Source organism: Cavia porcellus, unplaced genomic scaffold (assembly GCF_034190915.1).
Source record: "Cavia porcellus strain 051 isolate PalLab524CR breed Dunkin Hartley unplaced genomic scaffold, mCavPor4.1 scaffold_24, whole genome shotgun sequence".
Lineage (NCBI taxonomy): Eukaryota > Metazoa > Chordata > Mammalia > Rodentia > Caviidae > Cavia > Cavia porcellus.
In genome coordinates this window covers 41,801,292-41,904,024 of record NW_026947507.1, presented here as the reverse complement: position 1 = coordinate 41,904,024, position 102,733 = coordinate 41,801,292, and the positions used below count along the sequence as shown (strand labels likewise).

The 102,733-nt window shown below is 45.7% G+C and overlaps 2 protein-coding genes, 1 non-coding gene and 1 pseudogene across 3 annotated transcripts; 3 read left to right on the top strand and 1 right to left on the bottom strand.

The window, feature by feature from the left end:
• Positions 1–39,719: 39,719 nt before the first annotated feature.
• Mtmr9 (myotubularin related protein 9) lies at positions 39,720–83,095 on the top strand. Its single transcript, XM_003479386.5, has 10 exons — positions 39,720–40,252; positions 59,944–60,052; positions 66,540–66,665; positions 67,387–67,560; positions 69,132–69,349; positions 70,452–70,613; positions 73,163–73,304; positions 75,330–75,550; positions 77,005–77,156; positions 78,488–83,095. Exons 1-10 carry the CDS (start codon positions 40,071–40,073, stop codon positions 78,649–78,651), a joined length of 1,650 nt encoding a protein of 549 aa, XP_003479434.1. The 5' UTR covers positions 39,720–40,070; the 3' UTR covers positions 78,652–83,095.
• On the top strand, positions 40,265–54,377 carry LOC134472739 (U6 snRNA-associated Sm-like protein LSm3; annotated as a pseudogene).
• Positions 51,167–51,303, bottom strand: LOC111754559 (small nucleolar RNA SNORA2/SNORA34 family). Its single transcript, XR_002789234.1, has one exon. It is a non-coding gene; the product is annotated as a small nucleolar RNA SNORA2/SNORA34 family (small nucleolar RNA).
• Positions 83,096–84,716: 1,621 nt separating the features above from the next.
• On the top strand, positions 84,717–98,807 carry LOC100717060 (L-threonine 3-dehydrogenase, mitochondrial-like). The gene is made up of 10 exons (XM_023561526.2): positions 84,717–85,253; positions 90,404–90,467; positions 92,454–92,496; positions 93,029–93,099; positions 94,254–94,403; positions 94,505–94,677; positions 95,642–95,732; positions 96,678–96,947; positions 97,501–97,690; positions 98,587–98,807. The coding sequence occupies exons 1-9, from the start codon at positions 84,717–84,719 to the stop codon at positions 97,638–97,640; spliced, it is 1,539 nt and encodes a 512-aa protein (XP_023417294.2). The 3' UTR covers positions 97,641–97,690; positions 98,587–98,807.
• Positions 98,808–102,733: the final 3,926 nt, after the last annotated feature.

Genomic DNA, 102,733 nt, shown 5'->3' with positions numbered 1-102,733 from the left:
CTAAACTATGTACGACTCGGCTGATAGTTTTAATGGTTTTGCAAGAATAATCTCCTAAATCCTTTCTTGATCTATGTGCTACAGGATTATTTTCTGCCGAGACACATCACTTGACTGTCCTCTTTGCTCCCCAATTAGTTATTAGTTTGTCTACGTTAAATTACATTCACCATCTGTTGACAAAATCACAAAAGTCTGAAAGCTTCTTCCGTTGCTTTTGCTGTTTATTTTTGGTTTGTTTTGCTTTCTATAAGCTGGATCGGCTGGAAACTAGGAGATCTGGTTCCCAATTCCTTTTCCAAGTCTCTTCTGTATAGTGGAACTTCTTGGTGAAGATTCCTACAGAATGGTGTGTGTGTGTGTGTGTGTGTGTGTGTGTGTGTGTGTGTGTGTGTGTGCTTTTGGCCCTTAAGACAGAAATCAGTGTAGCCAACTCCCTGGAAAGAAGAAATAAAAGTAGTGAGAAGTTACACTGAACCACCTCACAATGAGTCAAAAAATATTGAATTTTAACAGAGCTTCATAAAAAAAGAAAAAATGACAACAGTGGAAATGAAAACATGTCAACACATAAGACAGCAAGATCAATATGAAACAAAATAGCATAACTAATAATCTGAATCACACAGCTCAAATTTAGGTATGGAAGATGCAAGGCATGGTTTTAGTTTCAGTTGCACAACTGGATTTCTATTTCAAGCCTAACATGACAAGACCAGCCACAGCTTCCATCCTTCACCGATGACATCCTGGGTCTCACTTGGGCCAGGGTTCCTGTGTTAGTATGCAACACTGCAGTGATAAAATAGGACAGACTGGGTGCCTTCCACAACAGCTGTTTATTTCCTCACTTCCAGAGGCTGGAAGCCCAAGCTCAGGAAAGAGCAGGGCCGGTTTGTTCTGAGGCCACTGTGGCTTGTAGATGGTCACCTTCTCCTTGTGTCCATACCTGGTCCCCCCCTGTGTGCTTCTGTGCCCTCATTTCTCCTGCTAAGAGCAGCAGTCATGTGGGACTAGGGCCTACTCTGATGAGATCACTTAACTGTAACAACGTGTTGAAAGTCCCTGGCTCCAAACACAGTGGCATTCAGAGATGCCAGAGGTTAGAACTTTGGAAGGAGAAGGGGCAGGCACAGCTGAACCTCAAGCAGCCTGGAGCAGCACAGCTCCTTCTGTGAGCCAGGCATCTGCACAGGGACAAGGGTCTTAGCCACTGGGGTGTCATGCCCCTCTGGGCCCGTTGCCGCCTGCTGCATCCAATGGTGTCAGGGTCTCCTGACACATATACAAGGTGAGGACTCTCCAGTGCTTGTGTCCCATCCTCTGAGCACACCCTGCACCATGCCAGACACTCCCCAGTGGCCACCTTGCACTCCAGGTGGTGGCCTCTCCTCTCCCAATACCCCCAGTCTCTGCATCTGTCATCCAAATGGGAAATTTGTCTTTAGGGTTTCAGAAGGAACCTGGCGGCCTTACATGCTATTGTCCTTTGGCGAAAAAGCCCTTTCAGCATGAAAGCCCAGAGACCCAGTAGAGGCCTCCTGCTACCCACCTAAAACAAGTTCCCCTGAAGTAGAGAAGCGCCTGCTTGGATTGAAAGAAAGAAAATGTAAGAAAAATAGATTTAATTATTATGATTAATACTGACACAATGAATGTTTGTTTTTCTAATTCCTATGTTCTAAGAGTTCCATTTAGTATTTCATAGTTGTATAGGTCTCTTTTTCAATCAAAAATGATGAGGTCTTATATAAGTAGAATACATATTAGCAAATCTGACAGCACTTTACACTAAGGAGACACAAAGTAAAATATTTCTTTATCCTTGGATATAAGTACAGAAGTACAACAAAAACCAAGATTATTATTGCCTCTGTTATTTTTTAAAAGTGTTTTTATGACTTTAAAAATGGGGTAGGTGTATATATTCTTGGTTAAAAGTTTGAAATGCAAAAAGTAAAAGTTATCAGTATCCCCACAAACTACAAATGGCCCATAATTTTAGATCCCTACTAAATATTTAGGTGTCTTCATAACTTGTTGCTTGTTTGTTTATTCATCAACTATGTGCTGATGTTTATCATCTGTAAAAAATTTCATGTAGAATTCTGCGGCATTCTTTAGAACAGTGATGGTTAACAGGTCTCAGGCCTCTAGGGGACCCAGGCTGTCCCCTCAGCTCCAGACTGGACAAGTACTTGTCTCCAAAGCTGCTGTGGGCAGGCAAAGGCTGCAGGTCTCAAAGACTTTTCTCCAAGTGCCCTCTCTTAGGTGAGTCAGTTCCAGGTGAGTATAGAGGAGGTGAACTGGGTCAGAATATTTTGGGGTGGCCCCAGGAAAAGTGAGTTCTCATGAGAAGAGGAAGCTGGGCAAAAGATCTCATCAGAGCCCAAATCTATCACTGATAACCATGGTGGCTGGCCATTGATCAGAGCATCTTAACATTTACTATTATAAAAATATATAATAAAACAGAACTTTTGTGCAACTAAAGGTGCTTAAAGTTGCAAGCAAACTTTTAAAATGTTTATCTCCAACTCCCAAGCTACGGTTAGCATTTCCCAAAGGAAAGGAGAGTTACTATAGTGCTGCTTTCTCTAGAGAGTGGTTAAGAACCAGCTCTTGAGGGCCGGGGATTTAGCTCAGTGGCACAAGTGCCTGCCTGGCAAATGAGAGGCTGTGAGTTCAATCCCTGGTACCAAGAAAGAAAGAAAGAACCAGTTCTTGGTGTGCTTTTGAAAGAGTCCGGCTTGGTTTAAGGAGTCTGTTGTAGTCAGGGTTTACAAAAGAAAGGATTTAATATAGCTCACATAATTTATAGAATTATTTTATAATATTCACCCTGAGAGTCAAATGCAAAAGAGTGCAGATCTGTCCACACATGAGACATCCAAAGAATCCAGCTGTGGGCCTGAATCCCATGGCAATGTCCTGCACAAGTCCAGCTGAAGACCTGGAGCCCATGGCAATGTCTCCTATGAGTCCAGCTGAAGGCCTAAAGTCTGTTTCATGCATCTGCTCTGGGAAGGCCCCAAGGTCAGGGGTGGAAGCTACAAAGTGTGCGCCAGTGGGGTGAGAGGTCAGTGCCATCAGGCTGAGGGATCTGCACTGGACCCAGGAAGTGATACTCAAAGTGAAAACTAGTGCTCCCCCAAAGAGAACTGCAGCCATCCTCAGCTACAGCAAGGACCCAAGTTCCTCCAATGATAACAGCTGAGTTCATGTCAGGAAAAGCAGTGCGACAGCTTCTCCAGGAGAATCGACAGCTTCTCCAGGAGAATCGACAGCACACCACCTTCCCCTCCAGGTCTCCTTTTATGCTGCTGGGTCCTCAGGTGGGCCTCCACACCCAGCACCATGCTCACTTGGGTCAGCTGGGTGCTCCAAGCTGTCCGTTAGTTCATCCACCGCAGAGTCCGTGAATGTGACACAGAGCACAGAAGCTGAGACGACAGTGCCACAGAAGGTTTTTGTTTCTGTTTATTTGCTTCCTTTCTACAGAGTGAGGAAAGCTCGCCGCATAAAGAACTCAGTCTGGCTCTGGGCTCGTCCAACATTCACTGTGATTTAATTTCACTACCGTCCTAAAGATAAGTGTGTGCTCAGCCTGCCCATGAGAAAACCAAGATGCAGGGAAGTTAAGTAAGTGGCCCAAGGCACACAGCCCAAAAAGGATAACCCCAGGATTTTAATTCAGGTCACTCTGAAGGTAAAGTGTATTTTTAAAAAAATAGCAAACAGCTAAGGTAAAATAATAAAAACATTGATCAAGGTGGAGTAGGAAATAGGATGGAATCCTTTATTACCACTGTAACATCTCAAGTTTGAAAATCATTAAACAGGAAACGAATGATTTACACTTTGGCTGCTTTAGATGAAGAAAGTTGTAGGAATCACTTCTGTTTATTGGAAAGTGGAAAACTGATGGCAAAAATGAGGAACAGAGAAGGGAGTAAAAAAAAAGTATCTGTGTCTATTCAACAGTTCAGAAACTTTGCCAATGCTTGTTTATTCTTCAGTGAATTTTAAGAGTGATCAAGATCTAAAGAAATACAGGATCTCTTAAGGATATGGTGAGAATTTTTAAGGTACAAAACATGATTTGTTTCATAAGAAAGATTCCTTATGGTTTAAAATTTTAGCATTGTACTATTATATATATGTATATATATATGTATATATATATACATATATATAATTTTTTATTGGCACCAGAGAACGAACTCACGATCACAAGAAAGACACTTATTTTTTTTATTTAAAGAGAAAAAAGAAAAAGCAGTAAAAGGGTACAAGTAATACAGAATTTCAAGAAAAAATATACAGTAAGAAATCACTAGTTAATAGATTACATATTGTCATTTTAAAAACAGTTGTTCAAATTGCAAAATTAAAGCATACAAAGTGGACATTCATACAGTGAGATTGCAGACAGTTCTGGTCAGTAATCCAACAAAAACTCAGTAATACGGTTTTTATCCTACACACTTAGTAAAATCAGTCAGAACAAGATGGGGAGAAGACAAGCACTTAGGCCACTGAGCTAAATCTCTAGCCCCACTATTTGGTATTTTTTAATGCATTTCAAAGTTTTAAAACAATTGTATGAAAATATAGCCAGTGATACAGTTCAGCGGCAGAAGCACCTGCCTAGCAAGCGGGAGGTCTTGAGTTGAATTCCCATTACATAGAAATAAAATAAAATCATCACCCCCTGTTAGCAATGTTCACATTTAAAACAAATTTTGTTTGTTGTTTTCCTGTTTGTTTATTTGTTTGAGACAGGCTCTCTCTCTCTCTCTCTCTCTCTCTCTGGTTGCTAAGATGCCTAGGCTGGCCTTGAACTCACAATACCCCTGCCTCAGCCTCCCAGATTTCACAATCACTGCCTCAGTTAATACCCTTTAAGCATCTGTAACTGTGAGGGTTTTTAAGAAAATGTTTTATTAAAACATTGATTCAACTGTTTTCTTTTCTAATAGGAAACAGTTAAGGATGTAACGTTGCTTCCCTGCATTAAACACCTCGCTAGGTTTTATTCTTTTTTTTCAGTCCATGCTTTAAAGGATCAACACACAACAGAAAGGTCAGTCTGTCTGTCACAGACGTGGACATTACCAGTTGCCATCACCCCCTCAGTCATTCGGGTGACTGACACGTGGCACATCCGGGTCTGATTTGAGCAGGCTCCAAGGACAGTCTGATCCGTTTAGACCCACTTCTATTTCCTCTTGGTCCCACAACCCTTCCAGGGCCCAGAAAGAAGGATCTGCTCCCCACGTGCGCCCTACAGTCCCAGGGAAGAGTTGCTTTGTTCAAGAGTAACTTCGCCTCTGTGTCTCTGGGCTGGGGCTTCAGCGGGCACTCAGGGAATGCTCCAAAAAAACCTGTCCTTGGAGTCCAACAGTAAACCAAGCACCTGTGGGCCTCAGGCCCTCGCCGCACTGCCACCTCCCCCGTTAGACTCTTCCCATGTCACTTGGAGTTAGACTCTTCCCGTCACCTGGAGTGAGGTTTGCACCTCTGTGCTTCACATTCACAGTCACGCAGGAGACTGTCCCTCTTAGACCCTGAGCCTCTGGCCACACCAGGGCTCTTCTAAACTTGCTACTTGTGTCAGCGTCCTGCTCCTTGGTCAGCTCCATATCTCTTTTGCTGAGTGTAGGGAGTGGCTCAGAATGTCTGCTGCTGCCCTGCCCCTCCCACCTGAGGGCATTTTGTGTGTCAGCCTACATTTCCCATGATCCTCCCCTTGCCTACAGTGCGCATGACGTGAGCAACTTCCCGCTTCAGCCTACATCTCCCATAATCCTCTCCTGCTTAAGTCATATATCCGAATGTGATGATGACCTATCAGATAACACTCTGTGTCCTCTTCCTGCCCCATTGGCCTGCCTCCACCCTATATAAGTTGTAGCCATTTTAAGAATAAATGAGACTTGAATGGAATCCCGCCTTGTCTCCATCTCTCTTTTCTCTTGCCCAGCCCTCCATCTCTGTCCCCTCTCCAGGCGAGGCCCACGGACCAATCCGAGGGATGGATCAGCTGAGACAATACCCATTCCTTCCTCAAAGGCTGCTATGGTCCCTGTCCCTTTTAATTTCTAACAGACGTTCTCACCCTGGCTACTAGGATCACCTTAGGAGCCTTCAGGAAAGCATTGCCACCAGGCCCAGCCCCAAGGGCCCAAGCTCCTGAGTTTGGGAGGTGCGGGTTGGAGAGCTGTCTGTGCCCTAGTGGCCCTCCTGGGTCTCCCTGGATGAACTGTCCCTTCCTAGCGGGTTCCAGAGCTCTGTCTACACCTGCCACCTCACCACAGTGAGCTGGTGTGGGACTCTCACCCATCCTAGTTCCTCTGCATCCTTGATGCTCACTCTCTGTGTCCTGAGTGGGAACCCCGCCCCCCCCCCTCTAAAGGAACTGGGACTACCTGCGCCTCCCCGCTGGGGGCTGCCTGGTCACTTCTTTCTCCACAATATTCCCCAGCTGCCTGCTTGTGTACCCCTTTCCATAGCTGGGGCACAGAAAGAATCACCCAAAAGTGGATTGTTGCTGGCATAGCCTTCCTGGAAACACAGGGGCTTCCAATCTCCTCTTGAATTAAATTAAATCTCATCTTGGACTTTGAGGTTCTCCCTTCCATGGGTCTCAGTGCCCTTCTTCCCTGGCCCTGGCCCACTGTCTCTGTAGTCCTGCGTACTCACTCCCTTCACACTTGGGGAGAAGCCTGCTACTTGCCCCCCAGTCACACTATGGTTTCTTTATAACGGGGGAGGATTGCTTCAGAAGCCTCCACATGAGAAATGTAAAGCATTTTCTCAACAACACTCACATCTTTTTTGATGGTTGACTGATTTTAGATTTGGTTTTTTGAGATAAGGGTTTGCTGTGTTGTTCAGGCTAGTCTTAAACTTACTATGTAGCCCAGGCAAGCCTTGAAATGGCAGTGATCTTTCTGCCTCAGCTTCCCAGAATGCTTAAACCACAGACATGTTCCACCATACCTGATTCATTGAGTATATGTATTTGTTATTCATCTTCTTGTACTTTGATTTGGGCTTTAGCAAGCTTCCTATTGTTTTGTTTGGTGGTATGTGATGGTATGTGCCTATAATCTCAGGGCTCTGGGAAGCTGAGGCAGGAAGACTGCAAATTTGAACAACTCATCCTGCACAATTTAGTGACTTGTAAGCCTTGCTTCAAATTTAAAAAATAAAAACAGTGCAAAGGCCCTGGGTTTAAACCCCAGTATCACAAGGAGGAAAAAAAAAAGGTTTGAAACCAGAGGACCTTAAAAGCTATTGCACTGGGTGCCTTCTTACGGGGCCCTCACAGCCTCCAACTGTGAGTCCTCAGCCTATCTTCACACCCCCACTCCCACCCATCCACCCCCGCCCTGCACTTCTGCAGAGCCTTCAGAGATGGGCCTGGGGTCTGAGCGCTGGGAATGTGAGCCCTGTGGTGAATTCGACTGCTGTCATTGCTGGGATTCTTTTCTGCACAGCTCTTTCCCAAGCGCTGGTAAACTTTGTTGCAATGACGCTGATAAAGTTTTATGCCCTCCTTCCTGACCCTGTGGTTCCAGTGCTTCTGACAGACTCTATACCTGCGAGTTCTTCAGGTCCCTTCCTCAAGCTTCCAGGTCAGTCACTGGGACTCTGGAGCCTTCCTAAGCAGAAGACCCAGGCTGGCAGGATAAGCACCTGGAATGTGGCTCGAAAGCCCTGTGACCAGCACCTGAAGGTCGCTGGGGCTAGCACAGCAGCTTCTCTCCAAGGACCTGCAGCAACGGGCTCTGGGAAGGAGTGGGTGGCGGCGATTTCAAGTCTTTTGTTCCCCTACTACAAAGAGCCTCAGCTCTCAATAGCTCCCATGGAGGAGCGAACCATTTTGGTTATAAGATTATGATTTGCCCAGCACCCCCAGGAACAATATTAAAATGGCTTTTGTCCTTCTGAAAATATGTGTGCAGCCTAAAGGCTGCCCCATGGCATGTGGAGACCGGGGGTTACATGGGATTTCCTTTGTCCGGCTTTGGGAGACTCTCACAGGACAAATAGGATTAAACATGACCCCCCCACACACACACGCTGCCCTAAGCTTCACCCCCTCTTAGGGACCTTTATCCTGCCAGCACCCCCATGATGTGGATTCTGGGCCACACTCAGGATGGTGCCACGCATTGGGAGCGGCTTTGGAATCCTCCATCAGGACTTTGTCCCGGGCTTCCCTGGGCCTCCTTACCGGATTTCCTAAGGGGCAATTCCAAGTTCACATGGGGAGAGCAGGCAGGGACAGGAAGTAGCTTTATGGGGCACCTAGGAAATTCCTAGCACCCAGCTGGGCTCTGTCATACGGACTGCACTGTAATTTAGGGGTCAGAGTAGCCTGTAAAGGGGTGCCAGAATCTCTCTTCTGAGTTTCACCCAACAAAACCCCAGCAGCTTAACCCAGGGAGGCCCTGTGCTTTTCCAGGTTTGCAAGCGGTGTCAGGCCTCAGAGACTCTGCCTTCACTGGCAGCCCTGCCTGGCCCCCATGAGTTGTCACTGTCACAGCAAAAGAAGTCATGTGAGCTGACACCCAGACTTGTCAGTGCCTTGGCGGAATCGCTAATGCTCCCAGCTCACTGTGCCCCCCAACATCACTCTCTGCAGGGGGACAGCAGTGCTGGGAGAGAGACTCACTGTTCAGCCTGTGGCTGTGGCCCTGCCAGGTTGTGGAAACACACCAGCACCACCGAGCAGCTGCCCCACCTCAGATGAGTGAATCTCTTGTCCATGATGGCCGGGCCACCAGAGTCACCTCTTCAGATACTTCCTAGGATCTTGACCGTGATCCTTCTCAAAACACCTCTTAAGTGTGCAGGATGTGAAGTCGAGAGGCCAAGAGGACATTTACAGCTTCAGAGGGGAAGTCCGGCCGCTCACAAGTAAGTGTCATTTTAATAAAATGCAGATTGGGGTGAATGAAGAAGACTACCAAGCCTCTGGGACAAGAGAGGAAACAAACATTTCCTGCCAAGGAGGCGGCAGGGGCTGTGAGGGGATTTATAGCTTTCAGGGGGGCTTTTAGGATTGATTTGTGTTTTCCTACAGATTGAGTGGTGGGCAGCAAGGCTGGGGTGAGTGCAGGAAGTCAGGCTGATGCAGGAGTGGGAGAGGAGAGCGGATCCTGATGTCTTCGGGGCACGTGGGCTGTGGGCACCATGTGCAGGCCATCGGGGACGTCTGCAGCCCCTCCTGAGGGTCTTCACCCTGGACACCACTGTGGGACACACTTTAGACTCTGCAACGACAGCAGCCCTCAGAGAATTAACCGGTGACTTTTTCTTCTCTTCCCTGTGGGATTCCCTCATCTGCGTGGACATATTTATTTTGCTTTTACCTTGGGGTTTGTAAACAAACATGGATTTAATCTGCCTAAACACACATCGCAGAAGCAGTTTCATTTTATCTCAGGAAGCATGTATTCAAGCATTCACGCTCCCCTTGTGCTGGGTATTCATTTTTTCCTCTTTAAGGACAAGTGTTCTACCAAATTAAGGAAACTTCAGGACAAAGGTCAGGGACAAGAGCCCCATCCCTTGGGTGGTTTGGCCCAGTCAGGAGGCCTAACGTGGAGAATCCCCACCCCTGCCATTTCTAAAGGGCAGCTTCTTGATTACCTGTTAAGTGCCTCAGCTTCTCTGTGCTTGAGTTTTCTGATCAAGCAGCAAAGAATATTTCTGGATTATTTTACCCTTTCTTGGGCAAATATTGATCAAGTACCTCCTGCAAGCCAGGAAATGTACCAGTCACAAATAACCTCAGTGGAAGCCCTCTCTTCACCACAGAAAGGGATACATAGACCTGCACACCTACTGGGTGCAGACATCTGCTGAAGCCGCCCACCAGCCGGTGGATGCCTTGCAACTCCCTCAAGGGAGGGATTTTCCACACGCTGCAGAGGAGAAGCCAAAGGACACCTACGGCACCCTGCAGGATGGCATTTAGCAGCTGAGCGGCAGAGCCAAGCTTTGAGCTTTGCAAACTGTCAGATGCAAGACCCACGCCGATTCTACACCACCATGGCATGAGGCGCTGCTAGCAGAAGCCCCGCTGCAGCATAGCACCTTCCTTCTGGGATCCTCGGAACCGCCACAGGAACGCCCATTAGCTTTTGCTGATAAGAAAGAGCAATTTCCGGGCTTTCATGATGCACGCTGCTGGGTCCCTCCCGGCTAGGATGGGAGGACGCTTGCCATTTTGCCCCTCACCCCAGCTTTCAGTGTCTCCTCAGCCCCCTGCACACTTGCTGTGTCTGCTAGTGTCTCTGGAGGCACCCTTGAGTCACTGTTTGGTCACTCCCTCTTAATTATTCACAATTGCCTAAGTCCCCAGCCCTACAATAAGCAAGGAGCAGGGTAGCATTTTCTAAGACATATGTTCTTAGCATTGCTGGCAGATTTGTAAACTTATTAGTGCCTCTGCACACCATATCATTAAGATCAAATTACCCATGAGTTTAAAATAGGTCCTATTGCTATTGTACCGTTGGAATGCTGAGGGGGGAAGTGTTCGCCTTTTTAACATATACAGCTCACACACATATATGAACAAACACACACATGCATATGCATGTGCACACACATGTGCATACACACACAACACACTACTGTGTTTGCTGAGCCTTCTATTCTCAAAAGGCCAGCAGCCTATGTGATGCGGATAGACAGATGAAGGGGCCTACTCTGCAGAAACTCTCACTTTCAGGGATGTTGTTCCTTGTGTTTAAGTCATCACAAGCAGAAAGACGTGTTCTAGGATAGGTGCAGGGGTCAGAGGGCAGCAGACTGGCCGAAGATTGAGCACCAAGGCCGGCGCTCAGAGAGGGCTTTGTCTGAGTGACACTGGAAGAGCAGGGGCTGAGGCTGGGTTCTGGAGGGTGACACAGCCACAGAGTATCAGCACCCCGAACTGTGAATAGCAAGCGGTCGTATCGTTCATAGACTGCCCACTGTGAGGCTCTCTGGGGCTCTGATTCTAACGAGCTCGTCCTGTGGTGGAGGTGACAAGATGCATCGAAGTGCAGTGATGAGGGCCTGTAAACTGCCCATGTGGGGAGGTGCCAGGACAGTGGAAGGAAGGCAGGCAGGCTTCCAGGAATGGGGAGTCCAAGGTGGCCTTGAGGAGAGGAGTCAGTGGACAGAGGAGGGGAGGCACCCCAAGAGGACAGCAGCAGCTACTGCGATGGCTGGACAAAGCCAGCCTGCTGGGTTCTCCGAACATAGGACCAAAGATCTTGGCAGGAGTGCTGTGGAGGAGCTGCTGTGGCCCTGCAGCAAGTGGGAGGTGTTAGCTGATTTCAGGCAGGAGAGAAACATGGCCAGATAAAGAACGACAGAGCCTCCTGCCTTGGTGCCTGTCTGTGGAGCCATCTCCACGATGTTTCAGGAAGATGTGATGTCACCGAGCATGGACGCGGAGCTCTGAGTTCATATCCTAGCTCTGCCACCCACTGGCACCTAGAATAGTGCCTGGCATATGGAGGTGCACAAAGGAAGGGGTGAGTCAATGAAGGCTGAGCGCTGGCTGTGAAGCCTGGAGCAAGTTGAGTGCTCCCAGCCACCATATCCTCCTGTGGAGCAGAGGTAATAACAGTATGCTTCACTCTGTGACCAGGAGAGTGCACCGCAATGTCCAGTGCCCATCCCAGGGCTGGTGACACAGGGGCTGAAGACAACTGGCTACACTGGCGGCATAGGGTTAGGACAGCGTCTCCACTGCCCACTCCAAGCCCTGCCTCTCTGCCGGGTGTGAGAACCACTTCTCAGAGCCATCTGGAACAGGGGCTGAGCATCTGAAGGTGTCAAAGGGAGGTAGCTTGGCCTCATGCCATACCTACTAAAAAGGACCTTCAGGGGGGACGTGTGGGTCCCTGCATGTCTATGAGCCCTATGCGTGATTGTCCACCCATGCTAAGGAGTAAGAGTTAGTTTATAAATTAAAATAATGAGTCAACACATGAGTGCAGCAGTCTACAGCTAAAGACAGCAGTGGAGATTTTGGGGTGGCGGGGTGACCCTCTGCAGTGGAGTATGTAGAGAAAGACATTTAACTCCGTGATAAAACGCCGATGTCCCAGCTTCACCCTAGACTCTGGAATTCCTCTTGCACCTAACAATCTTGGCTGAGTCTTGGTGCTGAAGAGTGATGTCTGGAGGGCGTGGACTAGGCTCGCTGAGGCCAAAACACAAGAGAAAATAGATTTGATGTAACTGTTCTGCATTTGTGTGAAAAGGGAGAAACAAAATGAGGGAAAAATGGAACGCTGGGAAGCAGACAGAGAGGTCTGGGTCATGGTTTGGAAATAGCCTGGGGAAGATCTCCATTTCCAGGAGGAGGTGGGCTGTACACTTAACTTTGAGCCCTTTGCAGTATGGGTCATCAAACCCCAGCAAGGGCTTCCTTCCAAGACACTCAGTTCCCCAGCTAAGGACTGGTATGGAAAGTGACAACCTTCATTCAGGGTTCTCTGTTGGCCCCTCTGTTCTCTCCTCACTTCACTGAGTCCCAGTAGAGATGACCCCAAATCTGTCATCTTAGTTCAATGACTTTGGTCAAATCCATCTCTTCCTTTCTCTTTCTGTGATCACCATTCTGTTTTAGATATTTGCCACTGAGTGCTTCTTGATTAGTCCCATCATAACCTCAGGGCAACCTTCATAACATCTCCAGTTACTTTTCCAATGCAGACTCCAAGTGCTTAGATTCAGCATACTGTGGGGAAAAGTATACATACACTAGGGCCAGACTGCTAGGGTCAGATTCCAAATTTCCCCTGGGTTATGTTTGAGATCTAGAATGTCCCCTCAAATCTCACATGTTCAGAGGTGACTGGATTACAGGGGTGCTATGCTCATCTGTGGATTGGTCCATTGATGAGTTTATACACAATGTGCTCTGAGGAGGTGGGGCCTAGCTGAATGAGTCTGACTGCTGGGTTCATGACCTAGAAAGGTGCATTGTTGTCCCTGGTTCCCCTCCATGTCCCTGCTTCCTGGCTGGGATGAGGTGAGCAGCTGTCCTCCGCCATGCCCTCCTCCCATGCTGCTTCTGCCTTGGAGCCAGCTGACTGTAGACTGAAGTTGATGAAACGGTGAGCCCAATTAAACCTCCCCCCTTAGGTGGAGGGGCTCGATAGTTTGTCCAGTGAGAGTAAAGTAGCTAAAATATGCCCCGCCTACAAGCTGTCTTTGGATTGGACAAGCTACTTTGCCTCTCTTTGCTGCCGATTCCATGTCTGTGAAATGGGCTTGGCAATGATAATGGTTCCTCTTAGTCAGCAGGATCGTGGGTTAGCATGAGCAGAGCGTGTTGTTTCCCTGCTTAAAAAAGACTGTGTGGGCAAGCTATGGACGCCGAGGTAAAGCCCATGCTTCAGTTTGAATTATTCATGACACTCAAAATCTTTGACACTCTGGCTGTTCATCTGCATTTCCTTCTCATCTCTCACTGTCCCATCATCACTCAGTTATTTCAGGTCCTGGAACACACTCTGTAGCTTCCAACTGCCGTGACGTTATGCCAGCGCCTTCCTTAAACGGGACGCTTCCCCCAGCTCCATCTCATTTTGCTTTTTCTGGTTTTTGGTGGGGAGCGATGTGCTCTCAATTTCTATTCATCATTGGGAGAGCTTCTGTATGCATTGTGACACACACATGAACACACACAGCTTGTTGGGATTTAGCTTGAGATTACATTGACTCTCTTTCCATTTATGTAGTTGACTTTCCATTTATCTAGGTGAGTTTTACAGTTTCTCAATAAATTTTTGTAATGATCAGTGTAGAGAAGTGTTAATTGATAATTTTTATGCAAATTGTGTGTTCAGAACTTTTTTATTTTCTGTGTGTCACTGATATGTACAAATGCAGTTTTGGGGGCTGGGAATTTAGCTCAGCAGCATAAGCACCTGCCTTGAAAGCAGGCAGTCATGAGTTTGATCCTCAGTACCAATAAAAAAGAAAAAGACAAAAAAAAAGAAAAAAGAAAAAAAGAAATGCAGTTGTTGTGTGTCTGGCAGCCCTGTGTCTGGCAGCCTTGCTGAGATCGTCTGCAGGTGCTAATGGTTTTTTCTTTCCTGTCTTTCCGTGCTTTACCATGTGGCCCAGGACTGCCAGGAGGGTGTTGAGTGTGAGCAATGTTGCTGGGATAACATCACCTTGTTTCTGATTTGGGGAGGAAGTTTCAAAGTGAAATGCAGGAGGGCTCCTGGTGCCAGCATCACAGCCTGCTTAAATCTGTGACAGTGAAGGCTGGGTGGTTCAGGTGCAAAGAGAGCCAAGTAGACCAGCAGGACAAATGGAGTCCAAGATAGGTGCACACGTCTGTGGTCACCTGAAATGCTGCAGAGATGACAGTGAAGCACTGTGGGGAAGGACTTTCAGTAGATGGCACTGGATCTGTTGTTGTATCTCCACATGGGGAAAAATGAGCCATGGATGTTTGCCTCACACCAAATGAAACCACCATCCCAGGATTTTTGAAAATGTGGTACTTATACACAGTGGAGTACTACTCTGCCATAAAAAGGGTAAATTTGAGTCATTTGTAGAAAAATGGATGTACTTGAGACCATAAAGTTAAGGGAAGTAACTCAGACACACAAGCTAAATATTTCATGGTTTCTCTTATCTGAAAATTTATTTAGAGAAAAAGAAACTTTACGTATGTGATGAAATTAAAGACAGACACAAGAAAAAGAGAAAGAAAAAAGCTATCGTAATCCAATACAGACAATATATTTAAAAGTGTAGCTTGACTTAGTACAATTGTCTTAAATGTTTTGCATGTTCTTTGGCCAGTAAGTCTGGTTTTCATTCTATATATATGATAATTAACTTTATAAGTTTTTATAAGATAAATAAATGAATCTGATACTGGAAGAGGAAAAGGAAAAAGGGAGGGGGGAAGAGAAGGGAATTGAAATGTGTTATGCACCTGCACCAACTGCCGACAGTGAACATAATCACTACAAACATACTAATGAGAGTAAAACAAAACAACAACAGCAACAAAGACCCCTCCAATCAGATGGACCACACGACTAGACGTGGAAATAAAGGTTTTAGAGGGAAAAAATAACAGGTGTTTTCCTTATCTTGAATTGACAAAATTTTTTTAACTATGCAAAAAACAGTAGCCTTTATGGAAAAACCTGATAAACGTTGGATGTGTTATATTACACTTGGAACTGGTCATGACATTAAAATGCAGAACTTCTGCTCTTCGGGCATCACCACTGAAAGAGTCAAAGAGACCCCCAGGGGACAGGAGAAGCTGTGTGTGTCTGCACTGTGTGTGTCTAATGAGTGCTTCATCCAGGTCACATGAATGACTCTCATGAATCTACGAACACGGCACACTTTCCAGTAGAGTTATGGACAACAGGAACATACAGCTGCTTCCAAAGAAGGTCATCTGAACGGGTAACAAGCCTATGGAAAGATTTATCAGTTATTATTAAGGAGATGAAATGAACAGCAAATCCAGACATAGCCCCGCATCAATCAGAATGGATAAAATGGAAAGCACAGAAAATGCCAGGCACTGGAGAAGATCTAGGGCACCCAGTCCCACCGGCAGGAGTGCGAATGGGTGTGATCACCACTGTTCTCAGGCTCTGCACAGCAGAACCCGCACACACTCTAGGAGCCAGCACTTCCATGCCTGGGCGCGGTGCCCTTTTAGAGATGCCTGCACAGGCACGGCTGACAGCAGCCAAGCACTGGCCCACCGTAGAACAGGGCCTGTGTTTTGGGAACTATTTTGCAGCCACAAGAATGACGGGATAGGGCCAGGTAGTAACATGGCTGACTCTCACGCACGTACTGTTGAGTGAAAAGAAGCCAGGTGTAAATAAAAGCTTGCAATATGATCACAATCATGTAGAGCAGGAAAGACAGCAGACCTCAAGTCACAGAGGGGCCCCTCCAGGGGACGCTATCAGCTGTGGCCTGGGAGGGTCTGAGTGTTTCCCAGGGGAAGCCAGGCTTGAGCTGTGGCCCAAGGAGGGCTAGGAGTTTTCCAGGTGGACAAGCAGGGAAAGAACATTTCAGGAAGACGAAAGAACCACATGCATCCATAGAATGGCCTGGAATTACCCGGAGTGCTGGAGAACAGGGGTGACAGGAATGCCAAGGTACACAAGCAGGATGTGTCAGTAAGCAATAGGGAGGCACGGAAGGATGAAACAGGAGACTGGCGTGTTCTGGGGGCCAGTCTTGAGTGATGCCTCTGGTTGTGGTGAAGGGGGTGGGTTTTAAGGCAACTTGGGCAAAGGCGGGGGGCTTCTGGAGAAGGCGTGGTGTTGTGATGGCCTGGGTGGGAGATGGTGAGGGCTGACCAAGCACAGCCTGTGGGGCAGAGGAGGGGGACACAGACACAGATGGGGCGCCTACGGGTGGAGAATAAAGCAGGACTGCGGCCTGGGTCTTTCCACCTTCCCGGTAAGCTCCAGGTAGAACGGTGTGCCATGCCAGTCGTGTTTTCTTTTTATGTTTTTCTCCTTGGGACCAGAAGAAGATGGGAAAGTAGAGAGGCATGGGCGGGGGTGTGGGATTCAGGAGGAAACGTGGCGCATATGCTGGTGTCACTTGGGAACTGTACCCAGCCCACACTTCTAACTATTATCTTAGGTGAAAATATGTTTCCAGCCGCAGAGAATGATTTAAAAACCTGGCTGTGAAATAAACGAGTGCATGAAACCATGCAGTCCAAGAGGCCCCAGCAGAATGTTTTGCTTAGAGAGCAGCCTTCTGACTAACACAGCCCACAGTGCAGCCCCAGCAAGGGTCTGTGCTTCTGTCACTCCCTGGTTTGCAAGGAGAAAAAACTCCCACTTATCTCAGAAGAGCATCTGAGGCTCCCTGGCTGGCAGGTGCTTATGAGCGTGAAACAGATGTCCATTTGATGCACCAAAAGTCCTGCATGGATAGTGGAAAGCACAGGCACACCAGCTCCCTGCTACTGGAGCTGGGAAAATAGGCAGCAGGGACGTTCTGGTTTTATCCAGAATTCCCCTAGGCTCAGGCTCTCCTAGGCAAGGCTGGAGGAAGGTGATTGGATCTTGCCTGCTCAATGCTAACTTGCTGTTAGGAGGTGGGGTCTGATTGGACGAGACAGTCACTGAGGGCGTGGCCTGAAAGGTTTATCTTCCTCTCCAGCTCCTGCTTCCCGCTCTGCTTCCCGCTCCCTGTGTTGACAGCTCTTCTCTGCCAGGCCCCCCTGCCAGACCTCTCTGCCTTGCCATCCCACCTTGGAGCCTGAAACTACAGACTAAAATGTGAGCCAAAATAAATCTTGCCACCCTTCAGTTGTGCGTGTCAGGTATTGTATCTCAGTGACAAGAGAGTGACTAAGACAGAGGGTTTTGGGCACTGCCTTGCTCAAATTTCTTCTCAGAGTATGGAGTGCCTATTGGTGGCTGCTCAGAGACTTCTGCTCACCAGTGCTGGGAAGGGGTCCTACTGACCACCTCTACTTTGTCACCTCTGAGCAAAACTGGACCCAGTTTACCAAGGATTTCTGGGCAGCTTCACATGTGCTCTCACAGTCTCGCCAGTCTCCTGGTTCCTGGTGGTAACTGTGCATCTTGGGTCCCCTTCTGACACTTCCTGTGGCCTCTCAGGCTCCATGTCTAGGAGCCCCAGCTCCTACTGGTAAGATCTCAGTGGGCCTTTGTGAAGTGAAATGCAGATCACCATGGTTGGGGAAAACACCAGAAGGAGTGTGACTTGATTAGGTCCCTGTTGGTGCCACTCACTTGGTGGGTCTTTGACAGGTTCTTCAAGCTCTCTAAGTCTCTTGTCTGAGGAATGGAGGGACTGATCTTAGAGACATTATGGAGCTAGATGAGGATTTTAATGTCCTGATTTCTTAGCACATCTTGGCACATAGCAAACACTAAATAAACACTACCTTTTGGGCAAATACAGCCAAGGAGAAACAGGAGCTACTGCAGAGAGCAAGGTTGGGAATCCTGGGATTTATTTCTTCCCCGGAGGACTAAGCAGCATGGAAGGATCAGGGCTGGCTTCTCAAGAAACAGAGTCGCACTGGAAAAAGAGTGACGCTGAGCAAGCCAGGGACAGATGCTCTATTGCAATTGACCAAGGAATCAAACTTAGAAAAGATGGTGCCTCACTGCCTTCAGAGGGACCAAGGACAGCCAGTTCCTAGAGAGGACACAGGAACTGCCCACAAGCCACGAGTACTTTTAAATGTAAGCTAACCATGCCCCATCGCATCCCCAAGCGGGCTGGTGTGGGCACCTTGTACCTGGCCTCATCGTCCAGGGCCAGGCTCCAAAAGCAGAGCCAGCCCCTCTCCCTGAAATCACTCCCCAGCCTGCGTGGCCTACAGAAGCCACAGCAGGGGCTCCTGCTGGCACTTCCCCTCTCTCCTTGGCTTCACAACCAAGCCCAATGCATGTGGTCCCCAAGATGTGACACCTCCCTCCTCCTGGTGACAGGGACAAAAAAACACCTTTTCAATGGCAAGCACCTGCCTATGTGATGGCCTCTCTCTAAGTTCAAATTTTCTAGTAATAAACTGCATTTGAAAAGAGGTCAAGCTCTACTTCAGAAAGTAAGGAAATGGGTTCTTGGAACTGTTTATAGTGAGCATAGGACAATTCAGGTGAGCAGGAGTTATTTTCTAGAAGGACCAAAATTGACAAAGCAGCTAAACAGCTGGATGGGGGACAAAAGCCAGCATTTATTAACAGAGGTGACTGAATTGTGAAAGACAGGAGATGGGGGGAAACCCTGATTTTGAAAGGGTTGCGACACCTGCATAAACCGTAGACTGCAGGGAAACACGGGAGTAGGAGATCCTTGCAAATCCCTCAGGCCTGGCTTAGCATCAAGAACAACAGTTCCTTTGTGATGCTAGATGTGGGGTGGCGTGCAGGACATCATTGTCATCTTGTTAAGTATCACTTGTGTCCGCTGATCATAATGCCGATGGAATCTCCCTTGAAAGTTTCAAGACGCCCATGTTGCCCAACCACTAGGTAGACAACCAGGGGTTCATTTCCTGAGTTTCTGGCACTGGAGAGTGACCCCATGGTCTTTGTACTGAGATACATCCTTAACCCTTTTAATGTTTTTATTTTGAGAAGGGCTTTCGCTAATCTTTAAACTGCTGAGTTGAGGTGGGACTCAAAGTGCAAGTGTGCTGGGATCACAGGCAGGCATGACTAGCACCCATGGTTTTTAAAGTCTGGAAGTTACTATTGCCAGTCTCTGAAGTCCATTGCCGGAACATGCTGCCATAAAAAAAGAAAAAAATATATGACCAGGTAAGCCACAGTGGTTTGCTTTGGAGGTGAGTTACAGTATTTAAGTGTATCCTTTTAAGAAACTGTTTTTAGATCGTGCTATCACAATTAAGCAAGGTGTTACAGAGCTGGAAGTGCCATTTGGAATGGGCATTCCTCACACCCGCCCTAGTTATGGAGGAGGTCGAGGGGCCAGGAGAATTACCCCTTCTTAGCTTGTGGCTGTGGTCACCTTACTCTCTGAGCTCAACCTTTAATCAATAAATTTGGAGTCCATTGCACTTGTAAAGATGAGATAATGCTCCCAATTAAATGTCAATGCTTGATACTTAGTAAACAATGTTAACTATTACTAATGTATACAGTAGCTTGTAATTCCAACTTTCCACCAGAGGGCGCCAAACATTATCCTTGCACTTGGAAAAGATCTGACTGTGTTTGTGGGGTTTTTTTGTTTTTTTCTTTTTTATGGGTACCCGGCATCGAACTCACGACCACACACTTGCAAGACTTATGCCGCTGATCTAAATTCCCAGCCCCGTGTTTTGTGTTTTGTTCTGTTTTCTTTGTTTTCTGCTTTCTGCCTTCCAGCACCTGGACTGGGACACCAACAGCTAGTTTTCCCCAAATATGCAACTTGTAAATCATGCACTCAAAATCCTAACCATTGACGTCCAAATGAAAGGATCTATAGACTTTCCATTTTTTTATCACTTCATTCCCACAAACTAAAACTAAAATAAAAGCACTTCACCTCAAGACCGTGTATTTACAGTAAGGCAGCTTGGACAGAGGTACACACTGACTTTTCAGAGTTGGCCATAACTTTAAACCACGTCTCACAGAGGCAGAAGTCCAGCACCCCACCCCCCCGCCCCGGAGCAGCTGGCCCTTGTCTTATTTTGCATTATTTGTAGAAGATTCAAACACAGTTATACAACTGACTAAAAGTCCATTTTTTCATACCTTGGGGTGTGAGCAATTCTAAGTAGTGTTAATGATAAAATATTGCTTCGTAAAAATTCTGTTCTTTGAAGTGATGAGTCATTCCTGTAATTCACTCCTGCATTTTACCCCTGCGTCAGCTCCAGTTCAGCAGTTTCTCACCTACTCATTCATTAATCAATGTCTTCTGTCCAGAAATGAACACAGTGAAGTCCCTGATGTACGGGGGCCTTGCACGCGCATTTAGCCCTGTGCTTTCTTGTCCCAGTGCTGTTTCAGAAGCATTTTGAGCTTGGACTTTACTCCAACTGCCTCCAACTTCTCTGTTTAAACAGTGGTTTAAAATAAACCTTGAGCAGGGTGTGGTGGCTCACGCCTGTAATCCCAGCACTCAGGAGGCTGAGGCAGGAGGATCTTTGGGAGTTAGCTACCAGCCTGGGCTACAAAGTGAGCTCAAGGCCAGCCTGAACTGCATAAAGAGATCCTGCCTCAAAATGACAAAAAAAAAAATGCCATGAAACCTCAGTGATGCTAAAGACAAAGAAGCAGAGCTTAGTTTTCTTTTGTCGTTCTCTGTGTTTGTGCTTGAAATTTAAAATGGTAACATGGGACTGTGAGATTAGTTTTTTACTGGAAAACTGTAAAGTTAGTTCACGTGTGATATGTTGCTGTTCATAACATTAAAATGGAAATAATTTCTTTTAAATTATGTATTTTGGAACTATACACTGAACCAAAGATAATAAATGCTGTTGATTTTTTCCACGATTTTAATTATAGAAATACTTTCATTGTAGATTGGGTTCGTGTTAAAAATTATCCTCACTAGGTGTTAAATGTTTTAGGTGCACCCTGCCTGACTTTCACTCTCCTTCCTGGTAGGCGTCTGACCGCCATCCAGGAAGGAAGCAGGGCTTCCCTAGTGGGGGATGGGATCCTGTTCTAGGCAAGAAGAAAGAGAAGTCAGTGTTCGGCTTCCAGAAGAATCTTAGAGTTGGCCTCCTTAGCTTTCTCATGGCCGCTTTACCCTAGCCAGTGCCCACAATGTAAAGGAAGAGAGGTTTCATCTGCTCATGGTTTGGGGTAATTCAGTCCATGGTTGGCTGGATCTGAGTTAGGAATTGCAGAAAGGAATTGTGGAGGAGAGCTGCTCACCTCATGGCACCAGAAAGCTGAGAGGAGAGGGAGCAGGGGACAAAAATACATCCTTCCAGGTCACACCCCCAGTGGCCCACCTCCAGCTGGCCCCGCCTCTAACAGCACATTCTGTTACCACTGGACTCATAAATTAACAGGTGAACAAATCCTCTGATGAGTATGGAGCGTCCATGAGCTCTAACGCACTGGAGAATCTGGAGTAGCATTTTAGATTTAAACTACCACGTGATTGAAAGGGTTTTGGCCTAGACTGGACACTGTAGCCAGAAAAAGCCACAGCCGTAACCAGGGAGCTCCTACCTCCCCCGCCCCTAGAGATTTACCTGTAACTCTATCCCCCACACACACACACGCTTAGGGACCTACCCCTGGCACCAAATGTGTGCCAATGAAATACCTGTGCATCCCTAATGGCTCTAGGGCACTATCCTAAGCTTAGGCTACTTATATAGCCGCCATGCCACATGTCCGCTGGAGAGACTGCTGGACTCCAGCGGGACCCTGGAATAAAACCCAAGGAAGCAAGAAATTAAAATTTGGGGAACAAAGGCTTTATTTTAGGCCAGGCCTGTGACACAGCCTCCAGTAGCCAATTTGGAGACTGCGAACCTTACGGCTAGAAAGGTTGGGTTTTAAAGCCAAAAACCACAGGAATGTTGTAATCGCTGACACAGTTAGGTAGCATCTGGGCTTTATAGAACTTCCTGTAATTTCCTTGAAATTAAGCATTTCTTAAAGAACAGCACATTTTATTACAGATAGCCGGATGAGGGGTAGTGGAGGGGGTTACAGAAAACTGATACCTAAGGCTTTTATAGCTTTCTCAGGAAATTGAAACTTAACCTAGAAAGATAGGAAGGGAAGGGCAGGGGCTGAGCGGCACATATAAAACAGAAATGAGGTGCAATGGTTAAAACTAGGTTACAACATTTGGAAATAATCCTATCAGTGATCCAGCAGGATTGGCTGCTGTAGCCTATGGCCTGATCCAGTGCAAAGCCAAGCACTTCCCACCCGTACTCTCTGGTCCAGTATGAGGGAGGGCTGTGTGGGAAGGTCTCTGAGCCTTCCTGACCTGAGGTCCAGGGTGCAGGGCGGCCCGGGAGGAAACAGCCCTTAGCAAGCTTTGTGGAGAATGTGCTTTGGCAACACATCAGCTAGTGATCTGGGCATATTGTTAAATCAAACTAACCCTTTGAGACTGGCGCTTGGGTGGTTATTACCCATGAAGAGAAAGTGACTGCCTCTGTCCCTTCTCACCTACACTGCTGTGGTGTCCTTGTCCTGGCCACCTCTTCCTGTCCACCGCGTGGACCTCTAGGAGCACCACTCCCACTCACGGGATAGGCTTGCATTGTATCTGCTTTGTTTCTGTCCTTGCAGTGATTGCTATTTATGGCCAAGGACACTAAGCCCAGAAGAGGCAAGCAAGTCAAACATGTCACCCAGCTAATGACAGGAAGTGAGTCCTCACAGGGCACCTGGAGCCGAACACATCCTTCTAGGCATGAATATCAATGAGCTCTGTATTCCTTCCTGAGAGCTTCCTAAAAAAATTGTTTTTGGTTAATTGTGATGGAATGAATACACACAAAATAAAGGCTTACCCTCTCGACCTTTTTAAGTGCACAGCTCTGTGTAAATGCATTCATGCTGTGTGGGTCCTGTCCTTTGACCTTTCAAAAGGGGAGCTCTCTAGCCATTATTAGCAGTTGTCTTCTCCTGCCCTAGATCTGATCATCGGCATCACTGCCGCCCCATTCAGTACATGAGGAAACTGAGGCCTGGAGAGATCCAGTGACTTTCCCTGATCATGCAGGGCTCATAGGTGGTTGAGTTGCAGTTCAGAGTCAGGCAGTCAGGCTTACCAAGGCAGAGGCTTGCTCTGTAAAACCCTTTCCATGTTGAGTCTGTTAGAGCTATAGGCTAGGGTCTCGCAGGGAAGATGGAGCTCCCAATCAAAGCCCGCCCCCCAAGCCAATGAGCCTCTGGTTTCCTGCACGGTCACTGGGACTAAGGCAGGGACTCTCTCCCTTTCAGGTCCTGTCTTCTGCTCGTGTCCAGATCCAAAGCAGCTGTGGTCCCTGCCTCCAGCCCTGGATGCAGCCCCCGGGTTCCAGCTCACCTTGACCAGAGAATTGGGTCTTATACTTTGGCCAAGGAGCAACAGACTGGCTGACCTGGGCACCTGTGGCTGGGAGACACTGTTGGTGGAGACGCTGTTGGTGGGAATAACTTGTGCCCTGTTGCCACTTGCAGGGTGTGGCTGCCAACACAGAAGCCCACCTTCCTTCTACTGCTGTGAGCTGAATGGAAGGAAGACTGGGATGCTCACTTGACCCTGTGCTCAAGAAGGGGCCTCGGTCTACAATCCCAGCACTCTGGGAGGCTGAGGCAGGAGAATCACAGAGTCCAGCCCAGCTTGGGCAACCGCCAATACCATATGCACACACACCCACACATGTGCATGTACACACACACACACACACACACACACACACACACACACACACAGAGTCAGATCCTCCTGACTCAGGAACACGGGAAAGATGTTCTGGCCACTCCCATTCAACCCTGCATTGTAAGTCTCAGGCAGGGCACCAGGGTTAGGAAAAGGAATACATGGTATAACATTAAAAAGGAAGAAGTAAAAGCGTTTCTGTTCACCAGTGGTTGATCATATATGTGGGAAATTCTGAAGCGTCAACAACAACAGCAAAACCTGTTAAAATTAATAAACAAATTCAGCCAAGTTGCAGAAGACAAAATCTGCACCCACCGTCAGCTGCATCTCTGCACTGTGGAAAGAAAAGAAACGGTCCTGCTTGTAAAAGCATTATAATAACATCGGAATCTACTTAACCAGGAGACCAAAAGCATGCACACTGAAAACACCAAACATTGTGGAAAGAAGTTTACCAAGATTGCAAGCAAACAGAAAATTAAAAAAAAAAAAAAAAAAAACCCACCTGTTTTTATGGATTCAAAGACTTCGTATTTTGAAGCTGTCTCATCCTCCCTACCCCCTATCACCTTTGGCGCATTGAAGCACAAAAGCAAGAGAGTTTATAAAAAAGCAGCTCACAGGGCTGGAGATTTAGCTCAGCGGCATAAGCGCCTGACTTGCAGTGTGTGGTCGTGAGTTCGATCCCCGGTACCGATAAAAAAGAAAAAGACATAAAAAAAAAAAAAAAAAAAAAAGCAGCTCACAGAAGGCAGGATGGCTGCACACTGTGTATCTGAGAAGGAGTTAACACCCAGTGTGTGTGAGGAGCCATAACCCAGGAGCAGGTGAACCTGTCATCTCTTTAACAAAATCCATAACTCCTTAGGAAGGTAATATGAATTCAAAAGTGAACTTTTATATAATTTTCTTGTACTGGTTCTTGCCTAGTAACATTAAAACAGGAAGTCTTGCTTAAGGTTTCCACCCAAATACGTCTGGGAAACACTGTCATGGGACTGTTTTTACTGATCCAGTGATGACGCAGTCTTTGTCCTTTGTAAGTAACCAACAAAAACCACTATGTTATTAAAGTGACAGTTTTCTTTTTTCTGATCCAAAAACTTTTTAGAGAGAGGAATAATTTCAGATTAGAAAAAGAAATACTTTTTACACTTCCATTAATGACTTAGTTGTTTACACATAGTTTAACTTTTAAAAAAATACTCTCCCTAAAATGTTATGTACCCTTTTGTACTGTCTTAACCAATTTTTAGGATAGTTACAGGTGTTAAGCATATTAACATTGTTTTAAAAAATATTGTCCATCTTTTGATGAATGTTTTAATAACTACAAAAGTTTTTTTCTCATCTAAAAATTTCCTTTTCCAAGACAAAAATTATTCAGTTTCTTTCTTTCTTTTTTCTGTTAGTGTTTTTTTTTCTTTAAGAGAATAAGATTTTTTAAAATACTTGTTTGTAGTTCATAATGTTCTAGAAAAGATGAATTTCCTTAAACTACTTCTGGGGCAAGGAGAGTAGCTCAGTGTTAGGGCGCAGGCTTAGCATGCATGAGAGGCTTGGTTCTAACCCCGTACCACATAATAAAGTGAAACACCCGCAGAGGTGGTTGTAGAATGTAATTTACAGCTTGACTTATTCAGACAAATTTCATATTTTATTTCTCCTCACTGGAAAATCCTCCCTAAAGGACCACACACTTAAAGCATTGTGCATTTTGGCATCGTTTCTTAAAAAATGTTTGCAATTGGGGTGTCCTTGAGATTCTTTATCTTATTCGTGAATGTGTACTGTAACTTCTAGAAATAGTCAAAATAATTCATATTGAGTGCGAAAGGCTTTCCACCTGTGTTTCTCAATCCCCGGAGATAACCTGATCTCCTAGTTTGCATCTCAGCATCTCGGTCTTCAAGTCTTCAGCCCACGGTGGATGTGATTAATCTGAACATCTGGTGTTGTGTGGCTTGGATAGTGCTAGAGGCTTCACAAATAAATCCTCTCTTTTAATGTTGAAGGGTCCTTTATTAGTTTAAAAATAGCTCTCATCTCTGCTCCTGACCAGTGGTTAACACGGCACCATGGTTCTTCCTCTAAGGGTGGGCTTCGGATGGGGGCATGAGGGTGGTGAGAGACCCAGCTATGGAGACCTCATTGAGAAGGATGCCACCCTAGTCAGAGCCTGACTTCCTGCTGTGATTCCAGGGTGGGGGTGAGGGAGGTCTCTAAGGCTACCCAGACAGGGGCCTGGGAGTAGGGGTGGGGAAAGTTTCCAGTGTCACGTTTGACAGCCGCCATACACAGACGATTCCATATCCTCAGATTCAAGAGCTTCCTAGTATATTGGTCTTCAAATCAAGTTATCCCTGCAAAAGCTACATACGGCAAGTTTAGGTTAACTAGTATTCTAATGGCATTTTGCTAGTTAGTTTTAAGAAACTTTCCTATAATGCATGAATCTGGAAGATTCAGAAATTATGTCTTCAAAACCAGAACTATGCCTAATGGAAAAGCACACAAATGAACTGTTCCTCGGTCTCTCTGGACATCTCCAGGTTTGCCTAATCTGGCCTCCCCTGTGCAGGGATTACAGGCACATGGCACCATACCCAGCTACATCCTACTTTCTTATCTGAACTTTCTTTTATTTTTTCACCTATTGCCTTATCAGAACTCCAGGGATGAAAATGTACAAGTAACTGTTGTGTCTCTGCTAATCTCAGGGGAAGAATGCACCAGTAAGCATAATGCCACCTGTGGGTTTTTCCTAGATGCCCTTATCAGGTTGACAAAGGTCCCTTCTATGTGGTTTGTATTTTTACCAAGAAAGGATGTTGGATTTCACCAAATGCCCTTTCAGTATAATGTACGGTTCATAAACTTCATTCTTTCCATGATTCTGGTTACAAACCATGTTGGGTGAGAACCTAACCAAATTCAGTGTTAGGGTCAGTGTTGACCATTTGGAGAAACTTGATTTGGTTCTCATCCAGTTCAGTTTGCAATCAGAATTGTGGAGAGAATTGAGTTTGTGAACTGAAGCACCATTGTAATTGATTTTCAGGTGTTACACCAACCTTGCCTTCCTGGGATAAACTGTCCTTCTTTACATGTGTTCCTAGACTCAAATTACTAGTATTTTATCAAGGATTTTTGTGCCTGCAGTCACAAGGGATATGGATCTGTACTTTTCTTTCTTGTGATGTCTCTGTCTGATGTTAATATTGGAGTAATACTGGCATCATAGAATGATGGAAATGTTCCATTCTCTCCTTTTTTAATTTTTTTCCAAGAATTTGTGAAGAAATGGCTTTGCTTATTTTAAAAACATTTGGTAGAATTGAGTTAGAATCTACCTGAACCTGAACTTTTCTTCGTGGACATATATTTTTTACTAATAATTTAATCTTTTGTGCTTGTGGTATATTTTGTCTTTTACTACCAATTTAATCTTTTTTCTTGTGATCTATTTATGTCATTATCAGTAATATGCCTTTCTAGGAATTTAGCCTTTTCTTCAAAGTTACCTAATTTATTGATATACAATTGTTGGGAGAATTCCTTTAGAGTTTTTTTAAGAAATATATTTTAGGCCAGTAGTAATGTTTCCACATTTATTTCTAATATTTTGATTTATTCTTTTCTGTTGACTAAATTTTATTTTTGTTCATCTCTTCAATGAACTAACTTCTGATTTCACTGCAGAGAATAAATGTGTGTCATTTTTAAACCACCAAGTTTTTAGGAAGTTGTTATGACAACCAGAGGACACAAATACAGTATGTTAAGAGCTGGTTCATAGTAAACATTGAGTAACTACGGGTTCCTCACGTGGCTGTTCTTTGCATTTGCCAAGCCCTCACTGTACGGCAGTGCCATGGTGCCTGCAGCTTCGGGATCTCTGAGGGGCTTGTGGAACAAGCTTACCGCCCCTGAAGTTCTGATTCAGAAAGTTGAGGCAGGGCCCGGTAGTCTGCAGTCCTTTCATTTCTCCCCAGGAAATTCTGGTGTGTTTCACACCCATGCCTTAAGACACCTGTCCAGCCAACAAGGAGCCGATGCTACTACCCAAGTGACCCCACTGGAACATCGCCAGTTACAGGGCCCTGAGGCAGAAGCAGCTTCTGGGCAGGCTGTTGGAAGTCACCATCTGCATGTGTTGCAGGGCTGGACGCTTGGTTCAGACATTCACATCAAAAGATCTGAACCAACACTAGGGTAGCTTCTCATTGCTCAAGACCTCTTTTCTAGGATAACCGCAGCCTCCTTTAAAGTACTTGCCTGAAACAAAATGAAATGGAAGACAAATAGCTGGGCATGGAGCACATGCCTGTAATTCCGGAACTCTGGGAAGAGGAGGAAGGAGGGTCACAAGTTTGCATCCGGTTTGAACAACTTAGCTATTTTGCATAATCCATTCTCCAAATAAAAAAAATAGAAAAGGGGGCAGGGAATGTAACACAAGAGTAGAGCACTCATAGGTTTGAGCCCCAGTACAAAAAGCAAAAGGAAGGATGAAACCCCAAACAGTACAAAATAATTTAAGGCTACCAAGTATATTTACTGTGGGTTCCAGCCAACACCTGACACAGTGCCCTGGCCTCCTTCTCCTAGCATATGAATGAAAAGGGATCTACATTGCAAATCTTTCCTCTGTCTCTTTGAGATGCATGTACACATCCATCCTGCAACTCCAAAATGCCTTTCTCAAGCACTCTTTGAGATGTGATCATCCGGAAGGATCTTATAATTCAGGATATTTAATAATATAATTATATAATTCAGGCGGAAAGCACCTCTCCAGTGATTCAGAGAGACACAAAGTGGCAACAAAGATTTTATTGTTTACAAGCTCTGAGGGTGCACGGCATGCCGAGAATCATCCCCCAAAATACACACGCACATGCACACACACACGCACACACGTCAGGGAGTTTGTGGAGAGGGACAGAGGGACCCATGCCCTAGTGCTTTCACTGGGGCCAGAAAGGTATCCAAACTGTAAGGTTTCCTGTGGGGAATTTTAATTGGTAAGTTTACGGCAAGCAGGCACAAGTTCTAGGGGTCACTCTGTGATCACGAGGTGCTCACTGCAGCAAAGCTGTGCAGTCCTGCAGCGTGGACAGTCAGTGGGGCTCAGTCACACTGATTGCATGTCACAGTGCTTTAAGCAGGTGGTCACCAGAAGCAAGTTGCATGTGGACGCCTGGAGCCGCCACACTGAAGAACTTGAAAGAAGAGGTGGGTATCAAGGTAACTGAGCCCTGCTTCTGTCTGAGAAGGCCCAGCTTATGCTCAGAGTGGGCGAATGGGCAGGGCAGCAACACTGAAATTAGAAGGATTCCCCTGGAGTCTCAGGCCCTGTGGGAGGGCAGGTCCTAAGGTTGATACTTACTAGCTAATGAAACAGATAGCTGAATTGCAGGGACACCAACCACACCTTTGTCCCTTCTCACTTCCCTCTGGGGGTCCCTGGAGGCCCCCTGGCTACTGGCTCATTCTCCCCTTAACATGTCCAGTCCTCTATGTGCAAATTCGAATCCAGTCCTGCTCACATTCAACTCTTGGTGCTTTCAGAATAGTTACTATTGATTAAAATCTGCCCTTAAGAATGGTTTTATTGTGTATATCTAAAATGTATCAATAAAATTAATTTTAAAAAATGAAATAAATCTATCCTCAAGACCATGACCAGTGTCCAGCTTTATGTTGACACTGACAAAGACAGAATACCTGGCCAAGCCTTAACAAAGGAGATATTCCAAGTGGGAAGTTATAAAAAGTGGGTTTTTATTGTTTACTAAAATTAAAAAAACCTGGGGGATGTATGTTTTCAAACCCATATTCAAACATACACATGTGTGTACATGCAGTCACTTTTTTTAAAAATCTTTTTTCTTTTTATCGGTACCAGGGATTGAACTCACGACCGCCTGCTTGCAAAGCAGGCACTTTTGCCTCTGAGCTAAATCCCTAGCCCCACATAGTCACTTCTACAACCAAGCAGAAAATACAAGCAAGATTCAAGTGAGCGTGCTGTCTCCCGTGGAGGATGCAGCGGAAATTCAGCTGGGCAAGGACCTGTGCATTCCCTGATGTCTCCCCTCCCGTGGGAAGGAGAAGTTGTAGGAAGCAGAGAGAGTGGAGGCCAGCCAAGAAGGTATGGATGTCAGCAAACAGCTAGTGTTTGTAAAGAAGCTGATTCTTGGGGCCAGGGTTTTAGCTCAGTGGCACAAGCACCTGCCTGGCAAGCACAAGGTTGTGAGTTTGATCCCTGGTACCAAAACGAAAAGAAGAAGCTGAAGCTGATTCTTCACCCTGTCTCTGTTCTGTGCCCACTATCACAGGAGAAGATGGTTCAGTGATCCTTGTTAAAGCACTGCAAAGAAGTCATTATTCAGGAGCTGGAAAGGGACTGGTTGCAGTGGGGAGAGAGGTTGGGCTTGGCTCCAAATACAGTTTAGCAAAGTGGGAATTTACAGACCAAGAGTGCAAGATGTGTGTGTGTGTGTGTGTGTGTGTGTGTGTGTGTGTACCCACACACAATCCTAGGAGGAAACATCAGATGTAACGAGGAGGATTCTTGATAAGCCAACCTAATAGAGTTTTGGCTGACACTAATGGACATGTCCTGGAGGACAGCAGAGAATGTGAGGAACCAGAGACTCTCTTTGAAAGAGGAGCAACTATCTCCATTTGTTTTTTCTTTTTTCTTTTTAATTTTATTTTGAAAGTATACAACAGAACAAGACAGAATAAAGCCAACTAAGCTCGTACAGTGAAATTCGTACAGAACTTCACAGCAGGTTACCAGGATAACGGTAATAGGTATCACAGTATATTTTGTTATCTTTATAATAGTTGTTCTTTCAATCACGTGTATCAAATTGAGACGAAATATAGAACACTATAGCACTTATCAAAACAGAATATTGAATAGAGCAGTACCATTAATCAGAAAAGAACAAAACAGTAATAAAAATATTTGCCTTCAAAGAGATGGTAGAAGGAAGTCCCCCTTATTTGCTATGGTCAACCTCCCAGGAGACGCTCAGATTTCTGGTTTCCATTTGCTAATGGGTGGCGGGGGGTGGGGGGTGGGGGGGTAGGGGGGTGGGATATTTGACTCTAGGCCGTGCATTAGTAGGTTCACTATTGCTTAGCAGGGAGGCAGGCTGGTTGTTTGGTTTCACAGTGTCCTAAGTTCCAACATGGTGTGGATCTCAGGAGCTGCTGCTGTTCTCCCCCTGGAAGGGTGGCAGTCTGCCACACTGCCACAGCCTACCAGGAACTATCTCCATTTGAATAACCTCAGCTGTGTCTTCCTGTATTGATATGTACAGAGCTGGCTAGGTCATTTCTTTGTCCCTTCAGTTGGCTTTAAGCAGTGTACATTGGGCTGGGAGAGGAGCTGACTGGTAATCTTTGAAAACAAGGTGACAGGTCAGAATCATCCCACCCAGTAACTCCCCAAATAGGTGATTGAGCCTGCTGGATGGAGAGCTGGCTCCAAGCTGTCAGCTGGGACTGAGCCTCGAGAAAGAGGCTTTGACTTCCAAGGCAAAAAAAGGCAGGGCTGAAGCACTGACCTCAAAATGTTAGACACTGTTAGGTGTTAGGGTGTTTTGTGGTTTTTTTTTTTTTTTTTTTTTTTTTTTTTTTTTTTTTTTGGCACAATAGAGAATCAAAAAGAAAGAAAAAAGACAGCCTTTACTCATGGGGGTAGTTGGGCTTTTTTCCTCTGACGAAACAGGGTGGGTTCAGGAGAATGTGACCTCTGGCGGGAAGGGGCTCTTGGGCAGGCATTGATGACAGGTGAGGAACTGATTAAAATTCTCTTCGTGGGGCCGGGGATTTAGCTCAGTGGCATAAGCGCCTGCCTGGCAAGCGTGAGGTCGTGAGTTTGATCCTGGGTACCACCAAAAAAAACAAAAAACAAAAAACAAAAAACAAAAAAATCCTCTTCGTGTGCATGGGAAAAAATAGGAAGTTATTATCAGGGCTAAAGAGGGCAGAAGAGGTCACTTGGTCTTCTGCCATGTTTGACCACCACCATGATGCGCAGTAATTTACCTTCAGGCAATAACCTTTCAGATGCTACCTCCACTTGTGATATGAAAATTACTCTGTGTATCCTGCCCTCTGCTTACTGCAGCGGTGATCCCAGGCATCCTACCTAGCCCTGTAATTTCCCCCTCTCTCATTGTTCCTGGTCCCCAAGCCACTCCCATGGAGAATTAATAAAAACCTGGGTTAGACCTTGGGTCAGGGCCTTTGTTCCAGTAAACCACCACCTTGGCTGGACTTAGGGCCCCTTGGCTCCCCACAACTGTATATATGTCTTAGTGTTTTTATTCTTGCCTTGGGTTGCACTGGAGGTGGTGCACTGGAATTAACTCACTAGAATTCCAATTCACTTCTCCATGGGATTGCAAATATAAACCTGCCGGACCACAGCAAGGATCTCTACAAGAAGTCAGGGTTGCCAAGTCTTGCAGTGATTTCTAAGATGCAACCGTCCTCAGAAGGGTAGATGATCAGGCCTCCCTGTGTCTGAGTCCCTTTAATACAAAGATGTTACCTCCAGCCCAGGCCTCCTGAGATCCGAGTGACACCCAGATACCACCCTGCTCAGAGCTGAGTTCTGACTGTCACACGGCACAAGTTGTATTGAGCCCATTACATTTCAGCAAGTCAAAAATTATGATGTCTTTTTTTTTTTTTTGGTGGTATTGGGGATTGAACCCACGACCTCAGGCTTGCCAGGTAGGCACTTAGGCCACTGAGCTAAATTCCCAGCCCCTAAAATTATGTCTTTTTTGTTTTAATTTTAAAAATCTTAATTCAGAAAATATTACATACTACATAAAAGTTGAAAGAAAAATACAATGAAGAAGAGTACAATAAATACCCTTAACCGTTTCACCTAGATTAACGAATTGCCTGAAATTTGCCATTTTTGTTGTCTTTTACCATGTGCATGTGTGTACACGTACAGATACACCTAAGACATGCACACACACCTACATATGCGACACACGTGCATGCACATTATTCAGAAACAAGTGGGTGTAGGTTACAGACAGTCTTTAAATATTTCAGGGACATCCCTAGCAAGAAAGGACATTTTCATGCATACCTAGTGTGTCAATATCTCATCCCTTTCCCATCTAAGCAAATCAACAAAGGCTTAAAATATCCCATAGGAGACAATCTATGTTCATGTATCATACTTCCCCACATGCCTTCTGTAGCATTTTTCCTTGATCAAAATTTAATCAAGTTTCATGACCTTTAAACTTTTTAAAATTTTTGTTTGTTTGTCTTGAGACCATGTCTCACTGTGTTGCTCAGGCTGAACTTGAATTGCTGGGCTCCAGCGATCCTCCTGCCTCAGCTTCTCAAATGCTGGAACAACAGGGCCATGCCCCCGTGCCTGGCTCCTCCTGTCTTTTTCATTTCTTTGGTTTTCTTTTCCATGGCATTGCAGACTTAGGAGAGCCCTAGAGGCTGCACCGCGCAGTTGTGTCTGATGGTTTCCTCAGGCTTAGATTCTCGGTCCCTAGGCTGGGGAGGGAAGAGAGTGCCTGGGTCCATATGTGCCTCCCACGTGATGTCCTGCACTCTCTCTGATTGTCCTGGCTTCCTGTGTGGTCACCGAGCTGCGCTAAAGAGCACCAGACACCCACACTGTGACGCTCTGCCCCTCTTTTTGATACCTTGGCCTCCAGGGGTGGTGCTTGTAGATCTGTCCTCCCCTCCCCCTCTTCCTCTTGCTCTTCTTCCTTCTCCTCTTCCTCCTGCTCCTCCTCCTCTCCCCTTTTTCCTTCTCCTCTTTCACCTCCTCCTTCTCCTCCTTCTCCGGCCATCAACTCAGGAAGAGAAAGGGAGGAGATGAGGAAAGTACTCAGAGGAAAGCCAGGGGGCGAGTGACAAGCTTGTCGCAGTCCATTAAACAAATTGAAGGGTTGAAACTAAATCTATCAACCACCTTTAGAATCACACAGAGGCGTCACTGAAGCCTGTAGAAAAGCCCCGCGTGAAGCTGAGGAGATGGACAGCAGGCAGAAGGCCACCTGGGCACCGTCCCTGGACACTGACTCCAATTTACGTTCAGTGACAGCTCAGCCGGAATCCCCAAGTTAGTATCCTCTACAACTCCACCTCGTTAATTCTCCTACTCTTCAATTATTAGGCCTTTATTTTAGACTTGTTTCTTATTTTAATTATGTCCAATTACCTGTAATTGCATATTCTTAGCTCATTTCTATCACGGGCATGAGCAGAAAAGCACTTTGGCAAAGCAGTGTACAGAGTCTCCCAATGCCCTCATGACTCCTTGGCTGCCGGTGTGTTCAGGGGAGCCGCCTGCTTGCACCCCCAGATCCCTGCTCAGCAGGGGAACAGGACACAGCTTGCGCTTTGCTCAGGGATGCTTGCTCTTGACACCTTCATCTTTATTGGCCTCAGATGCTGCCAGCTGGCCTGAGGCTGCAGGGTAGCAGAGGTATCGGGGAGCTCCACGGAGACCACAGGGAGAGGGCCCAGGACCAAGAGGCGCTGAGAAGAGAGAGGCGGAGGCGAGAACTGACTCCCGGCTGGTTCAGTCTCGCCCACACCCCATTCCATCTCCATCCACCAATAAATGTGTTAAGCCGTTATTTGGAGCAGCTGTGTCTGGCTGAGATTTTTGCAGCGGTGCCAGCAGCTGTTCTTCCTTGCATGCTGCCACTTCCTCCTCAGGTGCCAGGATCTTGTTCTGCTTGATCCTCAAGGTGAAGCAGCTCAGCAGCTGAGACTGGAAACCAGGCCTAGGCACATGGCTGTGAGGGCACAGGATCCGAACATAGACCCCTCCATGCTCTCCGCATCCCTGTAACTTTATTCTTTGGTGAGGTCAGTGAGACCTCACCCTCAGTCTCTTCCAACCAGCAACAGTCCCGGATCCTAACAGACAAAAACTGTGTAAAATGAGTCTGATTAAATTGGTGGGACCGCAGGAGCCTGGGCCCTGCACTCAGGTGTGCTTCTGTGGGTGTCACCCCGCTGCTGGGCATCAGCCTCCAAAGGACAGCTCTGAGCCTCAAGGGGCTGGAGAAGCACCTCCGCTCTCTGCTTCTCCAGGTTCCAGATGGGTCCTGTGTGAAGCACATTTTAACACACTGACAAGCAGCAGTCCACTGGCCAAACATAAGAGCTTACCAGTGTCATTGTCCCTGGAAGGTTACTCACGGCTTGGACACCTACCTACAGGTGGGAACGATAGGAACGCTACCCCTCTCTGCTCTCACCAAAACGCGACCAACCGTGTTTGCAATCGTATTTAAAATCACAGGATTATCGTATTTAAAATGACCAGGACTGGGGAGGCCAAGATGCAGTATGGAAAGTCACATATGCAGGGCAACTACTGAATAAATACAGGCTCAAGGCATGGTCCTTGCCCTCACAGAGCTTACCAGTGGGAGGCTATGGACACAGAAAGTCTCTCAACATTGATTATTAAGTGGCACAATCAGAGGGAAACCAAAGTGGACTCGGGTTGTCCAGGTGGCTGTGGGCCACAGTGGTGAAGATCACTGAGTCTGCACGTGGCTGCTAGATCTGGGTCTGGACTTCTTCTTGTCGTCTGGCCTTGGAAAAGTTGTTAAGCTCTCCACGCCTGTTTCCTCACTGGGAAAAGAGTAAGAGCCATTTTGTATTGTATTGTTGTATCACTGCAGGGCTACAATAACAAAATATCACAGGTAAGATGGGTGTGAATACAAGAGTCTATTTTTTCACCATTTTAGAGATAGGAAGTCAAAGATCAGGTGTCACTGGGTTGGTTTCAGTGGAGACCTCTCTCCGGGGCTTGTGAATGGCTGCTTCTCCCTGTATCTTTATGTGGTCTTCCCATCTGTGACCATCTGTGTCCTAATCTTCTGTTCTGGTTATCCTGGAGTTGAGTACAGTCTAGTGACATCTTTGAACTTAATTATAACTTTTAAAGATGCTATCTCCTAGCCAGGCATGGTGGAACATGCCTGAAATCTCAGCATTTGAGAGGCAGAGGCAGGTGAATTATGACTTTGAGGCCAGTCTGTGGTACATTGTGAGTTCAAAGACAGCCTGAACCGCATAGTGAGACCCTGTCTTAAACAACAAAACAAAAAATAAAATAAAATAAACATGCTATCTCCAAATGCAATTACTAGGGGTTAGGATTCCAACACATAAATGAGGGGCATAATTCAGCCTTTAATATCAGTTCAGAGCAGCGTGAGGAATGCAGGAGACAACACAGACGGACACAGTGTAACATCTAGAACACAGGGACATTCATGCTATGAGCTATTATGATGTGGTGTTGTGGAGCCTATATAATGTGGTAGCCATAGTCATAGGAGGAATCCGGCTTCACAGAGTCAGTGACACCTGAGATGAAAGCTGAAGGGGGACAGGCACCAAAAGGTCAAGGAACAAGGTGTTGTTGTCCCTGGATGGAGTCTGACAAAGACTCCCTAAAGAGACGGAGATCACACCCAGCCCCGTGGAATAATTTCAGGACACAACAGTGTGAGGCATAGACAGATTTACTTAGGCAGAATTAGAAAGTAAGAGACGCAAAGGAAGGGATTTCAGCTGGAGGGGCCCAAGAGGGGATCAGTCTGGACCGTTAGCAAAAGAACGAGACCAGCCTTTCTAGACGAGCTGCAGTGGGCCAGGGTCTGATGGCTCATGACTTCACTTCTGGTTTTATAGCCCTTCGAGAAGCTCTTTTGCTTTAAGGAGCAATTTGTTTGTGGTGAGATGTTTTCTGCTTGGGGAAGTCTGTTTTGTGGAGACACTGCTGAAGTCAGGGCAATGGCTGGGGACTTCCTGGTGCTCACTGGTAGCTGAATGTCCCTGTATGTCTTTTATCCTGGTGTCTCCAGTCTTAAAGGTGGGCAAAATAGGTCATATACATTTAGGGCTAACTCACCAATTCTGTATTCCCAGCTTTAAGACAGACATCCTGAAGTGATTAGCATCCTGTATGTAGAGCTAAGTATGGGTCTGACTCAGTTTTAAGAAAACAAAGGAGATTGTTCTGCTTTTAGTTATCTATTGGGTGTCTGGAAGCTCAAGTGAAGAGTCACTATTATTTATTTAGAAACAACCACTTCAAAGTCCTTGGCTGCCTTAGGGTTAGGGTTAGGGTTAGAAGAAAACACAAATGCTTTTAATGAGTAACAAGCTAAGCATTCGGAAGTTTTTCTTCTCTCCATACAGTGGTCTCTAACTGTGTCATTGAGCAGAAGAACATTTTCCAGGCAGACAGATCAAGCAGTCTTTAAAACATTGCTTCCTCAAATGTCACTGTGCACACACATCATCCAGGAATCTTAAATTGTAGATCTGATCAATAGCTTTGGAACTTCTAGCCAAATTCCCAGAGGATGCCAAAAAAGCTGGTCGTTGTTCCACACTTCCACTTAGTAGCAATGTTAGAGCTGGTGCAAAAAATTTCAGGAAGGAAACCACGAGCTGTTTGCAAGTGCCTGGAATGAAAAATGACAGGGCGTGAGAAGTGGGGACTGCTGAAGATGGAGACAGTAGAATAGCTGAGTCCTGCAATGCTGACCACTGCCTGAAGAGAGAGAGAGGAGCGGATGGAAGGGGAACCCCAGGGAAAGAAAGTTGACCAGTTATAAGAAATTTCCGGTTATTCAAGAGAGAAATGGCAGTGGCCTGGACTAAACTCTTGGCCTTGGGCATGGAGAGAATGAAAGGGATTAAAGATATACTAAAAGACAGCATAGGAAGTCGGTGACTGGTGTGCTTGGGAGAAGTTGGGGAGAGGACCACATGCAACACCTGGGATGAACAAGAGAAACACAGAGGACAGTGTTCATCAGGCGGACACCCAGGCAATGCCTTCTCCATCCTAGTTTGGAAATTATTAATTGGCTTTCATCAAACTACCTGCCTCATTTTCTGCAAACTACCCAAGGCAGGAAAACACAGGATCTGGAGAGTAAACCTGTACTTTGAAAGTTAGCATTTGCTTTTCTTTCATTTGCTAGCCCTATGGGGTGTGTGAGGAGCCTTCCCAAATTAGCTAGAGAGTGAGATTCATGTCGGGTCTGTTGCTTCCATTTCCTACAGTGACTAAGGGGACACAATCAAGGTTAGTTGATTTTATAGACTAATTTATTAATACCATTTTCTCTCACAGAGTGATGATAACAGTTGTAGGGTATTGAGTTAGTTCTTTACATCATAAACACCTTCCAAAACCTTGAGATCTCTGTGTCCAGCAATTTAGATACCTTTGACTACAGTTTATTTGGATTAAATGGAAGCCTAGTGATTGTTGAACTCCACCGCCACCTACTGTTTATGTCACAAAGTGCTGGCCACCTCTGCCAACGGTCTACTTTTACACTAAATTTTTATTTTCTTCGGCTCTCAAGGGTTTTCCATGCTTTGAGCTTCACCTCACAGAAGTGATTATCCAACAGTTTCTAGTGTTTCATTATAACAATTCAGCAGATACTGATACTTTTATGTTGTGGGGAAAAATTAAAAGCTTATGCCTTCATAGAATATTAAACACTTTAAAATTAATGCGTCATAGTCTTTGTGTATGCGCTTTTCAGAATTAAAAAACTAGTGGATTATTGAGGAATTCCCCTTTTCTAGTAGATATTCAACTGGTATCTACCTTGGCCACAATCCAGAGTGTAAACCTTCCTTATTTCCTTTTAAGTCCCCCTTTTAAACGACACTTTCTCCAAAAAACTTTCCCTGACTCTTCATTCTAGAAGAAAAGCTCCCTTCCACAACTGGTAATGGTTATAATAAACCACATACATGAAAGATTAGAAAATTCCAGTTTAGAAAAACGACTCAGATGGTTTCCCTCATAATCTCCTTTCTGTTGATGTTTCACTTTTGCGGACAAATAAGCTAACCTGTGCTCTCAAGGTAACAACCTTGCACAGGGTTTTGCTTTAAGAGGGGAACATTTTAGGAAGGTCAAAGACAAAGTAAGGACAAGAGTGCTGATCTGGTGAGGTTTGGTCATTGAGATTTTGGTCAGCTCACAGTTCTGGGGCACCACACGGTGAAAACTTAACAGACTAATGAAAGAAAAGCTGGTCGGGTCTCTAACATAAAATTTCTCTTTGTTTCCTATTTTAGAATATCAACGTCGGCTTAGAGGGGAATAGAGGAGCATGAACAAGGAGAAACTGTGTTAGTCCAGCTCTGGTATAGCTGAGGTGCCTGGGGTAGCATAGCTGGACCAATTGAATCCTCTGGCAAGTCCTCGCAGGCTGAGGTTTTGTCCCTCTTCTGCACCCATCTCGCTGCCCTTCCTAGGTATTTGGGTGCTGTCTTGCTCCTTGTTTAAGGTTACAGAGGCGTGGCATCGAGCCCATGTCCCTGGGCTTTTCCCGGGTCACAGTCACTGTCTCCATTGACCCTTGATTTCTCTTCACAGCGAATGCATGAAGATTGCCACAGCTACAGCAGTCCCAGGCCCTGGAGCCCGTTGGCCGACTGCTACTCCCGAGGAAGTCGGGACGCGAACCTCTTTTCATCGCCTCTTCCCGGACGTTGTCTGATGAGAAGTGCGGCGGGAATGCGCGAAAGCAAAGCAAAGTTTTTTAGTAGGAACAGAATCTTCCACTCTAGTTGTGCGTCGGGAAGCATTTCCAGAGGACCTCGGCTAGGACCAACTTCCGGTACTGACCTCTCAGATTTCCGAGTTTTCAACTCGGCCGCTTCCGCCCGGAGTTACGGTAACTCTGGTTGCGAACAACTACTTCCGCCAGGAGTCCCTAGCGGCTCGGGCTGGGCAGCAGGCCATAAAGTGGCCTTCTCCTCTCTCCAGCTTGCCCGCCTGAGCCCTGGTGCCCTGGTGGCCGCGGCGGCTGCTGCAGAGGCAGTCGCGGCCGTTCTCTGGGGCCGAGTCCCGGGCTTGGGTGAACGGGAAGTGTCGGCGAGACGCCGGGGCCGAGCCCAGCCCCAGTCGCAGCCTCCAGCGGCGGCCAATACGGTCCCACAGGCCTCGCCGCGCCCACCCCGGCCTGCCCCGCCCTGGGCTCCGCCCGCGGCCCGCCCGGTGCCCGGCCAGCCTCGGCCTCGAAACGGTGTGACAGCCCTGCCGCTCGGGGACCCGGCCGTCCCCAGGCTCCGGCCGTAGGGGGAGCATGGAGTTTGCGGAGCTGATCAAGACCCCGCGGGTGGACAACGTGGTGCTGCACCGGCCGTTCTATCCGGCCGTAGAGGGGACCCTGTGCCTGACCGGCCACCACCTGATCCTGTCCTCCCGGCAGGACAACACGGAGGAGCTGTGGCTTCTCCATTCAAACATTGACGCCATTGACAAGCGGTGAGTGGTGCGGGTCTTCAGGCAGGCGCCCCAGAAAGGCTTCCTGGTGCTGTTCTGGTGCCCCTTTGCCCAGACAACCAGCTAAGTGGCTCTGCGTGGCCTACATCCAGGATTTGAGGTTTAGAAAACAAAGGTGTCCACATGAGATGCCTGGTTCCTGTTAAATCTGGGTGAAGTTCTAAATTATCATTTGGTTGTCATCCTGCTTATTTGGGGGAGCATAATACCTTTTGGTAGATTTTCAGTGATTTAAAATTTCGTCTCCTTTCTCCATCATGTTCCCTGAATCACTATTGATTGTCAATCAGAGTTCATGAAGTTGTGATTGGGCAAGATTCAGTCTTTACCACTTTGGAGGCAAATTTAAAGAATTGAGTATCTAGTTTTTAAGTTAAAACCATTTTATTTTCCCCTCAAAAATGTTCCGATTAAACTGGGCGTGGTGTTGCACACTTGTAATCCCAACGCTCAGAGAGGCTGAGGCAGGAAGATCACTGAGTTTGGAGCCCAGATTGGGCAGTTTAATGAAATCTTGTCTCTAAACAAACAATCCAAGTTCTGGGGATGTAGCTGAGTGGGAAGGCCCTGGATTCAGTCCTCAGTATGGGAGTTGGGGGGTCAATTTAATCCATTTCTTCTTATTTCTTACCTCTGGCTCATTTTAATGCTCACGCTAAGGGAAATTACAGTGTCTCCTATTCATCTTTACTCAGTTCTGCTTTTGGAAAGAACTGAGGAACAAATTGGCTCTTATGTCATAGTTTTAATCTTTGCAAGGTCAAAATCTTCTCAAAGTCAAAAAGCTGTGCTGTACTTCCACCTGCCTTAAACTTCCCAACGCCCGGTGTCCCTGTGTACTCTAGTAGGGAGAAGAAAAGTTAACCATCTAGGTTATGTGACTGGCAGCATTGCCAGACAGGAGAATCTGAGTATTAAGCGATTCCTACGGAGAATATGTCTTTAAATAATGTGTCCTGGTAGGGTGTTCAGCAGTTTGGGTGAAGCAGTGGTAGACTGCATTCAGTGAAGCAAAAGGCTCCAGGCAGGGCTCTAACTTGTGATCTTCCTGCTTCAGCCTCCCAGAGTGCTGGGATTACATAGTGTGTGCTGCTGCATCCAGCATATTATTTCTTGCCATTCCTTTTCATGAACCTTTCTTCCATTTCTTTTCACCATCTGTTTTTACAAGCTAATGGTCACTATTTATTGTTGCTCATAAAAGCCCTGCTTTCTGCTGTCTTTTTCTTTTATGGACCTTTTCCTTTTGTGGGAATGCCATGCTCTTCCTGTTTGTTAAACATTTATCAGATGCCTTTATGTTTCAGACATTTTGCGAGGCATTAAAGACACAAGACGAATAGAATGCAGTTCTTGTTTTTCAGGGGATTAAAGGTTATCATGTTTGTTACTCATTTATCAATATTCAGTTTAACCAGTTCAGCTGCCACATCTTTTTTGTGTGAAAACATAACTTCACACGACTGGAAGTAATTCCTTTCATCTTGAAATTTTCTAACTACTTCATTGTATTTCTTTCATTAGTGTGTATTCAAATTTCCATTTTGATTATGACACATATATTAGCTTTTTTGTTGTTTATTTATTTTTTGATTTTTCACCAGTACTCAAACTTAGGACCTTACACTTGCCAGGCAGGTGCTGGTGCCACAGAGCTACATCTCTGGCCCTATATTAGATTTTTGAAGTCAGAATTCACATCTGACTCTTTTTTATACCCTTCAAAATTCCTCTGTGGCTTGGACTTAAAGCATAAGGAAATAAGAGAAACATTGGCCCCCCAGTAGCCATTGGTACAGAGAGTGCGTATTCATGGTCTTTCTGTGACCTTTGAGTCTTCTCCAGTTGACTTTCTTTTATGGTTACTCTCCATTCACTCATTTTCTCATGTTTACATAGCATTTTTGGGTGCTGAGGTTTTTTTAGGGTCTAAAGATGAAGGTATGTAAGGCAGGAGCATTTTAGTTTGTTATGGGGGAATTAACAAACTGTAGACACTTAGATCCTTTTCCTGAGGAGCAGTGTGGTGCAGTGGGAAGAGCATAATTGTGATTAAGTCAGAGTTTAATTGTTGTTCTCAAGAAATATTTACTTCTTTGTGTTGTTCTGAGCATTGCCTGGGCTCCGCAGGCGGAATGGTGACTAAAGCAGACAGGTACTTACATACTGGAGGAGGAGATGGACTAAGGTAACAGATAAGGAAATACCAATGCCAGGTAATAAGTGACAGAAAGGGAAATGTAAAGGAAGACTCAAGAATGGAGCGTGCTGAGAAAGTGTCTTTAGAAAGGATTTCAAAGATGGAAAATCACATTTGATTAGAGACCTGAAGGAAGAAAGGAATCCAGCAATGTGCGTATCTGGAGGGAAGGCATTTTAGAGAACAGTGAATGCAGTGAGCTTGAATCAGGGACACTCTACAGCTGAGTGACCAGACAGCCTTCCCATACTTGATGCCCACGACATAAAGGAGGAGATGCTTAGGTTTGGCTCATGGGTTCAGGAAATCCAGTTCATGCTTGGCTGGCTCCAAGGCAGGAACATCATGGCAGAAGGGTGTGACAGAGCAGAGCTGTTGACTGCATGATGAGGAGGAAGCAGAGCAAGAGAGCAGTGCCGGGAGCAATGGGTGAGGGGTCAGATACAGTGCTCATGCCCGTGTCTCCAGGACCCCCAGCCACACCCAGGAATGTGTCCGTGAAGCCCAGGTGGACCCTGACCAGCCAAATGACATAATGAAGCTTAACTTTTATGTCCGACCCTTTGTCAGCAAGGTGCCCAAACATAGCCCCTTAAACTATTCTTAATTTCCAAATAAACAAAAAGTCCTAATTCTGCTTAATATGACACAGATACAGTAAATAAAACCAAAACCAGTAATCTCTTCCCAAAATGTCAACACTTTCAGCATTTTTCAAGCATCTAAGTCTTCTGTGACTATAAGCAAACTCTTAGCTGTGATCCTATGTAAAAATCAATTACATAATCACAAGGTATAAAGGAAGAGGTTAAACATTCCTATTCTGAAAGGGAGGAAGAGGGGAATAGCAAGAATGAGGCCAACACAAACCTGAAAGACAGCAGTGTAGTCAGTAAGTCCTTATACCTCAGTATCTGGGGCATAGGGTGGTGAAATGTGAGTACCAAAGGGTTTGAGTAGCCCCACACTTATGGTCTTGCTGGTTGCAGGCTACACAGCCTTTCTCTTGGGCTGGCTGTGCTCAGTGCCTGTGGCTTTCTTCAGCAGATGTTCTGTGTTACTGGTATCTCTGGCTTCCTGGAGTCTCCACTACACCTTTGGCTTCATCCCTGCAGCTTCATGCGCTGCCCTTTCAGGGGCTTCTTGCCTAGCCTCCTAGCCCTTCCTTTGAAATCTGGGGAGAGGCCTATGTGACCCCACAACTCTTGCATTCTGCATTCTGGTAGAACTAGCATCACATGGAATAGCTAAAGTGTGTCCAGCACAGGCAGTAGCTGGACCCCCTTGGAGCAATGGGCAACAGCAGTATCTTGAGGGCCTGAATGCCAGCATGGTGAAACAAATCCTGGAGAACCAATTCCTTAGGCAGCTTTTGTCAACAAGGAGTTCTGGGGGCTCTCTCCTCAAATGAAAGGTTTTCGCTTTTGCATGTTTGATCCTGCAGTGGAAGGGGTCTTGCTTATTCCTGAGATGCCCCAATTATTTTTTTTTCTTGTCCCCAAACAAAGTATTTGTTTGCTTTTTAATGGCACTAATCTATTTAACAGCCACACATCCTTTGGCCCTCACTTTTCATATGGTTCCTCCTGAGTCAAAACTGTTTTTCAAATTTTTTCCCCTCTGGTTTTTACATCTGATTCTTTTTTTGTTTTTTTTTTTTCTTACTGGTACCGGGGATCGAACTCAGGACCGCCTGCTTGCAAGGCAGGTGCTTATGCTGCTGAGCTAAATCCCTAGCCCTTACACCTGATTCTTACTATAAAATGACTCAAATCAGAAATGGCAGGTGACATGGACCAACAACAAACCATCAACGCCATAGAGGAGCCACTGAATCTCATCTGATTCAGCGTGGATGAGCATCTCTATGTGAAAATGAGGAGTGACCCAGAGGTTTGAGGCACCTTCTAATCAGCGTTTAAACACGACATTGGGAGATGTGGAAGAAACTGTGATCACTATAGAACTGATGAAGAGATGTACAAACTACTGAAATGGAATATCCTGATGCTGTTTGTCCGGGGAGCTGGTGTGGCATTAGTTGCCCCTCCTTTAGCATTGGCTGAAATGGAGAATTTGACCTGTGAGGCAACATTTGGCTGTTCGACTGCACCACACGTTCAGAGGACAAAGCTGTACACACATGGATGCTGGGAAATAGCCAGGGGCTTTGTTCACCCATGGAATGGGTTGATTTGCAAAAACCTTGCAGCATTTTAAGCTACGTAGCATTCTTGTTTTTCTCTCAGCTTTCCACTAAACAAGTTCTCCAAGGTGCTGAACTGTTTTTCAGGAGCTGGTTTGCTTTGGCATTCCTGCAGACATGGAGTGGCTGGTGGTTTTTCCTTTAAATGGAATGTGATGTTTCCTTTTTGATTAAAAAAATGACTAAAATCAGTCAGCAAAACCCACATCAAAGCCTGAATGTTGAACTACATTGAAATTTCCTCTGCCAGTCCTTTGCTCTTCATCTTAATATCTGAGAAAGCTTCAGACATAGGCAAAATGTAGACCTTTTCCCCCCAGAGTAGCACACATGTCCTCTAGTTCAATTGATAGTTGTTCCTACTAAAACCTTCTGAGCTTGGCCTTACTGTCTGCAAGGTTATCAGCATTCTGCTCTTCAGTGTACCAGCCAGAACTACCCATCAAGCTAGGCTTAGAGTATTTAATTTAATTTAATTTAATTTATTATTATTTTTTGGTACCAGGAATCAAACTCATAACCTCACACTTGCCAGGCAGGCGCTTATGCCACTGAACTAAATCCTTAGCCCTGGCTTACAGTATTTTAAAGCTCCTCTATTTACCATCTCCAAAACTTTTCAGATTCCCACAACCTAGTCCCAAAGGCTTGTAACCCTGGCGGTCAGGTACAGTCCCAGCAATGGCCCCACTCCTCTGGTACCAATTATCTGTACTAGTCACTTTCCTGTGGCTGAGACACAACCCCTGACACCCAGAATTGAAAAGGGGAGAGGTTTAACTTGGCTTATGGTTTTCAGGAGATTTGATCTGTGCTTGGCTCTTCCAAGGCAGGACCAGAGTGGTGGGTAAGGGAAATCTTATTTCATGGTGGCCTGGAAGCAGAGCTGGGAGCAGTGCTGTAGCAAGGGACCAGATACATAGCACCAAGGTCGTCCATCCCACAGTGACCCACCAGACACAGCCCAAGTGGCTCCCAGCCAGTCAGAGGAACACAGGCAAGCTTCGTATCCGAGAGCCACAGCAAGGATGTGGCTGCAGTGCCGGGCAGGGGAGGAGCTGAGGAGGTGGTGGGATGTGGTAGGCCAAGCAGAGACCGATCACCCAGGACCTTGTAGACCACATAGTGGGTTTCATGGAGGCTCTTGGAGAAGTGACAGTAGGGAAATAGGAACGAGTAGACTGTTTAGAAGGCGATTCTGGCTGCTGGCAGAACAGGGCTTGGAGAGACGCAAGGATGGAAGTGGCGGCCCAGGTAGGAGACTGCGGAGTGGCTCGGTTCCCAGTGCCAGTGACAGAATGAAGGCCTGGGTGCTCCCAGCCCGGCAGATTCGGGGTGCCGGGTGAAGACTGTGGTGCGCATCCTGTTGCTGAGGAATGCTGGAGTGGGAAGGAGAGAGTCGCTGGTTACGACCCCTCCGACCAGGACCGTGCTCCTGGGCAGGCTGCCTCCCCCGAGCCTCCCAGGGTAAAGCAGCAACTTACACTGAAGCATGGTTAGTTATTCTACAGGATGTTTTCCTCACATCGTTTTATTTGATCCTCTCCTTTTATGGGCCTCTGATGCAGAAAATTGAGATAATTTCATTTAGTTGATGACTCACCATTTCCAAGACTGATTCTGTAAATGTTCCCCCTTTTTCTTAGCTTACTCTTTTTTTCCTTATTTTTCACCATCGTTCGTTCCTTACCCTGTCCACAGTTCCTTTCCACAACTGTGTTATGCTGCTGTTTGATCGCTGTTGTGTGTGAGTGTGTTGTGTGTGAGTGTGTGCACCGTGTCGTGTGAGCCGATTTTACCTGGTTAGAGTGGCGCTGCGGATCTCCTTCTGTTTCTTGACATTCTAACTCAGCACCCATTTTCAGGACCTACCCCCAGTTTTGTATGGTCACCCACTTGTGGTTCTAGTAGAGAATTCCCAAATACTTAAAGTATTTTATTTACTAGACCTTTCAGACAGCCTCCAACTCCCTGCTGTCAGAAGCAGCTCTGACAGTGTGTCCCACCACAGCCCTACAAGCGCTTCTGCAGTTGTGTGTGAGTGTGGGGGGGTTTAGCACCCAGGAGGTGCACATCTCACTGCCACCGTGCTTTCCAAAGTGACTGTTTCAGTTTGCATTCATGTGGGTGCAGGAGAGAGCCTGATTCCTCCTGTTCTCACTGATGTTTGGTTTTATTTGTCTTCATAATTTTTGCCAAACTGAAGATTGTAAAATAGTACATCTGTTTTAATTGGCATTTCACTAAACAGGTACAGTAGTGTTGAGTATATGTCTTTCTGTATTTGTTAGCCATTGAGGTTTTTACATTTTTCCCTTTTTCTGTGATTTACCTGGTTCCTGTAGATCAGTTTTTAGAATTGGGTGTGTTGCTTTCTTTTGTTGATTTGTACTAGTTCCTTGTGTACTCAGTAGTACTGATTCTGCACTAAGTCGTTTTATCTGTTCTTATTCTGTTAACTCTGCTATTCCTTTTATTGAATGAAAGTTCTTGATTTTAGTGGAAAATCCATGCTTTTACTTGATGTTATGTGTGTTTCCTGTGTTCAATTCCCAGCATTTGGGGGACAAAAGAACTTCTTTCCTGTCCCAAATTCACCAAGATACTCTTCTACATTTTATTCCATGATGGCTTTATAATTTTACCCTTCGCTTCTTATTTAGGATTCACTTCTTATTTAATAAAGGATTCTGCCTTTATTTCAGGTATGATAAGAACTTAACTTTTCTTCCCAATCTAATAAGCCAGTTGTTTTAAGATTGTCATCTAACAACCTATCAGTGGCCAATTTGTCCAATAGGAAGTTGTCATATATGTGTACAGGTCTGTTTCTTAGCTCTGTGTCTTAATCATGGGTTGTAAATCTTTTTGTTACAATATTATTTAAATTCTGTGGGTTTGTAATAAAACTCAAATATCCCGTAGTGAGCTTGGAGTGGTGGCGCATATCTGTAATTGCAGCACTCTGGAGGCTGAGGCCCAGGATCGCCAGTTCAAGCCTCGCCTGGGCAGTATAGGGACTCAGTGATACCCTATTTGCAAATAAGAAAGGAATAAAGGCTGCAATAAAGGCTGTAGGTGTGGCAGTGTGAAGGCCCGGGTTTAATCCTCAGTACCAGGAGTAGGTTGGACTTGAGTGCTAGTTACACATTTTCCCTCTTTAAAAAAATTGGCAACTGTGGTTGAGCCTCTATGTTTCCTTGCAGTATCTGAAAACTTGCTGTATTCCTATGATTTGAAAAAAACTTTATTTCCAGCTAGGGGCACAGCTCAATTGTAGGGCATATGCACAGCATGCACCAGACCCTGGGTATGATCCTTAGCACTAAAATGAATAACAAATAAATGAAGACAGTTTTATTTCACAGTAAATACAGTCTCATAGAAAGTTGCAAAAACAGTGCATAAGGTTGTTAGTCCTTCTGCCAGCTTTCCCCCGTGATGACCCTGTATGGTTCAGCTCACTTGTCAGCTTCACTGGCATGGGAGCCAGCTGGAGGGTTAGCAAAGCACCCCCTGGTGTGTCCAGGGGAGTGAAGGAAGTGTGCTTTCGGGTCTCCTCTCAGCACTGTTGTCCTGCTGGGCTGCCTGGCCGCCATGAACTGAGCAGTTTTACTGCATCACGCCCCTGTGCCACGATGTTCCTGCCTTGATGCCAGCAACCACGGACTGAATTCTCTGAAACCAGGAGCCAAGTGCAAGCTTTCCTCTTTTAAGTTGTGGGGGATAGGTATTGTGCCTCAGCAAAAGGAAAGCTGATGATACAATGTCTCCTATACATATCATGTAACATAAAAAAGTAGGATGTCAACATTAGTGTTATATTGGTAACTAGACCTCAGTCTTTACAGTTTTTACCAGTTTCATAGAATTTTTAAAAAGTGGATTGTTTTAAATTTATAGGCTTATTAGAGTCAAATTGCTATCCTCACATCCACAATCAGTGGTTCTTTTGTTACTTATTTAGTTCCACCTCCATACCCCTTCCTGGAGCTTTAAGATCAAGGGCATGCCAGCTACTCTACTGATAACTGATAATACAGAAATTAATCAAATCTGCTTCTACCTTAAAGAGATAAGAGCAATTTTAAGAAATAAACATAGAAGCCAATAAGTATGATAAAGTGCTTTAAGTGCTGGGACAGGCGTGTGTACAAGCTCGGGACAGTAAACAGAAATGAGTAAAGTAGATCTGAATCTGACGAGTATGTGAACTATGGGAATTTTGTGGTGCTCTTGTGTTTTTAAAAAATAGTTTCCAAGCCAGGGATATAACTCAGTGGCATGGCACTTACCTGGCCAAACATGAGGTCCTGAGTTCTATTCCCAGTTCAGAAAAAATTAGTTTTCCTTGACTCAGTATTCTGTGGTAGTAATGATTGGAAACATTGAACGAAAGGAGAATAATTTGATAGTTTATAGCATTTTTGTTTACAAACATAGCAATTTTTTTCTCACTCCCCTGGTCATTCTTATTCTTTGTAATTCCAGGTAAAGCCAACCAAACAGAAAATGGAGGAGTTCATTTATAAAAGATGTTATAACAAAAATAGATGATGTGTAAGTTTACACAGTGATAACCATATATATATTTATAAACTTTTTAAACTGAGAATTTTATTATTTTATGTATTTATTCTCCAGCTCAAGCAGAACATATATAATGTTATTTTATTTTATTTTGTTTATTTATTTTTTGGTACCAGGGATCAAATTCACAACCTCATGCTTGTCAGGCAGGTGCTTATGCTGGTGGGCTAAATCTCCAGCCCTCGTCTGATTTTAAAAATAGGTTTATCCTGATGGATGTGATGGTGCATCTCTATAATCCTGGAGGCTGAGGCAAGAGGATTATTCTGAGTTCGAGGCCAACCTAAACTATGTAGTGAGACTGTCTCAAATCCAAACCAAACCAAACTAAACCAAACTAAAACTAAAACAAATAAAATCCTAGATTTATCAAGGTATAACTGATAGACAATAAGCTGTACATATTTAAGATAAAATTTGATCTGTGTTGGTGTTTTTTTACACATTCCTGAAGCCATTACCATTATGAATGTAATGAACTTTTTACCCCAAAGGTTTCCTGACATTCTTTTTATTTTTTATCTGTTTTATTTTAAAGAGATGAAAACAAAACAATAAAAATTATATAGAATTTCAAAACAAGATGATAGGAAATTAGCAATGGTCACTATATTATATATTATCTTCAAAATAGTTGCTCAGATCATAAGATAAGGAAGGGACTTATACTCACAGACGCACACACACACACACACACACACTATAGTTAAGATAATTGTGCTACTAATTCTGTTAGTTCATGGAGGGGAACCTAGTGCTTGATTGTGTGATGTGTCCCACATGCCTGTGTCTTGTCATCTGGTCTTCTGTTAAGGCCGCTTTACCTCCATTCTCGCATCTGTCACATCCCAGGGCGCACACTGCACCGCTGCCTGCAGCCAGCCGGGACGGTGCATTCAGTACCAGCAATGAATTAAAGACACAAAGCTTAAGGACAGGAGCACGCTGTGTTGGAAAAGGGGGAGAAGGAGACGACAGAAGGCCACGACGGCAGGGGCTCTGGACTGAGGGAGGGTGGATGGCACTTTGCTCCCAGCTGCTGTTCCTGGGTTCCAGAGCTTTCCCACTCCCTGGAACCTGCCATACCCTGATTGGTCCCTGGCTGTCACAGGTGGACCCAGATCTCGAGACCGTAACTCCATGCCATTATCTGTATCCACATTCTTAGGTGGCCTTCATTTGATTTTTCCTGTCAGGCCTTGTATCTGGGATTTGGGGCTCGTTAGGAGAAACCTTACATCAGAGTTGCCTTAGTGGTTAGGTAGAGGAGGTGTGTGTGTACACAGTGACCTGGAGTGGGAATGTGTGTATATGTGCGTGTGTGTGTGAATACATACGTGTATATATGTGTGTGTACACACACACATATGCATTTTTATATACTTTTTTAAATTGTTTTTTTATTTTAAAGGGAGTAAAATTAAACACAACAAAACAGAACAAAATAGGATGTAGGAAAGCAATGTAAGAGATACAAATTTCAAAGCTAGATGACCTGAGATCTTCACTATCATATTGTCTCTTGTTTTCTTCCAAATAGTTGTTCATATCTTCGCATACAGAGATTTCATACAAAACAACATAGTATAAAACTCATCCAAATGAGGAAGGAGACAGAATGAGGAAGGCGTTTTAGGTCTTGAAAACCAGACAACAGGGAAGTCACCAATGGCTGTTGTAGAGTTTCTCATTCTCTTCAAAATAGCTGTTCATACTTTCATGTATATTAAAGTTCAACAAAACAAAACAGGCAGGGGGGAGGGGTTGCTTGGTTTCCTGCCGCTACAGGTCCCAGCATGGCGCGGGTCCCAGTAAATGCTGGAGGCTCCCATCCTGGGCCGCCTGAGCCCGCCAGGCTCACAGCTGCTCTCAGGGGTGTGGTTGGGTGGTGGATTCTTCAAGCTGTTTCTTTCTAATGAATTGACCATTGTACTGTCCAAGTTCTGAAATGGCCAACAGACCATAGAAAGACATCTCTTTAGGCTCTTGCTTGAAACCAACAGCATCAGGAAGCTGCCGGTCTTGATTCAGGGCCAGGTATTTTTATATACTAAATTAAGAGTTTTCTTTTAAGTGGTCACCTAGTCTCCTTTCCATCTGATCACAGAGGTGGGTCAGTGCGGCTACCGTGGTTTCCAGACCTGTCTACTGTGTACTGTCTGTTGCCTTCTTCTTCTCTTAATTGCTTTCTCCATTGAACGTTTAACTCTTTTCTAATTGCCAGAAAGCCTAATGAGACCCTTAGTTTATATATATATTTTTTTCATGTCTTCAAACCCTTTCCCCTACATAGCCACAGATTAATTTGCAGTTTTAAAGAAATTTACATCTGGCCCAGGGATTTAGCTCAGCTGCAAAAGTGCCTGCCTGGCAAGTGCGAGGTTGTGAGTTTGATCCCTGGTACCCCCCGCCCCCAAAAAGAAATTTTCATCCACGAACCATAAACCATCAGTGCTCTTTGTCCCGAGTCTGTCACTCAGCATAATTGTTTTGAGCCCCACCCGTGCTGTGTGTGAGTAATCTGTTCTTTTTGTGGCTGCATCCTAGTCCAGTGTAAGATGCTCCACACTGTGATTGTTTACACACCAGCCAATGGTCACGTGGCTGGCACTGCTTTGGGTTTGTTACAGCTTCTAGGGACACCCTTGTACAGGTCTTACATGAACTTACAGTTTCCTTTCTCTGGGGGTATACTTACTTGTAGAAGGGCTGGATCAGGTATAGGTGTGTTTTTAAGTTTTTAAGAAACAGTCAACCTTTTCTAAAGGGCTTTACCTACGGTTTCACCTCCCATCTGCGTGTGTATGAGCTCCTGCTCCTGCATCCTTGGTCCCTCCCAAATTTTAGCCTTTGGGTACGTGTGAAGTGTCCTGTGGTCTAAACTTTGATTTCTCTTAGGATTAATGACGCAGTGTGGCTTTTTTCTGTGCTCATTTTCTGCCCATGTGCCTTCTGTGGAGCAGTTTTTCATGTGCTTATTTCCCGTCCGTTGTCCTTTTGGGCTGAGAATCCGTTGAGTTGTTTTAACTGGATTGCTTCTGTCCTCAGTGTGTTTGGGACTTACAGATGCAGATACATATGCTATTATGTATTCTGCAGTTACTTCTTTTATCATATGCATGCAGTTTAGAAATGTTTCCTTGCAGTCTGTGGTTTATCTTTTCATTCTTTTTAACAGTATCTTTCAAGCTGGGGATGTAGCTCAGCAACACAAGCGCCTGCCTGGCAAGCTCGAGGTCCAGAGTTAGGTCCACAGCACCAGAAACAAGAACAAAAAAATTAGTGTTTTTTAAAGAGCAATTTAAATTTTGAAGGGGTCCAATGTATTGGTTTGTCCTTTTACAGACTGATATTTTTCCCCTTTCATACTTTCCTTTCTTCTTTGCTTTATGTTTGTGGTACATATGTTCCCATTCTTGGTGTGGAGCAGGTGCATATACAAAACACATCTTAACTCCTTTCTTTACCCTGTTTCCCTCCCCTTCCATCTCTTGAGCCCCATCCCCTTTGAGAAAGATCTGTCTCCTTACTTTCTATTATCTGTCTTTTATTTTGTTCTTTATTTATGCATTGCGTTTCTCATATAAAAGAAACCATGTGATGATAATTAATTGTGGGCCTGACTTATCTCACTTATTTCACTTAATATTATGGTCCCAAGGTGCATTCATTTTCCTTCAAACGACTCAAGTTTATCTATTTGGCAGAGTAATATTTCATTGTGTGTAAATGACACATTTTCTGTATGCATTCATCTGTTGATGACATATGGGCTGCTTCTAAGACTTCTAAGACTTTTGTGTTTTGTCTAAAATACTGTTGTCTAAAGCTTAAAGTCATAAAGATTGTTCTCCCATGTTTTCTTCTAGCAGTTTTTTACAGCTTCAGGCTTTCTGTTTAAGTAAAAGATACCATTTTGACTTAGCTTTTGTCTATGGATCATGGTGTGGATTTAATTTTTTCTTTTTTTAAAATAGGTATCCTCTCATTCTAGCATAATTTGTTGACAAGACTACCTTTTCATTAATGAATTGTCTTTACAACTTTGTCCATATTTAATGAATCTATTTCTTGGACTTTTCTGTTTTTATTGATCTGTTACTTATTTTCATTGTCACACTGTCTTGGTTACCATAGCTTGAACATTAAATCTTGAAATTATGTATATTAGCTAACCAACTTTGTTCTTAATTGTTTTGGATATGTGAGATTATTGGAATTTTCATGTGAATTTTAGAGTCAGCTTTTCAGTTTCTATGTGTAAAAGCCTGTTATGATTTTGACTGGAATATACCAAATCAAGAGGTAAATTTGGGGAGAATTGACATCTTAAAATACTGATTTCCAATCCTTGAACAAAGTGTGTCTCTTCATTTATTTCTATGTAGACTTTAATTTCTTTCAGCAAAGCTTTATCCTTTTCACTTATAAGTCTTTTACAGCATTTTTTGGATTTCCTCTGCAAATTTCCTATTTTTGTGGTATTTTTGTTTCAATTTCAGATTGCTTATTGGTATTAATCATGTTTTCCATTTTCTATATTTTATGATACTTGGACATCTTAGACCTGGGGAGTGACTGCCCTTCCCAGGGTCGGCCAGTTCCCTAGGATCGCGAACAGTTTGAACAGTTTGCCTGTTGGCATGCCCTTGAGCCCGCGTGCAGGGTCATTCCCTTTGTCCGCCTCTTTATCGAGCCCCTGCAGTCAGGGCCACCCCAGGGTCAAGTACCAGACAAGGGAGAACCACCGCTGTCTCCCAGAGCCTGCCAAAATTAGACCACTGATCCTAACTCTGTTCAGAGCTTGCCTGCTTGCCTTGCCCCACTTTTCTGCAAAAGCCACAGTAAACAATCTGGCCCATGTTTCCCGCACTCTCCGGTCTTCTGGCCAGCCCGGTGCGTAGCGAGTGCGCCCTCTGCCGGACAAGTGTTAGCTTCCAATGGCAGTCCTCTGCTGGCTTTGCTGTATTTGAATAAAAACAAAATCCTGGGTGTGAATTAAAATGTTGCAATAGAACATAGAAATCCTATTGATTTTTCTATGGTAATTGGTAGCCTAGCCAATAATTATTAATTCTAATAGCTATTTCATAGTTTCCATTGGATTTCTTTTCTTCCTCCTCTTCTTTTTCTCCTCCTCCTCCTCCTCCTCCTCCTCCTCCTCCTCCTCCTCGTCTTCCTCCTCTTCCTCCCCCTCCTCCTCCCCCCCCCTTTTTGTTTTTCTTTTGCAGTGCTAGGGATCAAACCCAGTTTTCCCCTTGGTGCTACACAAGTGCTGTACCACTGAGCTGTGCTTCCAGTGCAGTGGCTTCTTAACCATCTGGGGACACAGACTGGTTCCCTTTCAATCTGGCTGTCCCTTCGTCTTTAGTACAATGTATAGAACAGCGAGAGTGAACGTCTTCATGCTGTCTTGATCTTAGAAAGATTCATTTTTCACTGCTCCATGTGCCGTATGTTTAAGAGTTTTGTTTTTATAAATGTTCTTATTTGGTTGAGGATATTCTCTTGTGTTCCTAGTTTGATGAGTAGGTTTTTCATTGTTGTCATTTTTATTTTTAAACCAGGAACAGATGTTAGATTCTGTCAAATGTATTTTCTGCATCTACTGAGCTGACATAAGGCTTTGTTTGTTTGTTTGTGTGGTGAATTACTTGATTTCAGTCAAATGTTAAACTGAAATTGCATTCTGGGATAGATCCCAGTTGGTTGTAATATATTGTCCTTTTTGTATACTCCTGGATTTGATTTGCTAATATTTTGTTTAGGAATTTTGCATCAAGTTCGTGAGGGATATTGGTCTGTATCTTGTAATGTATTTGTCTCTTTTTTTTTTAATTAGGGTAATGTTGGACTCATGGAATGAATTAAGAAGCAGTTTCCTCCTTTCCAATTTTCTGGAAGAGCTTGTCTTGCATTTGTAGTGTTTTTCTATTAGTGTTTTGTTGAATTCATTGGTAAAGCCATCTGGGCTTACAGTTTTCATTGCGGTCAGAATTTTAAAGAAAACTTCAGCTTCTTTAATAGATATAGAGCTAATAAGGCTATTTTTTCTTGAAAGGTAAAGTTTGTGTCTTTTGAAGAATTTGCCCATTTCATTTACTTTGTTTAATTTTTTGCATAAATAAATAATACAAATAGTAAATACTGCTACTGGTATTTCCTGTTATTCTTTCAGGGTCTGTAGTGATTGTCACTCTCAGTGCTGGTTCTTTTCTTGATTGGGTTGGCTAGAGGTTTGTCATTGTCGTTGTATAATCCTTTAAAATAATCCTTTTTTTCCCCTATTTTTCCCTCCCATTCCATTTAATTTTGCTGTGCCCTTTATGATTTAATTTCCTGTACTTCTGTTTTAACTTGCTGCTATCTGGTAAAGCAGGTGCTGAGAACACTACTTTCTTTAGATGGTAAAGAAAGCTTTAATAGCTTTCTTTAATAGCTAGTAAAGAAGCGTTACTAGCTTCTTGAGACGGTAAATTTACCACAAGTTTTGCTTTAATAGGATTCCACAATTTTATACATTTTATTTTCACTCAGTTCAAACACTTTCTCCTTTAAAACTTGATTTTTTCCTTCAGCACTCACCGCGCTCCTGGGAAGGTGGGTGGCCCATAGACTCCAGGTGGACAGAGAGGGCAGGGCCGCTGTGCCGGCCCCCCAGCGTGCCTGGCCTCTGCTCCTCGGTAGTTAGAAAGATACTGAAATTTCGCAGTGTAATCGTGGCAGGGCCCTGTTCAGTTCCATCAGTTTTAGGTTCTGTCAGCTTTTGCTTCATTCATTTTGAAGCAACATTAACCACATTGGTGTTCCGTCCTCTTGGGGACTTGGTCTCTTCATCTGTGTGAAAGTGCCCGGGTACTTAGTAAGCTTTCTTGCCCTGAAACCTACCTCGTCTGATAGTAATGTAAGTAGCACTGACTTGGGTGGGTGTGGTATGTAGTTTTCATCATTTTATGATTGACATTTATTTCTTTATATTAAAACGTGTTTCTTAGGGGAGCATGTGGTTGACTTTTGCTTTTTCAGCCTGGCCTGAAAATGTCTGCCCCTTACAGTGGTTTTGATTCATTCATAGTTAATATAATTGTTTAGTAAGGTTAGCTTTAGGTCTGTTATCTTGATATATCTCATAATGATACTTGCTTTTATTTGTTCTATTTGATCTCTTCCCTCCCGTATTCTTTCTACCTTTTTTTTTAGATTTTTTTTTTAAAAAATTGATTCCTTAAGCTGGGCATGGTGGTACATCCCTGTAATCTTAGCACTCAGGAGGCTGAGGCAGGAGGATTCTTGCAAGTTCAAGACCAGCCTGAGTTACAAAGTGAGCTGAAGGCCAGCCTCAACTGCATAGTGCAACTGTCTCAAAAAGACAAAAAATAAAAAAGGTTCTTTTTGGGGGGGCTGTTGGGGATTGAACTTAGAGTTTTTGTCCTGAGTGATAGCCCTACCCTTCTGTATTTTTTATTTTGAGACAGGGTCTCACTAAGCTTCTGAATTCCCAGACTGAGCTAGAATCTGATCTTTCCCCCTTAGCCTCCCCAGAGTGCTGGATTATAAGCATGTTCCACCACGCCTGGTGTTTTATTTCTGTGCTTGCCTTACGGTTTACTGCATAATCTTTAACATCATAGTCTACTGCCAACTGATACCTGCTATGTCAGGTATAGTATCAAAATCTTGTCATAAATATTTTATTTTTTCTTCAATAATCTGCTGTTACTGTCAGGTATGTCATTAAGACCCACATCGCATGATTATTTTTTTAAAAGTTTTAAATCAAGTTACATTGAAAGAAAAGATATAAAACTAAACCTGTAGTTGCCAACTCTAGTGCTCGTCATTCCTTTGTGTAAATCTGTGTTCCCATCTGGTGCCAATTTTCTTTTGCTTTCTCTCTTTCTCTCCTTGGCCAGGGACTCCATTTTCACGTGTGTGGTGCCTGCTGTCCCAGGGTTCATTCATGTGCTTTGTAAATTTTTGTAACATTTCATTTTAGATAGTTTCTATTCTTAGATTTTCCTTTTCACTCACCTTTTCTTCTGTTTAGCTTGTTTTTAATGACGCCATCCGTGTACGTGTGTGTGTGCATGTATATTACTTAGAAATTATAGTTTTTATCTCTAGAAGTCGTTTGATTATTTTCATGTACATATGTGTATATAAAAAATTTATATTCTGTGTCTCTAGTTCTTTTGACATATGGTGTAACAAAGTCCTAACCCTTTTAATATTCTAGTTAATCCTAACGTCTGTGACAGGTATGGGTTGTATTCAATTTGGCTTGACTTTTTCATTTTTTACATTTTAAGTTTTATTTTCCTGTTTCTTTGTACACCTGGTAATTCTTTTTTAACAAGTTATAAGGATAATAAAATCCTATAAAACAAAACAGAGTAAAACCAACCAAAACAAAGCTTGGTATAGAACTTAGAAGCAGGGTATCGGGAAGACAAGAATGGCTACCATAGCATGTCTTGTTATCTTCACAATAATTGTTCATTCCATCAGGTATAGCAACATCAGCCAAACAAAACAGAATCAAACTGATCAAAACAGAACTTTGAATAAAGCAAAACAATTGGAATAATACAAACCAGTGAGAAAACATTGTATTTCAAAGACAAGATAGAAGGACGTTTCCCATATTTGCTATACTGCATACTGTCATCCCAATAGATGCTCAGAGTGCTGAGCCCCGGCCTGCAAAATCAACCAAACATCGCATGCATTCAGTTGCTTTTTGTACCTCAGTTGCTATCAACTCAGCCTGTCCTCTGAACCAGCTGGTTGCTAGCGGTGGAGGTGTGTTGATTCTCAGCCCTTGCCTGGTAGGCTCACAGAAGGTACTATCTTGATTTTTCTTTTCCTGGGTCCCTTGTAAGGCTTACCAGAAAGGCTGTTTAGTTGGCTTCTTCACAGCTGATAATTCTTGATTATATAACAGATATGGCAAATTTTGCCTTGACGGGTGCTGGATATTTTTGTATTGTTACAAATATTCTAGCGAGTGTGGTGGTGCACTCCTGTAATCTCAGCACTTGGGAGGCTGAGGCAGGAGGATCATTGCAAGTTTGAGACCAGCCTGAGCTACAAAGCTTGCTAAGGCCAGCCTGAACTGGGTAGCAAGACCCTGTCTCAAAAAGACAATAAATAAATAAATAAGTATTCTTTAGCTTAATCCTGGAATTCAGTTAGGTCAGGTGGAGGTCACTTGGCCTTCGTGAGTCTTGGTCTTGGGTCTGAAGTAGCACTTAGCTTAGGGCAGTCATTCCTGCTGCACCCTTCTGAAGGTTGTGCCTGGTCCCTTGCAAGTTCCCAGAGTTTTACAGTCCATTGGTGACCTTGTTCTGAGCCTGTATGAGACCTGCTTCCTTGGATCTTCCCAGCTGCTTCTTTCCAAGCTGCCACACTCCATTTTGTGTTGCTGTATAGTAGAACACCACACACTGGGTAATTTATGAAGAGAAGACATTTATTTCTCAGGTTCTGGAAGCCAGGAAGTCTGCCATCCAGGTACAGGTGTTTGGCACAGGCCTCTGTAACCATGTTATCCTAGCATGAGGGTAACCGGGCAGGAGAGAGCAGGACCTCACAGCCTGCCCACCTTACGGTTCTAGTCTTGGAGCACTGAGGCACTGGGGATTAAGTTCACAACACATGAACTTTAGGGAACACATTCGGACCCCAGTGGCAGTCTTGGGTGATGTATTCTCATGTGAGGGCAGTCACTGTTTTGCTGAGCACTTGAGGTTCATGCTCCACAGACCTCTGTGGTTTTCTGTGTTTTCCATCTGACATTCTCACCAGTGACTTGTCGCCCGCCTGTTCCTTTCCAGCTGTTGGTCCTGCCCGGTTCCCTTGCTGCCTACCTAGAAACACAGAGCAGCTGAGACGTTCACAGGACTGTCCTCGTCCCTGGGTCTCAGGGCCCACTGCTCTGTGTGTTTTGATAGTCCATGGCTTGCAAACAGTTGTTCCTTACATTTTATATGCTCATTTGGTTGCTGGAGGTAGGAGAGTAAATCTGTAATCCCAGTCTGTACTGGAAGGAGAAGTGCCAACAGTATGTTTTGAAAGTATATTTTAACAAAGGCATTCCATTGTGTTGTCAGCTATGGAAGGCTTGTAGCATTTTATGCAATAGAATTTAACCCATGCGGACAGCGTGGAGACGTGGAGCTGTGGGAATCATGTTTCTAAGCTGGGTAAAATGCAAATAAAATCATCAGTGCAATCAAACTGATCAATCTGAGAGTTCCTAGTTAGGGAATTCTCTCAGAAATATTAGTGGAAGAGGCCTGGGGCAACCAGTGGCAAGCCAAGAGAAATAAAAAATAAAAATAAAATCAGCTACTGTGGGTAGAGACAACAATAGCAACACAACAAAACAGATATCCCAACTAAGGTACAATTAAATTTGCATAAAACTTGCCAACACGAAATGTGTGATTAGATATGGCATTTATTCTAAAGTTTTCTTTAGTTCAATATAGATAGTATAAGCTAATAGTTTTTAAGTATTGAAAAGAGATATTTGTGTTTTCAGTGGATTGCTGCATGCGTGGTGGTCGGTACAATCAGAAATGGAAAAGCGTCTCTCACAAACCCTGGACCCATTCCTTACAGATTTAACCAGGACTGTGTGCGTTCCTGAGCATGATTTGTAATTTCTTACAGATTTGTGGGATCGCTGGGTACAATCATCATAAAATGTAAAGATTTTCGAATTATTCAGTTGGATATTCCTGGAATGGAGGAATGCTTAAACATAGCCAGTTCCATTGAGGTAAGTTTGTGTGCGTGCATGTGTGTGCATGCGTGTGTGTGTGTGTGTGTGTGTGTGTGTGCGCGCGCGTGCAGATTTGTGATGATAAGGTTGTTCTGTCTTTTTTCTTTTTAAATCATATGTTAGTAGCACAGAATGGCAAGTTTCTTTTGGAAATTTGGTACATGAATTTAACATACCTTAATGATTTTAAAATCTCATTACTGCCCTCTTTCATCCCTGATCCCTTTCCCTACCTCCAAAATTCCGCCCTCTAGTTTCCTGTCATCATTCATTCATGGTTCCTCATATAAGAACCCATGCAGTATTTAACTTTCTGAGTCTGGATTATTTCACTTAGCAGGATGCTCTCCTCCAGGTCTATCCATTTTCCTGTAAATGACGTGATTTTATTCTTCCTTATGGCATACTAAGAGCCCATCCAGTATTTATCTGTTCATGGCATCTAGTCTGTTTGCACAGTTAGCTATGGTAGACTGAAGTTCTAAGAAGGTATCACTGTAGTATGCTGTCTTTCATTCTTCGGGGAATATACACTGGAGCAGTTAGCTGGATAGATGGTGGCTTTATTCGTAGTTTCTTGAGGACTCACCACACAGGTTTCCGAAGTAGTTGTTCCCGTTTACCTTCCCACCTAGTAGGTGATTTCTTTTTTCTCTTGCATTCTTGTCAGCATTTGCTGTCTTTTGTATTCTTGATGGCCTAAGTAGGGTGAGATGGGATCCCTAATGGCTAAACTTGTGGAACATTTTTTCATACACTTATTGGCCATCTGAACTACTGTTTTTGAGACGTGTGTGTTCAATTCATTTGTCCACTGAGTGATTGGGCTATTTGGTTTTTTGGTGTTAGATTTTTGAGTTCGTTATATATTCTGGGTGTTAGCAGTGGCTGGCAAAATATTTCCCCCATTCTGTAGACGTCTCTGCACTCTGGATTATTTCCTTTGCTAATCAAAGCTTTTACATTTGATATAATCCCATTTATTGATTCTCGGTATTTTCTGTGCTGTGGAGCTCTGTTCAGGAAGCGTTGCCCGTGCTTGTTGCTTCCAGTGATTCCCCTGGAGTACCTTCCAGCAGCTTTAAAGTTTCCTGTTTTATATCTAAGCCTTTGATCCATTTTGATTTTATTTTGGTACAGGCCAAGAGGGATATAGCTTCAATCTCCTGTATGTTTTCCCAGTACCATTTTTAATGAGACTCTTTTTTCCCCAGTGTATGTTTTTGACTCCTTTGAACAAAGGAATGGTCAAAGGAAGCTCCAGCTTGATGATTCTTCTTTTATTTGCATAAACATGCAGTAAAGTGGTGTAATGTATGATGGAAAATAAAACTACAGTACTGTACAGTACAATCAGCAAAAATTACAGTCCTGTATAAACAAGGTGTCCTCTACCAAAAAGACACTGAGGCTCTGCGGCAGGGTGCTTAGAACTGTACACAAGGAAAAAAGATGCGTCTTATGTCCAAATGGCAGGTCAGAAGGCTGAGTAGCATACCTCGGTCATTAAGGGCAAATAGCCATTTACCAGGCAGGCTGTTAAATGGGGAATACGAGTCTATCTGTCTGTTTTTGTTACTGTGGCTTTGTAATATAACTTGATAACTGGCATTGTGGTGTCTCTGGCGTTGCACTTTTTGCTCAGAATTGCTTTGGCTATTCTGCGTCTTCTTCTAATTCCATGTGAATTTTAGGATGGGTGTTTTCTAGTTCTGTGACAAATGGTGCTGGCATTTTAGTAGCAATCACATTGGATCTGCGACTCGCTTTTGTTAATATGGCTATCTTCACAAAGTTAATTATTCTGGCCCATGCACAAAGGTCTTTCCATTTTCTAATGTCTTCAATATCCTTCTTCAGTGTCCTATAATTTTCACTGTAGAGGTCTTATACCTACTTGGTTAGGTTGATTCCTAGATATTTAATTTATTTTTAAAGTGATTGTGAATGGAATTGTTTTCCTAATTTCTCAGTGGGTTCATTATTGCTGTCAAGAACTCTTATGACTTTTATGCTTCTTTTTTTGGAGGCAAAATAAAATATGATGGCAAAGAAAAGTTGGGCTGGGGAATTAGCTCAGTGGCATAAGTACCTGGCAAGCGCGAGGTTGTGAGTTCAATCTCCGGTACCAAAAAAAAAAAAAAAAAAAAAAAAAAACCAAAACAAAACAAGAAAAGTTATACTCTGACTTAAAGCAGCTCATACGGCTCATACGGCTCTTCATTAGATATTTGGTCATGTTCTCTGACTCTGATACTGAAGACTGGTAGGAAAATTGTCAGTTTGATTCCCTGTTATATAATAGGACCTTTTATTTTTATTTTTTTACTTTAGCAGTTTTTAGTATTACTTGTTTTATATAAGTAACCCTAATTCCATGAACTGCTTAAAATTCCACGGAATTGTATTCCAATGACTTTATAAGAATTTCATGAGTCCATATTGGTCCAAAAAAAAGACATGGTTTCTCCTGAGTGTCTTTGTGTATTTGTTTACAAAAACCGTTAGAGAATTTAGTGAAGAGGTTCTCAGGAGAAACTTGAGAGCCTTGTTTAACACTTCCTGTTTACCAAATAAATCTTGGTATTTTCCTCTGTGTCAAAGACAGTTTGTAAACATTTTTTTCTTCTCTAATGGGTTTGTTCAAATAACATCCTCTGTGGAATTATAATCCAATAAACAAGTGTGGTCAGAAGTGCTTTTGGTACCATTCTAGTGGGCAGTTCCCCGAGGGGATGTGGAAGCTCCCCTGGCTCACTCTTTCCCACCAGACTCGGGGCTTCTCAGGCCCTGAAAGTCGCCAGTGAGGGCGAGGTGTTTTTCCCGTGTGTCCTGCGGTAGTGTAATATTTTGTGATGGATGCAGCCCTATCCATTTGACTGGAAGTGCTGTTAATGTCACGTGATTACTACAATAGCACTTTGATTCTTGATTTTACCACCTGCTAGCTTGTGACTCTGATGAAATACTCTCTTTGATAGTTTCCTACTTTGTATAAAATGAGGACAGTATTACCTGCCTTTTAGGGCTGTCATAAGAATTACATTAGTCACAGTATATAGCATACTTAGTATAATATGTAGCAAATAGTAGCATTTTAAGTGTCTTCTGGGGTTTATTTGGTACAGTTTTATAGTAACACTTTGTGTAGCAAAAGCACCCATATAACACACAATTTACTATCTTAATACTTACAAATAGTAGCTAATACTTGGAGGCCTTTTATTTATTTGGTACAATTTTATGGTACAATTTTTGTAGCAAAAATAACTACGTGACATAAAATGTAGCACCTCAACTATTACAAGTGTCTGTTCAGCTGTCTATTCATATCCTGTGTAGCAGAACTAGACCAATGCAAGTCACTTCTACTTCTAGTTGTGGTCTTTGTTTTTTAGTAAATCTGAATTTCATACTTGTTTTTAATCAGTTTTTTTAAAAGCAGGATGTATTTGCTTTGCACTTAAATATACAGTATTGAATATTGGTTCAAATCCCAAGTTATAAAAATTTTTGTCCTATGTTTAGCTATTGTGGTATATAGTTAAATTTCAAATTGCCTTATTTTAAATCATTATCAGTGTAACAAGTATCTTTGTGTTTACAGTATTTTTTACATAAAAATAGACTTTTTTTGGTATCTCAAAGCTAACCCATCTGGCCCTTATATCAACAACAACAAGCTTTGGGTTTAACTGTTAACAGGAGGGGAGAGGCTGGGCATGCTGGCTTATACCTGCAGTCCCAGGCCTTCAGGAGGCTCAGGCAGAAGGGTCACAAGTTCAAGCCCAACCAGGCTGACTTAGCCACCTAGTGAGACCTGACTGGAAATAAAGACAACGGGAGCTCAGTGCAGAGGCCTGGGCTCAGTCCCAGGGTTGGGAGTGGGGTGGTCAGGGAGTGTAGCTCAGTGCAGAGTGCGAGGCCCTGGTTTCAGTGGCAGGCATGAGTAACGGCAGCAACAACAGAGCGAGAAAACCCTAAAACTCTGAAGCTAGGATTTCATTTGAAACAGGAGCCAAGGAGTAGGCACAGCTGTTGTGCTCACTGGATGGTGTGTAACTGTTTTCTCTCCACCTTTGCTAAATTTTACTTAAGCACATGAGAAGATGAGGCGAGCTGTGTGTCACAACAGTGTTGTCTGGAAGCAGTGTATGGTGTTGATGTGGCCAGACTTGCCAACATGAATGAGAAAGCATTGCGGCTCCTAGATTGCTGCGTGGAAACTTCGCGGGCAGGCTCCCTCGGCCCCTTCAGAGGCGCATATGGGTGGGTGTGTTCTAGTAACCAGGTTGGGTGCTCCATCCACAGCCGTGCACCTGTCTGTCCTTGCAGTATGACTGGTAGTCTGTGAGATGCAGCTGCCGCATGTGCCGAAACACAGTGTTAAAGAAAGAGGACTGAGTACATCACCACTCACTTATGGTGTTCACATCTGACTCTTGTGAGTTGGCTAAGTAGCTGTGTGTGTTACCTGGAGCTCTTTACACATGTCCCATGGTGTAGAAACCAGAACTCATGACCTGTCTGCCTGCTTTGACCTCAGGAAATGAATACTCTGTTGAATGTTTTTAGAGTATAGTAAAAAAACACAGAAGCTGGCCGCTATTCTTTTCCTGGCTTCCAGTACCCCTTCCCCATATACATTCATATAAATAGAGATAATAAATGAATCCCTCCTGTAGCACAGTTGAGCTGTGTATGTGTGTGCATGTGTGTGGGCGTGTGTGTGTGCAGGGAGAGTGGGGATTGAACCCAGGACCTTGCACTGAGCTCTGTCCCCAGCTCTTTTATTTTAGAATAGGTTCTTGGTAAGGTTTCCAGGCTGCCCTTGAACTTGCTTCAGCCTTTGCAGTAGGCAGCATTCAGGGTACAGGGTTACCCAGCTGTGAGCAGTTCTCTGTAAGCAGGAGTTCGCACACCTAAGTGCTCAGTTTCCCAATTGTAGCAAGAATCAGACGATGCAACTTTTTTTCTCAGCAGTTTCGGCTGCCTTTTGAAGTTGAAATGTTCTCAGTTCCCTGATCATTCCTGTGTGCAAAGAAGGCCGGTCTCTGATGATGTAGAATACCGTCTACATCAGGTGGAACTCCGGGTGCCTGGCGCTTGTGGTAGCTGCCGGCTGTGTTTATCATGGCAGTGGTGAACGCTGACCTTTCCACCTTTGCTGTTGTGGGCAGCCAAAGATACTGTGTGCACACATACTGGGTTACACAGCCAGGTCTCAGAGGCTTTTATTTGGTACTGAGGATCAAACTCATGACTTCACACTGGCCAGGCAGGAGCTCATGCCGCTGAGCTAAATCCCAGGCCTGACAGCCACGGCTCTGTATTTACGAGCTTAGTGGAGAAAGTTCGTGACTTACTGACAGACAGAACAATAACTTCGGTTAGGTGTTTTTGTTGAATAGTGAACTGTGTGTCCAGCTTACTCTGGAGTGAGTCGCTGGCCTGTCCTGCTGTGAGCCCTTCACTGAGAGCTGGGTTGTGTGCAGACTCTGACCACCCCAGAGCCATGCTGTTGGGCCTTCTCCCTACTCCTGGAGAGTGTCTTCATGATTACTGCAGTTTGACTTATGCTAATTGGGAGAGGTACCCCCCACCCCGCTTTTGTCCAGCTGCAGAAACATGTTCTGTCTTTCTGTTCCTCACAGTCATGGGTTATCCTGGTTTGTCACCCAGAATCGTCCAGATAAATGTATGCCCCCTGGGGGACTGTGGTTATTACCCCGGCTTGTGCATAAGCATCTACGAGTTGACAGCTGGCAGAGAGCTCTGGGGAGGGCGGTCACACTGAAGCAGTTTCTGCATGTGTGCACTGTGTAATAGCTGAAATTATTTTCCGTCCTGTTCTGTGCCAGGTGGAACAGGCACTGTTCCCTGCCTGTAGGATACAGTATCTTTCCCAATGTTCCCTGCAGCTCTGTGAGGAGGGCATCATTGTGTCCTCCATTGGACCGCTGAGGACACTGAGGCAGGAAGGTCACATGACTGAGCTGCTGCTGCACAGCTGGGATAGGACCCGAGTCCTGCAGTCTCACTGCTGTCGGGCTGTCTCTGGCTGTTTTATAGTTACTGAGCGGCGCTGAGTATGAACAGTGTACTTCATTTCTATAGCTAGTAATGAATCAGCTATATAAGTAGCCAAAAACTCCTTGTACCCTGATCCCCAGGCATTCTGGGGCCTTTTGTTAAAAAATAGCTTTATTAAATTGTGCCAAGAAGTTACTTCATGTTTGTTGTAGAGTAAGTATGCACAGTTTGGGTTAGTTTCTTCATTCAGAGAGCACGTGTTGCGTGTGCGTTATGTGTGGATGTCTTGTTAATGCCACGAGCTTGGAACTTCGCTTCAGTGAGACCGTCACTGTACCACGCCAAGCTACAGTGTACCCAGTGTACAGGGGACCCACTGGCGTTATCAGGCCACTCGACCAGTGAGAAGGTGCTTCCAGTTGTGGTGTGCTCTGTTCTGTTTCTGCCCCAGGCGCTGTCTACCCTGGACTCCATCACGCTGATGTACCCCTTCTTCTACCGGCCCATGTTTGAGGTGATAGAGGATGGCTGGCACTCCTTCCTTCCTGAGCAGGAGTTTGAACTCTGTTCTTCTGCTGTGAGTAACGTTTGAGCTCTGTGGGCTCCCAGCTCTGTAGCTCCGATCGTCACTCACGGGAATGAGAGTAGCCCAACACTAGATATTTCCTGGGAAAATGATGGCTGCCTTTGATTTACCTGTGCCCTAAGGAGTCTGTATTACCTGTGAGTGCTGCAGCTGAAATGCTTTTTATTCTGTTAGCCTAATATATGCCAAATAGTACCTTTTAAACTTTGGAAATTATATTGGCCAAACATTAGGATCTGCATAAAGATAAGTCCCAGAAAACTGCATGTTAATTATTGGTTACTGTTTAAATGTCTCCTTACAAACCGTAATCATGGCTAAACTTGATATATTTGCCTTGGCAAGCAGAGGACTTCAGGGAAATGACTGTCAAATATTTAACACAGTGTTCTGTGACACAAGGAACTGAGGCCTTGTTGTCTGAAATCATGATAAAAAACTGATCAAGGAAGATGCAGAATAGCAGGTTTTGCTCAGCGTAAGGAGGAACTTTCTAGAAACCATGATCCCTAGCAGGGTGGGAAGCTGCCTCCAAGAGTGGGGCTTCATGTCTCTGGAGGTATGAGGTGTGTGGGGTGCAGACCCTTTAGTTAGATTCTGGAGAAATGGCTTCTTTATTTATGAAGTGTCCTCTCAGGGCCCCTAAACCTTTTCAGGTTATTTTGTGGCACTGAGATACTTGCTTAGCTTTGAAGTGTGTCGTGTTTTCCAGACCAATGAATGGAGGCTAAGCTATGTCAATAAGGACTTTGCTGTCTGTCCTTCGTACCCACCAGCTGTCATAGTGCCCAAGTCTGTCGACGACGAAGCTCTTCGGAAGATAGCCGCCTTTCGGCATGGAGGGCGCTTCCCAGTGCTAAGCTATTTTCACACAAAAAACGCAATGGTGAGTGTGCACAACTACGACCGAGCTTCCAGGAGCACACGGGGGGGGGGGGGAGTGTCTTTGAGGAACGTCCCCCTTTACGTGTTCCCTGAACTGAGTGCCCAGGTCTCCTCCAGGATTGCCTTCATGGAGACTCCAGGAAGTGAGGGGAGGCCGTTTTCCCTGTTGAGAACATGGCCAGATCCTGTCCATCGCTGTTTAACCTTAGCCGAGTCCAGGCAGATTTGCTTTCAGGGTGCAGTACAAAGAAAACTAGTGAGGATTTGATGACTTCACCAACACTATGAAGGCAGAAAAATGAGAAATGTCTCTGCCCAGGCTAAGGGCAAGGTACTTTAACCATCCTCACCAGATTCCCACAGGGCAGTCTTGGGAGCAGGCGTTTTTATTTTCAAGAGAGGAGAATGGTACTGTCATTTGCTCACAGCTCAGCAAACTTGGAAATCGGGACTAGACTAAGCAAGGGCTTTGGGGTATTAGTTTTCTGAATGGTTTCTAAGTGCTTTCCTGTCCCATTTTCTCCTAGTCAGTAAATTCTGCCTCTCATTTTGAGACCAATAATAAATTCATGGCTAATTATAGCTATCTTGCATTTTCCTTTCCCCTGGTACTATGCAAAAAGGGGATATAGGATGTAAACATATTTTTTAAAATTTGCTGCTTTGAAATAACTAAGCCATTCACCAGGGATGACATTAGTATGATAGACACTGATTTCTTGAGACAAGTTTTGAAAGCCAGCCTTTTAAAATGTGTAGCTGGTGGTCTCTGGAGATAAGTGGTTAAGTCCTGGAATACAGAAAAGGATGGCAGGGGTCACTCACTAGAGAATCAGTACTAGATAAGCAGGTGTCCAGAAAAATTACTCCCAGCTAACCTTTTAATTTGTGCTTGGGATTCTATGCATATGTAGTTGAAGTCGAAGGGAAGTGTTATACTTTTTCCTGAGGGTTCAGTGATGTTAGTCTGTCAAATATTAAAAGGAGAAGCTAGAAATTTTGCCATGTACCTGTTCACAGGAGTGTGAGGCTCCCGGAGTAACAGGATGATTGAACTTTAGCTGGAACTTAGCAAGAAAAGCCACAGGCTTTGGTGGAGGAGACAGCCCAGACTTTTGACACAGGATCTCACTGAATTGTCCAGACTCACCTTGTCGTGCTCTTGCCTTGGCCCCATGTAGCTAAGATTTGGGTGTCTGCCATCATGCTTAGCCAACAGGACAGCTTTTCAGAGCCGTTCTGTAGTCTGCATTGGTTTGGAATGAAGTGGTTTACTCTCCCACACGATCCTGGGCCAGGGCTACCAGGTGGCTCATCTATAGACCAGCTGAATTTGACACTTCGCCCTAAAGAGAGGTTATAATTTCTTTTATGAAAAATACTTTAAGGGAGCAAGATGAAAAATTGTGGAAAAGTGCAAGGCTTCTCTTTGCTTTATAGTTATTGTCGCTGCGTGTAAACATTTGTTTTTGTGATCAAATCCATTCCAGATCGCCACATGGTGGTTTTCAGGATACCGTCCTCCCCTTTTTGCTTTCAGACCAGTGAATTGTGGGAACCTTGTGCTTCTAGGTGATTATGCGGAGTGGCCAGCCGCTCACGGGCACTAACGGGAGAAGGTGTAAGGAGGATGAGAAGCTGATCAACGCCACACTCAGGGTGGGCAAGCGGGGCTATATCATCGACACCCGCTCCCTGAATGTGGCCCAGCAAGCCAGAGCCAAAGGAGGCGGCTTTGAGCAGGAAGCTCATTATCCCCAGTGGCGGCGTATTCATAAATCCAATGAGAGGTGAGGTTCCCAGAGGGAGGAGGCTCCTGTTGGAAACACTGCAGTGCGTGAGCACATAGGGTTCAAAAGTCACAGCTGCTCAAGTGAAACCTGCAGATTAATTTGGGGTCAATAATTGGTTGGATAACTCTTCTTATTGTGTTTTGTTTTCGTGCAGGTATATTAAGGCTTTTTTTTTTAAGACAAGGTCTCACTATGTAGTTTAGGCTAGCTTTGAACTCACTATGTAACCCAGGCTGGCCTCGAACGCACAGGTGATCCTCCTGCCTCAGCCTCCCTAGTGCTGGGATCACAAGTGTGCACCACCATGCCCGTCCTCAGCAGTTTTCAAGTACATGGTCCATTATGACTAGCTGTGGGCACCCTGTTGTCGAGTAGGTCTCCAGAACCTATACCTCCTGAGTGACTGCAAATTTGCGTCCTTGGCTAAATGTTTGCCTATTTTGATTATCTTTTTAAAAGATTACTCTCATTATATCTTATTTGGTAAGCAAAAAAACAAAACAACAACAAAAAAACCAAAACCGAAACTTCTCTTGGACAATGGGCTTGGGTTTTAGTAAGTAAATAGCTGTCCTCTGTTCTCTGACCCTCAGATCCATCACCAGCAGGTCTTCTCCTCTACGTGTAGATGGGGGAGGGGGTGCCAAACAGAGGCAATAGATTTGCTGCGTATAATCTTCCTAAGTTAAAAGAACTCCAGGATTTCATTTCTCTCCAATTTCTCATCCTGTTTGCTTCACCTAAATAATGTCTGATTCCACTTTCAATGAAAGCTGTAGGGTGTGGGAGGCAAAGCTGAAGAGAATGTCCCTGCAGAGGGCCCAGGGTCTCGCTGTGCTGTGCCGTGCCGGAGTGCAGCGAGGGCGGGGCTGCGGTGTCTGGGCTGGGCCCCGCTGCGGCGGAAAGAACCCCTGACCATGACTGCACCTGAGGCGTCTTGGCCTAGCACTTACTCGCTTTTCAGTGGTAAATCTTCAGCTGACTGAGGAATAATACGGTATTATGAACTGCTGTTGCCCGTGGATATTTTGGAGCCTGGGTTTATCATTCTTTTTCATGTTTTAGTTATATTTTGCTTTCCCTTTCTTGTCTTTAAAAGATACCACGTTCTTCAGGAGAGCTTAGTCAAACTCGTGGAAGCCTGTAATGACCAAACGCACAACATGGACCGGTGGCTTGGCAAGCTGGAAGCCTCCAACTGGCTGAGCCACATCAAGGAGATCCTGACCACCGCCTGCCTGGCAGCGCAGTGCATCGACAGGTGCGCACTGTCTCTGGGCTGCGTCTGTCAGACAGGTGTCACCATCTGTGCTCACTGTGCGACTTCCATTCAGGTCATTTCAAAAATTACTGTGTGAGGGAAAACCATTCAGTTATTGAGGGATAGTCATAGAGCCTGGCATTAATATGTAATTAATATTTGCTGCATGTATGAACCAGCTATAATACATATCTTCTATGACACAAATTTTTAGTTACTAAAGGACCTGTTTCTTCCTGTAAAATGCTTAAATTCACCAATTTTCCATTTTTTAATGCTATAAACCAGAATCAGAGGAATTTTTTTATTTCTTCTCAGACAGCCAAACTTGCCTCCATGCTCTCGCTCTGTGGAAAGGAGATGTGGTTTTGTCACACAGCAACAAGGTCTTTTCTCTCTCAGACATCTTACTCCAGTCTACTTGCCATGCATAGTCACACTGCATCTCAAGTTGAGAACTCGAGAAAGTATCAGTGTGATGTGTGGAGTGGTTTTCGTTTGTTCACTCAGTTGAAGGTTGCTGGCCTTGAGACTTGGGGCGGAAGACTTGAACAGAGGCAGGGGCCTGGAAGAAATTATTGCAGAGGCTTAGAACGCCCCCCCCCCCTTTTTTTTTTATCGGTATCGGGGATCGAACTCACGACTGCCTGCTTGCAAGGCAGGCGCTTATGCCGCTGAGCTAAACCCCCAGCCCCTAGAACGCCCTTTTTAAGCAGGGGATTTCCACTGAAGCCATCAGTGGGTATAAGTACTGGCACCACCTAGCGGGGTGGCACTTTTCTTTGAGACTAACTTATTTTATTGGCGCTTCCCAGTAAGGAAGGCGTGTGAGGTGTATCACGGTCATGTTTACCTTCTTGTGGTAAGTCAGCCCTGCCCAGAGAACAACTGGAGACCCTTGGGGTCCATGTCGCCAAGCTGTCACTGTGGTTTAGGGTTAGGTAAAGCTCTTGTACCCAGTGAAACATGGAAAATAAAGGATGGGGGATCAATAATGCAGAACTATGAGTTACTATTGAGGGCTTTGTGTCTACAACCTTAGTCTCCCATAGTCCTTCCTCTGTTGTGAGAGGTTTTTGTTTCCCTGTGAGACATGAATTGTAAGTAACCTTTGTCGGGGGCTGGGGATTTAGCTCAGTGCCTGGGGATTTAGCTCAGTGGCATAAGCGCCTGCCTTGCAAGCAGACAGTTGTGAGTTTGATCCCCAGTACCGATAAAAAAAAAAAGGAAAAAGACAAAAGAAAAAGAAACCTTTGTCATCACCTGACCTGCTTTTTCAGCTGTGATGAGATGACAAAGGTCAGGGCAACTCTGGCTGCTGACGAGTGCATCTCTCCTCTTGTCGGGTTTGGGGTGCCACCTTAGCACTCTAGGCCCTGGGTGTGTGTCCCCATGTCTGGGCTCTCTTTTCTGATACACATCAGCTTACTTTTTACACCTCTGTCAAATTTTGGCCTAATAATTAATTGCTGAAAATGTAAAAATAGACCTTAAATTGATTGAATTAAATTCAGAATAAGCCATATATAGGAAAGTTAATGTATTTGCTCATTCTCTTTAGTGCAGGCAGTAGATTTTGTCTTAAAAATGGAATTACTAGCCTACTGTGGGTGAACTTCAAGGATTCTGTTATTTTCAAATTAATAACTCCCAGGTAATTCAGCAGAAGACAGAAAGCTAGTTAGGTACATCATTTACTTTGTAACAAAAATTGGTTTCCCCTTATCCTAAATAGCCAATTACAGAGTTAAGTAAATTACAGTTCATCACTTAATAGAATAATATATAGTCATTAATAACAGGAAATTGCTTTTCTAACTCTTCATGGGAAAGGAATTGGCCATGGTTATCAAACGTGAAATTTCCCTTTTCCTAAAATGTCTACACTGTTTTTTCAGTAAACAGGGTAGAAAACTCAATGGTGAGCACAGGTGATTTTTGTTGGTGTCTTCTTCTGTTCTTTTTAGAATAGTGGGGTCCCAGGCACTCCTAAGTCTGAAAGCACAGGGACGTCATTGCCTCTGGCTTTCTAGATTGACTGTCCTTGGGTTTTTGGTTCTGCTTTGTTTTGTTTCTGTTCCCATGTTTCTAAAAGTGTGCTTTAGGGCTCTTTCTGAGATCCATTACAGTTTGTGAAGGCGTCCTTTTAGTAACCCAATGGATAGGCAAAATTGAATGTCAGAAAAAATAATTTTAGTATATGTTTATAGGTTTAGTGAGAAAAAGCTTTACTCAGCTATTAAAACAGAAAAGTGCCTTCTCTGACAGGAACTGCTTTTGACTGATTTTTCAAGGGTTAGAACATTTAGCAGAAAAGTGCCATAACATTTGTTATAACTGAGACTTTTACCATGTGAATTGTGAAACTCACTGTAGTCTTCCCTTCTCCCCAGATAACCTCTCCTCTACCCATTGCCTCATTTAGACTGTAGCCCCTTCCCAGCAGGATAGATGCATGACATGGAAGTGTCATACACGTAGGTGTATGCCATTACCGGAGCTCCCGACCATGTCAGGCTGCCCATCTGTGCTCTGGATTTTCCCTCCAGGGAAGGTGCATCCGTGCTGGTCCATGGGACAGAAGGAACCGACTCCACACTGCAGGTGACCTCCCTGGCCCAGATCATCTTGGAACCGAGGAGCAGGACCATCCGGGGCTTTGAGGCACTGATAGAAAGGGAGTGGCTCCAGGTGAGCAGGGCTGCAGGCGGGGCGAGGCACTGCCAGCCACCGGTGCTGCGCCGTGCTGGTTTGGGGCAGGGGTACAATGTGTGATGGGTGGGAAATTTTACATTGTACGTTTAACTATCTGTGGGCCAGTGAATCTCTCTTCCCCTCATTAAGTGTTTATGATCTTCACTACCCTCTCAGGTCTAGGTCTCTCTTTGCTTACATTGTTTACTTGGCACCTTGTTCATGTAAAAGCCTCCAGTTAGCTGTACAGGCTGAGCCTCCTTACTCTGCAAATGCAGAACGTGCTAAACTCTGAACCTTCTGTCTTTATGTCCCATGGTACAGTTGTGTGCAGATCTACGAAAAGTATTGGTGCAAAAATCACCTCCAAACGTGGGGGTAAGGTGTGTGCAAAACACAGCACTCCAAGTGCTGTGAAGTATTTGCTCACATGCTCTAGCCAGCCCCCCATTATGTAAACTGTCTTTTTTGTCTATTAATTATTCCTTTTGCTGTATGGAAGCTTTTAATTTGATGTGTAGGCTTGGGTCTCTTCCCCAAGATACCTCTTTATGTCTGTGAGCATATTCCAAGATACTAAAAATATCTGAAATCCATAATACTTCTGGGATACAAAAGGATTTTAGACAAGGAATACAAAGAATGTAAAACAGAGTGTGGTCTCCAGGAAACTTAGTCTTGGTAGACATAAGGTACGAAAGGGCTGGTTGAGTAGGGGCCGTGATCACATAGCAGGTGCGTTAGTGCTTTCTGGCTTTCGGTCTCCTTGCGCTGTCCTCTCCTCTCCCCTCCCAGGTGAAATCCTTGCCATCCCTTAAGGTTCAGCAAAATGTCATTGCTTGCATAAAGTCTTTGAGAGCTTGTTTTCTGAACTGACGCCCCCTCCCCCATCAGAGAAGCGTGCCAGGTGCCCTATTGATCTGTTCCTCCCAGGGTACATGGCACAATGTTGGGCAACTACTAAAATGAACACGGATTGAAACCTGCCAAGTCACAGATCAACTTACAGATGTATTTGCGCTTTGTAACTTGGTAAATAATTGTAATTGAAAACAAATGCTTAGACATACACTGAAAGCAGTTATGTCTATGGCTGCTGAGGCCTCTCTGGCCTTTCCAGTTACGATGCGGATGTTCCTAGTGTTGGTGCTGTTAAACGCAACCTGTCTACCTTCTGTATTTGGTGAAAGTCTGTTCAACTGCATTTCTCCTGATCCATAGTAAACAAACGAGTGTGCTTTAAACTAATCACATATTCTATTTTAATCCGTATCCAGATCCATGTCCCAGCAGCCACTAGAAAGTTTTCATAGCACTGTCTTTGTCAGATAGAGTTGAATAAAGTCCCAAAGACAAAGCAAATAAGAGTGATTTGTGGTGAGGTCAATATTTGGGTACTGGGCAAAGAGGCCAACTCGGGTGGTAGATGGTAGTCTCCTGCAGTTTGGGAGGGGAAGAAGATCATTAAGGACAGCTTTATCTCTGATATAACAATACAGTTTGCTAAGATCTCCTCAAGACAATAGCTTTCCTACTTGTAACAAAGTGTTATTCCCAAACTGACTTCACACTTGGTCTGAGAGCGCTGTGCTCATCTCTGTTCAGTGACAAGGGTTACGTAGTTCTCAGCACAACTGGCATTTCTGATAAAAAGAGGTGACTGTTGTCCTTCATTTTATATGCAAGAGCTTACTTCTTTGACCCTACTTCAAAGTCCACAGCTCTCCAAGAGTTCAGTTTTACCTACTTCCGTCTAGTAGATCTGCTACCCCAAGTGCAAGTGCGGTTCCCAGGGCACATATGCACCACACAGCCTTATCCAGTGTTTGGAAAGTGTCTTTCCCTTGGTGGCTGCAGTTACTCATTTTAAATGAAGAAGTAATGCACCCAGACAGGAGCCGCCCGGCCCTGTGATGGGCTGCAGCTGATACCCTTTCGCCTGATACGTGGGGTGGTGTTAGGAGAGGGTGCAGTCCCGTGATCTCTGAGGGCCACAACAGTCACATTCCCGCCTCCCCCCAGGCGGGTCACCCGTTCCAGCAGCGCTGCGCACAGTCAGCCTACTGCAGCAGCAAGCAGAAGTGGGAGGCGCCGGTGTTTCTGCTCTTCCTGGACTGCGTGTGGCAGATACTTCGTCAGTTCCCCTGCTCTTTTGAATTCAATGAGCATTTCCTCATCGTGCTCTTCGAGCATGCATACGCCTCACAATTTGGAACATTTCTGGGCAACAATGAAAGCGAAAGGTGGGTATGCTGCTCCTGTGGGGACATTTTATTAACTCTAGTGACTCCCTAAAAGGGACCAGGTATAGGTCTGTATTAATGTCACTTATGAGAAGGTGGAAGCCGTAGTCAAGCATAAACTGAATTACATGAACTATAGTGTTAAATTTAGCCACGGGTTTTCTGCATCTGTCGAAATGATGGGCAGAGATCATTTACTGACTTTGCTGGGAGGAAGCCATCATGATCGTGATGTGTGTCAGAGCCTGAAGCTGGCACACCTGAGTGTGACTGTCACAGCACCTGGAACAAGGGAAGAGAAATAGTGACCGCCCTTCAGTCAGCTTCCAGCGCTCAAACAAATACAGCAGTGTCTCACTTAACGAATCTAATGTGCCTTACAGTTTTGGAGAAGAGGTCTGCATTTGTTTGTGTGGGGAAGATGGCTGTGGTGGTTTGTTAACAGTGCGGAGTTTGCAAAGGGAAGTAAAATGCTGTGGAATGCTTTTGTTTGCAAACCGAATCTTTGCAGACAGGCACTGGAGTTTGACAGCAATTCACTAGGAAAAGCTTACTTTGCCTTCTGGTTTCCAGGGTGGGTCCTTGACTGGTTGGTGCACCTGTTGCTTTCCCTTGTCTGTTGGGTGTGCGCTGACAGTGGTGGGGAGTGGGCGCTGGCACAAACAGTCACCCCATGAGGAGGAGGAAAAGATGATGCAAGTGGGGCCGGGACGCAGCTTAAAAATCAGTGATTTTAGGGAAAAAAAAAAAAACAAAAAACTGGCCTCAAGAAAACTTCAGCTTAAACCATGTCCTGTGAGAATTTAATGTGTTCTTTTTTTGGTTAATGTAAGCAAGCTGTCTTGTTTATTAAAATTTATTCTTTTTCTAAGACCTGCCAGTCCACTTGCCTTCCACACCAAGAATTTTACAGTTCAGTGTCAGGTTTACAATGAACACTGTTCGTTACGGTGGGATGCGGATTAAATTTGTCTTTACACTGAGATTTGCTTTATTTTTAATTTTTGACAGTTTGTCTATTATATGTATGGCATTTATTTTATCTAAAAGCTAAAAAGTTCTCTAAAAAAGTTAAGTTTTGTTTGAGATTTGATCAACTTCCATTTTTAATAGGATGCATATAATTTTCGTGACTATCCACTCAGCATCTTGGAAATGCGTTAGCAAGCTTTTTCTAGTCAGCTATTTTAAATCAAGCTGCATCCCCGGATACGGCGAAGGCCTGTTGTATATGCTGTAGATCTGTGACGGGAAACCTTGGAGAGCTTTCAGTGACACAGCCCCCGCCCTTGATTCAGGTTTATCACCTGTGAGAGTCTTTGTTTCAAATTACAACGCTGTGTTTAGCCACACAGAGAAAAGTAGTTCCCCTACCCAAGGGAGCTTCATCGAGGGGAGCTGATGAGCAGATGCTGTGAATCAGCCCTTTCATGGCCATTTTCTTTCTCAATCAGATGCAAGCTGAAGCTGCAGCAGAAGACAATGTCTCTGTGGTCGTGGGTCAATCGGCCCAGTGAGCTGAGCCAGTTCACCAACCCTCTCTTCGAAGCCAACAACCTGGTCATCTGGCCTTCCGTTGCCCCGCAGAGCCTGCAGCTGTGGGAAGGTATCAGCGGCCCAAGGAACTCTCCCACTCGTGTGCTGCCCACACATGCACTCTGCTGGCCTTTGCAGGTGGCCAGCAGGATGTGACCCCAGATCCATGCGCAGTGGCCCCACCTCCCAGGGCAGGCCTGCTCTCTTCTGCAGGTTCTTACCTGGTCCTGCTCTTTTCTGACCTCACTGGGAAAATTAATGATGATCTAAGACACCATGCTTTATGTTATTCTATTCTATTTTTCCTAGATAGAGTACTTTCTCTTTTTTATTTTTATTTTTTGGCACGCTGGGGATGGTACCCAGGGTCTTCGCACTGAACTACCTTCCCAGCCCTTCGTTTATGCGGAAGGGATCCAGGCCTCCCTCTGACCGAGTTGCCCACTCTGGACTCAAATTTAGGATTCTCCTGCCTCAGGCTTCTAGTGTGCTGGGATCTCATGCCCTGTTGGTGTTATTTTTTGCGTAAGAGTTTTGGTGGGTAGTTGAGATGTAAATAAATTATAAGCTCCTGGGAGAGGGTTTCTGTTTTCCTTTATGAAGCTGTCATTGGGATAGGTTCCCCTGTGAAATGCTATCAGATGCTTACATGGCCAGTCATTCCACACGGGTCTAGAAGCAGTTGCAAAGTATCACTGGTTTCAGCTCTCTCATTGTTTGTATGGAATAACCAATATAGAATCTTCAAGTTATTCCAAAGTACATTTTTTTAAATGCTTATTTCTCAGACTCCTGAAGCTTATCCTAAGTAGCAAAGCTTGTTTAAAAATAAAGTTACCTGTGGGACATGGTGGCACACACATAACCCCACCACTAAGGAGCCTGAGGCAGGAGGATTGCCATCAGTTAGAAGCCAGCCTATGCTATCTGGTGAATGAAAGGCCAGCCTGAATGGCAAAGCAAGACCCTGTTTTAAAAAAAAAAAAATAGTTACCAAAGTTTTAAAAATAGTAGCTTTTCTTTAGACAAAGACTGTAAAATATAATTTAGTTTCTGTGCAGTCATTTTGAAGACTGTGAGTACATCTTTATTCCTTTCTGTGTCAAGCCACATAAAGTATGGATAAAAGTGAGGGAGCTATTTGATAAATCGGGTGACTTGCCATAAATGTGAACCGTGAAATGTGGCACAGTCTGCTCCCCAGGGCAGCTCACAAGGAGTGTGCTCTGCCCTCCCTTAAGAGGCCCTTGGGTTCTTCGCTCTGTGGGTCTGTTTCTGCCCCTTCTCTGGTGTGATCCGAGGGGAGAGAAGGGAAGTGGGGGAGTGTGACACACAGAATTCCACCTTCCCTCTAACAAAGCACTGGGCCTGAATGTGACTTTCTCCCTTCGGACTCACTAGGAATTTTCCTGCGGTGGAACAGATCCTCCAAGCACCTGGACGAGGCATATGAGGAGATGGTGAACATCATTGAGTATAACAAGAAGCTGCAGGCGAAGGTCAACATCTTGCGGAGGCAGCTGGCTGAGCTTGAGACGGAGGGCGGGCTGCAGGGGAGTCCCTGAGCTGCCCAGGACCTGCCCACCTCACCTCGAGCCTGCCCTTCCATTCCTCTGCACTCTGGAGCCTGGGGCAGGAGGCTTCACCTGGGACTCTGATATCATGGCTTTGCTGATACTGTAGAACAAAACTCACTCCAGTCACTCCTATTTCATGTGGCCTGCCAGGCAGCCCTGTGCTGTGGGAGCCGGAAGGAGGTGCCCGGCTTTGCTTTTCACTGGTGTCCATGACCTAGCTAGCCATTCGCCCGGCTGCCTCCACCTCCACCTCCACCTCCACCTCCAACCCGTATTCCAGCCCAGTCCAGGATACAAGACTCGTCAGGAAATAGCTGATGGTAAAAAAAAGGGTCAGGCTTTTAAGCATTCAGTGTAGAAATGTTTTCCAAAGCTGAGATGGTGGGTAACCAAGAACTTTGTGTCTAACCTGCCATTTCCATTACCTTCACTTGTTAAAGCAATCCGTCTCTGTAAAACAGTTTTAGGCCTAACAAAACTGAGTTCATTCTCATTCCGGCTTGTCAAGAAGGGAGAATTGAAATTCTACTCAACATGAATTCGTCCTACAAGGCTTGCACAGGTAGGGTTCTCTGATATTTACAGGGTTACATTTCTTCTAAGAGGAGACCAAAAAGGTATGTGCAGTATAGAATCAGAGTGAGGGTCTGTTACCCATGGAGAACTGGTACTGTTGGATTGGGTTGTCAGGTTTCGGGCCCTACATATAAAATGCCTATCAAATGTTGACTGTGAACCGAAACTTCACTTACATAGGTCTGTTAAGTTACACAGACAGTTTCCTTAAGCCTGAGCCGCGCTGCCCTGTCTGAAGTTCTTACTGCACTGGTTTATACCTGTCTGTGTGTCTATGTGTTTTACTTAATTTTTAAGTATTCAAAGAGTTTACTGATGCAAAGGTTAATATTGTTCTCGTTGGCTCGAGCAGCTTGCAGCTTCATCTGGGCTGCTTAACTGTCCGTTTTGTGTTAGGCAAATGTGATTTAACTGGAGCCTTTGAATATGGTGCAACCCTACTTGAAACCTCCAGGAGTTCCGGCAGTGTCTCAGTGTCACCAAGCAGCCTGGCTGCCGCTGTGACATGCCGGTTTGTTTACACCTGCTGTGTTCACTCCTGGCTCATTGTTCCTCTTCTCAACACACTGCTCCTTTCATCAGCACTGTCCATTCTGGCTTTCTCATTGAGGAATAGTGTTTAATTTAATTTCCACACCATCTGTGTACAACCACTGCAGTGTGGATCCCACCTCAGAACTTCTGTGTTGAGGCAAAAATACCGCTTTAAAAATTGACTCTGGCAAGATGGACAGCCACATCCAGAAGCCAGAGCACACAGCCAGTGCTTCATATCTCCGGTCACCGAGCCTTCCCTGGCCACCTCCTTCCTGAGACTGGTGGCAAAGCCCTGGCGACAACCAGTGGTCCAGATCCTTGGGCTGAGTTTCCCCGCCTTCTCACCAAGCTCACTTTTGTTCTTGGCTCATTTTCCTGGCTGCAGTTTTAAATCCTAGGACACAAATCCCTCACCAAAAGATGGAGGGAACCAGGGAGCACGGCCCTGCCTGGCTCTGCCTGTGTCCCTTGCTGCCTCCTTGGTGATGGCTCCTGGCAGCGGCTGGCAGTGTGGGCTTGTGTCGCTGACTTCTTTGTTTTCTCCAGGCCACACAGGAAGAAAGATACTTTTCTTATTTTGGGCCTGTAAGGAAAATCACCTGAGTTTCTCTTCCTTAGATCCTTCCAAGTGACACCCCCCCCCCCCCCCCCCGCCAGCCCTCCTGTGGACCGGGCTTGTGCGGTGGGCCCGCTTGGGTGCAGTGCGTCTGTGCTGTCTGTGCTGGTAAACACAGTGCTGTCCCCTGGTAAACAGTGAGCCAGGCGGTGCCGGCACAAGGTTCTAGTTCCTCTTTCTTTCCCTACAGAGACAGCATTCGTCACTGTTCCTGCAATCTTGCTTCTTAGTACTCACTTATAAGGAGGGGTCATCCAGGCTTCAGGTCTCCTTGCAGGTTGTAAAGACAAACTCTGGTCTCTGTGTGCTTTGAGCAGGGCCATTTCATAACGCAATCGGGGGAGAGCACACAAGCCAGGGTGATTTGAAGGTGTTTTAACAATACAATTCAATTACCCTGCCCTTGGGTGAGAAGAAGAAATAAATGGATATGCCCAAGAGAAGATTCTCGGCAAGCATTAGGTTTAGGGAGTTGCCTGTGATTAAAAACAAAATGTGGTTTTAAAAACTTCGAAGAAAGAAAAGGGAGCTGAATCAGGGAGCGAGCGAGTGCACTGCAGGGCTAGGAAGGACTGAGCTGGATGCGCTCGGACTTGGATGTGTCCGCCACGGCTGCCGTCTCTGTTCCAGTGGAGGGGGCCAAGTGGATACTGCAGTTGTAAAGTGGGGTCATAAAGAAGCCCCACGAAGACCATTTTAAACACACAGAGGACCGCTGTCGTCCTGTGTCATTAAGACAAGGGTTCTCAGGTTTAAATGAATAGTTTTTGAAAACCAGAACATAGCTAATGTTTTTGGTCTGAGACTTTTCAGTAATTATTTGGTCCAAATTATTAGGTTTGAAGAAAAGCAGAAATAATAAACTAATAGTTTACACTGAGCTATAAATGTATTTTATTTCTAAGAAAAACAAGGCTGCCGAAGTAAGATTTTTACAGTGATTTTTGGGCAACCTTAGGAGGACCATGACGGATATTTACTGAAAATCCCACAGAAAGGACTTTAAAACTTCTTTATAAAGAATTTAAAAGGGTTTGAACTTTGAGGCCTGACTTAGAAGTAGGATCTCATTTATTTTAAAAGATGTAGTGGAATTTGAGTCTTTCATTCAGCCAGCAATTGGTTTACATTTTTAAAAAAATCAATATCATGGGAAAGATTTGACCAGTAATTTAGTGTCTTGAGGTGAAAAATAGTAACATTTCGTTTCATTTTGAAAAATCTGCTTAAGTAAGCACAGCGGTTTTCTGGTATCAGAGAACTGCTGTGGCTGGTCCTGGGTCATCGGGAGCCTTTACTTTCATACCTCACTCTGAGGCAGAGGCTTTACTCCTTCCCCACACGCAGATGGAAGAGGTGAAAGCTGCATGAACATTCTTCATGAGAAAAAGTACTTCCTGGACAGCAGCTGGGCAGTGTTTAGAACTGTTCCCGTCCTGGGCCCCTGACCCTCCCCAGGGCTGAGGTCACAGGGCACATCCGGGACAGGTGTGCGCTACACCTGCCGCCACTTCCACTCACCGCTGCTATTCCTTTCCTCGAAGAAACCCCTTCCAGAGCTATTATTTTAAGTTATTGCCAAATAGTATTTTTGTGTTTTTCACGGTGAGAACAGAAAACATCGAAAGACTGACTTCTGTTTTATTTATTCTTAGATGATATGAAATGCTAATTTTTTATGTCAGTTTTCCAGTGTTTCGTTTCTTAAATAAAACTGTTTTTACCTTCACTGAATCTCTATGACCCCCTGTCAACAGTGTCTCCTTTTTTTAAACCAGTGGTCTCAGAGGAGTCCATGTGAAATTCCAGGACTGGGTTTGAAAAGTACTGAACTTGTTACCTAAGTTCTAAGAGACATAAGGCACGGTCTCTAAGCAGAGCATAGTTTATGTTCAGCTGAAGGTCGGCATTGGAGCTCCCTGTGGACCCCGCATCCTCCTGTCCTGACCGGAGCTCCCTGGCTGTGCAGCCACCTGCAGGTCTAGGGATGGAGCAGGGCTGTGCGGCACTGGCCCCGTGTGTCAGACCAGTCACTCGCCTCACTTTTAAACTGCGTGTGTCCTTGGTGAGGTGAGTTATTCTACATTATTCAGAACCCATGTAGGTCTGGTCCCATCTACACTAAAAATACTGTACTTGCACAACTTAGTTTATAGAAAACAGAATGGGTATCTCTACTATTCCGGTATGTGGGTTGCACTCTTGACATATTTGAATGTGACTCTTGGATTTAAGTGCACTATGAGTCTCGTCCTCCATGTAAAATTGCACTGTATGGCTCATGTGTCTGTAATGTATGCTTTGCTGAACCTCAGAGTGCTGTAAGGTTAGGGTTTTTATATTGTGAACCTAAGTATATATATATATATATATATATATATATATATGCGTGTTTATATATAGCATTAGGGAAATCCTGAACTTTTGCAAATCTGTGTAACCTTTTAATATTCTTTGTAATATTTACTAAGTGATGAGTTCACTTATGTCCTGTAATTGGGCTTGGTCACCTGGAATTGGCTGGTTTAACAAGCTGAGTGTGCGGAGTCAAGCAGCAGTCTCATCGAATGTGACACTGTTCTCAGTGTGTGACGCTTGTGTATGGTGTTCCCCCCCAGCCACACAGGACAACACGTTGCACAGATGCTAGTGTTAAATTTCTAGACAATGGTAATAAAATTTGAATATATTCAATGCTGATAAGTCTGTAGGCTGATTTTATTTTTTAGTATTTGCAAGAGTTTTGATGGCATTTCAGTTAAAACTGTTAGATATTTTTTACCATGTATTTTGGGAAAATTGAGAGCTACAAAAACGTTGCAACAGGAGTCAGGGATTTAGCTCAGCAGCACAATAGCTGCCTGCAGGTGTGAAGTCATAAGTTCTATCCCCGGCAACAAAAAACAAAAAAAACCCCTCAGTCTCCACCAAGAGCTGACACCCTCTCCTCTGGGTGTAGCTTCCCATGCAGTGAGTGGGATTCACTTATGGTCACAGGATAGGACAAACACATCAGCTGCCACGTGGTGATGGAAGACAGCATGGCAGTGATGATGGTCCTGGGACAGACCTGGGGTCCAGGTTCTCAACACCAGCAACTGACACTTAGTAGCAGGTGGACACTGGTAAGTAGAAGACCATTCCATGTACTGTTGCAGGAAAATTTCCAAGCCAAATCAAAGTGAAAGGAAGCCTCTTTGCACCAAGAAAATAAGGCAGCATTTAATCTTTACACCAGCGGACTGTTGGGGGATAATTCCACGAAGGCAACAGCCCTGAATTTAGAAGGAGTTTAGTTTATATGGAGTTCAGATGTGGGAGGTACAAAGCAAGTGACAAAACATTACATAATTAGTTACATGCATTGAGTCATTTTGACAGGCAGGCTAGTCTTGAACAGATTGGTTGAAACAAAGGAATTATATACAGAAAGAGGGAACAAGGAGAGGGAGGGGCCCTTACAGAGTGAGCATAGCTAAAGGTGTTCTTGAATTAGCCCAGGGTGCCTTAAGGTGTAGACAGTCGCTCTGACTCAGTGCTCATGGGAGCTTTGCAGCTGGCTATAGACATCGTCAAGGTCAATTGATTTCAGCAGAAGCAGCAGAACAGAAACTTGGCCAGAGACCTCTGATTAATCATGAAGTATCTGTAAGTTTGTTACTTTACAAAAGTGTTCTCACATTATAATTGTGTCCCAACACCACATTAAGCATATCCTACGCATCTGCCCACAAGGACACCCTGACTCCCCTGCGGAGGCTAGAGAACCAGTCTGCCAGGCACACAGGCATTAGGTTAGTTCGGAGCCTCGAAGGAACCGCTCTGCCCTTCTTAGCGCTGGGCCTTGCCTGGTGTAGCCAGGAGTTCTGTTTCAGCCTCTTTGCCATCCAATCAGGATTGAAATCCAGAGGAAGTGTTGGGCCCTGGACTGAGAGGTGCAGCACTGGTAACATTCACATCCGACCTCCCGAAGAGGGAGAGGAAATGGTGCGACCTGGCCCTCGAAACCCCCTGGCTTTCAGTCCCCGGAAGCCAACCCTCGTCCTGTCCTCGGGAATTTAGGAGACAGAGCTGTTTGCCTGCACCCTACTGTGCCTGCAGATACCTCGTGAATTCAGCAAGCGTGGGAGGGGCTGCTTTGTGGGGACCACACCACGAATGCCATCCCCAGCTCACGGCTCCAGACTCAACCGCGCGGAGCCCTAAGAGCACACTCACACCTGGTTGTCAGTCCTTCGGTAGCGCGTGCAGCCTGAGCATTAGACGGTCCAAAAACTCCCCAGGCGATCATTATGAGCCCAGAGTTTGAGAACCTGGGATCTCGATGCCGCTTCTCAAACTGCTGCGGGCCGTCGATGGCCGGGGTTGGGCCCCATCTCCGAATGCGACCTCACCTCCGAATGCCCCCCCCCCCCCCTCAGGCCCCAGGCCGGGGCCGGGGCCGGGGCCGGGGCCAGTCAGTTTGCATTTCCCAGCCCTGAAGGTCGCTTACTTCGCCCGTGATGTCTCCAGTTGGGGAACCCAGGGAAAGCGCAGCTCACGCACTCTTCCTGGCGCATCCCCTGCGCTCGATCCTGCGTTTGTTCCCGCTCCAGGGAGGCGAGGACCCCCCCTGATCTGGCCGCGCTCGCCCTTGCAGCTACCCGGCGTCTGCTCCCTCGGCCTGCGCCAGGGGCGGGTCGGAGAGGCAGGGGGCGTCCCCCGCGCCCGGGGGTTGCCAAGCAACCTGACCCTTGGTAGATCCCGAGCGGCGCGGAGCCCGCGGATTGGTGCGCGGCGGGGCAGGCGGGGCGGCGACGGCTTAAAGACAGTGGCGCTGGCTCCTCGCGTCCTCAGCCGCCGTGAGTTCAGGTCTGCACGGGTAGGTGCCGGTGAGTTCAGTCGGCGGAGCGGTACGCGGGGTCCCGGAGGCGCTGGCCATGGGGGGCGCGGGATTCGCAGGCGCGGACGCTGCGGGTCTCCCTGCGCCACAGCCGCCCCTCACTTTGGGAACGGCGCCCCAGCTGGAAGAGGAACGGGTTCGGCTGTCCTTGAACTGGTCTGCTCTGCCATCTGGGACCTCTGGGCAGGGTGGGTCCCCACAGCTTTTTCCCGGGGCCCGCGTGCGGCTGACCTGCGCATCGGCGCCCCCTCCGGCTCTGCAGAGCCCAACCTCCCGGGACCCCGTGCTCTTCGAGCCAGACTTCACCCGCTCCGAGATTTAAACAGTGAAAGCCGTGGGTGGTAGTGCAGCGGCACGAAGATGAGAAAACCCGAGGTGTGGGGAGACGCGGAGGCTAGGCGAGTGCGTCCGGCCGCAGCCTGCGGGGGGAGGACCCGGGGACCCTGGCTCCGCGCCTGAGTGCCGGATGTTTTCTCTGGAGGCGGGAAAGTAGAGGTGGCACAAGGAGGCTTTGGGACGCACGAGCCAGCCCCTGCCCCCGCCGGCCAGCCGCTTGTATCTGCACAGTGGGAGAGGTCCCCGGCTTTGGGGTGGGCTGCGTGGGTTAAACTAGACCTCGGGGCTCCGGAGGCCCGATTTCTCCTTGGGTCACTTAATGGAGTAGAGGCTCTAAGATGAGGGAGACCACTTGGCTAACGTGGCCTAGAAGGTGAGATCCAGGTGCGGGGGCTCCAGGTGGAGGCCGACGGTGGGCGTGGTCATCAGAATGGGGAAGGGGTACTGGGCACCCCCCTGAGCGAGGCCTTGCAACGGTGCTCACCCGGGCTGGCAATGAGGGCACGTGCAGGAGAACCCTTCCGGATCCACTCCCAGGTCAACAAGGGAGGACCAGGACAGCCAGTGGGGACCCGCAGGTCTTGGGGGCGGTGCGCGTTTCTGGTGGGCGGATTTCTAGCTACGGTGCAAATCGCCCTCCACCCCGCCCCGCCCCGCCCCCACCCCAGGCTGAGTTCGGAGTAGGCCACTGGGTTAGTGTTGGGCTGGCTTAGGGTCCTGCTGCTTTGATGCGCGCAGGGGCCGAGAGGCCTGGGCCGGGCAGTTCCATTATTTTGAGGGCGCCTCGCCGACCTGGTTCTCTTTGATTTCTTGCAGTTAAGCCAGATTGTGAGAGAGAAAGTATGTGGCTCTTTGATCTTTAAGGAGGCACTGCGGATCTTTGCTGGTTTCTTTCAGTAAAGTTCTGCTTTAGACCTGTTCTCCAAGTGTAGTCAGGGGAACACCGCGGGTCCTTGAGAGCTGTTGTCAAAACTGTTTTAGGGAGAAGAGGAAGATGTTTGCGGTCTTCCTCTGGAAAGAGACCACGCGCACTTTCCTCTGATAGCTGATGACCTGGGTATTCCTTGTGCCCGAATGTTCTGGGGTACGAGGCGTGGGGTGTGGATATAGATGTGCATTTTCGGAGATGAAATCAGTTTGTTTTTAGTGTTTCTGTACACCCTTGGCTATCTTTGCCTAAACCCGCTTTTAATTACTGCCTTTTAATTTCTGAGTTATCCTGAGTCTCCATGGAAAAACAACCCAAAGTAAGTGTATTTGGTGCTTTTCATTTGAAACCATAAGAAACTTTAAGCAGCGTAAAATTATTCTTGAATTTAATAATAATTCTAGAACACAGGGCTACCAATTCATGTATTTTATACTTAGGGGTAGGTTATTGGCTGAAGAGGAGATATTAGAAGCACTGTTTTCCCCTCACACCACCTGTGTCTAGAAGTGCTGAACAAAAACAATTCCCTGACTCACGGAAGGGGAGGAATTTGCTCCAGAGAACCGGGGCAAAACTAACTTTAAAATGAGGAACGTGTTTCTTGGCTGTTTCTTACTGCTGTTAGTAATTTACCTTCTGTGTGTCCTGCCCTAGACTCATTTTGACAGCATTACGGTGCCCGGAGCATCCTTTTAAATCCGATTAGAGTTCTCTGAGGAAAAATAACTTGAACAGTTAAACGGCAGGCAGCGTGAGCTCTTTAAAAAGCTCCCGTTTTTTTGTTAGTTTTTCAGGCTAAGAATGAGTCAAATATTGAAAGATCGAGAAGGATAAGTTATTAATTTGCATTGGCTGAAAAACACACAATCAAGCCTTGTTTGGAGGGAAAAGCATTGGAAGAAATCAGTCTTACTACTTTCAAGTGGTGCCGGAATTTGCAGAGAACTAGGAAGCTGAGTGAACAGAAGTGTGTGTGTGTGGGAGGGGGGGGTTCCCTTACAAATGGAAGCACTTTTCTCTTTGCTTGCGCCCTTATGGTGTCTGTCTGGTTGCAAAAAGATTCAGAACGAACAAAGCGAGCTTGTGACCTCAGCCACTGCAGCTTGACAGCTCTCCAGAACTCAGGGATTTCCTGGTGAGATCAGAGTAACCTGTGCGGCTTGACTTTCTGATGTTCACAGTGAAATGTGTTGGCATTTTCTTGGAAGACGCACGTAACTTTCTGAACCAGTGTTTCACAAAAATCCAGTTGGTGCAGTTTAAAAATCACACAAGGATAAGTGATCCCTCAAAGCGTTAGAGAGACCAAGAGCTTTTAATGTAGTCAAGCACAGAAGGTTTGCTGTCAGGGTTCCCAGTACACACACTGCAGTCTTTAAGGAAGGTTAAAAGCTAGTTAACCTTTAGGTTTTTGCAGAAGCTTTATCTGAAAAGGCTGAGATAGTAGCATTTTCTTTTCTCTACTACTTTACTGTGTGAGGTTGGGGTTTTTTATATTTCAAAGCAACAGATTGAGTACCCAAGCGGATCTGAGAACTGGCTGCCTTCTGCTAAAATAGATACCAGAGTTTTGTTAAAATATGGTACATTAACATTTATTGTTAAATGAATTAATAAAGATGCTTAACATTTACTGGTTTTCTTTACTCCCTTCCCCTCGCTTTCCCCTCTCATCTCCTGTCTTTTTCCCTCCCTCTCCCCACCTCTTCACCTTTTGTACTGGGGTTGAGGCCAGTGCTCCACCACTCAGCTCCAGCCCTGGGTTTTGATCTGCTGTACAGTAAATATAAACTTTGTAGCCCTCCAGTTTTAAGTGTAAAGGAGTCTGAAAGTAGAAATGTAAGAATTGTGGCCTTGAGAGAGTGCTAACACATCACCGATGTGGTGGATCAACTAGCATCAGCCTGTGTGGGAACCGAGCTGAGCCAAGCACCTGGTTCTGGGCGTGGAAGGCCCACCTGAACACTGTTGCCAGCAGCGTAAAGGAGAATAGAAGGGAAGATTGGAGCTGCTAATTTCCCAGGAGAATCTTTGTTGCAGCAGGTTTTCCTGATACAAACACAGCTGCTGGCTGTTCATGTGGAAAGAGGAGCTCAGGACCTCATTGTGGCTGAGGATGGCTGAGCTCTGGTTCTTAACTTTGAGCATTGCTTCCTGGTGCAGTACAGAGCCCTCAGCCTGCTGGCTCAGACCCTTCCTCCACTGGCCGACTTTCTAGCTTCTACCACTGACCTTTCGGTTGTTTGTTACTGGGATCTTGGTACAGACTTGCATGAAACATTGTCTTGGATTCTAGGCCTCTTGTGGGACACTGCCTTGGGATCCAAGCCCTCAGCTGGGTTCTTTGGGTCTCTGGCAGGGACAGATCTCTTCCACTCTCTGCGTTTGACTTTTTGGATGATTATTATAAGACACTCCTACAAATTTATGCATCTTGTATAAAATCTATTCCCCTGCACAAGTTGACTACAATGAGAACGCAGGTCTAATTTCATCCTTGTGGGAAGATGATGGTGCACTTACAGATGTACAGATGTCCCCGGGGCCACCACTGTGCATGCTGTCATAGGGAGGATGTCCCCAACATGGTCCTGCAAGGAACCTTTCCTGGGACAGGGCCCAGCCAGGACACTTTCCTTTTAATGCTGGCCCAGCTGGAAAGCCCAGGGTCCACCACAGGCAGGAAGGGCAACTTCCACTGCCTGTTTAGGATGACGGGCCAGAGGTGGCTCATAGAGCTGAGGACCCCCCAGAAACTGAGCCCCTGCCAGGGCTCCCCCTGCCTTTTTTCTGTGTACTCCAGAAAGTATCTATGGCCAAGAGTGTGAAAGTGTGTTTTCAGAAACCAGAATTTTTCTTTATTTTCTGTTACTGGGACCTGGCTCTGAGTTGGAATGGCAGGAAAATGTCTGCTACCCTAGTTTTAACCATTGTAAGTCTGCTTAAGATACTAAGTGAAGTCTGGGCTTCACTGGAAATGTATTGAGCAGTAATTTGTTTGCTTTTCTCTCTGCACCTTGCAAAACAGAAGAGAGCTGGGATCTTAAGCCATCACCACTTTGTGAGGGGTGGTACTGGAGGTGACCCTGAAGGCTTGCAGACCCTGGGGGGGGGGCGGGGACCTGGCACTCGAGTCTTGCAACTCCAGGTCAAAGTGCACTGTGCTTTGACCCTGTCCAGGGGAGATGAGTAGCTGGTGTCACAGCCTGCAGAGGCAAAGGCAGTGGCTGGCTTTGCGGTCATGCTAACAGCTTGCCCAAGTGTTGGGGACAGAATGCAGAAGATGGGTCAGGATGGGCCACATGTGTCTGGCCCACCCTGACCTCGTGGCCAGGCCTTGACTGCAAGAGCAGCTGGAGTTTGAGCTAATAAGAGAGAGGAGCAGACTGACATTTGTCATCTTGGAGTGAGGAAATTGCTTTTCTCAATGATCCTTTTGAAGGAGATGGCAGTAAAACCAAAATCAGTCAGTTTACTAAATATTCTTGAGGACCTTTTTCTCTTAACCACCTGCTTTCCCAATCCGCTCCATCCCTAAGACAATGCCTGCCAGCCATCTCAGCGGTGCCCTTAGTGGGGTTCCCGGATTCCAAGCTGACTCTGCCCCTTTGTGACAGATGCCTTGTCAGTTTCAGCACAAGAGGTTGTTTCCAGGAACCGGAAGAGTGAGATACCCTGCCTAACTCTGCTTCTGTTCTCCCCATCAACCCCCAGGGTACTCCAGAAGTAAGCACAGGTTGTCAGGATGCTGAGGCCTGTGGTGGGTGGCACGGTGCGGATGCTGGCCTGCAGCAGCCAGACCTCTGTCCTGCTGTCTGTCCTGCCAGTCAGGTTTCAAAGTGCCGCTCCTCTGCACACGCAGGTGAAGGCCCGTTTCTACTCTGCATCCTCCTCAGAAGCTGGCTGTCCCCGGATCTTGATTACAGGTGGGTTTCTCCCACTTTTCTTCCTGTTAGTGGTGGGGTGCCACTGTCTCTGTTCTGAGTGCCTGCCTTCGGTCCTGACCCTTCACTCTGGTCCGTGATACTGCCCTTCCTTTATTTATTTATTTATTTATTTATTTTGTCTTTTTCTTTTTTTTATCGGTACCGGGGATCGAACTCGCGACTGCCTGCTTGCAAGGCAGGCACTTATGCCGCTGAGCTAAATCCCCAGCCCCGCCCTTCCTTTATTCACTGACAGCGGCCTCTCCCACCAGCAGCTTTCTCCAGAATGGTGCAGAGCCCACGTCTGCCCTCTCCACTGTTTCTGGCATTCAGTTTCCCTGACAAGAGTTTTGTTGTTGTCAGGAGGAACCTGGGAATCTGGGGGCCTGGGAGCAGAGGCTGGGGCACAGGAGGGGAGGGTTCGGGGATCAGATTGATTGATGCTGGCTGCACACCGTTCTTTCCACCACCTCCTCAGTTGAGCCCAGACTCATCCCAGACCATCAGTACAGCATGTCGGGAATACAATGCTAAGTGAGCGTCTGCCAGGGGTGTGCGTCACCATGGAGCTCGGGGTCACCAGCTGGCCTTTCCGATCTGCCTTGCTCTGGACAGTGGGCCCTGGTTCTGCTACCCACAGGCTTTGCAAAGTCACTTGCAAGGCACTTCCTGCCAGCAACAGCCCCTGCTCTTCAATGGACATGTTTTATTTCCTCCCGCTCTGTCTGGTTTTCTCCTGTGGCTTTACCTCGCTGCCATCCTTCCACCTCTACAGGGGCCTCCCCAGGGCACCTGGGGTGCAATCCCATGGGGACAGATGCCCGTGTAAGTTCTACCACATCACATTCTCAGCCCTCCTTCGGGATGCGCCCCCTGCCCCAGCTTTCCCAGCATCCTTAGGCCTCCACGGTCAGAATCTGTTGCATCTGTCTTGCCCTTCTCAGGTGACTTCCTGCTCTTCCTGCCCCTTTGCCTTCCTATCCCAGCCCCGTGCAGGTGGAAGCAGGATGCTGGGTGGTCCCTGCAGGGGGTTCCACTGCTGCTCTGTCGTGAGGACCTGAGGAGGGTCCTGAGACTGAGATAGGGACTAAATCCACCCAGCTGGAGTGAGTTTAGCAATCTGCAGACCCTGGTGACTCCACTGAGGAAAAGGAATTTTTAGGGCACGTCAGGGAGAGGCTCACAAGGGAAGGGCTTTTGAAGGAAATCAAAAGGTGTGTGTGCAAAGCGGAAGACATTTAGACTTCTCTCAAGGGAATGAAAACCCCAAGGAAAAGGTGGTCTGTGCCCCAGATGGGTATTGGCCCATTTTACAGGTTTTTTTCTAAGATCGGTAATTTAAACATTCTTTGGATCTCCTCAACCGGTTCCTTAGGACCGGAGTCCTGCTCTTTAATTCCTCTGTCAAGCTAGTTCAGGGGCTTTCAGGTTTCTGAGGAGTTTGGGGTGTGCTGGGTCTGGAAGGAAAGGAGCTCAGTTAAACCAAAGGAAGCTGACTCTGGATTGCCGTGGGTGACATGGGTCTGGAAATTGCAGTCTTGTTACGAGTACTGTGTTTTAATTACTATTTCTCCGTCTCGCATTTCTTCTCTCCTACCTCCAAACCATTTGAGCTTGGTGCTGAGCCTCCTGGCACCAGCACCAGAGGGGCCTCTGCACCCAGCTCATCTCGAAGGCCGAAACAGCTCTGGACCTGGGCCTCGAATCTGGTGACTTCTTGTGTCCTTCGGTCCCTTTTTCCTCTGTCCGGGTGCCTTCATGCCGGAGGGCATCTGTCTCTGAAATGTGCCCCAAGTGGACGTCTGTCCTAGCTGGGTGAGCGTCATTCTGTGCTCTCACTGCAGTCAGCCCCAAATCCCAACCCAACCCAGGATCCTGTTTAACCCCCTTCGGTGGGGAAAGATCCCTGGTTCATGATTGCGCTCTGTGAGGAACCAAACTGGCTGGATTTGGGTTAACGTTTCACTGTTTTTCCTCTCCCTCCAGGTGGCCTTGGCCAGCTGGGAGTGAGCCTCGCTAGCTTTTTGAGGTAAGAGCTTGAGGTTGTAAGTCTGTGGCCCTGTGTGGCCATCTGTCTCCTCTTGTCCTGTCACTTGTAGGAAATCACATCCCAGTGGCTGTTAAAAACATGTTTTATTTTATCTCCTGAGACTGCTGCAGGCCTGTTTCTCAGTGCTCCTGTCTGGGCCCTGCATGCTGTTCTCCTCGCTAACATAGGCAGAGTGAGACTGGCCCTGGTGGCCACTGGCCTTGTAGTTGTTTGGAGCAAAGAGAAGGGAACTGTGTGGGATTGCAGAGGCGGGGTGAAATATCGAGGAGAGAGGGGTAAAAACCCTGACGACACTGGGAACAGCTGGTAACAGCTGGAGTAGAGGTGGGAGGTGAGGCTGCGGGGCAGGAGTGCGCTGGGCACCATCAGTGGAGGCCCTGGGTGGGGATGGGTGCCCAGGCATAGAGGAAAGAGGGCTCAGAGGCCGACCAGAAACCGCAACTCCTGTTTCACAGAATTGTCCTTTATAGGGCGCAGTGTCACCCACTTGCACGTTCTGGCTTTCCCTTAGGAAACGATTCGGGAAGGACAATGTCATTTTGTCGGACATAAAGAAACCCCCCGATTATGTCTTCTGTAGTGGTAAGCAGTCCTACACCTGGATGCTGTTTTAGTCTTAATTGCCGAAGTGCAGATAAAGAAGCAGCCAGTGCCGATTGCAGTATGTGCCGCATGGCTCGTAGCCAGAGTAGAGAACTGATGATGTCCTGTATTGGATTATTTTCTATTTTTTAATGTGCTGTTGTTCAGGTGATACAAAAACAGGAGGGGTCTTTGGAACTTTAAATTAAATTTGGAATACTATGTTTGATATTATTTGGAATATTTTTGAAATAAAATCTTTAGTTCTTGCCTTTTGAGTTTTTGGGAACACAAAAATCAAGTTCTGTGATGAGGAAAAAGAATTTTTAAAACCTGGAGGAATTAATCGTGGTGTTACAATGTAAAATGAATTGCTTTTAAGCTACTGAACACGCACAATCTTGGATTCCCTGAGTGGAGCTCTCCACTGCTTTAAAAACATCTTTAAGTCCAGTGTGGTGCATGTATCTGTAATCCCAGCACTCTGAGGCTGAGGAAGGAGGATCATGACTTTGACCTCAGCCTGGGCAATGAGCAACTTAGCCCCACCCTGTCTCAAAACAATAAGTATCAAAAGGGGGCTGTTGATGTAGCTCAGTGGAAAGACCCTGGGTTCATTCAGTCCCAGCACTGAGAAAGTATTACAGTGTCAGTTGTAAGTCTTCTGGTTGGCACCAGCCTTTTGCTGCTTATCCTGGGGAAATTGGCATTGAACATAACTGGCTGTCTCTTTAATGTAATTCAGCATATGGGGGATTCATGACCTGTGGTCTTTATGCACCAAGGCAGGTTTTTACAAAACTCTGCCCCTCCATTCTCTTTAAATATGTACCTTTCCAGCCGCAAGATGCCTGGGCCTGCAGTTGGCTCTGCTTCTGCTTGTGCTATTTGCTGCTGCCCAGGTGCTTAACTTGTTTCCAGCCTCATTTCCTCCTCAGTGAAAGGCACACACACCTCCAAAGCCCCAAGCAGCCAGCTCCATGTGTAGTCCCTAGCACGGTCCCCGGCATGGGCAAGTCTAGCAAAGGCTACAGCTATCCTTGCTGTGAGGTGACTGTGGCCTGTGACTGCATCATAAAACACTGCCATCCCAGTGACAGGATGACCGCCGAGCTCTGCGAGCCCCAGCCTGTTGGCTTCTGTCCTCCTCACAGGCCCGTTTGTGTTCGTCAACGTCTTAGACCTCGAGAACCTCCGTAGGGTCGTGGTGAACAATCGCGTTACCTGGATGCTGCACTACAGCGCCCTGCTCAGCGCTGTGGGCGAGGGGAATCTGCACCTGGCCAAATCCCTGAACATCGCTGGTGAGGGTCGGGGTCTGGCTCCCGCCTGCCTGGATTGGGTTTCCTAGCTATTTGGCAGGAAGAGCTTCTTCCCAGAGTGTGAGGATGCTGGTTCCTTTCAGGATTGCACAATGTTCTGGATGTTGCGGGAGAGTACAACCTGCGCCTGTTTGTTCCCAGCACGATTGGGGCTTTTGGACCTACCTCTCCCCGGAACCAAACCCCTGATCTCAGCATCCAGAGACCCAGGACCATCTATGGGGTGTCCAAGGTCCACGCGGAGCTCATGGGGGAAGTAAGTGTCCCTGATGTACAGGTCCTGGGTGATTCCTGGTGTCCTTCCACAAGAGGTCTCTATGTTCCTCCAGCCAGCCCCTGGCACTGCCCCTTATACCTTCCATGGCAGGGCCGCCTGCACAGTGCATGACGCCCTGAGTTTCCCGGACAGTTACCTGTCCTTCGGTCTCTGCGTGTTCCCTTTGAGCGGCTCTGTTCTTCCAGGCTCTGGTATTGGTTGTTCCTCATGGTAACTTTACAGCTTGCTATGGAAAACCTCGAACGTCTTTTGGGGTTGGTTTTGCTTTGTTTTACTGCCTCTCTGTATAACGAACTCTCCAGTGGTTTCCGTTGGTGACCTGTCACAGTCTTGATTCTCTGACCCGCACCTTCACGGTACAGAGTACAGGACGGGGAGAGATTTGCAGATCCCTGCTGAGCACTGATTTTATCACTTATGGTGATAGCGTATCCTCAGGATGGTGACTCTTGGGAGAGAAAGACTTAAGAATATTTATTGAAGATTAGCGGAAAGTCTGAAATTCACTTTCTTTTGGAGGATTTTTTTGTTTGTTTGTTTTTGTCTTTTTCCTTTTTATCGGTACCAGGGATCGAACTCACGACTGCCTGCTTGCAAGGCAGGCGCTTATGCCGCTGAGCTAAATCCCCAGCCCCCTTTTTGAAGGATTTTGATGTAACTGCATCCGAAGTTTATAAGCTGAGTGTGGTGGTATGTGACTTCAGTCCCTGCGCTCTGGGAGGCTGAGGCAGGAGGATTGTAGGTTGGAGTCCAGCCTAGGCAATTTAGCAACTTAGTAAGATCCTGTTAAAAAACAGGGGAAAAATGGCTCAGGGCAAAGGCCCTGGATTCAACCCCAATATCCCCACAAAAAAGATATTTCAGAAGAGAGCTGTTGTTTCTTTGCTTAGTTCCATCAGAGTTAAAAGATACTTTTTTCGAGTAAGTTTTCTTGTCTTCTTAGTATTACTGTTACCGGTTCGGGCTAGATTTCCGCTGCCTGAGATACCCCGGCATCATTTCAGCTTCCTCCCAGCCTGGAGGAGGAACCACAGGTAAGCCTCATCCCAGGTTCCTGTGGCTGTGGCCAGGCTCTCTTCTGTCCCAAAAGGCTGTTTCCGGTGGGTGAGTCTGCTGTCTCTTCAAACAGTGCCACCCAGGGTTGCGTGCCCTTCTGCAATGTGGATCTGGATGCGCCCTCGCACCCTGCGCCCCTCACTTGCCCTTGTTCAGGGGTCTCACTGGTACTGTCCATTGGCCACCCTTGTACTGGAGTCAAGTGTAAAACAGAATGAGTATCTTAAACAGGAAGACACCAGCATGGCCTCTTGATTTGAACACAGCCTTGTGACATAATCTAGAGAGAAAGCTTGATTAAAGGGGCTTCGTGTTTGAAAGTAGCTGAGGTAGTATCTCCTTTGCACTCTGATGCTTCCATTCAGCAACCTTCAGCCTGGGTTCCTTCCCCTCCCAGGGTCCTGAGATGCAGTGGAAAAGGTACTTGGCAGAGTCTGAGTGGTTTTAAAGTCTTTGGTTGGGGTCACATTTTAAAACCAGAGCTTCCCCAAGTGTGGCTCAGAGACACTGGAGCAAGGAGGTGACAACCACTTTGATATTGAGACAAGGGCATTATTTTTTATTTCCTCCTCCTCCTGTACAAGTGCTCCACAGGATCGAAGGGCTGTGGGCCAGGCTCAGCAGAGCAAGTGGAAACAGTCAGAGGAGGGGGCGCCGCCACATCCCACCAACCCCAGCCCTGAGACTCCAAATGCAGGCAGGCTGTTCCTCTCAGCACATTTTCCTTTCCCCACTAACTATCATACAGGTTAGTATAGGCTGACTGTCACTTTGGAATGCAGTGACCTTTTGAAGAGTTGGTCAGCTGCATAGGACACCGTGGATCTAACTGGCAGCTATTGTGTCAGGCCACTACCTATGTCCTAGGTGCTTCTTGGTGCTGTGGCAAGAAATTCTTTTTCCGAGTCGAGATTCTCTTTCAGACTACGCCATCCAGATTTTCTATGACGCGGTGAAGAGCGGCAAGTTTGAGTGCTACCTGGGACCCAGCACCAGGCTCCCAATGATGTACATAGATGACTGCATCCGGGCCACTCTGGAGTTGATGGAGGCCCCGGCAGAGTCTTTGTCCATGAGGACCTACAATATCAATGCCATGAGCTTCACGCCTGCGGAGCTAGCCCAGGAGATCAGCAAGCATGTACCTGAGTTCCGTATCACGTACCGCGTGGACCCTGTCCGGCAGGCCATAGGTGGGTGCCCCATGGCCATGTGCTTTCAAGCCCAGACTGAGCCTCCCTCGGCTTCCCTGCAGCCTTGTCCTCCAGGACACACCCGGGAGGTTGGGTCGCACACAGCTCTGTCTCTGGGCCAACATCGCTGTGGAGTTAGCTGTCCCTGAGCTGGTGAGCAGATGCTGGGCTTGGGGAAAGCAGGTGAAATGGTTCCATTCCCGAGGAATAGGTCAAGATATTACACCATTGAGTAGTCTGAGTGTAATGTGAAGAAAAACCCAAAGAAAAATGTGAGTTTTCCTGTACTGTAAGTGCTGCTTCGTGCCCTTCTGTGTGGGAGATTCCTACTTTCAGAATTGTCGGGGGTTTACAATGTGACAGTCACAGCTGCTGACAGCAGTGGTGACCTCATCTGGTCCCATGAAGGTGAATCTGCATAGACACGGTCACTTGCCCCTCTCTACAGAGCTGCCCTCTGACATACCTTGTCCCATCCACAGGCATGGATGATGCCCTAGACCTTTAGCTACTCCAGAGCCTGCATAACCAAGCCACCTTTGCCTCTCCCCAGCCGACAGCTGGCCCATGAGCCTGGACGACAGCACAGCACGCAAGGACTGGGGGTGGAAGCACAACTTTGATCTTCCAGAGTTGGTGACGATGATGCTGAACTTGCATGGTTGTGACACCAGAGTGGCCCGAATCAGCTGACAGTGTCAGAGGAGCACTGCCCAGGTCCTGCATGGCCACAAGGGACAAAGGTCAGGAGGTGGGAGCTTGTGTCCTTTGGAATGGAGGACAGATTGGGCCAGGTGGAGGATGGTTTTGGAGAGTTTTCAAAGCATTGTGCGTTTGGTAGGAGGACTTCACACATAGCCTTCTCTGTGTGCCTAATCTGGCCCAGGCACCCCTGCCATGTAGGGCAGACCTAGGCCATAATCATGGTGAGTGACCCTTTCTGGACAGGTGAAAGTGTGTGACATTGGTACTTAATCTCAGTGTCACCTGAAGGGTCTGTTATTCTCTTGACCGTTGACCAGAAGTCTTTGCATGCTCTGAAGGATGCACTCAGCATTCTTCATTGAACCATCAGAACAGAAAACATGTTTGCATGTGTTAATCCTATATTCGGCATGTTCAAGGGATGTTAGTGCTGCTTTAAAAATTACTACCTCTCTTGTATGCTTCTGTCATTTTTGTTTGTTGAGGCAGGTTTTCCCTATGTAATTCAAATTTGAATTCATGATGTAGCCCACCCTGGCCTCCAACTCATGGTGATCCACGTGCCTCAGCCTTGTGAGGGCTGGGATGATAGTCCTGCAGCCCCACCCCAGCTTTCTGTGGGATGTATCCAGGCAGGGCAGAGTTGCAGAGATGACATAGCTAAGGAAGTATAGCCTTCTCTTCTCGAGATCCCTTCCCATCAGGGCGCTGAGTTACGTCCCTGGAAGAGGTAGCTTTGGTGACTTTCTGGCCAGTGATGTCAGAACCCCAGGGAGCTTGTTTTTTCTGTGGGAGTTCTGGGCTGTATCCCTCAGCTGGACTCAGAAGGTAGGACAATCCCTCAGGGACACACACACACACACACACACACACACACACACCCCGTCTAGACCTGTTCTGAACCCTGCTTTCTGACAGCACTTTCTTGTTGCAGCCTCTGCTCCATTCTCAGACCCAGGCCACTCTCAGAGGAACTGCTCCAAACCTTCTGATCTAACTCCTGTGTAGACATTCAAGTCCCTGCTCAGCTACCTCCAGAAGCCACCAGTCAGAGCCCCTGTGATGGATCTGTGTGGCTGTATATGATGATGGTCATGGATTAAAAGGCATTTGTACTGTGTCAGTGACAATAAATCAATTGTTATGCATTTGGAACTTGGAATACAGTGAGTTTTTCAGAGGCATAACTGGTTTCAAATATTTGATTTAACTGGAGAACTTTAGGTCATTGCGTTAGTTGGCCACCCTTAACCTCAGTCACCCTCAAAAGTCTCAAGACAAAAGCCACATGTAGACAAACTTCCTGCCAGAGCATAACCCGCAATTGGAAGTGCAGCTGCCAGTGGAGCCCTTGTTCTCACCTGAAAGTTCCTGAATGGTTGGTACCAACTGCACTTCTACCAGCACTCTGGTTCTGAGCTCTGACCAGGATCTCCTACTAAAGCAGAAGAATAGAGCATCGTGGGGGCTGGGGATTTAGCTCAGCAGCATAAGCACCTGCTTTGCAAGCAGGCGGTTGGTCATGAGTTCCATCCCGGGTACCAATAAAAAAAAAAAAAAAACAGCATTGCAAAACTGGCCAGGGAGGTGGGCATGCCCTGTAGGTCGCAGGACACATATGCAGAACAGTTGCCAAAGTTGTCCCCTACCCCACCATACAGGGACTTCTCTCGAGAGCTTGAGCAGTTTCACATAGGACGGCCTAGACCTGACATCCGCCGGAGGGGTGGGAGATACAAAGCAGACTGTGGATGTTAAGCTCTTGGCTCCTGTGTTCTTTCACAGTAGTTCACCGTCACGCTGTCAGGTACACGCACTTTTCTTTCTTTTACTTGACTGGCACTTGCTCTGCAGAGCGTATTTCTTTTCCTACCTTTACTAAATATAAAACCTTATTACCGTTTGTGCCTGTGTTGGCCAATTCTTTGTTCAGGACACATAGAATTTAGACACCACCTCTAAAAGGTGACCTAGCACCCCTAAAACCCAACCCAAGCTTGGCTCATAGCCAGGGCTGTGCTCCAGTGGACAGCCCCAGACCTCTGCAAAATCCTCTATGGATGCCTTGAAAAGGCTCCTGAGCCACATACATGGTCAGGCAGTCGCAGCAGTGGCCCCACTCTATCAAAATCTTAGTTTCCTCATTGCTGAGACACTCACGACTGCAAAGAAGTTTATTTTAGCTCATGGTTTGTGGAGATTTCAGTCCATGGCTGCTGGCTCCAAGACAGGGCAGAAGGATGGTGGCAGGAAGCAATGAGCAGATCAAAGGCAGACTCTACGGATGAGTATCACATCCCCATGACCCATTCCCCCAAAACCCTCTTAGGCGTGCATGAGCCTTTGGGGGGACATCTAGGTATAAGCTATAACAGCTTGGGGATGAAAAGGTGCACATTTGCTTGCGGTACTTGCCTCTGCTCTGGTGTTTTTCATCCTAAGTGTATGTGCACTGTCTCCATGTGGATATTAGTTCTGCTGAAGTGCTTCTGTGGGGAATTGCTGTCGTGTGTCTCAGGCTCCAAGAGGGGGTGCTACACGGAATGACAAACAGGCAGGTAGGTGTTTCTGCATTCCTCAGCCACCGCTGGTAGCTGAAGGTGCTCAGCTGTTTCTTTTGTGGTACTGGAGGTTGAACCCAAGGCATTAGTACTGAGATAGATCCCAGCCCTTTGTACTTTGAGAAAAGGTCCAATTAAGTCACTAAATGGTGCAGGTTGGGTTTAAATTTAGTGTCTTTCTGCATTGGGGTGCTGGGATTACAGGCATAGGCCATCATGCCTGAGATTTTCTTTGGCTTTTCTTTCCTTCTCTTCTTCCTCTTCCTTCTTGCCCCTCTAGTTGCCTCTTGTTCCTTCTCTTCCTCAAAGATAGGATCTTGCCACGTCATCCAGGCTGACCTCAAACTCCTGCCCCAGGCTCTCAGGAATTGGGATGAAAGCGCTGTGCCACCACACCCAGCTACTAATAGTATTTTTCAATTCACATGAGGCCGGATCACTGATTTGTCACTGTGTGTTATGTTGAGAACTACAATGTTTTCAAAAACTATTGCGTAACTTTTGTTTATTGAATCCCAGCACTCTGGGAGGCTGAGATAAAATGACTGCAAATTTAAGCCCAGCCTGACTTAGTGACACCCTGTCTCAGAATAAAAAAGTGCTGGGGATATAGCTCAGTACAGAGACCAGCAGGTCAATCCTCAGAACCATTCCCTGAAAAATATTTCTATTAAGGATTCAAACAATTTAAAAGACACAATATAAATCATCCTCCTCTAAATCCAGTTGACAAGTGGAGTTCACAATATAATATAAAAAATTTAAAAAAAGAAAAAATAATATGCTTCCTGATTTTTCCTCCTATACTTACACAATCTAAGATTAAAAGGATGTCAAATCTTCTATTTCTTTTTCTCTATAAAGGTGAGATATGGCAACATTACCTAGTTTTAGAAGAGATACACTTGTTTGCAATCTACTATAGTAGTTGTTTTAAAATATTCTTTAGTCCTCCCAAATGTGATAAAAGTAACTTAAATGTAGTTTTAATATGTACTACTAAAAAATAGCTGTATCACTCAGTGAATGAAATATTGTAATTAGTCATTTCAGAAATGTACAATTAATGTATCAGAAGTCATAAACATTTATTTGCATAGTCAAATTCCTATTCATAGACATTAATTTATGATGATGTTCTCTTCTATCAACACTTTCCAGTACCACAATATTGTTTACATTTTGATTTGCTTTTTTTAAAAAACCTTATAAATGTTAACTTCATAAATGTTAACTTCACCCATGAGATACTAATCCTGCTTTAATATCACATTAAGATGAATTAGTCATTTTTGAAACTAGAATTATATCAGTCTTTAGGGTTTTTAGATCCTGGATGCCCAAGTATAGGGTAGCTGAACGAGACAGACAAATCTCTGCCTTCCAGTGTGAAAGTCTCCAAAAACTCACCCAACTTAAGTGTAACTTTTAGGATAGATGTGATTTTTTTTTTTTTTTTTTTTTTTTAGTAGTTAGGTGAGTCCTTTACAAACTGTGAGCTAAAACAAACCTCTTTTAATTTATGGATGTCAGGTCTTCTGTCCCAGCAACAAGAGAGTAAGAGATTTTGGTACCAGGAGTAAGGTCATTGCTGTGACTAGCTGAACATGTGGTTCAGAACTTTGGAACTGACTTGTGGGACAAGGTTGGAAAACATGGACAAGCCAGCTGGAGAAGCAGCCCTGCAATACTGTGAGCCAAGCTTGATGAGAGATTCTGGTCAGAGCTCAAGAGCAGAATGCTCTTGAGAAATGCAGTTAGAGAAGAAATGCAGTTAGAGAAGACTAGGTTCAGGAGGTTTTGGTTGGGTTGGACTCCACTGACAGTTGGACTCCAGAATTTGTGTAGCATTTGTCCATCTGACAAAAAAAAAAAATAGTCTGTGTTTTGTTTATGTCCTGCGACTACAGGAGACTGAGAGTAAGGATAGTGAACTAATCAATTTGATGGAGAAAATTTCAAGGAAGCTGGTCATTCTGATAGAGGCGTGATTTCTTTGGGCTGGGGGCATGGGTTAGAGTCAAGTGCAAACAGTCCAGCTGAATGAATTAAAAACTTGAGTTTGGCCAGAAAGAAGTTTCAGTAAACTTTGGACCTGTAAATTTGTAACAGAGGAGAACTGGGTTGTTAAAAAGATTAACATTAAAAAGAAGTCAAATACTTTGGATCTGGACAATACAAAGCATGTGTCAAGGTCATGGGAAGAATCAGAAAGATCCCACCCTTTGCAGACTGTAGGGTTGAAAAGTGAAAGACTTTGCTTTGGAAAGAGAGGCCCAGAGACTGTATTCTATAGTAGCAGCAGCCTAGAGAACAGGAATTGATCCCTCAGGCTTCAGCTTACCATGCTCAGCCACCCAGGCACTCAGAGGTCTCTGCAACCACCAGCAAGATACAGAAAGACCCAGGTATGCTAACGCTCAGGGAAGACCTTGGTTTCATCCATGTGGTGTTGGGTTCATAGGCATGCGCAATGCAAAAGTTGTGGGTTCAGGGAGACTTCCACCCAGATTTCAGAAG

What these genes read in the sequence shown, in the direction of transcription:
- Mtmr9 (XM_003479386.5), top strand. Translation starts at nt 40,071, where the DNA reads ATGGAGTTTGCGGAGCTGATCAAGACCCCGCGGGTGGACAACGTGGTG. An exon ending in ATTGACGCCATTGACAAGCG is followed by an intron (nt 40,253 to 59,943) that starts GTGAGTGGTGCG and finishes AATTTCTTACAG; the next exon opens with ATTTGTGGGATCGCTGGGTA. An exon ending in TAGAAAGGGAGTGGCTCCAG is followed by an intron (nt 73,305 to 75,329) that starts GTGAGCAGGGCT and finishes GCCTCCCCCCAG; the next exon opens with GCGGGTCACCCGTTCCAGCA.
- LOC100717060 (XM_023561526.2), top strand. Translation starts at nt 84,717, where the DNA reads ATGCCGCTTCTCAAACTGCTGCGGGCCGTCGATGGCCGGGGTTGGGCC. An exon ending in GTGAGTTCAGGTCTGCACGG is followed by an intron (nt 85,254 to 90,403) that starts GTAGGTGCCGGT and finishes CTGCACACGCAG; the next exon opens with GTGAAGGCCCGTTTCTACTC. An exon ending in GCCTGGAGGAGGAACCACAG is followed by an intron (nt 95,733 to 96,677) that starts GTAAGCCTCATC and finishes ATTCTCTTTCAG; the next exon opens with ACTACGCCATCCAGATTTTC.